Source organism: Poecile atricapillus, chromosome 3, assembly GCF_030490865.1.
Source record: "Poecile atricapillus isolate bPoeAtr1 chromosome 3, bPoeAtr1.hap1, whole genome shotgun sequence".
NCBI lineage: Eukaryota > Metazoa > Chordata > Aves > Passeriformes > Paridae > Poecile > Poecile atricapillus.
Genome location: NC_081251.1, coordinates 101920635 through 102064813, shown reverse-complemented (window position 1 = coordinate 102064813; position 144179 = coordinate 101920635). Strand labels below are relative to the sequence as shown.

Sequence of the window (144179 nt, the reverse complement as noted above, 5' to 3'; positions counted from 1 at the left end):
GTTTAAACATTAAAATGCCCTTTTTTAAGTGATAGAAGTCATTAATCAGAGTAGAGATCTACTCCTGTGTCCATGACTCCATCAGGCTGCAGTGACTTTCCATCACTGTTCCTCTTTATCCTGCAGATAGAAAGGGTGGGACACAAGAAAATAGACAAAGTACAAGCTGCTTTCCCACCTCACCTGAGAAGGGGTCTGTCTGAACCCATGGAGGGCTCACCTGTCCCATCACCATGCCCCTGAGGCTTACAGGAGCTCCTGCCTTGTGCCACCATTCAAAGAAAACGTGGTCATGTCACAGCCACGAGGTGCTCTGGTCACACTGGGTCACTCAGAGAGGTGCCCTGAGTGTGACCACACTGCAGCTCAGGCACTGCTGCACTCCTGTTTGCACAGGAGAGAACTGATAGCTACTTTCAGAGTCAATCTCCATGGCTCTTAAATTCATTATAATGGGAATCACAACCCTGCTGAAACAGTATTGAGCCTGTTTTGCACTAAGGATTATGTGAGGTACCTCATCCCCCTCACTCTTCCCCCATGCAGCTCAGGGCTCACCTGTAGCTTCTGGTGCTTTTTTGACCAGACACCTCCAGATTCACAATCTAATATCAGTTTCCTGCAGCATTAGCCTCCCAGATGCCTTCTAATGGGCAGACCTCCTACTCCTATTGCCTGCGTGCTCTTCTGTGGCCATCTGCAGAGGTGGGGAGGAGGAGGGAATCCAATAATGGGTAATGGTGAGCCTGCAGGTGTAGCACCTGCCATAACACCCTCTGCTCCATGCTGCACTCTCTAACACTTTAGGACAATCCTTCTCCCACCTTCCTTCCATCTCCTACCAGAAAAGCTGCACTCAGATGGTGAGAGAGGCTGAAACCCACACCCCCACACTGGGGGCTGAACTGTTCTCACTGGTGTCCCAGATAATTCTGCTTTAAGTTATCAGACCTCCTCCTGTGAATCAGCTTTTGAGTAGCAAACAAGATAAAAAAGAAGCAAGCAAGAACAGTAATGTCAGAAACCTGTAGAGAAGCAGATCTCATTCAACAAAGACTGAAGTACTCTGTTGTCCAGTGCTTTTCCCCAACACAGGGAGCAATGCAAAAAACCCAGTCCTCCAAATTCCACACTTGACTAAATAGCTTCTTTCTCTCCATTCGCATTGGGAAGGGTAGCTCAATGCTATGTTTGTTTTCCAATTTAAAGCCCACACCAACACGTTCCAAAAGTGTTGGCATTTTCATTTTGTTCAACTTAATGGAGGGTGACTCAAACCTTAAGCTGTTTGATTTTGGAAAGCAAATCAAATATACAGTGCAGCAGAGGGTAAGGAATGCTACAGCTCTGTACCAGAGACATTTAAAAGCAAATTTCTGTTTCCCTTCCAGAACAACTCAAATCCCCATTCAGTTCTGTTATATCCATACATTTCCTTTCTGAAGGGACCTACCACAAACATCCAATAGCTTCACATGCCTGCCATTTCTTTCTTTTCTTTTACTTTACTTTTTACTGTGAATCACTGACACTTCCAACTCCCTCAGAGCCAAAATGGCACGAGTGTCCCTATCCTTTCTATGCGTAAGCACAGCCAGAGTGGCCACAGAGCACAGCAAGAGGTCTCAGCTCTCATATACAGGAGGTGTTTCTCCTTAGCGCTGCAAAAAGAGCACAAAACCTCACTTGGCCCCTGAGGCTTTTTGCACATGTAGCAGGTTTCCTACAAGCTGGACACTGATGTATGCCACCCCCATCGGTCCCTTTGCTGCCATGTTTTGTCATGCAGGTAAACAGGTAAGTTGCAGACAGTGACGATTTTTCTTTTTGGTAACAATTGGCTTTGCAGATCTGTTGCACAATTAACCAGGCTGGATCCCAGCAGCGATTTGGGGATATATAATTTTTTCCCCCATCTGCAAACTGAAATGTTCTGGGGAAGCAGTGGAACATCAGAGACAGGCACCAGAGATTTTGTAAGTAGACTGAAGCTCTCTGCTTTCATCAGGAGGAGAAATATTCTAGAAGAAGGGTATGTGCCACAACCCTATACTGTGAGGGTGGCACTGGAACAGTCTTCCCAGAGAAGTTGTGGATGCCCTTGGGGGTGTATAAAGCCAGGCTGGATGAGGCTTTGAGCATTAGAACACTTGGTTTAGTAGAAGGTTTCCCTGCCCATGGCAGAGGGGTTGGAACTAGAGGCTATTTAAGGTCCTTTCCAACCCAAACCATTCTATGACTCTATGAACCAGAAGCAGGAATTGAAGCATTTGTATCTCAGAACTGAATTCAGCAATATACAAGAGACTAGGATAGTGTGTTTCATACAAAATAAAAACCAGAAACAGCAGGTTTTGGGGGCTCAGCAGAACTTCTTCATCTCTAAATCACATAACCAGCTGGCAGCTCTGTAGCTGTGCATGAGGGGCAAAACTTGTCACAGCGCTCACAGGCAGTATGATAGAGAAACCTCCTCTGGAGACTCTGCTCTGGGCACGAAGGGAACTGCACACCCCAGCATGGCCTCAGCTGCTGGTGCAAATCACAGTTAGCACTAAGGAAACCACTGCCACAGAACAAATGCACATCACCAGAGGCCTGTCATTTAAATGGCAGCATGGGAGCAAATAAAGGTTGAGGCAAGTGACTAGCTAGAATTAGATCTGGGAGGATTAAAGGAGAAGCCCTACTGAAGAAGACAATTTCCGAGTGTCTCTTTGTTCAGCCTTTACCCATCTAATCTGAAATACTCAAGCCTATTTCAAAGTATTCAATTTTGGTTCTATTTAAAAAAATAAAAAAAACCATAAATGAATCACTCTTTTGGCTGTGACAGTCAGTTCTCCAGCTAGTAAGAAAATTTCAGAAGTTTTTGTAGTAAATAGCTTCCAGCAGAGAATGATTAGCATGAAGATTGATTGTGTGATTTGCCGTAGTATATGGTAAACGTTTTCTGCAACTAAATAAGAGCATGATCCTACTCTGTGGGAGGGCTGGCTTTAACTGCTCAGAACATCCCAGGAAAAAATAGGTGCTCTTAAAAAACTATAAAAGAAGTACTAAATAGCGTTTTCTCTTTCCACCACGGAAGGTCAGGATGACCTAGCGCTGTTGCAGTAACATTTTTAACTTAGAGGATGATAATTACAGGTACATTTCCACCTCCAGTGCTAAGAGAAAATACCACACTTGGTATTAATCACACCTTCAGCACCAAGCAGTTGTGTGTGTGGCCCCCAGTGTCTTTCACTGGGACCAGCAGACCTGTGGCAGTGGTGAAGGCAGCTCTTACCTGAGCTCTCAGCCCCATACAGCTGAGCTGTGCTTCCACATTCACCAGAGCTACACCAGTGCTGTATTGTAAAAAATGCAGGTATCATCAAATGCACAATGAACTCCTAACAATGCCCCAGATCCTCGCCTCTTTTCACCAAAATGATGAAAAGCCTGCCTTCTACCTACCAAATACGCAACTAGACACCCCCATCATGTATCTGTTCAGCCTGTTCCCTTTAATGAAAATATATTCCAGAGAAAAGGCTCCCACACTGTCACTCAGAACAAATATGCAAAATTAACAGCGTATTTCAAGATCTTTGCAGGCACAATCCCATTTTCTGTGATGGAAAGAGCCTATTTTGGAGGAAAGCAAGCAGTGCACTTGCCTGGGGCTCCAGGAAAACGTGCAAACCCTCCAAAGTATCCTTGAGAAAAGGAAAGGACCCATCTGTCTCAGGTCTCCATTTCTCACAGTGCACAAATAACACTTCCAGAAGCAGCCTTGAATCATCGGAGCTGCTTTACTGCATCACTCATGCTGCAGCACTGCTGAGGAGAGAAGTGGGGCAAGGCTCCATAACTGAGCAGGGAAAAAAGCTGCTGAAAGAGTCCTTTAATTTCTCCCCCATCTCTCCCACATTCAAAAGTGAAGGGAAGGGGTTGCTCAGAGCTGGGGGAGGAGATGGGCTGTGGGCAGATGCTGGAATTTAAGACAGTTGTTTGGCAGCAGGTAGCTTTTTGTAAAATGCTCCATGACTCAGTCCCATCCGAGGCTTTGCAAGCAGAGGAGAGACTCAAGAACACTTCAGTCATTATTTCAGATTCCCAGACTTTCAGACAGATGCACATGCTCAAAAATCCAACAAAAATATTATAATTACTGCAGCAGAGACCCTATAGGGGATACTAAGGATGATTTCCCTGTCTGGTTTTTCATTTCACTTACCCTTCTATAGCTGGTAGTATCTATACACTAACATTATTCTCCTTTCTGCTTTAATTTGGGCTTGGAGCTGCCTTAAACTGATTTTATGCTTACTTAAAAAGCTGTGTTACTTCCAGCAAGAGATGGCTTTTACTGAGAGCATTTCCCCCAATGACTTCTTAATCTTCCTACCCTTGACCTTTCAGTTCAAAATATTAAACAAATCACAAGCTCTTACTTGTATTTATTACGCCATTAAAAACCAAACCAACCTTTTCCCAAACGCTATGTGGAAAAAGGGGAGCCCAAAGCAAGAAGGTCTAGATAATTATAGTACTAAAGACCAAACACATGTGAATTATTCCTGTGACATTTTCCATTCTTGTTGCCATCTTCATAATGAAAATGAGGTGCCGGAAGCTTCATTCCCCGTACCCAAACTTTATGTGATTTCAGTTATGGGCTACATTACTTTGAGGTTTTTCAATATTTGGAAGCTGGGCCAGCTAGCTATTCTCCTAAATTTCTGACTGCAGACTTAACAGCCCGTGGAGAGGAATACATTTCAAGACTCAGGTTCTCAGCCTATATAAAGGCTATGGAAGATATGGAAAATCTTATACCAAAGCTCTTCTGAGCACTGTGCACACTAAAAAGCAGCACACAGAGAAATGCAACAGGTCAAAGATCTAGAAAGAATTTTTAGTGAAACAGAAATTTTCAGAAAAAAGGCAAAGAAAACAAACAAATAAAAGCCACAAAAAACCCTACATAAACTTCCAGGCACCAGAGGTTTAAGAACAGCTGCAAGATTTGGCAGTGTTGATGGTATTTTAGATGAAGTAGCTATTGCAGAACAGGACAGTTTACAGCAATAGATATCACAGAGCTCTCCTTTTCCTTCTTGTAGTGACTACGTTTCAGACAAGATTCCATTCATTTACTTTGCCATCATATTTTTTTTTAAGTTAAAGTGGTCTGTGGAAAATGTGAAAGGGCATTGTATATCTGTGTACTCTGACAAATACTTCCATGTCCAACACTGCCAAATAGCAGCATTTATTCACCTGCTTCTGCTCAACCCAGCTCTTACATGAGGAGCTGCAGCAGATTAACTTGAAATGCTGAATTTGGAGCTGCTGTCCAAAAGGGCAAAAAGTTCATATCTGTGAGGAAGTGGGAGACGTTCAGGTGTAATCCAATACGTATTAAAGAGCATGACTTCCAAGTGCAGAATCAAAGAAGGTGAGAATAAAAAGTGTATTTGAGGGAGGTCTTTACAAGTATTTTAATTTGCAATGGAGGAAGCACAGACTTTCTCAGAGCTACTGCAACAGCCCAAGGTGACAAAGAGCAGGTACCTGGGTGTTTCACTCTTCCCTGGCAGAGGAAGGTCAGCTTATGTCCTGCTAAGGCTTATATTACCGCAAGACAGTGGAAGGCATGGTTCTCAGCCCAGAGAAAGATTTACAGGGTTTGGTGTTATTGCTTGTGTTATTACTGCCTGTGCCTTCACAAAGGAGTTAACAGACAAGGAAAGGGCTGGAATGCTCACAGGCAGGGAGATTCCAAGTGGCACTTTCACCCAACCATTGAGTGTCTGCAACCCGTCCTTCTAAGCAGGGCTATTCACACTTAGAAGTTACCAAGTTTTACAGCCAGCCTCCTGTAACAAGAAGAGGGCAATGAACATTTTGCTTCTAAAGCAGCAAACTGGATGTGGTACTTTCACACCACTCAGCTGAGCACACATTACAGTGCTGTCTTGGTCTCTGTTAACAATCATAAAGAGATATCAGACATTTCCTAAGAATCAGGTTACAAAAATGTAGCTGAGAGACATGCAAGGACATAAAAATTCCAATGAGATAAAAGCATCCCTGTTTACATAGCAATTCTGCTTCATTAGACTCAATGTGGCTTCATTATATTCAATGCCATTTAGTTTTGATTTCAAGGCTGCTTGTTTATACTGAGGCAGAGAGGGGGAAACACAAAACTCTGGGCTGAATGCAATGTTGAAATGGATTTTAATATGCAATAAAATGTATATATCATGTTCTAGTTAAGAGAGCATCACGATTTGCTTACATATGTTCCTGTACAAACGATATCCTAAAAATTAAATTTGCCTTCACTAAATCCCATAAGCAGAGAAACTCTTGATTGAAGCAACTCAAAAACTATTCACAACAGAGTTCTCTTTTTCACCTATTTATGCATATTTTCTGCTAGATTACATCCACTCCTATTCAGGACTTCAAATAATTTTTTTTTTCTCAGGGATGAATTTCACTTATTAGTATTGATGCATATGTCCATCTGGAATCTTTTGCCAATGACAAAAAATCCAAGGGACATAGACTGGTACCTTTGAGGCAGAACAGACTACTTGCCACTCTGTAAAATTGCCTACTTTCTTAAAATGCCTTTTATCAAATTTCTTATATGCAGCAGCTCAAACCCACTAAGGGCTTAATTTTTCATTTTATTGTATGCTATTTTGCACATCTTGCTATAGGGTTTCCCTGAAAGTGCATAAACTCATTTTAATTGTTCCCAGTGCTGACTCCCATTTAATTAAATGGTAGTACTCCAGCAAGATTTATTATACAGAAACTGAGACTTTTTTAAAGCTGTAATGGAACATATAATAGATGTGTCACATTTTAAAAGCCTAATTAAATCTATTGTTTCTCTATGTCCTCAGCATGTGTCTCTCAAGTGTAAGATATAATTTTAAATGGCTGAGATGTTTATTTCCATGATCACATGAGCCGGATCCACATTTTAGGTGGCTGCTCCTGGCAAAGCGGATGGAGCAGTCAGTAAGGGTATGTGTGATGTGGGGCACTGCATACAACTCGGAAAAGGGGAAGGAGTGGGAACCAGAGGACATGTTTTGCCCTTCGTGGGTTTTATCTGATGTGCCTGGATGGGAAAGGATGCTGAGGCAGGCTTAGGGACACAGGTGGAAACCCGGTCCCTTTCCCCCACAATGTGCACAGCTTTCTGGCCTTCCACACCCCCAAACTGAGCCTGAGCCCTGCAGAGGTGAACAGGGGAGAGCTGGACCACCAGGGAGCCTTCCACCTCCGCAAACAGCCTTTACAAACAGAGAAACCCGTCACTGGTGTGGCGCAGGGGCTGGGCTTTACCTGCCTGCAGCAGGGAGCAGAGGTGGCTCTTAAATCCACGAGGAGGACAGAGAAGGCTGCAAGCAGCCGATGCCAGCATGGGAGCAGAGCAGGCACGGAATGCTTTCCTACAGGGATGCATCCCAGGACAGGCTGTTCTGAACTGCCCCATCCTCAGGGATGTGCCTCATAAATAAAAGTCATTTGTCTGGAGCTGGCTGGGATGGCAGCTTTGCATGAGCTTCCCCCTCCTAGCTCGGGGGTTCTGGAGTTTGGTTTCTTTAACCACCTCACGTACCAGCTCTCAGATGCTAAAAGGAAAAAAAATTACAGTGATTATTAGGACAGAGCCAGGCAGGATTTTTTCCAAAGCCCCCAGCATTAAGCAGACTCTTGTCCCAAAATGGAAGCTCCCAGCACTTGCAGGGGTAATTAGGCTGCAGCCTGCCTTTCTAAGAGAAATTCCCCCTTATCTGTAATCTCGGAACAGAGGGGATGTGCAGCATTTCAGAGACAAGCTGAGCTCCAGCTGAGGGAGGATTTGAGCCCCTGAGACCGAACTCTGCTGTCCCAGCGGTGTTTGAGCTGCAGAGCAGAACCCAGGGCTTGCCTCAGAGCTGTTCCTGCTGTGGTCAGAACCACTGCACCCCATCCCTTCTGCGCAGTTAATACAATCTCAGCGCTTCTTAAAGGCAATCAAATACAGCCAGTCCCTAAAAATGAGAATAATAACAGGCACCAAGGGAAGCAAATTCCCTTAGAGATCATTGGAGATTATCTTAAGAGAAGAAAATTCAGTACAAGCTCGACATAAGATGTAATAACTCCTGAGAAACACCCTTTTATGGAGAATCAGAAGCACTGTGGTTATTTAGTCTTTGGCATCTATAACCTCTTATAGTGAAGAATACATTGTAATTATTTAGTCTTAAATAAGTAATCACTTTTTTCCTGCTTTAATATTCTGAAAATAATTATATTACTTGAGGTTCATTAACTGTTTCCAGCAGAATAACCAGCTTTATTTAATTAGCTGGATGAAGCTTTTTAGTTACTTATTTTCTTTCCATCACTGATTAAACATTAGTTTCAGAAGATTAGCAGCCATTTTCTTCCAGTCAGTATGCTCTCTAGTTTATAATCTTTCCATGGGAGAAAAAAAAATGGCAGTAAATCAAAATGAAATGCTGTGCTTACTTAGAAAAGACACCACTGAGAAATAAGGTTTGCTGAACTCTTTCATCTGCTATCCCATCCTTAGCAGTGGAAACGGTAAAATGTTCAAAAGCAAAATGAATACCTCTTGTAAGGGACCAGATTCTCTAGCTACACCTTTATTATTGAGCAAGAGCTGTGCTCTGGTTATCCTCAAAGGGACACTGGCATGACATAAGCATAAACCTGATTTAATACACGAACCATGAATTCCACTCACCTAGATTTGATACCAAAGCACATCACTTCACAGATTGAAATATGAACTCTTGCTCTCCCAATCCAATTCCAGCATATAATGGGCATCAGACATTCAGGATTTATTATTTTCCTTAAATCTGACATTAGGCAATTCCTACAGCAGTCAGTTCTACACATTTTCTGTAGCTGACCCAAAAGGACAAAATAAATAAGCATGCACATATGTACTTTGCTTTTTGGCAAAGTACAACTCCTTGTATGCTACCCTGGAAGAAAAGGGGCGTGGATGGGAAGGGAATGGTGAAAGTAAGGAAGAAAATATCTTGGAAACAGATGCTGTCTGTGTCTTTACCAAAAGCACCATGCAGGCAGCAAACAGCCCTGCCATCCTCCAGCCTGCCACGTGCAGGGAGAGAGGGAGAGGAGGGTTTGCAGGCTGTGGGTCTTGGGCAGGACCCTGGGCCACTGGGAACCCAGCACAGGCTCAGCAGGTGAGGAATACTTTTATCAACAATTTACATTCCTATGTAAATGACCAGTCACTGCAGAAATCATCACCTTCTCTTCCTGAACACCGTCTAAACTTCACAGTGGCAAAGATCTGGACCACCAAAAATAAATGGTTATGGGATGGCAACAACTTCTACTGCATTAGGGGAATCAACAGCTTCGTAAAAACAAGATCCAGCCACATCAGCTGTCTAGTAATGTCTTTTCTTTTTTTTTTTTTTTAATTTTAGCAGACAGAACCTCCACATCTACAAAGCCTACAAATACAAGCATGAAATTTTATATCCCTCCTTTCAGTAGGGAAAGAAATATTGTCTCAGCTTGCTTAGCCAGTTAATTTTCGTGCCCTGCACAGATTGTGTTAGTCTGCAGCAGCAAAGCCAGAGCTTTCCCACTGTCCCTGCAGCACATTCCCCTGGAAGTAAGAGCAACCAAGCAAATGCAAGACTGCAGACTTCAAAAAGATGCACTGCTTTGATGTGTCATGGGCTCCAGGCAGCAGGTGTTAGCAGGAGGGTCAGGATTGGTGTAGGGATCTTTAGTGAGGGCATAAATCGATTTCATCATCAGTAACAGACATTTGAAATGAAAATGCAATTTGTTTTAACTAAAAATTACAATAAGACATATATAAAGATGACAAAATCCTATATATTTTAATATTTAATAATTAAATATTAATAATTAATATTTAATTATTAGTCACTGTTATCTTTCCTGTGCTCTCTTTTTGGAAGTAAAAGGCATTTTTTGCAATTATCATATAAACACTGACCTAAGCTCTCAGATCTCTTTACAGAGTCAAAGACCTCTTTACATTTGCCATCCTAAAACAACTTTACTGCAAATTGCAGCTTCAGGAGGAATTTAGTCTAAATATTCCTGCATGGCCTGTGTAATAGATGTCCACATAAGGACTCCTGCAGCAGAGGCAATGGTGCACTCTAAATGACTGACAGGAAGACTGGGGGAAGAGCCTTTTGTTTATTTGCACAGAGTCAATACCCAGCCAGCCAACAGTCAGAATTCAGACACCATTTAACACCTATTGTCAGTAGCCTGATCTATTTGATCATTATATACATTTTCACAGTGGGTGAGACCTGCCCAGAACTCAACAAAACATGTCCATCTATTGTCTGGGTGTTGCAGAAGAAAGATGAAAGGACATTGGGAAATGGTTTGCTTTCTTTTCAGGCAGGTGATGGGGTCAGGAATCAAAAAAATATTTCAGCCTCTCATTTCATCCCTGTATAAGCAGTTACTAAGTTAGAGAAAGTCTCTTTACAAAAGAAGGACTTGATATGTATTTGTATAAAGGGTGAGGGAAAACTGATAGTAGGTGGCACTTTAGTTCCCATATTCCCAGAGCAAGATCGATGTTGAAGGATCACAAATTCAGCAAAGCAAAGTTCCTCCTTTAAACACAATACAGCTTGGGAGGCTATCAAAATTCCCTGCAAGCACGATGGTATTGGAGTAATTTAATTATTTCTTAGTAAAATTCTTCAGTGCAAAATAGTAAAACCAGAAATTCTTCATGATTAAAGGACAAAAATAGTTTTCTCTTTTTTCTAAACTTTATTATGTTAAGCATGTTATTCCATTTTCCTGTCCCTCAAAATGTGGCTTGCAACAAAACTGGAGGATGAAGCCAACAGCTCTGAATGAGATACTGCTCAGCACTGATTTCAGACACCAAATTCATTGACTCCAGTGAATCACTCTGGGCCACCACAATAAATTTGCACCAAGAGCAAGTTCACTGCTTCAGTTTAGCCAGTCTGTAAGGAGAAGGATTCCTATTTAAGGAGGACAACTAAGATCTTGATCCAGCATTAACAAGAAAAGCTTTCCTAACTGTAGCTTTACAGACTTCCAAAAATTTCAAACTTGTGGCTTTGACAGCCATTTCACAGATGCTCCTTCCCTCCAGCTCTGAGCCTCTCTGCTGGCTCTGTCCTGCTTTTCTATACTTTGTTGGCACCTCACAGCTCTGAAAACTATCACTTACTCTAAATTTTCTAGTCCATGCTCATAGCCAGCAACTGTGGCTGTTGCTCCTTCTCAATTTAGTGTTGTCATCTTGATTGACTAAATGGCAAATCGTTCAATAGCCGATGTGTTTTTCACCATGTACAAAATAAGCATCTGACGCTCAAGGTCACAGACAGAACTTGGGAGAGCAGGAAAAGAGCAACCCCCAAAAGCCAAACAATGGGAAACAAAATTAAAAATCCTGACATTTACTCTTTTTCATGGTGGACTGGTTTGCATGAAACTACATGTGATTTTTAAATGTTTTGGGCTATCAGAACAGATGCTTCTCAGTCTGTAGATGGGTGGCAGGTTTTGGCAGCACAAAAAGTCATTACAATAAGTTCCCCTTCACTGTCCACCCAAACATAACCCCCCACCAGGGACAGGTCATCTGGAAATTTATAAAATAGCTCACCACCAAGACCAGTTTTCCTCTTCTCTTTTAAATAGTAGATAAAAATTGTTCGCCAACAATTTGCACCCTGCAAGAAGATTTCATTGCATCTTGATAATTTAGGACTTTCTTTCCCTGCTGTCTGCAGTTAAGGCCTTTTTTTATCTGTTCCATCTGTGAAGTGCAATGAATTTCTGATAGACTTTATAGTGACTGTCCTTACAGTTTAAATCTTCCCAGAGAACTTGTTTACCTGTGCTTACTAACCAGGCTGTGCCGTACTAAATCATTTAAATGGACTTACAATTTGGTTGTAAAACATCAAGGGATGCTGACCAAGAATACTATCACATTATAAGCAGAAAACTCGTACTATAAACATTGTTCTCATGCATTATACACAGTGCAAAGTTAGATATTTTATGCAGTAATAGAGGCAATAGAGGCAGTTTTTTCTAATAATATTATCAGTGTACAGAACTATCCTAAATATGACAACATCTTGAACCTCACAATGGGTCTGATTCTGCCCTGAATTAAGTGGTTTTCACCACAGTTCCTTTCAATTTTTGCTGTAACAAGAAAATCTGAGCACCCCTTGGGAGTGTGTGTACATGTGTGTACATGTGGGTTATATTGTAGCAGCATTTGGACACTATTACAAACCTGATACCTTTCCATGGAACAAGGTTACCACCCATGGTAACCCCTCCAGGGCTCCCTGGATATAGAGAAGCTGGTGGGGCTTGTGAATGATGTATGAAAGCCATATTATTTTATTAAATTTTATTACAGCAGGACCTAGAACATCCAGCCAGAGGCCATGGTGTTATCATGGCAGCTACTTAAAAATCATAACATAAAACCCCTGGAGATGATGGCACGAAGGAAGAGGTATTACCAGCATTTGATGGAGAGGAAGAATTCAGCTGACAGACTCAAAGATGACCACATAGAAGCATCTGGCAGAGCCACACGATGTGCCCACACAATCTGGGTCATCTGCCTTCACACCAAGACACGTCTCCCTATCCTTATTCAGCTCTGAGTCACTCTTCACTTACTTAAAATGCCACAGCAAACACAAACATCAGCTCCTGAAACATCCCATGAATTCATTCACATTATCCAGGAGAGCTGTCACCTCTAAAGAGTGATGTAGGGAGCAAGAAGTGGATCTCTATGATGTGGATGTGACCAGACCCCTGCTAAATTACAGAGATGACAGAGCTGCACACTGTTACTGCTCAGCCTGGAAAACTCATGTTTATGCTGTTTAACTACTGACAGCTGGGGATCCTAGAGAATTTTGTGGGCTTAGGGATGATATCCTCTAGGGAAGGCCTCCTGAGATATCAGAATGAGTGACAGCACACTGTGATACTGTGCAGGAAGGGTTTCTCAGCTTAGTTAAATTTAGCTTTTTTTCTTGTGGCTATCCAGACTTCACCAGCCATAACAGAGATAGGATTATAAGCCAAAGGCATTGCAAAACTTCATCTTAAGGAGTCAAAGGAGAGAATTAGGTCAAAATGATCTGAACCAAAATCTAGTGGTAGGAAGGAAGGAGAGCAAAATAGAAATGAAAACAAAAAATTCATACCACAAATATCTTTGGTCCTTGGGAAGGAGAGAGTCATAGAGGGATGAGACCCAGCCACTGAAGTGTAAAGGAGACGTGATGAGGATGCAATGGGATATGGAACAGGTAGTTTTGTACTTTCCACCAGTTTCTCTGCTTCCAACAACCACCACGTGTGCATCACCACATGCTTGTTGCTATCCTTCTGCTGCAAGTTTCCACAGCACTTTCTGAAACAAAAATGATCATACAACCATTAGTTTTACTTTGGACACATAGGTAAAGCTTACTGCAGAGTTCACAATGAAGTGGATGAGGAAAGCACATATGATCTTTTACCCTGACTCCAGCACATTGGCCGCAACAGGCAGCTGGCCCAAACTGGCATGTTTATCAGAGCCAGAAGAGGATATTTGCCATCCCCCAACATTATCTTTGTTCATTAAAAGCTCTGTGAACACTCCAGTCTGAGAAAGAATCTGAGAGAACTCAAACAGAATAACAGCTCTTCTTCTTGATGAGCAAAAGTTGATTTGATTTACACTTCTTCCACCTGATTTATAGAAAAAGCATAAGAGTGTGCTAATGTGGGGTCAAAGGATGATTCTCTGGGTCAAATTCTGCTCACAGCTGTATAAAAACAAATTTTACATCCATTTAATTGGTATTTAAATTAGTGCAACCAAGTGAAGAAATTGTCTAGTTGACTCTGATCTGACTCTCACACTACGAAAATTTAAAGCACAGCAAAAACTCCTATTTAAATAGCCAATTTTATGCAAAGGGACTGACAACCTCTGCATCCTTACAAGGCAGCAGTACCACCTCTTAGCACAACCAAGACTTCATTCTTAAGCGTGTACTTCCATGCTTTGTCCCATAGACACCTTATCTTAAAGGGGAATTTCCCTATACATCTCTGAAAGCCTCTACATTGTCCTCCTTGCAAAGCCATCCCAAAATTTTCCTACAAAGCTGGCAGAACTAAGAAAAAAAAAAAGAAAAAGACAGCTGCAGTGAAGCTTCTGGCAAACCAAGGTCCCTGCTGTCCATGCACAAAAACTCTCCTCCACCCATTAGTTGCTGCCCACACTTCCCTGAGCTCACCGAGATCTGTTTGTACAGCACTTGGGTACGTCAGGTCCATGGCCCATACTGAGTGTTCCCAGGCACAAGTGTAACACAGACCACAAAGAAATCATTATCAAATCACAGGGAAGCTAAAAAGAAGCAGCTTTTCACCCACTTCCAGCAGACAAGAGGGAACTCGAGCTTTCCTAACTTCTGCTTGTACAATTAACACTCTTTCATTTCACTTTATCATCATGGGGCATTTTCCTATTTGAAATTGTTTATTAACCTGAACCAATTTTTTTACTATGTATTTACATTTAATCATCCAGCAAGCCTGATTATCTTGAGTACTAATAATAATCAACACATTACTAACATCACTTTAGTTTTAAGCCTTATGACTAAACATTGCAAATTAATTCCAAGTTAATCAGTTTCATTAGCTATGCAAATATGTCTTCAGCTTAAAGCATTAAATCAGATTTAATTTGCTAGGACAATATTCGCTGGGAGTTTATGCAATCCATTCTTGCTTTCTGTTAATTAAGGCACACTACATTGTGGGGTCTCTATGCAAAAAAAATAAATAAATAAATCTGAAAAGACAAAACTGTAAAACCTTTGCCTTCATTTGCAACTTTTGTATTGTGACAAGATCTGAAAACAAAAGGGAAAAAATCCAGTTAATGAGACCAAAAACAAATTTAAAAATTTAAAAAAAAAGGTCACAACTTCCTTGTAGCAGAAAATAAAATAGATTTAGATGCATTTAAACTTGTATACATCATAAATGTTTTCTCAAGAACCCTGCATTGGGTTTTTCTTGGTGCAAGAGTAGAAACATGACATCATAGCATATAAGAGTGATCTCACTTGTGCTGTAAATTATTTCAGTGGCAGGCATGAAGAAAACTCACTGAGGATGCTAAGGTGCAGAATTAGTCCTTACAGAATGTGCAGATGTACAGACACAGGAGAGTTTGTGAGCAACTAGCACTGTAGACAAACAAACAAAGTTGATCCTTTAATTTATTTGGGAAAATTTCCTTTGCATCAGTGGATGTTTCTCCTGTGCAGAAATACAAATATCAATGTCTTTGAGTAGGGATTTAAATACCTGGCCTACTGAGCAGGAAATTATTAGAGGTATCTAAACACCAGGTTCTTAATACAAAAACAATCTGGGAAATTGAGGAAGTGAGAACCAGATGAGTCAATGGGCTACTCGGGAGACTTGAATGGGCTGCAACAGATTCAGCTGTGGATGTGCTCCTTGTTGCATCACATCTGAGCCTGCAGAAGAGCTGAGCATCCAAAGTACCAGCTCACACAGAAATCACTATTTACCCCTGCAAAATAAGGAAGGACCAGGGATTAAAATATAACTTGAAGTCCTCATATGCCACTGATGAGTCAGTTGGCTTCCAGATGCTTCAGCTCTTAACTTTCTGTAACACTGGCCTGTGAAGAGGGATGTTTGAAGGACTGGAAAGTGCTAAATATAAAAGCACTGTGTAAAAGTTTGCTATTGTTTTCCTATCTATTTAGGTATGGATTATGTTGGATTTATCCCAACAGCATTGTGGAAATAATAGATCAACCCTGCAAAGTTCTGTTTTCAGGAACACCTTGATGTTTAAGCTATGGAAATGGAATCCCTACTCAGTCTTGTGAGTGCTAATTTGAATGGCAGCGGGGTGACAGGGAATGGTGCAAGTTACTGGTAGTTATTCGCATTTTACATCACATCTTCACATTTCTGCCCTGTGCATTTCTCACCCTTTGCAAGGTTTAACATATCTAAAGGCTGGCCTCAAGCCACACAGAGTATATACATTTGTGAACAACTTTAGCGTTAATGAGCAAAGAAAGAGCAGGGGTAATTAAGGATTGAACTTAGAGCTAATTTTCATTTGGATGGGCTGTAACTGTTATGGGATTTCAAAAGATTTTTCCATTTCAAATACATCTTGGCCTGATACCAAGCACTTTTGATTTCAGTGACAATGAGCTGTGCCTCTCAACACTCATCACTCAGTCAGACCATGACTGGATGCACGAGGAGTTCCACACTCCAGTCATGCCACAGGTCTGGCCACACTGCCCTCTGCAGTGGTTTGTCATCCACACTAACATTGCTCTCCCATGAAAAAGTCCTTAGGGAAATGGATCAGGTTGGGCCAGCCAAATTTGAGAGGAGACAGAGGGATCTTCGCTTTGCACTTTTGGTATGTGGAACAAGTGAAATAATGCCACATTTGAACCCCCTGTGCTGAGGTGCAGCTCTCCCACGACAGCCCAAGCCTGAGGCAGAGGGGATGAGACAGCCTCAGACCTATCTTTGTCACCCAACCAGCTTGTGCTTTTCTTCTGGAACACAATTTCTGAATCAAGAGTGAGCTTTTCCAAACTAGTGAAAACTTCCTGCTGTTCTTTTTCCATTCTGCAAGCCATTTCTCACAAGCCATCTGCCTCAACTTTGGCATGAGGATAATCTGGTTAGATCTGGGTTGGCACCAAGCTGCTTCATTAAACCAGTGCTCTCTCAAAAATTGGTCTGCCCAAAAGGCATTTTCCTGGATCATCCATAATTCAGGTTTCTTTTGCACACCTAAATTGCATTATTTACTATATAGAAGTCACATCTAAAGACAGATGTACGACTACACCCTGGGACAATTTCCACCCTGTCACAACTACCTGAACTTGGAGTAACTGAACATAGAAAAACGAACTGGGTTGTAAAAGCTTGGTTTCACTGCTTCCTCTGGAGAAATGGAGGATGGGATACACACCTGCCTCCTGGTGCAGCTTCAGCAAGTATTTACCTTTTTAGCAGACCTTTTCAGGACAAGAGGATCCACAGGTAGCTGTACCTTCACCATTCATCCCCTTAAACTCAGTGGGATTAATGCATACAACTAATTTCAGTCTTATGAATGTGCTCAACTTGCTTTTCATGAGATTGCTCACACCCATGCAATTTCAATAACTGAAAGACATCCCCGACATCAGAGACAAATAAAAAAAAAAAAGAAAATAACTTATTGTTATTACGAGTACTTCACTCTTCACACATGCTTATAAATTTAAAAGGTATAGAATTAAAAAGTTACTCAACTCCTTTAGTTTTTATTAGTCACAAATTAATATGTTTGCTTTTATTTTCATTCTGAGCCCTTTACTCCCCTTAGAAGAACACAAATCTGTACAAAGGTTTCACGGACACATAAGGAGCATTGAAGCTCCCTCCGCCTTTTAGGATCTGATAATCAATTAAATACCTACTTAATAAAGATCAAAGCAACAGAACTTTCTTTTTTTTAAAAAAGAGAGTATTTGCTTATTTTTTTCAAGTTTCTCAGTTGCTCATCTAAACAAGACACGTGTCAAAAAGTAATGAGGAAAGGTGTGAAATGAGACTATCTTGACCTCTACATTTTTCACAACCAAGAGATGTGCTGAACAAATTTCATCCATGGAGCTGCAGCAATTACATATGAACTCACAAGAAGTGCACCCTGTTCCCATTTATTTGACCCCAAAGCAGCTGAAGTGGAGGCTTAAAGCAACATCCCACACTGATACAACCTGGCTCCATTCTCAGCAGCTACAGCAAGGACTGCCCCCATGACAGCAAAAAAAGATTAGGATCCTTTGGCCAGCCTGCCCTTGGCAAAGGCACATAGCACACTGGGAAAGAAGAGAAAAATGAAAGTAGGGGCAGATCCATGAAACATCTTTCTGATATTTATCCCACCCATATTCTTCTGCTTCATTTTATCTGGAAAACACTCTCCTCTGGCAGCCATGCACACAATCCCACACTTACTCTGAGCCAAAAGGAACGAGCTGGAGACAGGAGAGTTGAGCCAAAGGGTGCTTACTGTGTGATCTGGGCATGCAGCAACTGCTGGCTGCCTAAGCCAGAGCTCTTTCCAGCTCCCCTTCACACACAGCCTCCATCTGTGCTCAGGGGAGCCAGCAAGGGCAGCACCGAACCTACAGCTGGCAACACCTCTGGCTTCTTGGGCTGGTGTGGGGAGGTAGGAGAGTGTGAACAGAGCAACAATGAAAGGAGTAGGAAAGGATGCTGTGTGGGAGCTGGAAATAGGGAGGAAAAATCAAGTCCCCTACATGTCTCAGGGTGGCAATGCCTGTTAGCCAGGCAGTGAACATACGGGGAGAGCTCCCCCGGCCTTGGGGACCTGCTCCTCTGGGCACCTTGGGCTGGCAGGGCCAGGGCAGGAGCGGTGGGCCTGGAGAGAGCTGAAGTGTGCCAAGGCTTGCTTTGCTGGTACAAATACCTTTTGGGAGAGCAGGAAGTTCTTACAACCCAGAGGAGGCCAAGGGATGGGATCTGAAGCACATTAGGGAATATGCTGCTGCGAGGCTGTACACGGGAGAACATAGCTCCAGAACGTCAGTGGGACATTCCAAATTAACTTATAAAAGTAGACAATTACCCCAAATCCAAACAAGTAAATAATCAGAAGCACTGCACTAAGATAGCATCTGTGGCCCTTCCTCACTTCATTGGGCTTTGGTGATGTGAGCCACCATCTGAGGACTCGATTTCAGTCTCCTTTGGCTGGTATTCAAACAAGACTGGCCCTGGTGAGCCTGACAAAACACTTTCTTTTGTCCACAGTAGGCTAAGCTCAGTGGGAGAGCAAGAGTGTGCTCTGATGAGAAAACAAGTCAAGAAGTGTTCCAGAAACAGCAGGTAGAGCACACATCTTAGAAGGACATTAGCAATTACAGTACATAACAGAGAAACACAATAAAGCCACAGCAGCAAAGATCTCTCAGTTAATCTGAATCAGAAATTGTAGAGGAAAAAAAAAAAAAGAAAAGCAAGCAAAAGTTATAGCAAAGTATAAAACATAAGAAAAAACTACTCTTACCTTCCTTTACTCCAGGCAGCAGCATGCAGGTGCTCAAGCCCCAACCAAGAGCTGCACCACTCATCTGGAAGGTGGGAGGCACAAATCCAAGTCCCCTTTGATCAGGAAAGGCCCCAAACCCAGGCTCCCTTCCCCTTCCAGGCAGCAGCATTTCTGCCCTTTGTGGAAGCTCTTTAAAAGACAAGGATGAGTTTGCAAGGATTTTCTCCTCCCAAATGATAGGTGTAGTGCTTTGCAGCTCTGCATCCTGAATGGATGCAGCTGTTTGCCTCCAGGAGCCCAGCTCCAGGGTGAGCTGGGCTTCATATTCCTGCCTCTGCCCAGAGCTCCCTGGCTGACCTGGATGGCTCCTTATACAGTTTGCATGACTTGGGATTGCTTTTTTGGTGGGGTTTCATTCCCTCCATGAGCTTTACCAAGATAGTTACAGACCAAACCTTGGAGATGGGAGCTGATGCTGCAGTGGTTGGAGAGGTAATAGCCAGGCAGAGAATTTTGGTATCAGCCCCAGCTCTTCAGCCTCAGGTTGCTCTTGTCTTCTGCAAAAAACACATCACAGCTAAGCCCAGGTACGAAATGAAATAATTGGGGTCAGTCATCTCCTGGGGCTGTTCCCAAGCATTACACTAACTCCTTATCCACACCAGTGAAACATTACTGAAAAGAAAAAAAGAAATAAATGAATAGAAAAAAAGAGGCATATGAGGCTAATCACAAGTAAACCAAAAGTGCCTATCATTTAGATCTTGATTTCAATCTCACTTCATGTTGGTGTAAATCAAAATGTCTTCTTCTTGAATCACTGCCAGTAATCATTAAAAGGTTTTACAGAATAGTCTTTCTTTAGGGCTACTGGGCTTATATTCAGGGAGATAATCTGGTTGACAAGATGGTTGAAAGCATTAATCTTTCTGGATTCTGGCCCGACAATACAACACACACATCTCCTCCAAAAACATAATATCTGCTCCAGCTCATTACCTAAACAGCTGACAGACTCCATTAATTTGACATTGAGTTGGGGAAAAAAGAGTTGTATGCTTTGTAAGTTATATAAGGGCAAGCAGAAATCATTCCTACATGTTGTATCATTATTAATGCATTTTCTGACTGATGGCAAATTACACAAGGTCCTGCACCCTTAGAGAGGATCACCCTTGGAAATATTGACCTTGAAATAATGTAACCCTCTTGGATGTCAGGGGAAGAGGTAAGAAAGTTAACAAGCTGAAGATGGGTAACACAACTACTTTTTGAAATGAGCACCAAGACTTGAAATTATTCTCCCTTGTAAGTCTGTATATCTTTGTCTAACTCAAGAACTTCTACTTTAATGAAGTCCCAGGAAAAATAGAAGTGTTAACTGCTTTCCAAACCATTTAATAATATTACCAAAAAGAAAAAAATATTTTAATCAATATAGTACAGGCATTTCTGATTTTTATCAACAGTTTGTGAGCTATTATTTTTATGTAATGAACTTGTATTGACTATTAAACCAATATTTAATTATTGAAATCACTGCAGTCTTTTTAGACTGTCCCCTGTCCATCTCTGCACTGTCAGAATCTCACAAGCTGGCCTGCCTTATGTAGCAATTGAAACACAATGTAATTGCAGCCCTTTTGAACCTGAAAGTCCATGAAATACTTGAACCAAAATCTCAGGATCTAGGCAGTATGCCATTTTTTTTTTCATTCAGTATCCAAATATCATGAGAATGGCAAAGTAACTCAGTGGAATTTTACCAATCTGGTCACATCTACTGATAGAATAAAAAACACCCTTTCTGACTAGGAACATTAAAAAGAGATCAAATGTGCCACAGGTATTTTTGTCCAAGGTGGCATCCCACAGCACGGAGCTTACATATGTAAGATTAACAAGGTTGGGTGCAAAACTCCCTTCTTACCTCATGAACTTTTTTTATTTCATTTGCAGCAATGTTGATCCAGAGTTCAATCAAATTCAAATTTATGCCATTACAAACATGAGCAGAATTTGGCTCTTAAATTACAGCAGCTAAGCACAACAGATTTTGTTTCCCTTACAGTGTTTTTAAGCTCCTGATACAGAGACAGTTTTCATGTCTTTCATAATTTCTTCTTCCTGAATGCAACAAGGTAAGCATCAAACACAACCCAGAAAGAGCATGGATCCCTTAATTTCTCATGATGGCTTTAATTTATTTTAAAGTAGTCTTTAGGTCAGTGCATAATATGTGCTAAAAGTGACAGAAGAATCAGGCTCAGACCTCACTGTGAATGGCTTGATCCTCTGCAAAAGGCTGTACCACCCTCTTTTGACATTTTGAAATAGCAGACAAAAAAATAAATAAAAAGGTGAAAGAAAGTCTTAGGAAGAGTCTGTAAGACTATGCTGGCCGTAATTATTGGATTTATCATCCAACTGACACATGGATTACCGGATCAAAGGCCCGGGGGTTTGTCATTTAGTAAATAAAGCTTACAACTCATCCTGCTTCAAAGCTTACCCAGCCTTTAGGCTTTGCTGTGTAACTGTACCTGTATGAATTCACAGCCTGCCCTTTCTGTTCAGTGCCCCTTTCAGGCACTCAGACTTTGGTGCAGACGAGGAGCCCTGCTGGCCTCACTTAACACCTGTAAGTGTAGCTCACACACAGTTCCAGAAAAGCCAGACTTAACTGATGGGTCAGTCAGAGGACTAATACTAGGGCCCAAGTGGGAAGAATCCCACTCCCCTGACTCTGTTATTTACCCTCCCCTGCAGAGCTGGTCCCGCTGCTGAGAGCCCAGGGTTTTCTCCCCAGTAACACAGCCTCCACGGAAGGATGCAGAACACCCACAAAATAGTCACAGTCCCCTAATTCATAAAGACATGAGCACTAATCCTGTCATCATATTCATGAAGAACCGACAGCTCTGGCATTACACTGAAAGCACACACAGTGAAGCCCTGAGGCACAGTAACAATTGTACACAGAGACCTGACCAGATTCAGATTATTTTCCAACTGCTTATAGACGAGCCACAGGCTTCTTTCTCTCTCAGCATCCTTCCTCCAGCCTTTACTGGAGGTAAATCACTGATCTACATACCCAGGCCAAAGCCCTTCCCAAAAATTCAATATTATTTTGGTAGGGAAATGCCACAAATCACAGCTCAGTGCTGCCAGACAAACCGGGAAGAAGGAGTCGATCATTAAGTAATTGGCTAAATAACAGAGACCCACTTTCTGTAAACAAACCCTCCTATTAATCAGTACTCAGGAGGATGGATGTGGTCCAAAGTTACTTACTGTTTGATGCTTTGTGACTGTACTGACATATTTTTAACAGCACCTTTACAAACGCATTTCTTTTTGTAGTTCTGGGCCTGGTCAAAGCAAAAGACAGTGAATTGTTAAAAATGTGATAAAAAATTCAAGCAATGGAAAGGAGCTGAAGGTTTGTGTTAAATGGGAAGCAGTACTTTACTAAGCTGGTTCAATCATTGTCAGCTCTAATTCACCTGTAATTAACACAGCTCAGCACATTGAGTGGTATATTAGCAGCGCTTTATCAACTATTCTGGCCAAGTTAATCTAGAGGATAGAAAATAATGAGGCACTTTAGGTTTATTTCACTAAACAGTACACAGGAAAGCACTTCATCTTTCCAGCACCACAGTGAAAAAACAGAGCTTCATACAGAAAGCAGTGAGCACAAACTCCTGTGATGTGCCACACTGCTTGTTACCTCTGTGCTGCTCTTGGGGTGACACCGGCCCTTAGAATGAAGTGTGCACTCAGGAACGATGGGATCTGAATCACCACTGCATCTTTATAGGTCTGTCTGCATGTAGGAGACTGAATCCAAAAAAACCCACCATAATTCCTCCTGACAGATGTACTCAGCATCAGACGTCTCTAACAGAGTCTGGGTAGAAGAAATACTGGAGCATCTGCGGGCTGCTCAGCTTTTCAGGCAGAAAGCACAGTCCATGGCAGCCTACACGCTCACTGTTATCTTCTGGAAACTAGAAAAGCATATGTTACAGCAGATGCTGCACTATGATTTCCCCCCTTGGACTCTGTTAAGGGCATTCAGTTAATTGTAGCACTGTAATTAGCTGTGTTCTGTACCTCAGAAGCAATTTTTTCTACACAGGAGTATTCCACTGGCACCACTTCTCTGAGGAACTGTAAAAAGGCATGTTATGGTTAATAAATGGGGAAAGAGAAGGAAAGATAGTAAATTAGAATAACTGGCCTAAACTGGGTCTACAATGACTGCAAGGTCTGGGTTACTCATGAACAAAGTGAGCTGACAGATTGCAGCCCTGAGTGAGGAACCTTGTAGCAGCTCCTCCAAGCCCGACCTGCCAGTCCTTACTCCATCAACCCCACATTTCAGGGCAGAGGCAGATCCAAAGGAGTATGGACTGAGGGGGTTTTCCTGTTTGCGTTTTTTGCCTGTGCAGAGAAAACCTACAACCTACAGCTGCAGCTCTGGCAGCTGTTATCACTCCTACAATTCCTCTGTGCAGAAGGGCTCACGTACACTTCTGCACAGCGGCCTTGAGGCAAGGATCCGGGAGAGCACTCCAACATGTGTAAAGCAATCCCTGCCTCTGCCAGCACTTGAGCAAAAGAATAACATCAGACATATCTTTAATTCCCTGTAACTTCAGTGAATCTTCAACCCATCGAACTCAAGCTCCCACTTAAGTACTGCCAGAATAAAGATGGTTCCTTGAACTATAAAATACATATATTGCCATTCATTATGATTATATAGCCATGTAAGAATGTAGGTGTGAAAATCTTTGTAGCAGTTTTGTAGTGTTTACAGAGCTGCAGAAGGCTCCTCCACGTATAAACTGCTGTTACTCCTGAATCTGTCAGTTTAGGTTAAACACCTGAACACCTACACATGAATATATGCCTATACTACAGATAATCTCGTGCTTCATCTTGAATAGATATTAGCTCAGGAACAGATGTGCAAACAGCATGATTAATGATCGTGTCTTTCCATCAGAAATAAAGTTTTTGCTTACAATTCTAATTTACATATGTTAAAAAAATTTGGCATCAGAACATTTTGATATATATGGGTAACATTTCTCAGTTTCAGGGGGCACAGTGTTCAGGGATAGGTGCACTTTCAGGGGGTAAAAGTGGGATGAATGCAAGTCAGCGGGCTGAATGCAATTAAGTATGTTTTTTATATTATTAAATGGCTTTTGCATTTAATCACAAGATATATACTCTTACACACATGGGCATAACAACACATATATTACAAATACAAGATTTATAATTACACTGCTGACTGTGGTGCTCTGCCAAACCTGCTGAACGGGCAGGAGGAGGCTCAGAGATCTGAAATGTCTTGATATCAGCACAAACCCAGCCCTCAGTGAGCCTTATGTTACAAAACACCTCATAGCCACTGGTACTTGGAGATCAAAACGCTGAAGGCAAAAGAGAAGAAAGTAAGGACAGAGAAATTCCCCTGCAGCCTGTGCTACGTTGACATTGTTGCCAAAGACAAGGGTGCAGCTCATAACTGAACCAGCTTGGGCTAACCAGCTCTCATACAGCTGCAGCACACAAAACCACCTTTGCCCAAAATGGTTACATCTCAGCAAGGCCAGTCTGTCCCTACAACTCACATCACAGCCCAACAGCAAGCCCTGAAGGTCACAGAGGCTACTCACAGTGCCTTGTCTCCCAGCAGTGCCACCTCTCCTGGCAGGGACTCGGCTGAGGAAAGTAGTCACGTCCTCAAACACCACACACTGTTCTAACACCCTCGGTAAAAATATCCTCAAAGGCATCTGAGCATCAGTGAAACCCTGCAAACCATCAAATGTTGCGCATAATGGGGACAACCCATGACACCTGCCAGGCAAAGAGTGACAGCAGGTGTCATTCAGCTGTGCTGCTGCCCCATGCTCTTCCAGGATGGCTTGTCAAACAGATTTTCTTTTTCATTTTGTTGGGTTTGGGGTATTTTTTATGATGATGCACTACTTTGCCTGACTTTGAGAGTATAGGCAGTTTTGTGGACAGGCAAACTCTCCAGCAGAAGAGAATTTGCTTCTTCACATCAAGTGCATGTGCAGTCAGTCAGTAACCAAGCTCTTCCTTGGGACCCAGTGACTTGGTAGAAGAAGTCTGGAGATGGGACTTTCTTTCCTGCCCCTGACTGTCTCCTCCCCAAATCAATGTATGTGGGCACATGTAAATTATGCAAGAGTATAACCAGATTTTTCCTCATGGATTATTCCTCCTGTAGGAAACCAAGCTTCAGGAACCCAGAAACATGCTACTTTCAGCCCTGGCAGCTGAGTGTGGGGAAAGGGTCAGCAGTGCCACACAGACAGATCTCAAGGAAATTGCAGGTCCTCACAAGGGCACAGCGCTATACTACGTTGGCCAGCTGGCACAGTTCAGTTGATCCCTTGATTTCACAACCCCATCACTTTCTCTGATTTCAAAGATGATGGGGACGTGGGGGGGAGGTGGAGGAGAGATCATTACAAAGGCAAGTGCTAGCTGGAATTAGGTAGACCGTCCATCAGAATAAGCCTTCTGCAGTGTTGGATGAAAGGGAGTGCCAAGCATAGAGGAATAAAGTGTCAGAGTGCACCTCATAACCATTGCAAGGTCAGGATAAAAGCTAACATCCTATCAGCTAAAGTGGAGCAGATGACACTGAAGGAAGAAGGTTGAGTGGGTGGCGGGGCTCTTGGAAGGGAGAGCAAAGCAGGTGTTTGCCACCCTACCCTCCTGTGCAAGATTTGGTTCTGGCTCCTGGTCCAGATGGACACAGGTCACGCTGTTGAGGCCGGTCCAGGCGAGTTCTTAGCAGTTGCTAACTATTCCCCACGACTCAGTCCCTGCTGAGAGCACAGGGATGCCCTGAACCACACACGTCTCACACCTCCTTCCTCTCTCACATTTTATTCCTGAAATGTATAAGGCCTTATTATTTGATTACATTATTTTAAAGTTGGAAAAATTGTTGTCAGGCAAATCCTCTGTGCTGCTGGGTCATTCCCTCCTTGACTCTGTCTTTTCCTGGATAAACTTGAAGAGAGGGATAGGATGATGTACCCATACCCTTATTTTACAAAGCCTGCTCTGGGGAACAATTATCTTTTTGGTAGTTTGCTCCATCACTCGCCATAAATAAGAATAAAGTCCTGATTTCTAACTAGCTTCTAACTAGCTTCTTTCTAGATTCTCGAAGCTACAGTTGTAGCAATAAACAATAATAACAACAACAGCAATAATGATAGTTACGTGGAAAACAGTCCTTTACAAAATGGATGGACCTTTGTGAAGAGAAGTAGTGCTGAGAACATGATTGCTGCTTCCACACAAAGGGTATAATCGATCATAAAGTAACAAGTTACGCACTCAGAAATGCCTCTCCGATCACCCAGCAGGCAAATTATAATCCTTCATCAGCGATACAGCGACCGTGTGTGGAGCCGTAAGAGAGCGTTTGACACGGACATTTGTATCCCAACCACTTCCATCTTCTAACGAGGCTGCTCTATCCGCACAGTGAGTATTTACCCCGTTAAGGGAAGTGCGGCATATTTTCCTCCACTCACGAACTCTCAAAGACGTTCACAGCCTGATAAATGGGTGCTCGCAAGGCCCACACCTCCTTACAGCTTTCCCACTAGGAAGGGGGGTACTGGGGAGCTTTCCGCTAGGAACGGGCAGCATCGCTCGCGGTCCCTCCTAGGCAGGACCGAGGGGACCAGAACTTCTGAAAATCCATGGAAACCTTCTGCCAGCCACCTGTAGGCTTTGCAGCCAACTTTCCCAGTCAGCGCAGCCGAGGAAGGGCGCTCCCCGGGGGCCGGAGCGCGGCATCCCCGCGGCGATCCCGCCCCGGGGCGGGCGGAGGAGGCGGGGGCGCGGGACCGCGTCCCGCGGGCTGCGGGCGGCCAGAGGCGAGCGAGAGGCGGCGGGAGGCGAGCGGGGCCGGCCATGGTGCCCTCGCTGCTGCTGCTGCTGCTGCCGCTGCTGCTGCTGGCGGGCTGGGCGGGCGCGGGCGGGCGCTGCCCGCTGCGCTGTGCCTGCACGCACGGAGCGCTGCGCTGCCCGCCGCCGCCGCACGGAGCGCAGCCCGCGCCCGCCCGCGCGTAAGTACCGCGGGGGGCTCGGGGGGGACCGCCGGGGGGGGACGGGGCTGCCCTGACAGCCGCCGCGCCGGCTTGGAGCATCCCTGGCCGCGCGGAGGTGCGGAACGTGGGGGATGGAGTTTTGAAACTTTCGAAGTTCAAAGTAACACGGAGGCAGAGCTTTCCCCTTGGGAAGGAGACGCGCGTCCTTTCGGGACTTTTTCTCAAGGGGCGAACCGTCTCACACTCCAGTAGCCTCAGTGACAGAGAAGCGGGGTGCAGGTGTCAGGGCTTTCTGTGCTCTCTCGCTGTGGCAGAATGCATAAACCGCCTTTCCTAACGCCTTGTGGTGGCATGGTTAGGTTTAAAGAAACCTGATTAAAATCTTGAGAAGTCACCTTGAGCCTTCTATCAGTTCTAGGGTTTGTTTTTTTGTTTCTCTGCTGGACTTCCTGTAACGTCTTCTCCCAAAGTCTGTAAGATTAATTTTTTTCTCTATCCTAAAGCGTCAAAATCTTTTCCACTGTGTTCATTGCATCTTCTTGAGGTTCAGCTCACTGACAAGTTATTGACTAGTTTCTTTTTCCCCTCTTTTAGCAAAAAAGCTGCTGTGAGTTTGACAGCTGTTTAGATCTCTGCAGGGTGAGAGGTCCATCATAACCTTCTGCTTAATGCTTTTCTGAGAATTAGGATTAAATTAAAGTAACAAGGCATCTTGGGCATTCCTTTTCCCCACTCACACACCATAGTCCAAGCTCATGATCGAGACCAGACCAAATACTTGATACGTGTAGGTATTCAAGTATTGTGTTGTTTATGGGCTCAGTTACAGCCCTGATCTAAACAACCATGGCGTCAAAATATGGGATTAGAGGAGCAGCCAATAGGATGGTTGCCACTTCCAGGATCCCTTGGTTATCTCTGCATGAGTTGAGCTGGGGTTTTCACATTATGACCCTTTTGGTAAGAAGCCTGTGTTTTCCATTTTCATCTGTCTTGTTTGTAAATTTAACTTGCTCTTGAAATTCCCTAGGGATGATACTAACCCTGATCTCCCCTTTCTCGTTCTCTCAAGAATGAAAAGGAGCAAGAAAACCTAATTTGTAATAATCTAGAGCCATGTAAACCATTCTTCCAAAGGAAAAGATTTTAGAAAAATCTGTGCCTTGGACTTGTTCCCTCTCTATTTCCCTGTGTTATCTTACTTTCAGAGAAAGCAGAGCCCATGGGAGCAGGAGACTCTCCCATCACATTTCTTCCCTGGTATTCACAGCACATGCAGAGCAGGCAGTGGACTAAGCATGGTTATTAGAACAATGCACATCACTGCCCAGAGAGCTTATCAAGAGCCCTAAATGTACGTGATTTTCTTCTTTCTCTGTTTTGGCTTCATCTTTTATTTCTCCTTTTTCCATCTGTCACCCCAGGAAGAAACCACATCTCAACCTCAGTGATCACGTTAGGACAGATAATGGGTTTATGGCTGCTGCCAGTTCTGCCTAACTGAGAGCAACAGGGCTAGGTAATGGACAAAAAGAAGAGAAAAACATTTCCTTTCTACCTTCAATAGAACATTTAATCTTGATGATTGTACACAAAGTCCCGCTATTAGGCTGGCTGTAGAAACCAACTTTACAGTCAGAAAAGAGTTCAACCAAGATTTAGCTCAATACTCCTACAGAGAAAATATTTACACTTAGAGGTAAAAAAAAATAAAAATCCCTGTCTTTCAGAGACATACTCAGCTCCTTCTGCTTCCAACCTGATTTATATTGAACCTGAACCTCTTTGATTAAAATTTCCACTTCTTTGTATTTTTTAATAGAAAGTTTGCATTCATCATACAATTACAAAGCTGTACATATGAATGTAGTCGCTGACCTTACAGGTGTACACTCTTTTGTTCAGTTGTTATTCAACCTCTTTTATTTTTCTTTCATCTCTGCCTTTGATTTTCATACCAGTTTCTTCTTATCCATTTAGCTGTTGTCTTCCCCTCTCTCTTACTCTTTCCCCTCTTTCTTATTCATACAGTTTTTGGAGCTTTGTTAGTGCCGGCTGTCTCTCTTTCCATACTCTCCCTGTCCTCCTAGCTCTCTTCTTCCCCTGCACAGCTCTGTGTATGAGAGAAAGCAAGAGAATGTTGATTTTGTCCCCTCATACTCAGATCTGTACTCATGTGCACCAGGGGAATCACAGTGTGATGTTTGTGAGTGCATTAATAAATTGGTGGGGGGGAAATGCTGGTTTAGGTTGTTCCAGCACCATTCCTGGGATGCCCATATCCTTCCATCAGTGTCACTGTAACACAGAAACCAGACCTCAGAAAAGTCCTTCTTAATTGTATGGTCAGTCAAGAAAATAACTCCAGCTATATCTGAGTAAAATCTGACGCTGTAATGGTCTGTGCTTCCAAATGTACTTTTGATACTTTGTTATAGCCATAGTATATATCCCATAGGGAAATTTCAGCCCTTTTTTTGTACCCCAGTTATCCTTGCCATGTTGCATTATTGCTTTAATACTTTTTCAAAATTATTAGGCTTCTGTCAGGTTGCAGAATGATGGGATTTATACAGTCCTGAATTGACTATATTTTTCTCAAATTCCTGTTCTTAGTCTGGACATAACACAAACAATATAGAACCTCCACTATTCAGACATCTTTGAATGCCCTTTGGCTACATCAGCTATATGTCCTCTTAGTCTCAGCAGAAAAATAATCTTTAATACACCATATTTTGAAACAAAACACGATTTTCCTTCTTTTGAAACCTCATATGTACTTTTGGGTTTTTAAGCAAAGTCTGGTTGGATAGGCACCCAACTCCAGCTGTGCAGCAATGGGCATTGGATACCTTAAGACTTTTTGCTCCTTCAAAAACTTTGTTTCACGGTAAGTTCCCTTTGCTGTACCTGAATGTGTGCCCCTGTGTGCAGAGCTTCTGCAGTTGGGTGAGTGACATGTCATGAGGCAACAAATTACAAAATATCAAATACAAAACTTTGTGGCAAAAGCCTGAAGAAGCAGACAGCTCTATCATGGGGCATATTTGTCAAAAGAATTCAGTTTCAGGGACAAAGTATCTTCCATAACAGGAGATTATATCCCCCATCATCAACTAGTGTCAAATGCTGTTTGGCTGCCTGTGTGATATCTCAGTTAACATTTCAGGTAGGTAATGCCCAATATGCAGGGCTTTAAAAATCAATGCCAACCCTTTACACTGCCCCCCAGAAGCTGATAAAAATCCTAGGAAAATAGTGGGTTTTCAGCCATAGTTTCAATCAATATTCCAAATCCTCCCAAGTTTAAGGATGCTACAGATTAAAATGCTTGCCAGCAAGAGCCTGTCTTAGGCATTCACTTTTTGGGCATTAAAAATACAAGTAATCCTATAAAATAGACATATTAAAATATAGCAGCCAATCCAGCTACGATAACTCATTCATACCTATTGCTATTGGACCTCTGCCTTTTATGTTATTATTATTATTGATCAGTTCAACTAAACATTTTTTGCAAAAGGTCAGTTCTGTAATACAGCAGTTTCCTCCAGTCGTGTGAGTGGGCTTGGGCTTTGACTCCTCCTCAGCAGGACTGCAAGTGGTCATGAGATCTTGGGGCATCCAGAGCTCTCAAAAGCTTCTCTTGGAGCTCAAGTCTATGTTGTGGCAGTTCTTGTCTTTCCCAATCCTCCTGGCTAGCCTTAAATGCATTTAGCTTGGCCATTTCAAACCTTACTGCCTAGAATTATGTAACCTGAAAACCAATCTTGATAACATAGCCAAGGGCTGCTGAATGCCAGGAAGTCTGTCTGGCTCTCCACTTCTTTCTGTCTTTTTCCAAGGATGAGAAGTCCTGTAATTCTGTGGAGCTGCAGCATTGTCAGTGCTGAATGACAGCAATGAGTACAATCATACAAGTTATGATGCATTAGATATGACAGAAACTTCACTGGTTTTCTTAAAAGTGCAAACATTCATCCTTTAATAATCTTCAAAACAGTGCAGGCAACTTGCATTAAAGATGGGTGCATCCATCCTTTCATGAGCTACAGAAGTCAGTGTGGGCAAGTTAGATGCATAAAAGCTTTGTAGCTTTGTAAAAACTTTTTTTTGCCAAAAGCTTCCTCAGCTGAATGGCAATATCTGAGTGCTGAGTGCTGTCAGAAAGAAATCTGAACAGACCACCCCACCAGGAAGACTGAGCAGATGAGACATCTACAGACAGAGAGGAACAGCCTCACATTCACAATTCCTGGTCCTCAGGGGCTCTTCAACTGCAGCAGGACATAAGCAATCCAAGAGGTTCTTGGAATCCTTTGATGATAAATTCTGTCTCCAAGTGATAAGGGAGCCAAGGAGGAGAGGTGCAGTGGGGGCCTTTTTCTCACCAACAAGGAGGGGCTGGTGAGGAATGTGAAGCCCAAGAGTTTCCATTTTACTTTGCTGCCCGGACCATAAATGATGGAGTTGGAGGACCTCAGGACAGCGAGAAGGGCACACAGCAAGCTCATTATCCCTGACTTCAGCAGCCTTTGGTCTTTTCAGGCACCTGCTTGGCAGAGTCACAGGGGGTAAAGCCCTGGAGGGAAAAGCAGCCCAAGAAAGCTGGCTGATATTCAGAAATCAGCTCCAGGCTCTGGAGTGATACATCCCAACCAAGAGGAAGTCAGGAAAATCACCAGGAGGCCTGCATGGATGAACAAGGAACTCCTGAACAAACTCAAACACAAAAAGAGGGACTAGAGGGTGGAAGAAGGTACAGGTAGCCTGGGAGGAACACAGAAAATTAAGTAGATGGGATCAGGTTAGGAAAGCTAACACCCTGATAGAATTAAGAAAAGGGGAAACATAACCCCCATTTTTATGGAGGGAAATAAGGAATACCCAAAGAAATACATGCCACTCAGTCTCACCTTCATGCCTGGCAAGATCCTGCAGCAGATCCTCCTGGAAACCATGCAAAGACACCTGGAAACTAAGGAGGTGATTGGTAGCAGCCAGTGTGGCTTCGTGAAGGGCAAATCTTGTGCCTGAAAAAATGGGTGTCCTTCTAGGTCGGGGTTACAGCAGCAGTGGATGATAAAAAGCCACTGACATCATCTACCTGGACTTGTGCAAAGCATTCGACACTGCCTGCACGACATCCTTGTGTTAAAATTGGAGAGAGGTGGGTTTGATGGGTGGGCCAGCTTGGTGGATAAAGAGTTGGCTGGGTGGTGGCACTCAGAGTTAGTCAATGGCTCAATGCCTGAGTGGAGAGCAGTGACAAGTGACATTCCTCAGGAGTCATACTAGGTGGGACCAGCTCTGATTTACATCCTTGTCAGCAGCGTGGTTGGTGGGACAGAGCTCATTCTCAACAGGTTTGGTGATGGCACCAAGCTGTGTGGTGGGATCAGCACGCCGGAGGGGAGGGACCTTGAGAGGTGGGAGAGGCTGGAGGCCTTGAGACTGTGCAAACCTCATGGAGTTCAGCAAGGCCAAGTGCAAGGTCCTGCATGTGGGCCAGGGCAATCCCAAGCACAAATACAGGCTGGGCCAAGAATGGATTGAGGGCAGCCCTGAGAAGGACTTGGGGGTACTGGTGAGTGAGAGGTTGGACATGAGCCATCAGTGTTTGATGGTAGCCCAGAAAGCCAGTGGTATTCTGGGCTGCATCCAAAGCAGCATGGGCAGCAGAGAGAGGGAGGAGATTCTGCCCTTCTACTCCGCTCTTGTGAGAGCCCACCTGGAGAGCTGCATCCAGCTCCAGGGCTTCCAGCATAAGGAGGATGTGGCCCCTCTGGAGTGAGTCCAGAGGAGGCCACAAAAATGCTCAGTAGGCTGAAGCACCTCTCCTAAAGAGACAGGCTGAGAGAGCTGGGATTGCTCAGTAAATATTCATAGACTCATAGAATAGTTTGGGTTGAAAAGGACCTTGAAGATCATCACCTGTCAAGCCATGGCCATTACAACCACCATGCTCACCCACCAGCATGTCACAGGGAGGTAGTAGGCTCATGGCCTAATGTAACTGAAAACCCAGATTTGGTTTTATTTTTTGCACCTTCAGTCACATTTCTATTTCCTTTGTTTTTGAAAGCAGTTTCACAAAATGTATGCTTTGTCTTCCAAGCAGACTGAGCTGATGGTGCAGTTATAGGGTTATAGAGAAGGAATTTCTCAGCTTCTACTTTTTGTTTCTTCCTGAAGTTCTTTTCCTTTTGGTTCAGAGTGTTAAAACCTACATCAGATTACTTCTACCTGTCTCTACCCTTCAGGGAAAAAATGCATTCTTCAAGCTGCATGACTTAGTTTCATTTCTGATTTAACCAAACCTCACACACAGCAAAACATGCCAGCATCAATCTAGAGACAGGTATGACCCAATCACAATGGCATGACAAACATACACCCTTATATCACCCTTCTTAGGTAGGGAAGCATTGTTATTCCCAGTTTGCTGACAGGGAGACAAAGTCCAAGGGAACTAAATTATTTGCCCCAAATCATCCAGACTTTTTGGAATATAGCTAGAAAATGACTTCCAGGCTCCTTGGTACATCCAGATTTGTAACCCCTAGACACAGTATATACGACAGCCTGCCTTTATAACGTGCAGGTCTTTTTAAATATATAAAAATACACACACACACACACACACACACACACACATATATATATATATCTATATATATCTATCTTGATGAACATTTAACATAAATATTGATAATAAACATATTCCTTCATGCAAAGGATTATGATAACAATTTTTTAAAAAACAGGTTATGTGAATAGCGCAGAAACATTTCAGTCAAAAAAGCCTTGAGGGGGTGAGTTTAAGGATGGGAAACAAATGTCTCTGACTAGATATTTTTCATTCTAAAGCAAAATGGAACAATTATCTGTTTTCACAGAGATAACATTTTGAAATATGTTAAATATTTTCCTATGGCCATTATCAGGGAGAGTGTGGTCATGGGTAGATAAACTGGCTGGTAAAAGTACTGTGGTTCCAGTGTGGAGAATGGTAAAATATGGCTCTGTCTCCCACTGATTGTTAATTTCTCAATCAGAGAAATTAAAAAATTAAAAACTAAAATCCACACTTGCTTTGAATCAACTAACCACACTGATGCAATTTATTAAAAAAAAAGTACTTCATTACACCAGCCTGATTTGAAGTTCTTCTACACTTTGTGCACAGCCACATTCATGATGCCACACTGCAACATTACAGGGATATTGCTGGGAGGAGAACATAGTGCAGTGAACACAAAGGTACTCTTTTAATACAGAAAGCTGTATATGAAAGCCACTTCTTCTGAGGATCTAACTTTAAATAGCCTGTAGCTTCCTTTAACTGTGAACGTAGCAGTCTACTTTCATCAGGCTATAAATTTACTTAACAGGTTATGATTATTATTGATTTGATGGTGATTACTCTCAAATTTATGCTGTTGAGGAACTGACCCAATATCTTATGAACTCCATTTAACTGAGATCAATGACAAATGGATCAGGCCCCAGAGTACAGAGAACTGCAGGAAAAATAGGGTGGCATTATACTTTATTAATTTTCTCCCTACCATAATGGTACAATTACAAACAAGGAAAACCCATGCCTTACAGCCTTTTCCTCCCTTTTTTCTTTTTTTTCAGATCATTTACTCATCTCCCTGTAAAAGTAATCCCATCCCATGCATTTGAAGGACTTCAAGATGCCTTCATCATGTAAGTTGTCAATATTTTCTATAGGCTTTTCCTTAATTTCTTACAAAAATCATCCTTTTATAATAATGTCAAAATGTGTGGCTAATACACTCTACTGATGAAAAAAACCACAGGGGAAGGATAAACATAACATTCCTTTTCATGTAAACAGTATACAAAAGATCTTTTGAAAATGTGTGATTTTTAACAGCTGTTTAAAGATCAAATAATGAAATATTAATCATGTCAGAGAGAACTGGATACAGCTTACTAACTGATGAGAGGAGCATTTGATTAGCAGAGGAGATGGATTTCTATCATCAAACATTAGCTGTGCAATAATAGCCATGGCACTCTCTGTTATACATTTACAGAAGACCCAAATAAGACTTTCTTCATCATTCTGCAGTGAGAGATAAGCTTGGTAGGGGATCAGTAGGACTGAGCCCTTCCTTTGATCTTTCCATTTGCAAATGCTGTAATTTTGCACTCCAGGTCTGCGCTGCCTCTTGACCCTCAGCATTGTACCTATTTTCCATCAAGGATTCAGACCACAAGGCTCTTCTCATCCTTCTTGCCCTCATTTCTGCTGTTATTCCAGCTGAAATGGCATGTTTGAGTCTCCATTATTTATTATTTTTTATTTTGTCTGCATTGAGTGGCCTCTAAAGGATAAAGTTGATGACACAGCAGTGCAGTGAAGAACAGGGGACTGACCTCCCCCAGAACTTAAGCAGCAGCACAGAAGATGCTACTTTCTTTTCAAGGTGCACTTTTTGTTCCTCTCTGCTGCACATATCCAACTGCACTACAGTACTAAAGCAGAATCCAGTGGTGCTGTATTCTTGCATTCACTTGCATCTGAATGTTTAATGAGAATTTACCCATTTTCACACTGGAGACCAACTTAAATCTACAAAATTTCTCCTACCTGTATGACTTGACGCTACACTTTCTCAAACTGTACACATGTCATATTCTCCATAAAGAATGGATTTTTCTTGGATATTTTCCCTTCCATAACAAGAATGTAATTGATCTTTTTGTGTGCTTCTAATGACTCTCTCCAAATTAACTGTGAGAATCAATGTATTTTTCTGAAGTTATTTTGTAGAACACTTTATAATTTTATTGAGATTTAGTGCTACTTTGAAAAAAAATTATAATTATAATTTTATAATTATAAATCTCTGAGTCAGCTATTTGGCAACTCATCACTCTGAAAGACGATAAATTATTCTCATGCCATAAGTCATTCATAAGTCATCCATATGTAAATGGAAAAACTGGCTGACATGGGAGGATCCCATGGAAGAATCATGTTTCAAACCCCCAAAAAGTTCTGTGAGCAGTCACTGATCCCTCTCAGCCTGTGAATCTCTGAGGATCAGGTGCCCAGCATGCCACTTACTTTACATCCATCTTTCATTTAAAAGTAACCAGTGCAATACCAAAATCAACATTCTCATTGAATTAAGATGATGAAAAAATTTATTTATAATTCTTTAAGACACACATACACATTAACTGTGTTATTTCTAGTGTGCATCCCCCTTTGCCGCTACAAATGAAGCACAGAATTCATACTGATCTAAGAGAGTTTTTATCAGCAATAGAGCTGTATTCTTACAATTGTAATTGAATTAAGCTAACACTTAGGACTGTGACAATACTGACCCTGATGGTGTAGATACATTCCAGTTGTTTGGAAAGTATTTTTTCTTGAGAGTGTATAATCTTAGGTTTATTTTGTGTACCCTTCTAGTCAATTCTGATGAGAAATTTTGAAGATCTTTCCCTTATATATGCATATATGTATACTATTTACTTTCAGGACTCAGTTTTGCATAGCCTCCTAGATTTTAATCTAGCAAGCATTTAACAAGCATCTAAAAAGTGGATTTTGTTTTTCTATGTCAGTATTAATTAATCTTGAGTACACATGTGGAATAGGAGCATCTGTGTATCAGAGTCCAAGAGTGGCACCAAACACAGTCGTGTTGGTCTGTGTCATGATGAAAAGAGCCACTTCCTTGCAGTTTGCATATGTGTAATGAAAATGGCATTTAGGTCCAAAAATTGTTCATAAAGTATGCTGAATCCATATCTGTGTATTTCTACATCTGTGGTTTAGATGACCATAATTCTGACTTGATGATATGATAGGATATGAAGCACCATGAACATTTTCCATGTCCTCACCCCACAAATAAATTCACTAAGCAGAACCAACGATGGGAGGGAGAAAAAGGCTCACGAGGCTTGGGCTCACTCTGTTTACATTAGTTCTGGCCCTCAGAACTTGCTTACCTGCAATTTACTGAGGAAATGGAGATTGGCTGTTACAGCAGTACTTATGCCTAAAGGTTGGCTTTCCCTTTTGCCAAGACAGAAAAAGGCTGATCCTCTCTGAAACCCCACTGGCAAGGCCTGCCAGGATGTCTGAGGTGAGGCACAGACAAGACTGATAGGAGGGGTTGAACAAGTGTGCATAAAAGGAGGAAATACAAAGTGGAAAGCCAGTTGCTGGGGTCTTTTCTGGTAATGTGTTGCTTTGTGTCTGCTGTTTTCATTGTAGTGAAATCTCTCAGAGCGACTCCCTGGAGAGAATAGAAGCGAGTGCCTTTGACAGCCTTCCCACCTTGTCTGAAATGTGAGCACCTGTTAAAAAAGGCATTCCTGTTGTGGTTTCGGATCATCGAGGAGTAAACAGTCTGCAGAGAACTATTCCTGGACCAAATCTGTTACTTTGACTGGCTTTGACTGAGATCTTTGATGAGAAACATTTCTCTCCAAAATAGTGTATAAAACAGTGAGCACTCTGTAAGGCCTGGCCTTGAAGATCTAGCTCATGCAGAGACATCCCTGCACCGAGTCCCACTGCTTTCAGCGAGCTCAGTGGCAGGAGTGGAGCTCTGGCACTGTCAGGTTTTCTAAGCAGGGAAATAATTCGAGATGACAACAGATGAGAAAAATCTTTCTTTTTGAACATGCCGTTTTCAAAGCCCTACATTATTTAAATAAAGCTGTTTAGTATGCATAGCTCTTCTGTGGAGCACTAAAATATTACTCAAACAGAACACGCACTGATTTTAAACTTGACCTGCATAGCACAGACATCTGAGAGAGGGAGTTAAAAGCAATGACTAGCAGAATGCTCTGAAATATTTAGTGAAACTGGAAACTCTAAATCTGATTCAATACCTCATTACTGCTCTTTTTGCACAGCTTGACCAGTGAGTGGCTGAAAATTGTGCAACTGAGTGAGGACAAATTCATCTTTTTTTTTTTTTTTTTTTTTTTTTTAATATGTGAACATCACTGAAGCCAGTTACTCACATAAGTAAGGGATACAGATTAGTCAACCTCTGATTGAGTCCAGCTTCCACTAGAATCAGTGGTGTGTTTAGGGAAGGAATTAAAGACCCCATGCATTCACCTGCGGTTTATGGATAGTTTGTCTTATGCCTGTCTTCCAAAACCCAAAAGCTAGGAAAGACCATTAAAGAGCTACAGGAAGCTGGAAAGAAAACCTCCTTGAATCTTGAGTGCTGTACAGGACTCACATTGCAAGGGCTTGATATCCCAAGCTGCACTCAAATCCACATTCAATGGACGATCAGGGTAGTGAGTTCAATAGCATCCTTGAATTTCAGCTTTCCTGCCATTTCACATGCTAAGACCTTTTTATTTTGTAAGTCATGCACAGGGAGAGAGCTGGGCTACAGTTATTGGCCTTTAGGGCAAACAGAGCTTTACCAGACAGTTCAGCTGCAGAGAGTGCTCCTTGGTTAAGAGATCTGCCCACTTTTTGAGTGACAACTAGCAAACAGGACTTCTCTCCCACTTCTCTCCCAGTTTCTGCTGATCCCCTCCTACCAACCGCTGCTCTAAGGAAGTCCATGGTGTTCCTAAGAGGTTAACCTATCTGAGGAACTGCCTTTCCCAGCTAGGAAGAACATTTGTAATGTAACTGAAGTGACAGATGATTTGAAGGGATCTGATGATTGTGGAGCAAGGACCAGGCACAAACACACACACACACATGCAGGTCCAGGCTTGGCCCCATGTCCAAGCCCAAAGTGATAACTCCCACCTGTGACCAGGATATCCAAACAGGACCAGCTCAGAGAACCACGAGATTTCAGGCAGTGTTATCTTTTGTTGGCTGCCTAAAACTTGCAGGCCATTTTTATTACCAGCAGTGCCTCAAAATGCATCCAGCAGCATATTTGCAGGTTGTTTTCTGAGAAAGTAAATCACAAGCAAAACTCAGGGCCCTCACAAATCTATAACGATTGTAATACTAAAATATTTTTCCCCTCATTGCAGATTAATCCTGAACACAAAAAATCTGTTGCACATTGAGGATGGAGCATTCAGGAATCTTCCAAGGCTAAAATACTTGTAAGAAAGAATTCTATTCCTTTATTTGTCTGCTTTATTTATTCTTTTCTCTAAAGGAGTAGACAATTCAAATTAAGGAGTGTAAGGAAAAAGGTTTTCCATGCATTACAGTATCCTAGAAGTACATACATTGTTTACAATAGCTTTAATCTGTAATTAGCCAGTAGTGAGGTCTTTCAGTGTACAAGGGCAGGGCAGTGATGGACAAAACAGAAGTCTGCAAAGTAGTTCTAGTAAGTGCTTATTTCTAAAATAAAGCTTTCAGACTAACAGGGTGCTAAACAAAAGATGTAACTAAAATCTCTCCCTCATGCTTAATGTAGTGAGAACATATGCTGCTCCTTCAGGACACTACTTGAGAATTCTAGAAAACTTGTTTTTTACAGGACTTAGAAACACCTTTGGAGCCTACTTAAAAATATATATTTGTCAGTCACTTTTCAAAGCACTGTTAAACCTACACCTACCAAGCTGGCTTCTTGTTGCATCCACTCTGGTAATATTTTCTTCTATAAATAGAAATTATGCTTTTCTCTAGGAGCATTTGTAACACTGGAATAAGACAATTTCCAGACTTGACACAAATCTTCTCACTGGAAGCTCATTTTATTTTGTAAGTAGGGACCCATCCTAACCCAGCTGTGAGTGTTTTCTATCTTGTTCCAGAGTCACTGACAAAAATGCCTTTTTTCTTTCCTTCCATAGGGAGCTCTGTGATAACTTGCGTATGACAATTATACCACAAAATGCTTTCCAAGGGATGAACAATGAATCACTGACACTGTGAGTAAAATAATCCTAGCTCCAGTTCCTTCTGCAAGGATAACACTTCTGCTTGAGGAAAGTGTGTTGACTTCATGAAAATCTTGACATTAAGCCCTATAAAATATACATATGTATTGTGTGTTGAATTTTAAAAGCCTAAGAAATATAGGGATGTTCTTCAAGATGAAGAGCAGAGTTTCATCCAAAAGATAACTTCACTTAGGAAAGAAAACAGGACCAGGGATCTAAATCTTCCATCCCATGTTTTTAAAAATGCCATCAGCAGGACATAAACTACAAAAAACTGCACTGGAGGCCAAAGTCTCTGTTCTTACCTCAGGGATGCAGTTTCTTGAAGCAGTGCTTTCAGGGACCAAGCATTCTGAGGGAGCTGAGCTTCAGCTGCATGGGGTCTCTCTGAAGAGGAGGGCTGGAGACACAGAAGAAATTGGTACAAACTACGAATGCCACTTCTTACCCTGATTTCTTTTGCCTCAGCTTACTTTCCTATAAGATCCCCATAAGTCTCCACACCCAAGACTTTCTTTTTAGCCAACAGTGGGTTCATTGCTTCAGCCCCCTGTGAGGTGGGTGGTTTGATGCTAGGAGATGCCCCACCTGAGGAATGCAGGAAGCAGCAGAGAGCCAAGGTGAAATGTCCTCTGCCAGCAGAGCAAGAAATCTGTATGGATTTCACAGCTCACTTGTCTGCAGAACAGCTTCCACAAAGTAGTGCTGGAAGAGGAGAAATCACAAGCTGAGCCTCTCGGCAAGATGTGGCCGAAATTTGGGTTTCCCAAGGTGGGACCCTCTGAGCCACAGAGAGCAGCAGCAGGCACCCATTGATGCGGTGGCCACAAGCCCCAGAGAAGGCCCAGTGAAGGCAGCCTTTGTGGGCTCCAGTACACATCCAACAGGATGTGTCCAACAGGACATCATGGCCAAAACTCCATGGGTATTTGCACCTGCAAAGGAGCCATGCACATGAGCAAGAACTGCAGCTGATGGACTCTTCATCAGGCTGATGTACCAGCATGGCAGTGACTTTAACCCAGATTTTATGTATTGACCAATACCTTCTGGAAACGAGAGAGGAACTGGGCATAAATGTGACTGAATGCTACTCCTACGTGATGCTAAAGAGGAGCAATTGCTTGGATTAGTGCATCATTTCATCTTACGAGCCTCTTTCCTCCCAACAAGTTCTCAAAATAACTTCAGCAAAATTATGATTCTGCTAATGGTGCAAGAAAATGAACATAAAAGAGATGGAGAAAGGTGCTTAAAGTCTTTACTGTAACCCTAAAGTGTATTAAATGGGAGGGAGTCTAAGCCAGGAAACAGTCAACAGTCATTTTTCTCCCATCCTTTTGTGATTGGGAGCTCACCACAAAAAGAAAAGAATTATCTTATCAGCAGCTTCCTAATTGTAGAGCTACATGTTAACTCCACCCCATGTGGTTAGCTGTAATTAGGTGGAGTAATTCCTCTTGCTACAGCATGGGCTGGTGAAACACAAGTAATCTATGGAGGTGTAAAGTCACCCTGCAGTCATACTTTGCACTGCAAATAGCTAATTTAGCCTTTCCAGCAGTTAATGTTTCTTATGGATTGGGAAATTGATCCTACATATTGTCATGGTCTTTAAGGCTATCACTAGTTTCAGCATTGTGCTGAGGTAGATACCAGCTACCAAATGGAGCCAGGTGCTCCCCACACTTGAGCACTTGGGACCAGGTTTCATAGGGCTGTTTTGTGCTATCCCTAAAGCAAGTGGAAAAGCAACAGAAATGTTGTTTAATTCATAAACAGTTCCAAGTTTGCTAATAGGGCTTAATATTAAAGAAAAAATAATATATACAAGCGATTATATTGAATTTCTATTGGATACATGAACTTAATATCACAAATGGATATTAATAGACCCATGGGTTACATCTCCTAATGAAGATAAAGAGCTAGACCTGAGGTGTAGCAGAGCCCAGGCTTTAGGTGTCTGTCCCCAGGGTAGGGAATCAAGAGATAGGGTAGCATCCAGTGTCCCTGTGCAGGGCAGGGGACAGCAAAGATTCCACAGCACAAATCAAGCCTGGCAGCAGCACTTTAGAGAAGCTGATAACTCACTGACTGCTGGATGATGCACAACTCACCCCTGCCTCTCTGCAAAGCTGTCTTCTGGAAGATTTGCCCATCCACACAGGATCTGCAATCCAGCAGCTCCCTCTGGGATTTACAGTTGTTTTCCACCTGACTTATCTCTAGTCCTTGCAAACTTCCATCTGCACCCACTGACACCCCAAAATCCAGGTCTTCTGCCTCTGGGTTGTTATCTGTGTGCCAGGAGCTTACCTGGACTAATGTCTTATTTCTGGATCTCAGCCCCAGGTAGGTACAGGTGAGCCCCCCAGCAGAACTTCCAGAGGAGTTCTCTTCAAGAGCTAAACAGGAAGGAGCTTAGAGAATTTAAACTGCATCTTCTCTAATATAAGAGCTATAGTTACCTTCATTCTTTATAAGTAGAGCCTCTAATCATTAAAATGAATGCAGCACTGAGGTTTGAAACTTGTAGTACATAACGTAACCTCATCTTTTCCAAATCTTCTTCCCCTATGTTTAATCTCCAGCAAGTTGTATAAAAATGGATTTGAAGATATCCACAGCCATGCCTTCAATGGGACAAAGCTGAATCAATTGTGAGTATGCTATCCCTCCTCAGTAATTTAAACAACAAATAGCAATTTAAATACAATCAGAGGTTCTTCTTTCATTTTAACTGGCTGTGTCTTCTGTTTCCCAATACCCATGAGAAAACTGCATCTTTCAGTGTCATTGTGACTCAGACATTAATCCTACAGCTCTCACTGCTTTTCCTGAAACAACATCCCTAAAAATAGTATAGCTTTTGTGACAAAATCTCATCATTCTTAATAAGATTTCATAATTTAGTGTAAAACCTGAATCAGTAGCCCAGACTAAGGAATCTACGGTTTATGTCTGGAAACATCAATAGTTTTTGATCCCTCTCACACGCTGGTGGACTAATCTCTTGGTTTTGGCAAAATGTATATTTGCTACTGTAGTGAAAGAACCAGCCTGGTTTCTCCTGGTTTAAGTCAGAAGAATTTGGAATTTATCAGATTTAAGTGTAGATGATAATGACCTGATGGCATCGGAGGAAGTAAAAGTCACATGGGAAACACATGTACTCCCCAGCCAGGCAATGCAACAACCACTGCTGTGGTGGGAGAAAGAATTGAAACAGGTGTGAAGAAGAAACTAAAAAAGCTATTTTTAAAATACAGATGTAAAGAGAGTTCATTTTTGGTTCCACAGAATCCTGAAGGACAACAAGAACCTCAGGCGGATACACAACGATGCCCTGAGAGGGGCCACAGGGCCAGATGTCCTGTAAGTATCCACAGCTCCATTAGCTGAGTGTCTGTGGGATCTACACTGTGCCACCAGAGCTGTGTCACCACAGCAAACACAGGCTTCGAGGCCAGAAGGAGATTTGATCTCTTACCCTCTGTGTACAAAGTGGAAACGTGTCAATGAGATGCCATGAAATTAGAAAGATGCCAGAGTGGAAGGAGTTTGCACCCTGGCAAACACATATCAGTTCCAGTGCTGGCATTGATCTCCACCTCTTAGACATTTTGGCTTTTGCTTTATTTGTGTCAGATTCTTCTGATCTTGTTCCTGACATTGTAAACATTGTCCTTTGGTAGGATGGATATGTTTTGGCAATATATGTTGGTTTAGAATTTGTTTATAAAAGTGAGCTAGTTGATTGCCTGCTGTAAGCTCATGCTGAATAAAACTCATTATTATCATCCTCATGATTTATTAATCAAGGACTTACTGAAGGGGTGCCCTGGCTCTAACTCCACACAGTACAACACAGTGTGGTTCTGTAAATAGCACTCTGTGCTGCATGTACCTTTTTTGTGCCTTTTATTGGTGCTTTATGGAACATGGCATTACTGATACCACTTTCAGAATTGTAGGCCTATTTTTCCTTTGTTTAATGTCCTGACTCTGAAAATCCTTAATCACTGATGGACTGTCTTCACACAAACAGCCCCTCTGAAGCTGCTGTAGGCCAAACTTCTAAAGTTTGTGTTGGCAAGAATGACAGATTCTTTTGAGGTTTTAATTAATAGCCATTTAATTAAAGCACCTAGAACAGCCCTTCAGAGCCAAGCACAGACCAAGGAGGGTGTCCTACCTGTTAGCTGGCTGGAGAGTCACTGTTGCCCACCTTCTTCTCTCCCTGTCTCTGGCTTAAAGAGGCATCCCTCACCCCAAGCATGGATTTCAAATGGAAAGGTCAGGACACAGCCCCTGGCATGGTGGGTTTCAGTTTCCCCAGGACCAAGGGAGCTCCTTGCCTGGCTGGAACTGCTGAGCCACAGGGATGCTCTTACCCCGCTGCTCTGTAATTTCACAGACCATGTCTCTGAGCTGGGCATCAGGTGCCGAAGAGGCTTCGTAGATCTCAAGCTTTGTGAAAAACCAGTTGCTGCTACCTACTGTCATGCTTCGGTGGCATTTTTATAGGGATGAATAGAAAAATGAATGCTCTCTTTGTTTTGCAGGGATATTTCTTCAACAGCGCTGGAGTCCCTGCCTAGTTATGGGCTTGAGGCCATTCAGGTCTTAAATGCAACGTCATCTTACTCATTAAAGAGGCTGCCACCACTGGATAAATTCAGCAGTCTTCTGGAAGCTGTCCTAACATATCCCAGCCACTGCTGTGCTTTTCGAAATCTAAGGACAGAAAAGTAAGTCTAAATTGCACATTATTGTACCGCGGTGCTTCAGAAGCTCCAAAATGGCAATTCTGCTTTATTCAGCTCACAAGGTTTGATTATCTTTATTCCAGTTACAGGGAAGCTGTGGTGTATTGCAAGGCCTTGCAGGAAACAGCAAATCTCTGCTAAGACCAGGAAAATTATGTCCATTTATTTTAGAGAAGAAATGGATCCCATCCTGTGCCCTGGATCTGCCAGCAGAAACATTATTCTAAGTTTGCTTAAAGCTTATATTTTTCTTGTAACCTCAATTAAAAGCCTACTGGTACACAGAAGACAGACCTTTATCAATAGCATGTTGCCCTAATTAAAAAAAAAAAAATTAAACCCCTGTAGCATTTAGCTTAATTAATACAGGTGATATGATGACATAGTAGAAAGGGCAAGCTTTCAATTACCCACCAAAATTAGGGCCTGCCACAAGCCTACGGAGAGAGGTTACACGGTTTAGTTCCAACCATTTCAAGCAATAGAAAGTATTGTTCTCCCCACAACTGGAAACAGGGAGAGCTTTGCATCCACAAACTGGGGACAGCTAATCCAAGACAACTGGAGCGCATTTTTCAGCATTTATGTTTCAAAGAAACCAAACCCCAGTTGGCTTAAGGCAGCCAAAGCAATCCCAAATGAGTCTAGTTTGAGCCAGGAAGGTGCCTCATTTCTCATCCGTCTCAAATGAAGACCACAGAAATGATGGACTGAGCAGGCAGTTGTGAGAGGCTTGATTGCTGTCACTCCCATGCCTTCACTTCAGGGATGTCCTGGAAAAGCAGGAGTAGATTCCAATTCTTTACAGTAAAATTCAGGGTTAATATATGCTTTTTCTGCCTACCTCATTTTACTAAGGGGTTCTTGATTCTGCAAGAACAGAAGATTCTACTGTCAATCATTTCCATTGCTAATGAACGGATTCAGTCACAGATCACATCTCTGAGTGTATTAAATGCAGAAGCAACTCTGGCAGAGAATAAAAGGTATCTATTCTGATAAAGATAACTAAATTTCTAATACTGTATTATTTTTTGGGTGCTTGACTTTGCATCATAAGCATGGTTTATAAAAACAGGCATGCCTTAGTAAGTCACTTTCTTATATTAAGTGACTGTTTCCTTAATGAATTGCTAGGGAGAAAATCCCATGCAAATTAGGAAATTACTGCTCCTCTACCAAGGCCATCAGCAATGAGGTGAGATAAAGTCACTTCCATTCATACTGGTAGAGTACCTGGATGCTCCTTTCAAAGCCTCAGAACCAGAGATTTTGCCAAATGAATCATCTTTCAAACCTGTACCATTCAAACTGCTTTACTTCAAGCATGCAAAGTCTACCTCCAGATCCCAGACAGTTTTTAAAATAGGGCCACCTGGGGAAGATTCACACCATGCACCAGAATGGGCATGGGGATGAGCTGGGGGAAAATGGCTCTGCAGAGGACCCAGGGACCTGTCCCTGAGCCAGCAGTGTCTCCTTGTGGCCAAGCAGGCCAGTGGTGTCCTGGGATGCGTTAGGAACTGCATTGCAGTCAAGGGAGGTGATCCTGGCCCCCTGCTCAGCCCTGGACATGGAGCTCCTGGAGCAGGTCCAGTGGAGGGCTACAAAGATGATCAAGAGACTGGAGCATCTCTCTTCTGAGGAAAGGCTGAGGGAGCTGGGGCTGTTCAGCCCTGAGAGGGAGCCTCATCAATGTCAGCATCTGAAGGGAAGGTGTCAGAGGCTGGACCAGGCTCTGCTCACTGGTGCTGGGCAATAGGGTAAGAGGCAACAGGCAGGAACTGATGCACAGGAAGTTCCAACTGAATATGAGGAAGAATTTCCTTCTGTGCAGGTAACCAAGCAGGGTAACCTGGAACAGGTTGCACAGAGAGGGTGTGGAGTCTCCCTCAATGGGGATATTCCAGAACTGTCTGGAATGTGCTCCAGGATGACGCAGGGAGGTTGGACCAGATGCCCCACCATGGTCCCTTTCAACCTGACCCATACTGTGGTTCTGTATCAGGCCAGTTTCCAGCAGCTGTTAATAGGCGCTTCTCCAAAAGACAGCCTAACTGTTTCCATTCATCCTGGTGGAGAATCTGGCCACTTCAATATTTCAAAACACACCATTTAATTCAAGTTATTTCACTGTAAAAAAAAAAATTACAGCCTACACAACAAACAAGCTGAAAGACCATCCTTACACACCTTACACTGCCTATTTTCACAGCATTTGAAGTCTTCTCCTTCCCACTTCCAGATGTCTGCAGGAACGTTTGTGCTGCCTTGAGGCCAGCGCTGGCTTACCTTACATGTCTGTGAAGATCACTTGCAGAGAAGACAAGGCTTTGGCCAAAATGCAGCCTGAAACTTAACTTTCTTCTCATCCTTCTTGCAGACAGAATTTGTTGCTTTCCATTTTTGACAACTTCTCCAAGGAGTGTGAAAGCACCATGAGGAAACCTACTAACGAAATACTGTAAGTACCTCTCTGCACAGAGATTATGGAAGTGGCAAATACAGACCTCCTCCTCTTTCTGCTGTTCTAATAGGCAGGTCTTTGTCTGAAAATTCAGTCACCCCTACAAGTTGCACAGTGGTAATTTTACTATCATTAAACCAAGATTTGGATGTTCAAAAGGAAAGGGGAATAAAAAACCCTCGTGATTTCACAAGCTTTATACATTCCAGTTTGTCTTCTGGATTCTGAAAGGATTTCAAAACAAAGATTGAATATTTACAGAAGTTGGTGGCCTACATGGAGACTTTCCGTTCCCTGAAATAAATGCAGTTGTTGGTGTGATTCAAAGAAGAGCTGCTATTATTAACTTTTTTTTTCTCCTATAGAAAGGGTAATTAGAATTCTGCATACCAATAGTTTTCCATGGTAGCATGGAGTCCCTGAGCTAGAAGTGTGGTGACCCCGTGTCAGTGGTTTACTCCGTCTAAACATGTCTTTTCATATCATCACAGTTTTACTTGACAGTGTTCAGTGTGACAATAAGAAAGGCTAATATCAAAACTGTTGCGTTGGCTGTGCTGGATGACACAGGCTCTAACTCAGCTTTTAAGAGAGAAGTTTAAAGATTTGCTATTCTTCATCCCCCTGCAGCTAAATGGGAGACCTTGGGACTTCTTAGCAGCCCTGACGTGGCGTCAAAGCATTCTAAAATCTAGAAGAAACAAGGTTATGGTCACAAAATTCCAATGGCTAAATACAGCTGAAATGTGATTGATTCATTGGAATAATTACCTCCTTGGACATTATTTTGTTTGCTGGTTGGTGAGGCCTCCTACACTTAACCATTTGGTTTTATCTGTCTGTTTTGGATTAGCATCTGTTGCACTCCTGCTGTGCATTAAATAGTCTGCCCAGCCTATTGGCTCCTGAAGCGTTTTGCTTTGGCAAATCCCAATCCCAGCAATTCTCTGAGCAGGCATTAAAATAAGCAAGTGAAAGTAAGGTTATGGTTCACGGGCCTAATGGCTACAGAACCACAGCAGAAATCATCTGAAAGTCCCAAGTTCTTATTAGTTTAAAAAAAAAAAACCCACAAAAATCCAACTTTCACATAGCAGCACATTCGCACAGCCTCTCAGAAAATCACAATTATTTTTATAAGTAATAGAGTCAAATGCATTCCCTGCTCTTCCAGTTTGAGCCAGGCGAGTAAATGCAAGACATTGGGCAGTTTTCCATATACAGAGAGAAGAGTTAGGATAATAAGTTTGGGACTTTATTTGCCCCATAGGAATAGCTGAAAAGCAGCTCAGTTTCATTTGCCAGTTAAGACCCTACTCCAGAAATATCATTTAATGGACATGCTTCAGTAGATGTGAGAGCTTAAGCATGTATTTAAATTATCCTAAAGCTACCAGTTTTCTCAAGAGTTGTCCTCAATAGAGATATTTTCCAGGATTCACACTGCAGATTGTTTTTCCACCAAACACTCCCAGTCAGGATGATTGGGAAGTTGGGAAATAGGCACCTGTTATGTCAGGCAAAGACAGTGTTTGCTTTTAAAACAATTCTTCTTTGGTAGGCTTATCACACTCTTGATGACCCAGAGATTTTAGAAGTCTATCTTGAAAACCTACAACATTTTTTATTAGGCACTGGCTGCAGCCTAAATTTAATAAATTCCTAGCTGTCAATGTGATTTAGTTAACCATGCACTCCTTACCCTATAATACTGTGAGCTGCAAATTCCTCAGCACCTCCCAAGCCATACATAGTCTCAGGAATTCATTTTCTAAGTGCCTTTCGTAAGGGGAGCAAAGGTGCACAGTTAAAATCCATAGGTTATTTTGGTATGGCTTCTACAACTGCCTGTGAAACCTCTGTGCATCAAACCCGTAATCCATCAGCCCAAGTGTTACTGTAGCTTGGACTGCAGCCAACCAGCAGCATGAGAACGATGGCTCCTTCACAAAGCAGTAAAAGTGAAGTACTTACAAATAAGCAAGTTGTATAAGAGAGCATTTCTGTGGATAGGACTGTGACCCCTGCTGCTCTCCAAGGCTGCTTCCCAAACACAAAGCATTCTTACAAGGCTTCGTTATTTGTAAACACTCTGTAGAAACACATGGAGGAAGTCACTGTTTTAAAACAACTGTTATCTGTTGCCTTTTGCAAAAGAATGCGAGTAACATGTAACAAATAATTCACTTCTGTTTGGGGGGGTGGTTTTTTCATGGTTACAGAGAGGACTCCAACAACACATTGCTGTGGTCAGTGGAGAGGAACACGCACCCCTTTGTGACAGATGATGAAAGTTCTCCCTACAGCTACTCAACCATTTTCGATGACAGCGAAATGGCCGGCTTTGACTTTGAGTACGACTTTTGTCAGCCTAAAGTCCTCACGTGCACTCCAGAACCAGATGCCTTTAATCCCTGCGAAGACATCCTGGGATACAGCTTCCTCAGAGTGCTGATCTGGTTTATAAACATCCTCGCCATCGCCGGCAATTTCACCGTGCTCCTCGTTCTCCTGACCAGCCACTACAAGCTCACCGTCCCTCGCTTCCTCATGTGCAACCTCTCCTTCGCCGACTTCTGCATGGGGCTGTACCTCCTGCTCATCGCCTCCGTGGACGCCCAGACCAGCGGCCAGTACTACAACCACGCCATCGACTGGCAGACGGGCAGCGGCTGCAGCACCGCCGGCTTCTTCACGGTGTTTGCCAGCGAGCTGTCGGTGTACACGCTGACGGTGATCACCGTGGAGCGCTGGCACACCATCACCTACGCCATGCAGCTGGACCGCAAGCTGCGGCTGCGGCACGCCGTGCCCATCATGCTCGGGGGCTGGCTGTTCTCCATCGGGATAGCTGTGCTGCCTCTCTTCGGGGTCAGCAGCTACATGAAGGTCAGCATCTGTTTGCCCATGGATATCGAAACGGGCCTGTCCCAAGCCTACATCCTGCTGATCTTGGTGCTGAATGTTGTCGCCTTCATTGTCATTTGTGCTTGCTACATCAAGATTTACATCGCCGTGCAGAACCCGGAGCTGGTAGCTGCCAATAAAGACACCAAGGTCGCCAAGAGAATGGCAATACTGATCTTCACGGATTTCACCTGCATGGCCCCCATCTCGTTTTTTGCCATATCTGCTGCCTTCAAAGTTCCTCTCATCACAGTGACCAACTCCAAGATCCTGCTGGTTTTATTTTACCCCGTCAACTCCTGCGCAAACCCCTTTCTCTATGCGATTTTCACCAAAACGTTCCGGAGGGATTTCTTTCTGCTGATGAGCAAGCTTGGCTGCTGCAAGAGCCGAGCAGAGCTCTACAGGATGAACTATTTCTCTGCTTATAACTACAACTGCAAGAATGGCGGCGCAGCCACAGCCCCCAGCAAAGCCTCTCAAGCAATCCTGCTCTTGTCAGCCTTAGAGAAGCCCTATCCTGCAACACGGGACAAGACATCTCACAAGGAAAATTAACCTGGAGTGCCAAGAGATGCAGCACTTTGCAAAGCCAGTTGTGATTATCTTAGTGACTAGGGATTGTTTTAAAGTATCTTGAACATTTCATAATAAATAAAAATGCCAGTCAGTAATTCTTATGCAACATAACTGTTCTGAAGTTCAAAGTGGTGTTTTCCGTTCTCTTCCTTTGTGGTGATAGGTGTGGAAGGCGGCTATTAGGCAAAACTTTTCTGTATGAGGAACCAGAAGAGTCCAGGAGTAGTCAAGTTGCTCTTGAGGCTAACAGCTACTGCAGTGATTGTAGCCGGGCTTCTTTTTCTCCAGATCGGCTTCCCTGGAGTATTTAAAGCCTGTTTGCTACCTTTCATAGCTTCTTTTTTCATTCCTATCAGCTGTGCTGGCATTGTTAGTTTAAAGAAAGAGGCACTAAACTAGATGCCTCCATTTCATCAACAGAAACTTCCAATTACATAGCCACCTACACACAGTTAAAGAAGAGCATTCAAGCGATAGGCTGTAAAGATGTCACCAAGGAGGAAAGTTGATCTATTGAATCTTTGTCACTGGCAATTTTGCAGTTTACTTTAAATCTCAGGCTGAGCTGGTGGGTAGTTTACTTAAATTATTAACCCATACATGGCCATGTGTGATCTGGAAATCACAAGAGATGCAAAACCCCCACTGCTGCAAACAGGACTCAATTTAGGGCATCTAAACATCATTTAGCATCATTTGTGCACACACACAAATCAGGTAAACTGTAAAGGCTCCCTCTCAGCAGCAGGAGAGCTGCTTCCTGCACAGGCAAGGAAGTGCCGCTTTGTTTTCCCTCCTGAAACAGTCTCAGGAATGATTTCCACCTGTCCACTCTCTGACATCACCAGTGCCAGTAGCATTCAGGAATGCACCAGGGCCTCTTCAGCACACACAATCCAACTCTATCCCCAGGTGATGAAGCAGGGGTAGCAGAGTAGTTCCCTTTTCGTGACAATGTTCTCCCATTAAAATCTCTCACTATGCATTGCCGGATACTAAGTGATCACACTAAATGCCTGGTCCAGATTTTTGACTGCACTGCTAATTTAAGTAAGTGCAGAGTCTGATACATAAGAGAACAGTACTATTGCAATCACTTTAAACTCTTTACATTCTCCTTTTCAGCTGAGTCCTCTGCTTTCAAGTCTGTGACAGCAACTGAGCTCCAAAGCCCTCCTCTTGTTGCCAAAACACTGCACCGCAAGCTAAATTTGCTTCACGTTAATGAAAGCAATTCTTTGTACTAGTGACTGCTCTATCATTAGTTCATAATGATACTATATACATTGTGATAATTAGAAATAACATCTCTGACCCACTCTTACCTTCAGCATAATGCCATGATTTCCATCAGTACAAAAGCTCTGGATGTAAGCACAGCTGTGCTCATGAGCAGTTCCCACAGGAGGGGAATGAAGCAGAATTGAGAACAGGAGACTCTTAAAACTCTGTGGTTTAGCAATCACAACAAATTCCCTATGATGCACCTCTTTACACATACCAGCTCCTGAGTTTAGCCAATGATCAAATAGGACTATGATAGGATATTTAACTATAATACAAACCAAAGGTACTGGTGTGAAAAAATAGCTACTGGGCCTAAAACTTCTCTGTCACCTATCTCAAAACTTATTTTTGAGACTCATTTCTTATGACATCCCATAGAAGAGTCCTGCACATGATTTAGGACATGACAGCACAATATCTTAAGTGAACAATAACTGATTTACTTGCATCATGTTTCAACAGGACAAGAGCTTGTCAGCACACCCTCCCCACCACATAACATGGTCAGGAAGCTACAGGCAAGGGAGATGAGTTAGGATTAACAACTGATAACATCTGCCCTACAGCTGCAGAGGTAACAGCCAAGCAGCAAGAGGGTCTCTGTGGGCATTTTTCTTTTTGTACCTGCTGTAAGTGGAGTGAAATCCACCATTTAAAAAATTCCTGTTAAAAGAGAAAAAAAAATAAAATTACAAAAACATCAAATGTAATTTATATACTTAAAATTTGTCTACACACAAAAGTAAGCAAATAAGTAAAATCTCAGTAAGAGATTTAGACTCATGCCAGAGCTTCTCATACAAGTTACATTTGTTATTCTGTCTCATTATTTTCACCTTCTTTCTGGTGTAAAGTTTTAGACAGCCTGAAGTATCTCTACTGAAGTATCTCTGAAGGCCATTACTGGTATTACACATCTCATCCTGTCAACATCTGCAGCAATGTTTGCTAAACTGTAAGTAGCAGCAATCAAAAACATTAATTCATAAACTATTCAGATCAAAAGCACTGATTACTGCTCAAGTCACAGGCTAGAGCTTACATTTTAATAAGAAACCTTTTTTTCAGTATAAAAATTCCTGACTTCAGATGTATTTAGTTGAAAATGTCTTGTTCAAAGCTGTAATTCTTTACTAATGTTATCTTTAAAACTTGCTAAAAACTAAGTGCTCTTTAGCCACTTTATTTTATAGTGACCAGGAAAAACAGGTCACATTTAGAAGCACCATTCAAAGCCTGTGTGGTACTTAGTGGATGGTGCATATTCAGTCCTGTCCCACAGAATCCTGTGCCACTACCTCTGCTTCCAGTCTTTCCTGACACTGGAAATGGTCCCACAGTTCATAAATGTGCACATTTACATAGCATAAGCACCTCAGAGCCTGTGACAAAGTGCTGAAACCTAAAAGCATCTATCATGTGGTAAGAGCTGCATTTGTTGTGCATTTATGGGTATGAAGTGTAGCATCAATGCAGCTACAAGTCATCTGAATGGGGGAAAAGAAATAATACACTGGAATATTTTAACTGCCTCTGAACAATACACAATTCTTCACATACCAGCAGCAGCATCTTTAAAAGACAAAAGAAACGTCACACTTGGTTCAAGTTCTCTAGTTCACTGTCCTGTCTTTGATACTGGAGAGTAGCAGATGCATCAAAAAAAGCATGCAATAAAGTCAATAATTGTTAAAAAAACTACTTCCTGCCTTCTGGCATTAGGAAAAGGATTTGCACTATTATGAATGAGTGCTGGGGTTTTTCCCTTCATTTCTTCCATACATTCATTCTCTCCCATTTTCACATTTCTCCCCTTCTCCCAGCCTCTGCACCCTCTCAGAGATTAGAGATAACCAAAATGCCTCACAGCACCTCATTCCAGCAGACATGGGAGCAGCAGCCAGGGGGGAGGCATGCCTTAGTATAGCACTGTCCTTTCAAGCAGGGTGATCCTGTTGAGGCAGCCTGGCTGCACCTTTACCATGGAGTTTCCCATCTTGCCCTGCAAGGAACAGGAGCCAGCCAGGGAAAAGCTGCAGCTCTGAAAGACAAGGACCCAAAGCTTCTTTTGGACCTTTGTTTCTAGAAGAACTAACAAAAAGTTGATGTTGAGGGCTGGGAGGAACGTAGTTCTCACAGTAGGGTGAGCTACTGCCATGTGCATGGCTTGTACCCATTTCTCTAAGCAGAATTTATACTGAGGGAACAGAAAAACAGCTCTGTGCTAGAAATGTATATAAGATGACACTTTTATTATTATGCACAATTTGTATCATTCACAGCTTACTGGTCTGTAGTCCTAGAATGAAGTGGAAATGTACAGTAGCAAACTTAAATGACTTTGCATCGACAGTGAAAATAAATCACATTTTAATGTTACATCACACTACTCATTGCATCTCAGTAGTCATAGCTAGTATAGAATAAACAAAACTAATTCTCATATATTGAGAGCTCCACAGTCTTTCCCAGACATTTCTCTTCTTGCATCTAGAGTGCATGTCTTTAAACTGAAGTCCAAAACCACAAAGCAACTACAAAAATCAAGAGAAGTGTGCAGCTGAAACAGCCACAGGTTCCAGTCTTGCACAGATATTGCTTTTTTTTTTAACTCAAAAGTCTTTGAAAAGAATAACACAACAGTGTAATTGTATATTTCAAGTCATACCATTGAAATCATGAGATTTTAAGAACAGGAAATAAACCAAACATAACTAAAACTTATTTAATTATAACCAATAAGTATTTCTTTACTAATTCCGAAGTATTTCTTTAGTTTCTTGGATTACAAACAGATAGAACATTTCAAACTTTAAAGCTGTTCATTCCAATGATGTTTCTTCATTGGAAAAAATTAAATAATCAGAAAAGAACAGCAAGGACAGCTGAGTAGCTAACAGTACAGTGGTTCCATTTGCAAACTAAACAGATTAACAACACAAATTAACAACAAAGATTTTGCATATTTTTTATCACAGTTTTGCTGGTTTGAGTTGGGTTTTTTTTTTGCTTGGTTGGTTTTGGTTTTTTGTAGGGTTTTTTTTGTTTGTTTTTTTTTATGGCACAATAATAGAAAGTCCAGTTGTTTCACAGAAGGCTTATAAGGAAATAATGCCAGAGCCTTCAAGGACATACTGGAATGAGATTTCACCACTCCGCATCTCCAGTGGCCTTTGCAAAAACATGGTCTTTACCCTCAATGGACATCACTCCGTCTTTTAAGTAGAACTTCCATTTGTTCTTAGTGCGATGTATCTGATGAAAAATAATAATCAAAATTAATGCAACCACAAATATACATTAGACCATTTATTAAAAAAAAAAAAAAACCAATGCCAAGAAGGTTTAAGCAAAATCTGTTTTACATACCTGGTTTTTATTTTAAAATTCTTATGGCCCAAAATATTCAATGGAAGCATTATACATCAATTGTTTATAAAGAACTCCCTGCCCTCCCAAGAGAGAAAGAAATCTGCTGAATCTTATCCCATCATGTCCCACTCTCCTACCCCACAACTTCCCCCCCAGAAAAGTGTTACCTATGACAGCTCAACACCAGCAGGACAAGACAACAGTAATGGGGAAATCCCAAAACACATCACACCTTGCAAACCAGTGTAGCTTAACTAAATTGAAATGTTTTCCTTTTCACATGGCAAAGAAATGTTGCATGAGGTGTCAGGAACAGGCTAAAAAATATCAAAACTTGGCCTAAAAGCAAATACTGTTATTTAAAAAAAAAAAAAAAAGAAAGAATTTGTATATTCTCTTTCCTTTTAAAGGCCTGCAAGGAGATCCATACTGCAGAAAGTTTTGTTCAATACTAAAAGAAGGAATTTTAAATATCTCTAGAAAATTCCTTGAATTGTCAGCATCGATATATTTTCAATTCCAGAAAGAAAAGAAACAGGACAGCAATTTTACCAACATTGTCTTAAAAGTAACAAGGTAATTTAAGACTTAACTGTTTTAATCTACTTTCTACTGGGCCCACATTTTATTAAAACTGTATTGCAAAGGGGAACGTTACCAACATCTTTCCACAGTTTCTGTAACTCTCAATTTCTAATACCATTATTAGATGATACTAAATTTCCTATAAGACAAGCCCAATGCTAACCTTCCTAGTAGTTTCTTTTACATTTTCAAGCAATTTTTCAGCTTACTTCAGACAAAACTTGCTCTAGATAACAGTATGCACTACCTATAGCAACTGTAACATCTAAGTTCTGAAACTGCAAAACTTGGTGCACCTTTCAATACAATACACACATCAATGGCTTCATTTCAGAGGCATTTTCTATGCATATCCCTATAACTCTCAAATATAACCAGTCCCAGGAACAGTCAATCTGTCATAGTTTTATAAAGACAATTTTCTTAGCACCTGTATGTTTCCTAACCCACAGACAACCATTAGACAGACCTAGTTAGACACACAAAAAGTTATCACTAGTCACTTTTGAAAGAACATTAAAAAAAAGTCAAGGCACACTCTTAAACAAACTACAGCCACATTTTCCATATTTGCCTTAAAATATGCACTTTTCTTATCTTTTAAATTACTGACATGTAAGCATCTGAAACCACACAACAGCTAAAAGGACTTAATTTGATCTTCAGGAGTTCAAAATAAGGTTGGATTTTAAACATTAAAATGAAGGAGGACAAAAAGGCACTTAACTACTTTGTTTTTCAGACACAACAAAATTCTGGTAGGAAAATCTCTCAGTAAGCATCACAAAGACTAATAAAAAAATGTAAAAAAGTACACCTCTCTTTCTGTTATCCATTTTAAAAGCCTTAATTCACAGCTGAATATGCCTACATACATCCACAGAGATGTTGAGCTTACCTAAAAGTTAAGGAAATAAACAAGCTTTTGCACCTTTACAAATCATAATTTTTCCAGACTTGTTGATCCCTTTTCCTTTAATAGGCCATTATGATTAGCCTCTTTTCAGAAAACAGCGGGAAGTTTTCAGACTATTGTCAGCTAAACACATCATTTAAACACTATTACAGCATTAGAGTTTCTTCAAAAGGCACTGACAAGAGAGCAGACATGGATTTGTGGAAGATATTTAAGATGATTAAAGAACAAAGATAAAAGTGTATTACTGTACCTTTTCATACTGACAAACTATCACATTGTCGGTGTCAAACAAGTCTGCAATGTCCTGTTCACTGACATCATCACCTGAGTTTAAGGGGTCCTAGAGATGAAAATTCTGTTTTATACTCTTTCAGAATAGCATTGAATATACTTGCAATTAAACATACCCAGAACAATAAAGTTACCACTGCAAAAATCAAGACCTGGAGGCTGTGAAGACCACATTGCAACAACCTCATTTACAAGTACCTTTTAAAAGTTTGCATTCTCAAAACCCAAAACACCCTAAACAAAAGCACAGGTCAAAGAATCAAAACCGGTAACACAGATCCCAGTAACTGAAATACTTATCAAGTTGTGTTTATGTGAAGTCCAAATGCTGCAAGTTGATTCTCCTGTGAATAAACCCATGGGATACAAAATTGCCTCTCTCTAAGAAAAAGGAAAACCTAGGAAACACAGGGCACTAAACAGAGAACAATGTTCTTGCATCACATTGTTCACTCTCTAATCCCCTCTGGTTCTTCAGAGGGAAAGGAAAACTAGATTTGTATCCTCATCTTGCTTAAATAAATGTTATTTAAATCTAATTATTTAAATAATATCGTAAATAAAAAGCAGAACTCCATTCTACTGAGGCTAGGGTTTTACAATAAAAGTTTAATTCTGATACCTAAGTATTTTAATTCATCCAATAAAAAAATTACTTTCCAACAGTTCTTTCATTTGTCCACACTCCTCATAATGAGCTTTCTCTGCAGTACCTCCTATTTCCAGAGGTTTGTAACTTCATTGTGCATGCCCTGTATTAAACTAACAAGTAACTGCTCTAGGTCAAATAATTCAACAGTCAGGAGAGATCTAATACTGTTACGTATTCTAAAGGCTTAAAAGTAAATTACCTCCTCAACTATATCTATCTGGAGGTCTTCATTGTCCCCATCACTGCAGCTGGACTCCAGGTTTGAAGAACTGTCACATTCTTCATCATAGTCTTCCTCATCATCCAGAGCTCTTAGATCCTCTGAATCAATAAAGCCAATGAATTCATTCTCTTCTTTGTCTTTTGTATGTGGTATTTGTTCCTTGGAAGAAACATCCCCAGTACCATCAAGCTGACTTATTCCTTCAATGTCACTGCAGAGATCCTTCTCCAGTGGTAAATCAGATTCCGTCTGCTCCGTGGGTTCCATGGGACAGGAATGAAAGAGACCAGGGACAGCTTGTGAATCAACACCACAGTGGAAGCCATGTGCAGCACAAAGCCCGATATTTTTGTTTGATAAATCAACAAGCCTGGGGCACTAATGAGAGTTTCAGGTCCTACTGCTTGTAAAACCTGAGTGCATTTGCAAATATTGTGTTGAATCTAACTAAAATGGAACCCAGGTCAAATATTCCTCAGCAATACAGAAAATGATTTCTTACACTTTTCTCTAAACACCCTTGTACTCAAACAACTCTAAAACAAAGACAATCAAGTGGACTCTTACAATTTCTAATGAGAAGAAAAAAAACAACTCCCATAAAAACAAAAAAGGAAGGTACTCCACCACCCCCAAAAATAGCATTTTTCATTTTTTAAATAAAAGCCAAGATGAACTGATCCCTCTCCCTCAACTCATTCAAAATTCTTTGTTTAAATAAGATATAAAATGCTGGGAGAGACAGTAAATATTTCAGTAGTTCAAGTTACTGTTCATAAAAGTGCTAGAATTCCTAAACAGAGCATTCACAAGAGCATAAAAGGTCTTTAAGGTTTCAGCCATCTTCAGTTTCTCATTAAATCTTTATTGTAGCACTTAATTCCCATCCACATACACTTCCTAGCTCAAGAACATAACACTTTGTTTTGACCTCCCATTCCCACTACAGACAGTCTTCACCATGCTGCCATCAGAGTTCAGATGAGCAACATAACATGCTTTCTATTTACAGACATTTGGCAATACTGTTGTCAAATTTGCATTTAATAAATTTGCCTCAATCACATATGAGCACTATAACTCAAAGTCAGCAAGCCAGTCTGAACTTCAAACATCTGCAAATAATTTCTGGAACTAAAATTAGATGAGGTCAGGAAAGTGGCTTGTTAATTAAAATCATTCAAGCTCTAGCTGTGTTCGAACTCTAGCTAGTTCGTTCAGGACTTATTCCCCAAGGAATACATTTTCTTCAAGGAGATTTTCACTTATCAATTTTGACTTTTTATCCTGAATGCATTCTCAATACAACTTTAATGCTCTTGACACATTACAAGTTAAAATCAATCCCAGCTGAATTTGCAAAAGCACTTTGCCCACAACTGACCCGTATCCATATGTGGATCAGCGTCAGAATGATATGGAAGTTCTCAAGGAGTCTTTCATGTCTGCTTAGTCACAAAAAGCCCCCTATGATTCTCATAAGTAATCAATAAGTCAAATACAGTCTATCTATCCATTTTTCAGTATTTTTAAATTTATATTCTCTTCAGTTACAGTATTTTAGCAGTAGTTTTGACAAATTCTTAATGTAAAAACAAGCAGTCAGCTTGCTATTCTAAACAAGCTTAAGAATGGACCATAAAATCAAAATAACTTTTGTTCTTCTCATTTAGAGGTGCCAGCTGTCACTCAGAAATATGTTCAAATAACCATCTCTAGCAGAAGTACTTTCATTAGCTGAGAAACAAAAGGCCTTACCTTGTCAGAGGAAGCAATGCTGCCCTGATCCTTTAGAAATGCACTTTCATCCAAACTTTCCCCTGCAATAATCAGGTCAATGATATCATCAGACACCTGCTGCTGCAGCAGCTCCGGATGCTCCATGTCCGGCTGCCCCTCCACATCCAGTAGGACACTGCTTGAGCTGCTTGCCAAGGATTCATCAATAAAAAGTCCTTCTGAGCATCCTGGAGTAAACACAGCTGTGTGAAGATTGTCATGCTGGAATTTTTCTGTGGATTCACTGCACTGATTCAACACTGCATTGATTTCAAATTCCTGCAGACTCACAGAAGGCTGCTGGACCAAGGTAGCAGAGTTTTCCAGGCGTTGTTTTTCCACACAGCTTGGTGTAAACAGCACAGCCTGCTGGACAGCGGCCTCCTGGGGCTGCAGTACTTCACCAGCTGCATGGGCAGCAGATGCACTGACCTGTGCAACACTGGCAAGGCTGGCCTGCAGAACTGAAGCTTGCTCCAGGGGATGAAACATCTGCTGCACGGGGTAATGGAGAATGCTTCCATCTCCTGAGGCCTGTGAGACCACCACAGGTACATTCACCTTGTAAAGTTGTCCTACAGAGAAAAAAGTTTAAAACTGCTTCAGCAGATGCAACTACAGGTTCATCCAGGCCACTGACTTGTCACCACTAAAACCAAGAGCAAACACTTGGGCAAACTATGAGAAAAAGGACATTCGCAAAGCAAAACTTTCCTCAAGCACAATTCCAGCCCTTGAAAATCAGGCATTCAGAAGCTTTCTGAATTATGGCTCCCATCCAATCCATCATGCTTAATACCTCTTTTTCGGTTTGGCCTACACAGCACCCTGTGACAGTAAGCTCAATAATTTAACTACATACTTCATTTAAAATAAAAAAATACCCTGTTTTGATTTTTTTCCATGTCATTTCAGAAACTAAGGAATACAAGATAAAACAGTAAACTAGTCCATAGCTACAGAGAGTTCATTCCTTAAAGGGCCTGTAGGTATTCTCATTTAAAAACCTGCCTATTTTAGTATAAAAAAACCCCAAACAATCCCTCATTTATACATCTTTTCTTAAGAAAACCACTCAAAGTACTGAATGCTTCAAATTGTTATTATTATCAGTGTTTAGAATTAAGATGCCAGAGCCGAGTTCCAAATTTCATTTGATTTTTCTTCTCCCCACACACATGCTTACACAGACAAAGTCACTGGCACCAGTCTATAGATCTCATGACACCAGGAATTATACCTGAAACAGATAACTAGGGACATCAGTTTTCATCAAAGAACAGCTGTCTGAGGGAAGAGTCAATGACTGAACTAAGCCTTCTACTGATCACACCTAAGCAGTACAAGCAGTTTTTGTACAAGCAATACAGGCAGTGTTATCACCAAAGGAATGGGATCAAAAAGGTTAATGGAGAGTTGGATTTTATTTGAATAAGAAATCAATTTGTCTCTGAAGCAACACAGTGCCTTTAGCTTTTTGAAAACATAGAAGATTGTCCCAGAGAGACAGGGAGGAGGAGATACCTGTGTCTGGGCTGACAAAGGAAAACACTTGTTACAAGTTGTAAAACTGACACACCAACTAATCAATGCAGTTACTTCCCTCACACAGCCACTACAAAAACAAAGAAGAGGGTAACTGGCTCCTACCCACTTTACCTTCACATCTGCTTCACCTACTGTCCCTGGGACTGTCTTTCAACTTCCCCAGGGAACAGTAAGGTTTGATATGTCCTCCCTTACCTGGTGCTGGCTGCAGCATCACTCCAGCTGGCATCTGTAAAGGATAAGCAACACACGAAGGGAGAGCAAAAGTCACACCCACTCGTGGGGGCCCCTGCAACACAAGAACTGGGTTTAGGCAAGAACAGGGCACTGAGTGCCACACCTGGAATATCCATGGGAAACACAAGTGAGGGACTCTCTGTGCTCGCCTTCACTGGAAACTGCATCATGTTTTTGAGATGTAGACAGATGAAGAGTGTTCTGCACTGACAGAGTAATGGCTTGCCCCAAGTTTCCTGCTTTCCAGCTATCACACTCCCTTTTTGTTAAGGCAACATTTTCCATAATCCCCTCAATGTACCCACATCCAGAAAGGTATTTTTCTACTCATTTTTACCTAAGTTTATGCATAGTCCACACAGCACAGGTTTCTTGCCTAGGCCCATGAAGCTACTTCGTATTAACTTTCCCTCCTGGGAAGCAGAGTTGGATATACAGCTCTCTTTCAATCTAGCTCTTCTGAGGAAATCCAACTTTTAAATCAGGAAACTCACATATTGCACAAACATCTTCCCAATATTATATTTCAACTTGACAAGCTACTTAGCTTGAGGCTCAGGAGGCACTCGCTAAGTTCATCAAGCTCTAGCAATTAGTGGATGCTCCCCAAAGAAATTTTGCTATGCCCAGAGTTCTGAGCTTGTCAACTATAAAAACATTCATTTTCCTTCTGGATGATTTCTACACCTCAGAGATAATGCTTCTCCCAGCTTCACTAGTGCTAGTATTTCCTAGCCATGCATTATTTTAAAAAACAGTAATAATTTATCTTTCTTTTTAAAAAAGTATATGTAGCTGCACATTTCTACTACACTTACATTCTATGGGCTAAATACATGCAGCTTTGTCTTTCCAACACTTCTCGCTTCACTTCTTGCAGAACCAGCTGGTACATCCCATCCTTTTTCACTGCTCCAACAGAAGCAGCAGTGTTACAAGTCTCCCTCCTAAAGCCTATTAATAACTGACAACCAATTTAAAAATTTTAGGAGTCCAACATAATCAAAATGGGAGTAAAATATAATTACAGCTACATACCAGTTTTGCTGCTGTAAAATGCTGAAAACCTCTGCCAGCTTGGATGACAAAAGAGGCTATATAAAAAAAACCTACATTAATTTCTTGGATACAGTTATCTTTCAATAATATATAGAAAACATGGGTAAAACTAAAGCAATCTAACTTCAGCTCAATCTCATTAGTGAGCACGAGTATTGCCTTGTCAACTTGAGGAAAACATGCAAGAATTTTTTTCACAGCAGAGAAAATCCAACAATGCTAAAAGTAGGAACAGGAGGATAACATTTTCAAAAGCATCCAATACTGACTTCCATGGGAGAAAAAAAGGGCAAAGGGAAAACTTTCCCAGGCTTTTAGAAGCAAGCAATTTAGGTAGCCCTTAACTACTTTGAAAATCTCTAGCCATGGGGCAATTCAAATCCCGTTTTTAGGAAAAAATAAATAGATTTACTCAGACTGCTTGGCCTTAGTATTGCTGTTTAAAAACTTAAGAGTAAAAAGGTAACGCTCATTAAATATAAAACCTCCACTAGCCTGCAAACACCAAAGTGTATTTCCTTTAGTCATGTGAAACAAATAAAAACACCTGCCTCCAAAAACAGTTCATTCCACTAGAAAGACTGTTAAAAAAAAAAAAAAAACAAAAACCCCAAAGAAACACAAAAAAGGAAGAAAAGAAAAAGAAAAGAACCCCACAGCTCCACAGATAAAGAATGCCTGCCCAAGTACACTTGAAATACGCTACAATACAGATTTTCATTAAATCATCTCATATGGGGCTTGTCCTTCATGGGCAAAGGTCCTAACAGCCTCTCACTTTGGGATAAGTCTCAGCTGAGTACTACACTCTACCACAACAATACCACAGTGACCAGCTGGACCTTATTGAGAAGAATAGGTCCTGATGTCAGAGACTGTGTGAAAGTCAAGTACTCCTCTGAAACAGGAATGCTGCTTTTAGGAAAACTACCTGAAAGAAAAACTAAAAAGCTTCCTCTCTTCTGTTTGAGCAAGGGATTACACTTTAACAAATTGAGAACCAGATTAAACCCCAACCTGACAGAAGTGTGCCCACTGCACGGCACAAATGAGCCATAAAACCCCTGCACACATCAGGACACATCAAAAGGGGAAGCAGGAGCTTAACCCTGCAGGTGAATCTGCAACTGAAGGGCTACACTATTGGACTGCAGACAAGAAGCCTGTAACTCTCTGCATGTTCTGTTACTGGAAATGAGCAGCGGATCAAGAGCACGTAGACAGAATTCTATTAGTTTATTAAAGTTTAATTCATCATTTACTGGTCAAATTCTGCTTTCAAATAATTACTGTTCCACATCAAGCTAGATATATGGATAAGATATATAGACAAACCAAGATTATTGTAAGTATCCCAAAAATATCCCTGAACCACTGAGTTATTCTTAATTACATGTATTGTGTCCAACAACATCTGACCTGCTGAAGTCTGCAAAATGCTATGAGATCTGTGTGGCAGCTGCAGACTGAACCGTGGAGAACAGTGACTGTGTTTGAAGAAGCCTTCTGCTGCTTTAGACTGTGTCACCTTTGTTTCCCAAAGCTGCAGGAAGATTATTATTAAGGTCAACAAATATCAGCTTTAAAAACAAACTGCATCAAAAAAGATAACCAGGTAGTCCCAGCTTTTCCAAAAGTAAATTGACTGATTCAATCCAACAAACAGGGTAGCAATAACTACCAATTTACACTCTCAGCAGCCCCCACATCACTCATAGGATATTTGTAACTCTAAGTTAGGGCAAAAGTTTGCATGTTTTGGAGGGCAAAGAAATGCACAGGTCCATCATCTTAAAAGAAAAACACAAACTCAACTGCTATTAATGCAAGGCAACACAACAAACCTGCTTCAAGTCTTTCAGAACCTGCTCCTCTACACCCTCCTCTGCAAAGAGTTCCCGCACACCTTCAATCACATCTTCGATAATGGACTTGTATAGCTCAGACTACATCAGAAAAACAAAAAGTATTTTCAAGGTAAAATGAGGATTAAGTTTTTTGAAAAGATAGCACAAAGTCTAATCCCACTTCATAAACTGCTGTTACAAACTGAACAGCATAAACAGATTGGTTTAATAAACTGAAAGTCAAATGCAAAGGTCTGCAAGTCCACTCATTCTTTTAAATCCAACATCCTTAAAATGTACTGGATTTGAGCCCCAAATTATTTCTTAGGCAATAATAAAATAATAAAAAAATAATTTGGTAAATGCTTAAGAAAATTCTAGAAACATTCAAAAACCATTGCTGTCCTGTATTTTCAAATAAGCTTGTCTAACCCCATTGTATCATACTAGAATCATTGCTCCTAACCTAAGGGCCAACCAATAATACAAGCTATTAAAAATGAACTGTGCCAGTCCCCTCAGAAGCAGAATGTAAGGAACCCACAAAAGATTTTTCTTTTTCTTCTGTGTGGAAACAGTCTGATGCTGTGCTGCACCTAGTTTTGGAAATTTGAACACTACTTTTATCAGATCATTCATTTTACATTATAACAGGTCTCCAACAGAACATCTCATTACTTCTTATGCCCATGTCAGTGATTAAATCCTAATCCTCCAGTCAAACCCGGACTGACACACATGAGCTTCAAGATTCCTACACTCCAATGCAAATGTAAGATAATGAGCTTTTAGCAATTTAAAGCTTATTAATCTTGACTATCATTATCACCAAAATGGCCTACACAAGGTGAAAAATGAAGCGGAGATATTTTAGAAAACCTTACAAGATTCTGGATTAATAATTTATTTTTTTTAAATATCAAATTAATCTTTTTTTTTATCCCAAGATGTTCTAAAGTGCAGATGAAAAAAAAATTTCTTTTCAAAGAAAACAAGATATTAAGAAGTAACATGTTGCACTTTCTGGAAAAAAGCAACCAACTCAACTACTTTAAAACGACCATGCTAATGTAATTTCTTATCAGGGGTTATCAATTTCCAAAGATTCTCCTAGCACTTTTTCAGGACACTAGGAAGATGAGGAAGGGGGAAAAAAAATTTCCTCTTGTACCACTACACTAAAAGCTGTTGATCAGCCCATATGTCAAATGTTCTGCCTTCATTGCTAATCCAGAAGAGAATCTGAATGTAAATCTTTCAATGGGCCTATTCCTCTCCCCAGGATTGCCAAGCTACAGTGAGTACAAATATTTATTGTGCTATATAAAAACCGCACACAGCAACTGTAAAATTCAAACACCACATGCTTGCAAATTAGAGAAAAATGGTTACAGCACAGACACTTTTGTACTCCAGCTTAATCCCTTTACACTCAGGCACTCCTTCGCCAGAACCAGGCCATCCATAGCGGGAACTGTCAAACTCCTGTTTTATTCCTGTGCAGTGGGGTGGCAGGAGTGGTTTATCCACAGCCCATTCCAGCAAAGCCTCCAAGGCTCCCCTGGGATTCCCGTCCTTTGAGGGAGCCCCTGGAGCCCCAGGCAGGGAGAGGCAGCAGCGGGCACAACCCGCCCCGGGCCAAAGGCCGCCGCCTCCCTCCCGCCACAGCCCAGCTGCCGCCACAGCGTCCCTCGCAGCCTGCAGCTGCCCACTGCCAACCCCTGCCGCAACACTTCTGCACACAGGCGGTCGTTTTCAACAGAAGAATTTTTTAAAAAATAAATAAATTAATAAATAGAAAAAGCTTTCGATGTTGTTCTTGGGCTTCCCGCGCCAGCGAACGGGCGGGGCGGCTCCTGGCCGGGCCGGGCGGCGACGTCCTCATCCTCATCGCTCTATGTCCCGCAAGGAGGAGCGGCCCGGCCCGGCCCTACCCGACCCGAACCAACCCAGCCCCTCACCACGGGGCTGCCGTGAGCCATGGTAGCGGCAGCCGCCGCCACAGCCCCGCCCGCCCTTAAGGCGCCGTTGCCGGGGGGACGCGGCCGGCCCCGCCCGGGCCCTGCCCGCCGGCCCTGAGGGCTCCGGTCCCCCGGCACGGCCGAACCCCGGCGGCTCCGGGGGGCCTGATGCCAAAGCCGGGCCCTAAAACTCAGCGTGAGCCGCCACTGTCCGCTCTGGGCTCCAAGCTCCAGCCTGAAACATGGCCTTGTGAGCACAGGATTTATCCGGAGGGCCGCAGTTGTTCCCGTGGTGTGGGAATGCGGCTAGGAAAGCTGGCTACAAAAGCCTACCATTTTTGCTCTAATAAACCCTGAAGTCGTGATTACCTCCTAAACGGAGATAGCTGAAGCTAAGTGTTGCAGTTAAGCAGCAGCAATCTGGTACAACTACTCAATTATTGCTTACATTTGCAGCAATCTGTTCATATGTTAATGAAGAGATCTACTAATTTAGCAGTTACTAATCTGGAAAAATGTTCATTAATCTCGTATGTGTATGAGAATATATACTTAGGTCTTTATGCACCTTCAGTCAGTGTTGCCCTGAGGGTTCTGAGAACCTAAAAATATAATCTCTTTTTCCTTTCTTTTTCCTTTGTTTTTCATTTTTTAGGTAGCTATATCATTACAGTGCTGTTTGGCTTGGGAAAAGGAGACTCACCCATTAAGCTTTAATTTTTAAGCTGAAATTTTCATCCTGAAAAATGAAAATATTTTAATGAAAATACTGTCAGACCCTTAATTAAATAGCCAGACTAACACCTACAAAATAGAAGAAGCAACATCCTTAATAAGCTCTGTTTTCACAGTGAGACAAATGCAACTTGCTATTGAAGTAATTTTTCTCTGCAAGAAAATATGTTTAATGACACTGCTTAGGTCTTGAATTAAACAGCAGTTGCATATTCAGCTGTTCTGTATGCCCTCCATCATTGTGAGGAAAAGGCAAGCCATGTTGCTTTGCTTACAGAATAATTTAAATAATAAACCATATTTTTTTCTTAAAACACAGTGCTCATTTGAAACTGCCCGGGCTTGTGCATACCAAAAGTGTCCTTATTCTTTTCCTGACTGTTTTTTTCCTGTCTTGTTAGCAGAGATAGCAGGAAAGAGCTGCAGCCTTGAGGATCTCGCTGGGCCCTGAAGGTCACAGATGGGGATCCTGCAGCTGGCTGCCACTTCCTCATCAGGCAGCCAGACCTGACACAGAGCCATCGTCCTGCCAGCACACTGTGCAGGGCTTCCAGAAAGGTGCAAGTGCAGAAAGATTCATAAATGAGCTCTTGCATTCTACCTCCCTCTGTTTATCTAGGGGTTACAAAGTGCCTTAGAAGTAGAACAGTCTGTACACCTAACTTCAAAAAGGAGAGCTGGGGAGCTTGATACCAAAGGACTGCTCAGCTGTCTTAGACAGTGGTCAGGTAACTTTGCCTACGTCCACAGGAAAATTTGCTGACCAAAGCAAATTATCCTTACCTGCACTTGAGGTGGACAGCATGTCTCTGTGTTTGCATTCCCACAAGGCACTGTGGGCATCCCCCACCTCTTCTAAATTGTACCCTCTGTACTGTGAATAACAAAGGGCCTGTCACCAGGTCATGCCAGCTCCCTTCGTGCTGGGACAGCAGATAAAACTACTTATAGTACACCGATATCACTGGGGATTAAGTAGAAATGGGAATGGGAATACAACTTTCCAAGCTGCACAGGAAGGTTGCAGAGGGCACTTCCTGCTAACCAAGACACTTCTATTTTCATCTGCCAACTAGCAACACACCTTATATAATTTATTTTACAAATTCCTAGGGAAGGTGTCTTTTCATCCAAGCACTCTCATCTGTAGGCACAGAAAAAATTCAGTCATTTCTGAACAAGGGGGAAAATATAAAAATATCTGTGGCTGTCATTACTCATACTGACTGGCTAGCTTTGATATGAGCTTAACCTACTACCCATGTCCTGCCAACACTGTTGTCATTTTCATGCTTATGGAAGTTTTTAACATTTAATCCCACTTTTAAGGGAAGAAACTGAGGCACAGACCCACCAAATATCTTGCCCCAGCTCACAAATGGCAGCTGGTAACAGCATCGAGGTTTCATCAGTCTTGGTTCAGCTTCCATTCCAGCTCTCCCCATTGTAGTCTCTTTAAGAGCTCACAAGAATTTTGGAGAGGAGACCACAGAAAAGATTAGCATGCTGCTCAAACCCTCCTGATTTTTCAGGGGTTTTGTCTGCATTTGGGAAAGTGCTGCTTAAGGGCACCTCAAACATTCGTTTACTAGACAGGTTTTAATTTGTAATTATTTATACTCCTTTTGGTACATGATGTCTAGAGAAGATTTATTTTTGGATGATAAGCCTTTATTAATCATTAAAGAAAAAAAAAACCTACTGTTTTCAAATGTCTTCCCTCCAAGAAACAGAGAACCCTCAGCACACTCAGATGCTTGGTCATGAATGCCCTCTCCTGTTTAAATCCAGCATTGCTGCTGGAGAAGAACACGGCCACACAACTGCAGGGCTGCAAAATTATTTTTCAAGGCATATTATACAAATATCATCTTGCCTTTTCTTTCCAAGAAAAGGTAATCATTCTTTGGAGGAACTGGTTGTAGAACCCAGGCAGTCCTCATGGAGATAACATGACACGAGCAGAAGTGTAATTTCATTTTAAAGATATCCTCTAACGTGTTCCCTTTGTTTTCAGCTGTTGACTTATAGATATATGGCACTCCAGTCTCATAATCAATTTTATTAACAGCGTGATTTTGTTACAAGCTCCATCATTTCCCTCAGAGTTCTGAGACAGATAATACTGGGACCTATGATTTGTTCCTTTTTCATTTATCATGTATGACTCCTGTTTCTCCAAGAGCCTCTTTTTTTTTTTTTTTGCGTGATTTAAGCCACTTTATCAGAACTATAGAAGGAGCTCTCCCTTAATTCAATTTAATGACAAATTTTCAGGACATTGGGTGGTTTATGAAGGGCTCTGACCTGTACAAACTGCTATATAAAAATGGCAGTCTGATGGATTGAATATACTGAATAGTACAGTATATTTCAGCTCCTTGATAAGCCCAAAGACTTGTGTAGTATCAGTAAGCCTAATTAAGGATGAAGAAAGCCTTGCTTCTCCTAAATACTCACCCTGATACATTTGCCTTATGTGGACAGAAAGACTCAAAGGGAACAGCAGCCACCTGGGCTGGGGAAGGGCCATTTCACTGTGCTTATTCTTGTGCCTTTTTATCACACTCCTGTTGGTGTCAGGCTCAGTGGTCAGTCCCTATTCCTGCACTTCCTTTGCCATCTACCTTCTTTCCCTGGGAATGATGCACCCTTTTTTCCCAGAGAGACCCCAACCTCCTGATGTGCATCCAAAGAAAAGCTACAGTTCTTTTGTCCATTGTCTTTGCCTCCATGGCTCTTTATGTCCCTTCCCTGCCATCTGGTTTTGTCCTTCTTCATCAGTGGACGAAATCTCACCTCTTCCTCACCTGTCTGTAATTGCCACTCATCTGCTCCTGGCTCCAGTGGGGAGGAATTAGCTACCGGGGGATGCAGAACCACACAGAGGCATGGTGCAGTGTGAGAATGAATGCCAGGAGTCATTTCTCCTTATTTGAATTAGCTGCTGGAAGTTCATTTTTGAGCAGATGATTGCAGAAGTCTGGCAGTTTTAGTGTGATGTTAAATAAGAGCAGAGCAGCATGTTTTGGTCAAGGCCAGTTTGCTCTGCCCAACTTTGCATTTGGCAATTTCAAGAGGAATAAAGCTGAGTGACTGCATCAGGCCTTTGCACCAGCAGTGGAATTTGCAGCACCAAGCAACTACTAAAATCACCCAGCAAGTGACTTTGAGAGACAGGCTGAAGCACAGCTAAGCAGTCAGGCTGTCCTTCTTACTGCCTCATTAATACCAATTTAACTCTGCTAAAGAATAACTCAGATGTATGGAGAGTAACCTTCATTGCCATACTGACTGTGAGAAGCATTTCTACAAGGACCCCATTTTCTGCTAAAGGTCATATTCCTGAGCTTCCTTTTCTGAGAAAATAAGGAGGGACTCCTGTTGTCCTAATACACAACTGTACACACCTTTTCATTTTTCTTTGTTCTTTTCTTTTTTACCCCCAGCTCCACTTTTGTGCAGACCTACCCTGAGCAGATTTTCTGCACTCTCATTTTGACATTCTTAATCTCATAATTAGCATCGAAGATATTCAGTAATGGATTTCCATGGAGGGGGCTAAAACAGCCTTTTCCCTTTTCTGTTGAGGCAGCGGTTGGCTCCCTCCACTTCAGATGAAGTCTCATCTAAATCCCAATGTCATTACTTATATTTAGACAGGAACATCTGCTCCATGCTACAGATGACAGATGAAAGTCCCTTCCTAGATGGCAGTCCAAGAAGGTTACAGTGGTAATTCACCTCTGGATATCACCAGGCTAATGCCTAAATTCTTGCTTTAAATCCTCCCTGTTTCACTGCTGGGTTTTGTTCGATATTTTCATTGCATCCCTTACAGCATTGACCTTGTCATTTCCATGGCACAAGCAAGATTGCCCTGAGGACAGGTCACCATTGCCGAGAGCGGTGCAGGTGTGAAGCAGGGATGCTCCGGGCCCAGCAAGTTCTGCTTGGTGCACAATGGCAGGATGTACGGTATGAAAGCAGGGCTCCCTGCCTGGCCTGGCACTGCCCTGCTCGGCTGGGCAACCTTCACTGTGCCCCCCATCAGCCTCACAACCACCTGCTGTGCCTGCAGTGGCTCTGCCCCTGCTTCCCCTGCTCCTTTTCCAGCTGCTTCAGCTCCTCCTCCCCACCCCAGGAGATCATCCACTTACTTTCCCCACCCAGCCACCCGCAGCTATTCCCAACTTTGTTCTCAGTACCTTCCCTTGAAGGCACTTCTCTGCATGGATTCCCTCGCACTTTTCTGTTTCAGTCCCTTCCCTCGGTAAACTCCTCAACTTGACTTGGAGAGGCATCAGTTCTCCTTAGAGACAGCTCCGTGCAAACACGCTCCGCTTGCTGCCCTCTCCTGCCAGCTCCCGGCTCGCTCCCTGCTTCCTCTCTCTTATCCCCATTGCTGGTTTCTCTGCACACATCTCTTCTATTCCCAGCACATCCCTATTTCTGACTGTTTCCCCTTGGACTTTTATTGCTGGGAATGGAAGTGAAAGTTATTCTCAATTAAACCAAAAAGGCCATCTCAATGCAAAGTAATACTAGATATTGTACACACCCACAACCAGAAATACCTAATCACACTGGGATTTTGGGTGGCAAAGCAGAATTTTGAGACAATGCTTTTATTTTATTTTTATTAGTGAGGTTTCAGCAGGGAGCATGAGCACTGCTTACAACATGTTATGCTTGTTATTGTAAAAAATTACAGGTTGTTTTTGCTAAGGAAAGAACAGTGCTACTAAATAGCACATACAAGGCACTGCAAATACTAGAAAGCTGTCCCAAAATAAATATTTTCATGTTTTTACTTATATTCTAGCAATTTGCCATCTCATTTTTTCATGTCCCTGAATCATGTTGTTCACTGATACTTTTAAACATTGCACAGTGTTTAAGCTGTGTAAGGGAACTATACTTTTGCTAGATACCTGATTTCCATTTGCAGGTGCTCACTGAAGGATAGCACACCACTGAAGTGAAAATGGATGTAACTCTATTTCCCGGTGTTTCCAGAATAGCTGATTGCTTTGCTACAGACACCACGGCATAGGACAAGTGGCACGGTTACTTTATTCTTTAAGCCCATTCTTTGAATGCTGCCTCATAAACCTCTTGCCTCATTCCCATATTTCCCCACAGAGGTCTCACTGTTTCCCTAGTAACAGAACAAGCTTTGAAATTTGTGGAAGTCTTAAACATTTGTCGCTACATTATATTCAAATATCCCAGAGAGACCAGAGGGAGCACTCAATAGGAAAAACCACAGCATTCTTTGGGTTAGTACGGCTATGAAATAAGGCAGAAAAGGGTCTGCCATAAATCATTGTGAGAATCCCCCCCAGAGTGCTGCATCCAGCTCTGGAGCTCCCAAGACAAGACAGACATGGATCTACTGGTGTGAGTTCAGAGTGTGGCCACGGAGATGCTCAGAGGGCTGGAGCACCTCTCCTGTGAAGACAGCCGAACAGAGCTGGGGCTGTTCCGCTTGGAGAAGAGAAAGGTTCCAGGGAGACCTTACAGCACCTTCCAGTACCTAAAGTGGGCTACAAAAAGCTGTTACAATTAGTGATAGGACAAGGAAGAATGGTTTTAAATTGAAAGAGTGCAAGTTTGGATTAGAAATTATTTACTTTGAGGATGGTGAAGCATTGGCACAGATTGCCCAGAGAAGCTGTGGATGCCCCACCCCTGGAAGTGTTCACAGTTGGCTGGGACTTTGCACAACCTGCTCAAGGGAAAATTGTCCCTGCACATGGCAGGGGGATTGAAACTAGAAAATCTTCAAGGTCCCTTCCACCCCAAACCATTCTATGATAAAAGTGATATAGTGCATCGCTAAGCTTTCTGCAACCAGCTTTATCTGAGTGATATTCCCCACTCACAGACTAGAACTGTTCTTTCTAATGAGCTGCAATACCTGATGATCAAAATCAACCAGTTAATTATAATAAATTCAAAACTAGCTTGATAAATTTCTAGTGAGGGGACAAGAAACTGCTTGTTTGAAATACAACTTTATTTTTTTAATCAATATGCAATCTACAAAATGTTATTACAAGATTATCAGCATGATCTCTTTGCACTTATACTGACAAAAGACCCAAATAAAATTATAGTTTCCATTAGGAGTAACAGCACTGCTTCAGAGTTATCAAAATTATTGCTAAGAACTACTAACTGCAGCAGTTAGTTACTGTGTTAAGTAACAAAAAGACAAATAAATGCAAAATAGAAGTATGGACACCAGTACCGCAGCAAAGAAGTCTGCCAGGTAAAATAAACACAACCAAAAGTAACATGTGAAAACATGTGTTCAGATGTAAAATATTTTTGGACAATTAATACAGAATCTAGAAGAAAACAAAGCAAGGAGCATAAGGGTAACTGTGGCTTGGTATCAAGTGCAATGGAGTGCATCATCATCATCATTTCTTGAGAGTTTCTGCCCAGGGGCAACAGAACCATTGCTCCCAGTCACTGCAAAGCTTCAGCTGTGGTATCCAGTAACACCTCTTTTCCTACCCTTTGTGCTTTCTTCTGGTTGGAATAAGCAGGCACTGCAGGTTTCTTACTGACATAAAAAATCATCTACAGACCATTACCACTACTCCTTTCTTCTTTTTTGCCTTTTATTCTTAGAGACTTTGATGCAGATCCCATTTTGTCAGTTAAAAGACTTCCACTGACTTCAATGGGTGTTTGAATCCAAAATTACATCAACTACCATTTACTTGGAGTAATACAATTAGTATGGAAAAGATGAATGCAAAGATAAAGTTTGTCGGTTTTAGCAAACACACTTTGTAAGCAAGGCAAATACACTATAAAAATAGTTGTTCTCATTGATTTCTGTTTTAAATATAAAATCTCCCAAACCCTGCTGGTCCTTTGTGAAGGAAACAGAGATAAGATCTAAACACTGCCCTGAAGTAAATGTTAATGAAATGTCAGTTTCTTTAGTGACCCAGACACTTGGAAGCATTTCAGTGACTTCAGGCTCTCGCTGTGGGAAGCAGAGACCAGACGTGTGAAACCTGGTTCCTAACACGATGCCAAAACCTCATGGGTTATCTAAAGCTCCAGTCCTGCTAGCTGGACACTGCTTATGCATCACAACAGCTTATAGCAAATGTTCTTCATCTCCATTCCCCTTCCCAAAATTACAATTAGACTACTTGTAGCCCAGATTTCTAAAGAAATCAGAGCCCATATGTTTACTCAGTATCAGCTGCTGTAATATTCATGGAAAATGCTAGCAATGAGTCTTAGAGCTAAGAATATTTGTTCAGTAAGTTATGCTCAAGACAACACAGAAGAAAGGAGAAGCCTGGTTATTTCTGGCTTGGCATGTTGCAATATAATAGGAAGTTCAAATTTGATGGCGGGGAAAAAAGTCAGACAACCCAAATTTTCTTTCATTAAACTGCAGCCTATTTTTAAATACTCTGTCATCAAGGCATACAAATATCAGTGTGAGACTGAACAGAGCAATTATTCAAACTTAGGCTGCACTAATTGTCAAGTTTAAACTGAAAGTCATGTATTAAACAGAATAACTTTCTTTCAGTGTAGCAGTATTTCTGTGGAATTAATTTCCTATTACCTTGATCCAATTCTGATTAAAGTTAATCATGAGTCTTGCAAGCCTCAGATGAAAATCCAGGGGTTTGCAACACATATAAAGCTGTATCTTTACCTTTTTATGTTACTGAGTTCAGTAAGTCTGAATGATCATTTGCACCATAACACCCTAATACAGCTCTCTAGCAGGAATGGTGACTTGTAAGGTAGTCATTCATTATTTAAGCTACTCACTGCAAACAGTAGCTTGTATCTTGAAGGGCCAATGCTACACAGGCTCCTTGAACATACCCTGAGACACAGCAGAAACCTGAGAGCAGAAAAGCAGCCACAGCTTCTGCAGGACTGTAACACCACCACGTACCCAATGCCCAGGAGGTGAGTGCTGTGAATGGAGATCCTAAGATGAAACAGAGGTGGAATGGAGATATTCAGGTTACTCTTTCTTAAAAATAGGGGCCAGCTGGGTGACACAGACTTTGGAGAGAAATCACTGTTAGTAGGTTTACTGAATTAGCTGTTCACTGCCCATCAGAACAAGCCAGACTCAGACAAAGATAACTGCAGGTAATGGAAATGCATATTTTGCTTCCCCTACCTCACTGAGAAAAGAGGTTAATAAATATTTTATCTGTAAATACTTTATCTACAACCATGGACTTCAGCAAACTGCAGAGCTTACCAAGTTGCCAAGTATAAACACTTTGCCCAGGTGGCAACACTGTGCCACTTAGTTCAGCTGGGCAGAATATAAAACAAAGTGAAATATTAATGAAACACACCAAATATGACTTGAAGGTGCTAATGGCTTCTCAAGTCAAAACACCGATGGAAGATGCAACAGCTGAGACATATTTGGATCACTACCATAGTCCAACACTTGCTTAGATTTAGAACAATATAATCTGCTAATAAAAAGGGATATATAGAGAAGCCCAATGCTTCCAAATACCATAATAGTCTACTTGGGGCTTTGGCAATGCAATACCCATAAAAAATCTGCCCTCAGGACTTACTGTGGAATCTATTACCCATTTCATTCTCAGCTTCTGGATGGGGGGGAAAAGTTTATTGTGATGAACTAGGTTCATATTATGGTCTTCTGTTTCCTCAGACTGGTAATTTTCTTGGTGTATATCCCACATATTTCTACTTCTGGGGAACACCATTTATCTGTATTTTTACACAGTGTTCATATAAACAGTTACAAGCTGTATAAAATATAAAGTGAGGCAGTGCATTACTATATTTTTGTTCTCTACTAATTTTAGTTTGAAGTAAGGCTAATTTTAAGAAAACTTCAGCCAAAAAAAAAAAAAGAAAAAAAAAAGAGGGGGTATCATGAAGTATTTTTTAAATTTATCATATTTCTTCAGACCTGGAATTGCAGCCTGCAGAAAATGACAAAGGGGATAATGGCTGAAGGGAAGTATTAGAACCTTTCCCTAAAGGCCAATTGTTTGTTGAAAACACAGTTAACACACTGACATTAGTGATTAGTAGCTCAGGCTGCCCAGTGAAGCATCACAGCTTCATGTCTCTTGTGACAGGCCATTCCTGCATTATTTCCCCATGGAAAATGCCTTTAGAGCCAGGAGCATGAAAACATCTTCCTTTCCATGCATGTTTCAAAAATTACTCAAAGCCATAGCTCCTGCAGTTTCCTTACCAACATCTGGAACTTGCATCCTAAAGGAGACAGAGCAAACAGCAGCAACCAGACTTTTTTCCAGCTTGTGGGGAGAAACCTCCTCTGGTGTAAATTCTCCAAGCCTCATCAGATGACATGGGTCTGGACTGATTTACACTCACTGAGAATCCACCCCTTATCTCACTTGCTACAGTAGTGAAATGGAGCTGTCTAATGCTGGCACAGAAACTTCAATCACATCTGCCATTTTTTTTGCCCAAGAGATTACTTTAAGTGAACCTCTAAAGTGCAGAGGAGGAGACAGTTGCAGTCACAGGAGAATAAAGAGTATTATTGCAGAGGACCCTTTTTCCCAAAGAAATCACCCAATTTTCAACTCATTAGTTAAGGCTCTTGTTGAGAATATTATTTGGACTTGTTCTGCTCACATACATCAAGGGGGGCCAAAACATGAGGGATTTCAGTTTTCAAACAGCACTAAAAAATGTAATTGGTCCTTCTGGACCTTACACAGGTGCTGACAGATCATGAGCACTCTGGAAGTTTTTATTACCAAATATTATATGTCCAAGTGACATGAACCCTTTGAGTAGTGCCATTAGGTTTCAATACAGAGTATGAGATCATTCCCAAGTCACAGATACACAACAGGAAAACAACACATTAGAACCAGTCAATGAAGTGCTCACATCCTGCCGCTCTGACTGGGAGACCTTTACTCATACCAGGACTCCCATGACAGGATGTTTACTTGAATGCAGGCCAGTTAAATGAGTACTGATTTGCAGACTCAAACCCATAAGCACTAAAAAAAATGCAATGACCACGTTTACCCTAAACTAGGTCACTGCGCTTCTTCTAACAATAGAATTTCCTATGCAAATTGATTCCTACTAATATCCTATGACAGTGTCTCCTGTCCTCTTTCATTGCATTAGGCAGTTGCCAGCCTTATCTGGGTCTTCTCCATCAAGCCTAATCCACTTCTTTTCAATTTCAACCTGTAGGTAGAAAACAAAAAGCAGCAGGTAGAATTAGCAAATAATTGGACACTGAAAGTGTGAACTGCAGCAACAGCATGGAAAAAAGCTTTGACACAAAATCAAAATATTTCCAGACCCAACAGATTTCAAAACCACTACTCCCAAAAATAGCTCAACTGAGGAAAAAGAAAAGTTGCATTCACAGTTCTACTTTTCAGCCTCGTCTTTGATCAGAAAAGGAATTATTATTTAATGATCCTTTGCTCAAAGTCATTATCAAAAGTATGTGCAAGAATACAAAGCACATTTGCTTTTCAAATACTGTATGAGGGAGCAGGGAGGGAGAAGAGGAGGAAAACATGGAAACCATAGCCCTGAGCATACCTGGAAACTGTAAAAAGCTTTCTGGACCACGTGTTTCTGGGGCTGCAGATCGCTCTCTATGCCCAGGGACTTCACTTCTGTTCCCGAGGCACAGGTATCATGAACAACAAACTGGACAGTAGCAAATGGGTACCAGTCAGATGGTATCTCCTGGTCTGATCCCAGTTCCAGTTTGTAAGACAGGCTGTGTGGATGATCCAAACCTTGGAAAAGAAAAAGAAAACCACCACAGCATTAGCAAATTATCTTTTCTTTGTTTAGGTTCATTTCCTAGCAAAAGAGCACAGCTTTACCTCTTACAAACACTGAGCTGTTGTTACAATACAAGGTTTTTCTACCTATAATCTTTTGCTACTTGGGCATAAGGTGGACCCTTGTTCATTTTCTGTCTGCTTCAGCACACTTGTCACACTCATTGCAATTTTACAAATTAATTTACACAAGATTTACCAGATCCTTTCAGCTTCTCCTTGAGAGAATATTACAAACGTAGGGCGTTGTAACTAAATTCAAACTATTTGATGGAATCTCAGTTTTCCCTTAAAAATGCATTTCTTACTCTCACAGAATAAACTAGAAGATCCACATCCCAGTGTAGCCAAGGCAGAGATGCTGCCCTGTGTCCAATAATCCCCTTTCCAGATCTATCTGCTGTAGAAATTTTACTGCAGTGCTTATTTCAAGTAGTACAGCTATCTTGTGTGCTATCATTTATTACAATATGTCCATGGCAGGAAGATAAAGGTGCAGCTCAGAGTGCTGCTCAAACAAGATACATCCCACCCACCAGGATAAAGGCTACCTTGAGTCCCTATCTAGTTTGGGAAAGAACATATCCCATTTCTTAAAAAAAAAGTACTTCCGAAATAACTGTGATTTTATAAAGCAGAGTCATGAAGGATTTGTGCAGCATATTCTGAATTGCTTTAATCATCCTAGGGATGATCCTAAGGATCATTTTCTTCAGCATTTCTTACATGTGGCAATGATAAGGGCAAGCACTTCTGGCACGCAAGAACACCAAGGTGAAAACCTGCTGCCCAAAGCAACTGGAGTCAGCAGACTATGTGTGTGAAAGCAGAATAATACAATTTAATAAAATGAAAAGAATCCTCTCCAAATTCTTCAGGGCAAAACATAGCAATCCTGCATTTCTCCTTCTCTCCAGGATTTTAATCATCTGCATAGACAACTAACTATGCTTTGCTGCAGGCAGGGGAAAAAAAAGAGGAGAAAAAAAAAATAAGAGAAAGGATTGCCTGTATTTTGTCAAAGGGAAGCTGGCAGTGTGTATTTGGTTTTCATCCATTACACTGAATGGAATCTCGAAGTTCAGGAAAAAATGTCCCATTCTTTATGCACTGGCTTCCTCCAGTGACAGGAATCAATTTCATAGCAGAATGAAGGAAACACTGAAGATGGAGTAAATACAAACTGAGCTTTATCCATCCCATGGGAAAAATCATGCTAATATTCCACATCCACAAGCTCACACGCATTTTGTATGGCAAAAATAAACAAAAAAGCTGCATCTCCATTGCTCCTAGGGGCCTTGGGCTGGGTGCCTGTCTGTGCTGCAGGTTTTCCCTGTAACATTACACAGACCCCTGGGCACACCTCAGGAGAGAGTCCTGCAAGATACTGGAGCACAAACATCCCCAGTTTGCAAGGAGTGCCATGCCAGGGGCATGCAACATGCAGCTGAAGTCTCAGGACAATAACACAAAACACAGAAACATGTAGAACTGTAGCATCAGGGATTTTATTATGGAAATGGAGGGAACAAACTCCAAAGTAAGGATTACAGCCACCTGCCAACGTCTTGAGAATTAAACTGGAGCACAGAACAAGTGTGAGGAGGAGATGGTGTTCTGTCACTCATGTACACAGGGACAGGCAGATCTCTGCACCTCTGTGATGTGAGCCTTGTCCATGATCTGCTGCTGGTCACCTCTTGCTGTGTCCAAGCCCATTTCTGCTGCACTAACACTCTCTTGGTTCACAGTCCCTCTTCCAGACTGCCTGGACACGGTGGAATGAGCCTTTGTTGATGCGGGCCTCTCCATCCTTGAATCCTCCATCATCCCAGCAACAGGACACCACAAGGAACATCCTGTTCCAGAGCCACACTGCAAGTTGTCATCCCATCTGAACTTTTGGCTCTCAGGACCTGCTCCCCTTTCCCATGGTGGTGCCAGGATGCAGCTTAGCAAGACGCTTACTTGACCTGTTCTTTGTGCTTTGCTGCACAGACTGCACAGTGCCAGCCACAAGTGAAGGATCCTGGAGAGGACAGCAGGAATTTCAGCACCAAGATGGCATGGCATGTCTTGGCCAGGGAGAAGGCACTCTCTGCCTCTGCAGCTGTGGTTAATCAAAGATCTGAGGAAAAAGGGTTTGTTGCTTGTAGTTAATTTGTGGTAGAAGGCCACCAGCATACATCTAAGGGCTTTTGGAGATCAAATTCAGAATCTTCCTGGGTTTTTTTTTGTGGGGAGGCCTATGAGGAAACAAATAGCAATGGGAATTGTTTAGCAAATTGTTTTGTCTTCTGAGAAATGGAATCCAGAAATAATCACTGCTTGGAACTTTCCTGGGCACATATCAGATGGTAAATGTTGGATAATAGACGCCCACTTGAGTCCAGGCATAGATGAGCCATACCTCTTGGGCTGTTGCTGGATTGGTTTGGCTATTGGAGGTTTTCCTGCTAGACATGGCATAGTTGTGATTCAAGAGGACCATCGAAAGAAACCTCTGGGTTCATATTCCAGCTGACCTACAGCCATGAGGTGGTCTTGGTGTTGGGATGCAGTGAATTCTGGGGTGCTTCCTTTTCCTTAGGTGGTAACCTGCAAAGGCAGAGACAACAGCTTTGGGATTTGGCTAAGGATACTGCCTTGGGTCCTCTGGAGCAGCCTCCATTGGACCTTTTTGCCTATTCCTGAAACACTGGGTTACCCCCAGCCCATCTGTCTCTTGTACCAACACCAATGCCAAAGGGAGGTACTCACCCCTTCACTTTTGGAGAAGTTCTGCCACTGCTGGGCTCTGCTAGGAGCGTAGAACAACTTCTTCCCATCAACTGTCAGACAGCAAAGTGACTGACCAGAATTTTGGAAGACTGTGACCATCCCCTTAGATTTCACCTAAAACTGAGTTGTTCTTGTCATCATCTCTGCTCCATGAAACCACTGCTTCCCAGGCCTTGTGTTGCACTGGAGTCAGAAGAAGAGGGAGAGGCTATGTGTAGAAGATCCGTTTGCTAAAGAAACTGTAATGCTGAAAAAAACAGGTGTTGGCCAGAAGGAGAGAAAAGGTGGTGCTGTGGAAAGACAGGTGAGTTGGAGTAGGCACAATGTGCTAAGGTGACATATTCAGAGCCCTGACATATTCAAGATGACATTTTCAAGCCCAGCTATCCAAAATGTGGCCCATCAGACACTGTTGAGGCATGACCGCCTGGACTGATGAAATCAAACACTCCGAAGAGTCAGGAAAAAAATCTGGGGAGATTACTGAGTTTTTACTACCTAACCTGTGAGACAGAAACCCTGCAGTTTAGGTGTCTATGTCACTTGTTAAGACTTCTGTGAATTGAGATATTTTAATCTGCCCTAATCTGAAAATCTAGCTCTTGTTTCCTTAAAAGCATTCCTAACTCTTGCTCTCTGTCTCCAATGAATACCAACAAAAAAAGCCAAAACAAACAAAAGATCAATAAAACTATGAAACTAGATTCCAAATATCATTTAGCATTCATATAGTGTTTCAAAAGCAATTAATAATTTAACGTTGCACTAATTAACACTGTTTAGCCCTTTTTCACCTGTGTAAGTAGCATTCAAGCAACCTTGATCTGAGAAAGGCTCATGAAGCAAAGCAATTAAAGCCAAAATAATATACTGGTTATCTTAGTTATGTAATAATTCTATTTTTGCCAAACTAGGTCCAGTTCTAAAACTCTTACTTTGAACATGAAAATATAAACAATTACTAAGAACAGATTTGCAAAAGTTAGGGTTGTTAGAAGTTAATAACTCCCTCAGCTATGTCTAAGTGGGTACATTTATCCAACTGGCTGGGAGAAGTGCATAGGAAGTACAGGAGTGGGACAGTACCACCACCAAGCACCAGTTCACACTGGTGCCAGTGCCAGGAGGAGGTGGCTGGGCAGGGAGGGAGCCCACCTGACAAAGCCATGGCCTTGAGTTTCCACATGGGCAGTTTAGAAAAAAAGAAAAGCAGCACCTGTTGGTTCCTGGGAACCACATCACCTCCCACAGCAGAGTCCCTGCACAGATGCTAAAGGCAGTAACAAGGCAGCCATAACCTCCTCAAGCTCCAATTTGCTGTGCTGTTCAGTCCCTGCTTCCTCAGTGTGGCTCCATGATGCAGAATGAAAGAAGAAATAATCAGCTGAAAAGCTGTTGCTTTACACAATGGCTTGAGGATGAAGTAATTTTTCCTAGCAGGAAAAATCACCGGGCTCAAATTTACACAGCAAGTGATTAAAGCACAGTGCATTGCAGTTTAGTCTCTCCCTTGCTCCCTGGGAACCTCCTGGGGAGCAGCTGACACAGCTTCCCCACTGCAAAGTCTGGCCCCAGTACCGTGCAAAAATCATAACAGGTTCTGCATTTCCTTACACAAAGCCCCAGTTTCACAAACATAGACTCAGTTTTCAGAAATTTCACTGGATCAGCCCTTCAAAGCCTATTGCTTTTTTCCTTTTTTTCTTTTTTAAAAAATAATGCTAAAATTCTGACTTCAAATGCAACATCTATATATCTGAATAGATAGAGGCAGCTTTTGAAAGTCTGGTGTTTCTTGCAGCTTCTACTGACTTCACTTGGCCAGCACTTTTCCAAGAAAACACTTTAGTAGAATCCAGTGGAAATTAACATATTTCAATGTCTATAAATGGAGCTACAATAAAACTGTAGGCAACCTTTCCTTCTCCCTTCCTTTTTTTTTTTTTTAAGAAGCCTTGGACAAAGGCTTTTTGAAAGCAAAATCCTCAGCAGATTTTTCTGCCTGCGGTAAACATATTATGAAAGTTTACATATTTCTATTAGTTTGACTGTCTCCAGACTTCTGGCATGCCTTGGGATAACTCTATTTTTAAACTCTTAACTGTGTACAGAACACTTGATAAAGAGGTTTAAAATTTGACTGGGCAGTATTATTACCAAAATGTTTTTTCAAATGCACGAACATTTCACAGAGACAAATGTTTCTGCAGATCTCAGCTACAGGAATTATTCAAATGTCAAAAGTTTAAGCTACTGGTAGAAAATAATGTAAAGCTGTGGAATGCCTAAAAACAAACCCAGTTCTTTCTTTCAAATAACTTAAATCTGAAGTTGATTGTGCACATCAAATCTTCAGGTGAAAGAGCTGCAGGAAATTCAGAAGATTTATAATCTTTAAAATTGCCTAAACTGCTGACTTGATTTTACAGAAGCAAACCTACATTAAACAGCAAAGAATACTACAATCTACCCAAAGGGTCCTGTAAGCCTTGGGAAAACACATGGGTCATAGCAACATGGTGTAAATCTCTGAAATCTGGAGCACAGGACAGGGATTTTGAAGAACTGAAGAATCATCTTCTGCCTTTTCATTCTCTTACATCTCTCCATCAACTCCCCTGCCCTCCCTGTCCATTTTCCAGTCTCCCCAGCCCATGCCCTTCACTTCCCTCTCTCTGTCATTGCCCTTTCCCCACCATTAGTCCTGGCTTACTAGTAGAATGCCTGAAACAGGAACTTGAGAGGATAAAACCTTTCCTGGCCATTCTAAAGAGGCAGTTAGCCCAGACAGGATAATACAAGACTAGGAAAATCCATATGTTAGTAACATACACTTACCCTCTTTTTTAAAAGTACAGATTTTACAGATATTTTACATGAAATGCTTTAACAGGTGCCCTTGTCTTACACAGATCCCCAAAGCTTCAGGTACACGTAATGCAAAGGATCAAGCAAAGGATCAAATGCCTTCACTCTACAGAACTGGAAGCAGGATACTGTATTCCTCAAGAATTTTTACTATGTCTTTAGAAAGGTACTGGCAACATGACTAAAAATTGGAATTTTAAACCCAAATATTTATTTTTTTTTTCTTCAAAAATTCATATTTTCTCCTTCAAATTTAAGTCAATTAACTACTTCCATGTGTGCAATTAAAAACGCAGCTGCTTTTACTGCTATAAGTTTTCAGTGAGGTACCACCACCAGAAAGAAATGGGAATAAAGTGGGAGGCATTTTTTGTCAGTGCAGTTATTGCCATGAATGTACAACCTCAATGCACAAACCCATGAAAGAGGTAATAGAGCCCAGCCTTTGCAAAAGCACAGTTCCTACAGCATTTTTTCTTCCTTCCTACAGCAAATTTAACCACAGCACCTTCTAGCTCTGTGTCATACCTACCATTTCTTAAATGATGCTCGAAGGCCAAGACCCAGCAGTGACAATACCACATTTTCTATTAGCTGTGTGATATTGGGTGAACAAATCATTTTACCAACTTCTGCTTCCCATCCCACCCATTGCCCAGCTGGTGCATGGGAAGCATAAACCCTTCCCTCAGCCTTACTACTACAGACCAGAGGTTTACTCAGAATGATAACGATACCACACACTCAGAACAGTACCTCTGCCTCTGTCAAGTTAATTACAAAAACATGCTTTAAAGAAATTGATAAGTCTGTATTCTCTTTTTCCTAAAAGATTACTCCAGCTTCTACTGACAGCATCCCACAGATAAAAACCCAAACCACGACAGCTGATGGAGGTACACAAGTATAAACCCAGTGAAGACACACACCCAAGCCCATAGCACAAATTATTTACTTGAATTTTTATCTGGAAGCCTGTCAATCTTCCACACCACGGCCCTGTAGGCATTCTCGTATTTTGCTGTTCCAACTGAGACTTGGATTACAGGATCAGATTCAACCTCATGCAAAGCCCCAAGGCATGCTCTCCTATTCATTTTTGCTTTTAGGGACTTCTGCCTTTGGAGGTTCATGGTCCAAAGCGCTTTGATCCACTGTGTGGGAACAGGAAAGCGTATCATAACATTTTCACAGTATTTCACAGAGGATAAACGTGTTGAGATCTGAGCAGCTGAAGACATGTTTATGAAAGCCTGAAGTTCAATGTATGCCCCCTGAACCACCACTGCAGCCTTCACAGAAAAGGGAAGGTCTTGCCCATTGTAGCGTGTCCTGAAACGCATCAGTTCCAGCCTGCAGGCATCCAGGGGTGTAAACTTAATAATCCGTGATTGTTCAAATTCCTGTGCTTTGACACAGTTATGGAAATGGCACTCGAGAATATCGATCCACTTCTTCTCCTGCTCCTTCTCAAAGTAACGCTCATCCCTCTTCTGGAGTTCCAGGTCGTTCAGGGTTAGAAAACACTCGGCACCACCATTCACAAAACACAAGCAGTAAATGTGTGTGATGACCGCACTTTCTACGAGTTTTCCTTCTGCCTTAGTGACTTTCCCCCAAAAGTTATCCACTATTTCCAGAGTCATTTCTTGCTCTTCATAATTCCTCTTTTGTCTGGAAACAGCAGGAAGTTTCATGAGCTCCTCCTCGACCGTCACGAGGAAATCGGTGAAGTCGTTGTAGTCGGTGGTGCCCAGCTTTAACATCTGCTCCACCTCCGGCTCATGGATCACCTCTACTTTGGGGTGGTACTTCCTCTTCTCTGTGTAAGACACGCATTCAATCTTCACAGTGTGGATTTTTCCTGAGACGTTGTAGCTCTCCAGTTTGGGTTCGGACAGCTTGCACTGCGGCTGCAGCTGGAATTCCTTGAAAGGTTTCTCCAGGCCCTTTTCATAATACATCTGCAAAACCCCTCCAGCCAAGACACTCAGGTAAATTGGGCCCCACTGCCGAGATGACATCATGTTCTTCTTTTCAGGAATCCTCAGCATGAACGGCCACCCATCCGATTTCTGGCTCCTGAAAAGGCTGTGTGGGATGGCGGGGGAGAGCTTGTGCCACGCGTGGGTGCTGGAGATGGGTGAGTTTTCCATGGCCTCACAGCTGTCAGCTTGCAGGTGTTCAAGCCTCTCACAGATGTAACTGAAGGAGCCCTGGTTAAGGCTTTTCTGATCATGACACGTTTCTTTGTCTCTAGGATGACACCCACTCCTGTCAAGCACTTTGTCCTTCCTGTGTGTGCTAACATTAGCTGGCAATATGCTGAGGGAGGAGCCTTCCTTCCAGAATGGACTGGAAAAAGCACAGTCACTGTGGAAGTATGGGAAGTGTCCTGGAGCCAGCTCCTCGCAGCTTCCTGGTGGGTTAGGGCTTCCTTCATCTGCAGATTTGGAGACCAAAGTCTTACCTGGATGGTCATTAGGTGAGGGGTTCAAAGGAAGGCTGCTCAGTTTCTGCGAGGCTAGGGATGAGCAAATCCCGGCGGATGGAGGAGGGTTTGAGGGCCACTCAGGGATGGGATAAAGCATGTGAATCCCAGACTTTGAAATGCAGGGGTTTCCCGGGTAGTCTCTGGTCGGTGTAGTAAGTGGAGAGTTGCTGGGGGGTCCGGGACTTAGGTAGAAATCAACTACAGGAGATGAGAGTGGAGTGCTGCCTGTAGAGGAGGACCTGCTTGAAGGCTCATGAACACTGGACAGGTTGAGCTTAAGGCCATTTGGTTTGCAACCACTCTGACTGTCAGCCAGTTTCTGAGGTGACTGGAAGAGAGGCTCATCATCAAAGGTGACCCAGTTTGCTGGATTTGGGGAACACATCTTGTAGGAGAAACTTGAGGCACTTGAACAACGCATCACCCACAAGCCATCTATGAACAAACAACAAACATGATTCAGATCAAACTCAAATCACACAAAGCTCAAATTTGCAAGCAGTTCACAAATCCAGTGTATTTTGTTTTACATGTATAATCTGAGATATCTGTATAGAAACAGATAAACTGCCCATGAATCCCCACTGCTCTCCCAGGTTGGGGATTGAAGGGAGTTCTAAGCTCTACGAGCTGTTCAGAGCATCTGATGTACAGAGCCTCTCAATCAGGGAGAGCAGAATGCCCCACAGCAGTACAGGACTGCTTGAATAATACTTTGAGCTTCATACTATACGACATATACAGCTTATGCATCATTTCTAAAATGGACAGAGATTTTCCATACTGGGCATCTGCTCTGGGTAAGGTTTCCCCTCCTTCCCCCATCAAAAAACCCAGCATTTTACTAAGAATGGTGTAGCTGTTTCTAAAAACAGAATCAAGAGGGAGAGAGGCGATTATTTTTTTGATGAAAAGCTGTAGCAACTCAGTGCTGATGGCAAAGGTACACTTGCTGCTGCCATCAGGGCAAAAACCAGGATGCCTGCCAGACCTGGGCAGGAATCTCTTTACATCAGTTCCTTCAACCCAGGCTTAGGCTGTTGGAGACTAGGACTGTTACAAGGAAGCATTGGAAAGGCATTAAACTTTTAAGCAAGAAATTAGCCCTAAGGATGAGCAGTGAATTCCTGCAGAGGAGCAGACTGCAAGCCTCCACCACAGACAAAATGCTGATGAAACACAAGTCAAGGCCAAGTAACAACACTCACATCTGCCAAGCACTGAATTGGCTGGTGGCCTGGAAAAAGGACAGGTCTTTAAACCAATTAATAAACTCCACTTCATCAAACAAAGTGTCTTTGGTAAAGGGCTCAGCTGGATGTCCTCAGAGCAGGACTGCAACCAGTAAATCATTAATCTTGCCTTCATGGTTCTAAATTGTGTGCTGAAATTTAAATGCTCATTGCATCCTTATGCAGGGCATGTTTTCCCCAAAGTTTTTCCTCCCCACTGCTCCTGCCTGATGAGGGAGCAAGCAAAAAATTGCCAATGCTTGAGGAGGAATCGAGTACAATGAAACACCACGGGGGCACATTCAAACATCCCTCCTTTGACAGAAAGTTACTCTTGATCTGTCAGAACACATTCATGTTTGCCTGAAAGCACAAGGAAGGCGGAGTTCATATAGACAAAAACCACCTGCATGTACATTACTCCGTTAATTAAGGTCAGCTAATGATGACTTAGAGCTATTGCCCTTGGTGCACAACCAGCCACAATCAGGCTGTTTAATTTCACAGCACTACAGAATCACATAACCATAAAAGCCATTCTTTATCTGTAACATTTAGAGAACAGTTCACTTCTAGACATGCTGCAGTACAGCCAAGTTAAACTCGTGCTACAAGTCTTTATTTTTATCATTACCCCATTATTTCTGGGGCAGCTTGTAGCCAGTAAGAAAATGCCATAAATCGTGGCATAGTCTGCTTACTCTGAGGCTGAGCAACAGAGAGCTCTCAACAGAGGAGGACTCTGATCCTTCATTAGTTTTTGAACTCTCGACCTTTTTGTTCAGAAAAATATTTGCACTATGCTAGTTATTTTACAAGCACTCTAATCACCACTTACAGAAAGAGAGAGAGAAAGGGAGCAAACAACTACAAAATACTATCATAGCTCAGACACACACAACTACCAGTGTGTCCTTCACCCACACAATCACTTCATCATGAAATGCAGCAATGGAAAGAAAAATCACTGCTATTTGGTCTCTGACTTGGTCATCATTTTTTCCTCCCATATCACACCCTTCTCCTCCTCTCCCTCTGGTTGCCACGAATGCTCTTTCAGCATTAATTATTTCTAGAGATGAAGTTTCAAAGTTTTCAGCCCTTTTTTCAAAGCCTCATTTGTTAAGAGCAGCTAATGTGATGCGGACTCGGGGCGTGGCTTTTTCCTGGAAGAGCCGGAACACTGGGGCAGCCTGCTAGGCAAGAGAACATAAGGAAACAGCCTCAAAGGCTGCCGGTAAAAACTCCTCTGGCATTTACAAGAGATAAGGGATGGCCAGAGAGGAAAAAAACACGCTGTGGATGGGAGAGAAGCCTTTCTCTGGGGAGGGGCTCTGGGGATGCTGCCACAACCCTCCAGTGTGACCACAGCCATGCTCAAGGAGCAAATCACACAACACTGAGATGAACCAATGGAAAAGAAATCATAAAATCGGGTGTTTACAATAAAGAACACATTTGCAGACTGTTTCCCTTTCTTGTTAGAAATTAAATTTTTCAGTGTCCTTTATTATTCCCAGACTTTCCCCCCAGCCTCTGTTACTATTCCCTTTTTAAAATGTGATGCTGCAGATTATTTGGCAGGTTTGGTTCGGTTTTTTTTTCTCCTTTACAAAACAAAAAGATGTTTGAACTCCACCTGCCAAACATATAACTTCAGTCAGTAAGTGTCAATGAAGAAAACCACTTTCCCAGATGGAAAAAAGTGGGAAACAAATGCTTTCCTCTGCAGTCACAATACCCTTGGTGTACCTGTCAGAGGCTGTAGCTTTCACCTCTTCTTGCTGTTGCATTTACTTGGGAGTTTTTAAAAAAAAAAAAGATGCTGATGATAACAAAAACACACATGCAAAAAGTGTTAAAATAGATAGTGGTTCCCCTACTGTAGCTCACTGATCCCCAAAAATAACCACTAGGAATGGAGAAAAAAAAGCCCAAATGGATTTTTACAAGCCTATTGAATAATATCATGCTAATAAAAGGAAATGCACCCTCTTGTGTGTTAAGGACAGCATCACTCATCTAGTTTTTTAAAAAAACAACTTTAAAAATCAGTTTTATGCTGCTTTATATCACTTGTTCTCTGGTTCTTTTACATCTATACAATGCAATAAAGTAATGCTTTCGATTTCAGTTTTGTCCTAAACCGTGCTCCAAATTCCTTTCTATGAACTGGGACGTTCTTCCTTGAAATCAAAATAAAGTTCAGGCTGCAGGATTGATGTGTTTTGCCTCCAAAAAGCAATGGTCACCCATGGGACCCACATAAATGTAATGCAAATGCTTGGAGTAAAAGGAAAATTATACAAGATACCATTGATCACACACATGTTATGTGGCCTGTGACATTTAAATTACAAGCACATGTGGTATCTTGTTCAGATATGAGGCAGGAAATACCATTTTTAGAATATTGAAACTGCCAATAAAAAAAGCTGGCTGAAATAGCAGTTGATCCTAGGTGCATTAATTCCAGTGAACCCAAAAGTTGCATCTCATTTCAATTCATCCTCTTCTGCCTGAAAACAATCTTCCCATTTATCAGATCAACACAGTCCCTCAGCATTTAATGAGCAGACATTGCAGCTTAATTTTTTCATTTTAATACCTTGAGGATGGGAGGAAGAGAAATCCTATCCTATTATTGAAAAATTTCATAGGCTGTAGCTATCACTTTGTTGCTTCAGAAATCCCTGATCAAATCTGCAACAAAAATACGGCTCAACTTTCATGCCTTGCTGGGGGATATTGTCAGCTCTTCCTACACTGAGCACTAATAATAACTCCCAACTCACTCTAAGGTGCAACTCAAGGTGTTGGCTTTGGACTTTTAATCCAGATGCACCTGGGTCCTCAGTGAGCTGAGGATGCTGGCATGTCATCAGCAATGTCCCCAGCATGCTGACAGCACGGCCTTCTGTCACCTCTCTCACAGCAGCAGCACTGAACCAGCGCAGTGCACGACTGAACCCCCTGCACATCTCACTCTCAGGGGTCTTCCCTAAAATTTGGCATCAATTAAAACCCTCAAGCACCTCCCCTTCTGTTCAAACACAAAGGTCCTCTTTAAAAATATTGGAGGAGCACGGGGTCAGCTAATGAGGAACCTCAGGGAAACAGCTCCCTTCTGCAAAGCATAAAGCAAGTAAATGCAGTGTTTAATAGACAGTGCCCACACTCCCAACACACAGAAAAGCATAATTTTCTAAGTACATTCTTTATTGCCTTTCCAATTCCAGAGGCCATTGCAGCTCCAGACTGTTAAACTACACATACTTTAAACAAATTCTCTATGTAACACCCAAGCATGTACCTTATGTGTGCCACTTGTTCAGTGGGGTTGCACTGGGTAAACACCAGCTTCATTACTTGCTCCAATCTCAAAAAAAAAAACCCAGATTTATCTACATACAGTGTGACAAAAGAGTTAAATAATCCCTTCCAAATAAGCTGAGCTCTTCACATGAGCTGTTCTGTTTGTGGACAGTGCCTGGTCATTTTATTTCCACCCTTCCAGAAAAACTATGGACCCCATACTCTACTGCACGCCAATTTTATTTCCAAGAGCAAGGTTGTCTGTTGCATACAGGCCATATAGAAATTTAATGCAAAGCTCTGCATCCTGTGCATGCTGTGGTGAAACTGTCCCATAACACCACCATGAGTTGTTGCTGTTCTTTGTACAAACACCCAGACTCTTCTTCAAGCATTTTGCCACAGAGTGCGATAGTCTTGCAGGGAAGTACAAATTCTCTGCAGTTTAAGCAATAAAGCACATATGGTACATAAAATGCCCTAAATGTTTCTAAGCCTTTGTGATATCCAAGTAAAACATGGCAGATTTATTTCTGTGTTTTACAGCCATATTCTTTGTGTCACCGTTTTGGTTATTACTTAACTCTGCAAAAAATCCTTGAAGCATAACTTCTACATAAAATACTGCTTGATTTATGATGATTTACCTCAAATTTTACTTTGATAGTACATGTGGCTGCACTTCTATTTAACTCTGTTTCTTCTATCCTAGATACACATAAAAAATTATCTGGTCTATACTTCTGAAATAAACATAAGCAAAAGCCACAGCTGATGGGAAATAGGAATTTCTTGGCATTTTCTTGCATTTGGAATATGGATTAAGCCTCCACTGCATTACTCATTTTAGAAAATAAGGAACTGGTGTAATAGTCAAAAATACACCAACTTCAAAGTGCAATGTGACCTTTTATTTACATTGCTTGCTCTCTGGGGCATAGGCACAGCTGGGAGAAGTTCAGAGCTTGCAGCTAATCTGTTTAATTTGGAATTCCTTACTCTTGGCCCCGAGAGCTGGAGGAATTAAAGCTTTCAGCTTTTGACAGTGTGCATGTCCCAGAGAAAAGGCAGGCCCAGCTCTTGCAAACACCTCTCGCTGTTGTTTGCTCCTGCCTCAGTCACAGGGAGGGTACAAATCAGGTGGTTTGGTGCTTGAACGCACAAGCTTGAAAAAATTTACGTATTTACGGCTATCAACACAACCCATCACAATTCCCAAGCAGAGACAGCACTTACTTTCCTTGACAGGGAAAAGGGATGGGCAGAGGCTGAAACGCTCTCTAGTGAGGCTGATGTCACAGGGTTTGGGGTGTGGGGAGCTCCCCACCAGGAGGGCAGGGAGCGATGGTGACAGCACTGCCGGGAGAGCATCCGGAATGCAGCCGGGCAGGGATCCTGCAGGCACTGGATGGATGGAGGCCTGAGGAAATCCCAACTCCTCTGCCTCTCAGGGTCACACCTTCTGCTTTAAAAGGCTGTGAGCCAATATGAGATTCACACAGGAGGGAAAACCTATGGGAAGCTCCCAAATGGAAAGTGAAAGAAGAGCAGCCAGAGTCATGTCTCTGGTGACTGCTCAAGCCTGCTCAGCTGCGGCTTAAGTGGATCCTCCCCAGAGAAGTAGCTCTTCTCTCTGACAAGAGGAGGAGGTTGGATGGTGAGGATCTTTCACTGTATGTGAAAATTCAGCACAGCTACTCAAAACAATTTCCATCTTTGCTGTTACACACTATAAAAATGCTCATTTTCATGCGCAGATCCATTCTGGGAGTCCTTCCCTAACACTCAGATGTGAAGTCACTCCAAAGCTGCCTTGAAAAGACAACAAAACATCATGCATGACTGGTCCTGTGTGTAACAGCATCAGCTTTGACCACTCTTCCCATACACAGTGAGCCGTGATTCCCACACCCTCCCTCCAGCAGTCACATCACCACGGGTGAGTCACATCAGCCTTGTCCTTCACTGCTTTCTTACTGGGGAATAGGAATCAAGCAGAAAATTCTAGAGACATTTTACTGGAAGTGTCTGTATAATTTTATGGAGACGAACCAAAGGTATTTCCTAAAGAGACTGAGAGATTTTTACAAATCACGGCCGCACAGCCACCTGGGATCTGCACCGTCATTCCTCTCAAGGATTTTTCTGCAGAGCTTGTTATCAGGGACATAACTTTCAGAATGAGATCACATAAACTAAATAGAATAAACTAAAAATAATAATTTAAAAATAAATTTTAAAAAAAGACCCTTAAATAGAGATCCAATTAAAGTGACAATGGGAAAGATACTGGAAGGCAGACCAGAAGCTGCAAAAAGCAGCAGAGGTCCTCTTACCCCATGGGTCCCTCTCTCACCTGAGGGGAACTATAAGGTTTCTTTCATCAGGTCCTGCACTACCTGCTGTGACTCAGCCCAGATCCAGACACCTTACAGAACACATGAACCAGTGAATATAACAGCATGGAGAAAGAAGTCAGGCAAAAATCAGCCTCCAGCTACAAAACATACAAGGATCACAGGCTTGCAACAAGCACTTTTTAACATTAAAAACAGTTTTCCCAAGCCACAGCTCCATGTAACTATTTTGTTTCAGGAAGATGAAATAACATCTTACATCACACCACAAACTCTGCATAATTCTAAAGAATGCCTAAAGAAGACCTGTATATGGGTACACTTAGAACCTGTTTGTTTTTCCTTTTAACGTAACCAAAGTGATAAAAACCGCGTTTATCTCTGGCATATCTGTAAGAACAGCGAACAGCAGTACTCAACACAAGTCTGAGCATCTTTCCTGGGGACATCAGTTCTAACTTCTCAGTCAGCTCCTGCAGATGACACCCAGCAGAGTTCCATCCAGTGTTTTCCTGTTTGCTGGGCAGATTCCCCCTCTCAACAGGTGACAAACTGTCCCAGTTTGGGAAAATTAACACACCTCCAGTGGCCCATGGTTCTGTGCATCTTTGGGCTCCAGGCTGGGAAGAACACAGGGCAGGGTGGACCCTTGCTCATGCCAGGAAAACCCTCAGGAAGACACAGTCTGCTACCAAAGCCAGTAGGAACAGTTTTACTAGCTCAAATTAGAACTGGATTAAATCTTGAGAACCACAAAATCGTTCTCTATGTTTTAATAAACATCTTTAACAGAAGAAAGCTCGTTTTTCCTAGAAGAAATAACAAAAAATCTGAATAAATCAATATTAACTACTCAGTGTTTTTATTCTAGTCCTTTCTTGATATCACAGTGCCTTCTAAGACACATCACTTGTGTGCTAGAGGTTACTGCAAGGTGTGATGCAAGACACGATTGCATCTTCTCAAAGCAAAACAGTTACACATAGCAGTGTATTGTGAAAACTTCTTTGTTTTTTTAATGTTAGCAAGTGTTCACTGCAAACCTGTGACCCTTAATTTTTTTTAAGCTGGTAGTTGTTTTTTGATCTGTGCTGTTGCACTTAATTTCTTCCCATTATCTGCACAGAGAAGATAGGTAAATGATATTTAATTCACTTCACTGTGTTCCTGCCATGTGTACAACACAGCTCCCACAGGGCCCACTCACATCCAGTCCCCTGGGCTAGTCCTGCTTCATCCTCTGAACCACACTCCTCCTCAGCATCACCACACTGATGGCAGAGCTTACACTCCATAGCCAGATTTTGGACAGAAGGGATTTATGTAAACTGTTTATGGACACCAGCTGACATTTTTCTGTACAGAAGGTTTGTTGGGTTCGTTTAATTAAAAAAAAAAAAAAAAAGCTCTGGCCTAGAAGAGACAGCAAAATAAATCTATTTTTATTTGCAGTACTTCTGCAGGTCACTAAGTTAATGGAATGTTACTGCATCTACTGAAGCAATTTTTAACTGTGTTTAGGAAACATGTTATTATTAGGAATGCATGCACATCCCACAGAAGTGCTCTGGTCACAGCAGCTCTGCACAGGGCTCTGGCAAGTACTTTAACATCCCAAACCTCTCCCTCTCTTCTCCCTCTGGGCAAAGACAGAGATTTATAATGAACTAAGAAGCAGCAGAAATGCAGTTATGGGTGGCTGTCCCACTTCTGGGATAGCAACAGCTTTTTTTTTTTTTTGCTTTTTTTTTTTAGGATTAAGCAGTGCTTTGGATTTAAAAAAAAAAAAAAAAAAATAAAAGCCTGAATACTTTGGCACACAGATCACATATCAAAATATTAAGCTGGCTGTGGTCAGAAGGAAGTTTAAGCCTGGTCCTCTGCTAGTGTTTGCAGTGTCCAAGGGAAGGGAGGGAGGGATGAAATGCCACAAAGAACACACAGAACACTCAAAACTCTTGCCACTAATCTCAGAGTGAGTAATAGAAGGTAGGGAAGCTAACAGAAATATTGTATTTAGGAAAATCACTGAACAACATAATAGTCCCTTTTCTTTAAATTTAGTTTTCGTTCTGAGTCAGTTTTTATATCTATCTTTAAAACTGTTTCATGCTTTAGTGCCCAACAAACACATGGCAATACCTTCCTGGAGTATAACCCATGACAGAAGATTTGTAGAGGTCTTCTAAACATGAAAAGTACCGTCTGACAGCTGTCAGGAACATTTTCTGACAGAACAGCTCTCACCTCAGCTGTGGAATACTCCCCTTCTCCCTGCTTTAAGGCCTTACAGGAATAGTAGCACTGAGGAGATGTGCCAATTAAGTCCTTGTTTATTTGGATACAAGTATTTTTAATAACAACTGATGACAGTCATGTCAGAAAGTGTAACTCATAACACAGACACCAAAAAAAGCCTCATTTGGGTTCCTCTCCAAAAGCCTTTTAAGACAGACACGTGGGCAGCCTTCTTTCCTGGAGCAGAAGACGTCAGCTTATATTTATACCAATCAAAACCAGAAGAAAAGGAGTGGTGGACTAGAGGGATCTTGTTTACCCAAACACAAACTCAAACACTGCCCAGGATAATACATCTCTGTTTTCATGTTGGAGTTAACATCCACACACAGAGATTAATTCACAAACCTACATTAACTCGCTATTCAGACATCATCAACAAGCTGTCCCATTAAGTTTACAAACCCCAATAACTTTTGAAGTGATAGAAAATAACACTTGCTACATATTCATGAGGGAGAAGGAAAACAATTGAAGCCTAGCATGAAGCAAGGACCTGGTACCTGCCTTGGGGCAGGTTTTCCCAGGGGTGTGATGTACAGCTCCAACATCAGGTAAACACAATCTCTGGCCACGCTCCCTGTTGTACAAATTACTCCTAAACTCAGCCACAACTGATTACAGAGCACAGTGCTGAGTTCTCCGCTCACACACAGAGGCAAGAAGGCAGCTAATCTTTCCTGACAGCATTTTCTCCCATTGAACAAATCAGGAAACATAAAGTGTTGTCTTCAGCTACTGCTTTTCCTTCTTTCACAGCAACAGAAGAGTCCCAATCCCCAGACAGGGCAAAGCGAGTTAACACCAAAATGAACAGCTCATGTTTAAAAGCCTCAGGCTCCAAAACTTCTGTTCCCTCCTCCCCAGTCAGTCATTACCACTCGGCCCAAAAAAAGCCAAGTCCTGTTTGCAGAGAAATCAGTCAGGGTTTCTCCACCTCACAGAAAAAAAAAACCACTGGGGAAGCACAGAATCGTGTAACTCTCGCTTGGGTCCGTAAAACAGCTTAGTCAGCAGTTTTCTCAGCACACTTGTTTGCAGCCGGTATCAGAACAGCTACACCTTTAAAAAAAACCCTGTTGCAAAGCTCCCCCTTCGGAGAGCATTTATCTAAAGCCAGAAAGGGGACATAGTCTATTTTTTTTTTTTTTTTTTTTCCTTCTCATTTACACTATCCTTGAAACTCCATCCCCGGGGTCTGCACTAGGGGCACAAATGGTCACTGCAGTTTAAACATCCCAGTCCTGTGCAGCACATCCTCTGCATCCGCTCCGTGTGTTTTCCCAAAGCCCTGCGCCCCCGGCTGCATTTATGGCAGAGATTTCTGCAGCAACGCTTTCAAACGCCGTGACCCTTCGCGCATACTTGAACATCATCGGCCGAACCACGAGAAAACATGAGAAAGGCTCCAGGAATTCAATTCACTTCGACTATTAAATAAAAACACTCCTCGCTTGCCCCAGTCTCCTCCCTAACAGGACAAAAGTCGTGGAAACGCGATCCCCTAGGATGCAAGGCACCCAAAACCTCCCGATTTCCGCCGTGATTCAGAGCCCCGGCTACCCCTGGGCAAAACCATCCCATTTTCCCCACTTCTTCTTGAAAAGAAGAGGAAAGGAAGAGGAAAGAGGAAAGAGGAAAGAGGAAAGAGGAAAGAGGAAAGAGGAAAGAGGAAAGAGGAAAGAGGAAAGAGGAAAGAGGAAAGGAAAGAAGGGAATTTAAAAAAGGAAAAGAAGCCACATATTTTTGTTAAATGTATCATGTTCTTACAGCAAAACAAAAGAGCCCCATCCACCGGCCCGTTTCAAGCCAGAACTTCGTGTCTGCGCCTCAGCTACCGGGGAAATTCCTCTTGGGACGGGGTCCCGCCCGCGCCCCGCTCCTGTGGCCCGGCTCCCCCGGGGCAGAGCCGCTCCGTGCCCGCTCCTTACCCGCTCCGGTGCCGCCGAGCGCCGCCAGGGCCCTCCCGCCGCCGGGAGCGGAGCAGCGGCCGGGCCGGGCCGGGCCGGGGGCGGTGGCCAGGACAGGCCCCGCCCGGAGCATCCCGCGGGAGCATCCCCGGCACGCCGGGAGAGGCAGGGCATCCCCGGGGCAGCCAGCGCCGGCAAAGCTCCTCCGGGGAGAGGGGAGCCTCCGAGGACGTGCGGAACGAGGCTCGGGAAATGTCCGAATAACCAACAGGATCGTACAGATGTGTTACTTTGAGTGACAGAAAGTCCTTCTCACCCGTGCCCCTCTGTACGCACCTAGCGGAGGTGACACGGCGCCGAGCAGACACTGCTCCCGAAAGGCCAGAGCACACGGACAGAATCTGGATGACAAAGAGGGAGAGAGCACCTATGAAAGCCTCCAGAGTACTCCCAGGGACGTGGAGCAGGGCTGCCAGGGACTGCAGACACCCATGCTGCCCATCTGAAAGGCTCTCAAGCAGCAGTGACAGCTCACTTAGAGCAGCGAGCTCCAGGTTCTTGTGTAATCCATCCAAAATCCTTTGTCAAGCATTATACATCCATTTCAGCTCCACTGCTTTCCAGTGGTTGAAATTTCCCCTGTATTTTAATAAGGAAAGACCTCCTTCCGCAAATTGGTTTCTTTTGTGTTATCTCCTCTGTAAAGTTTTCTTATGTTTTCTGTGAAAATGAAGCAATCCTACCTCTTTGTTTTATGCATGGGAAGTACTATTCAGGCTCTGTCTACATTTGCAATAGAAGTGTTCAGCACAGTTTTCCCTACAAATAAATTCTTTTGTAAGCTTAACACCATTACACAAACTGCACAAGGACAAACACTGGCCATTCCTAGTTTAAAAAGTTCTGTGTTTGTTATCTTAATTTTTTTCATTAAATCCAGTGCCAAATTTAGCACAGAACCTTTTCACCATCATTTAACCAGTAACTTGCAAGCCAGTGAGTTGTCACATTCTTCTCTCCTTGAGGGCCTCTCTTGAGCACTGCCAGACTGAGGCCTCCAGGCTCAGAGCTCAGGGAGCACCAGAACCTCGTACCAGCCTCTTCCCCTGGGAATTCCATCCCTGTAAGTCTTCTGCCCTTGAAATCCAGGCCTGATGTCAAAATTGTATTTCCATAAAGATTGTTTTCTTCCATAAACAATGCAGTCTCTGCCTTCTCCCAGGACACACTCAACCTCTCAGCAGAGGGAACCAGTGGATCGATACCTCCCGTTTTGCCAAAATGCCAGGAAATTTGAAATAATCTCTAATATTTTCCTACATACTCCAAAATGAGTTCTTCAAACTCTCATGTACTCCTTCACAGCATTCAATGAAACCTTTTTTTCCTGTTTAGCTTCCACATTAGCTCTTCCCAATGGTTTTCAAGTGGGTAGGGTATTAATTTGTCATATCTCCTTATGAAAGCATGCATATCTAAAAATAGATCAGATTTTCCTTTGCTGAGACAAGTGTGTACATTTTCAAGACAAGGCTATTGTTCTCCAGTAAATTTTACTATTACTTTATCTTCCAAAGTAATTCAGTGCAATATAAACTCAAGCATCAGAGAAAAAAAAATGGTATTGAGATTTAAAATTCCTTAAAATAATTTGACTTTGATGAATAGTATATGCAGAACAAATTAGAACTATTAAAAGTTTTTTCTACTGTAAATACAATTTGAAGAGCATTTCACATAAAGATATGGTATTACATGTTGCTAGAGGCAGTTATAAAACTCATTCAACATTTTACAACACTAACAAATTCAGTTTACACTGCTGACTATATTTAAGTTGATCTTAATATGATTTGCAGTATATTGCCCTGTTAATAAAATGTTTAGTGTCTATGACTATTTTATCAAAGCAAAACCTGTCAGTTCATATCTGGCTAGAACCAAATATTTCTAAATAGAGTCAGAAAAACACTTGTTTCTAGACTTATCTTAACTCCTTCCTCTACTGCTTTGCTTTTATTTCAGAAAGAAATCTCTGCAAAAGTTCATCTTAACTAAAATGTATTTGTTTTGAAAAGTCAAATTCTCCTCGCATTAAATGAATCCATCTTTCACAGAGTACAATTGATATTAAAAACTTACAAGCTTATCACATTCACTACTTAAATGATGCATATTTATTACATATAAATTGATTATAGAAATTTAGCATATTAATGTCCTTTTCTGTGAGAAATTGAGTCCTTGTTGGATTCAAATGTTCCTGAGCTCATAGGCTAGATCAATAACCTAACACAAACTTGTTTCCAGACTTCAGAAGAAACTTTTGGTCAAGTTGATTGTCCCTCTCCAGGTTCATATTTTCTGTGCCACGCTGCACATGGTACAGACAATTCAAAAGTCACTAAGGATACGGCACAGAAGAGGTGCAGCACCAGTTCTGGGATTACAGCTGTTCCCTACGCCAAAGGCTGCAGTTAATGAAACTGCACTGAAATTCTCAGTTCCGACCTTTTCAAGCTCATAACTTCATTAAAATGATCTTTCTCGGATACAATGTTCTGCATTCACTACTCAAGCACAAAAGGAATACTTTTAAATGCAAGAGAAAAGAAACTTGAAGCTTTAAGGGAGAGCAGGCAAGGATGAAGGCTGTGTCTGGGGCAGAGCAGGGTGTGTGTGGGGATGTAAGGTGTTCTCACACTCATCCCAGAAGCAAAGGACTTTATACAGACAGAGCCTGCAGGAAGCTACATGCCACCACAGACTAGATGCCAAGTCAATTCATGAAAGAATCCCTAGTGCCTAAAATAATTGGAAATTACCTGGACTCTTAAGCATTGTGGTTTTAACTCTTCCCAGGAAAAAGCCCTGTTGTTTATGGGAGACCACAAGTACAGTTTTGATACCAGGCCTGGGGTTCAAAGGCTTCTTCTGTAGTTAAGACCTCATCAGCTTAGAAAGATTTAGACTCACAGTGTGAATCAGTGCTAAAACAGATAAATTATGCTTTCTACTGCTATCTCTGCAATTTATTTCCATGCAAGAAGTTTATAACCAGAATTCTTTTAGGATTCTTAGTAGGGTGTCTTGCTCTACAAATTAAGCCCAAGGAGAATCAAAAATTGATTTTTTTTTTGCAGCTCAGCATTGCAGCAATTCGAGTATTTGTCTCTGTAGGGAGCTGGGTGATTCTGAATGAGCACTGACGTGTCTAAGGCTGCCTACACACACAGCAGAGGCAGACAATGAGTGCTGCCCCAGGCAAGTTTCCATGTGCTACAGTTCACAGCCCGCTCAGGCTCTGCTTTAAAGGTCCCCCAAAGCTCTTCTCTGTCCCCCTCTGCCAAGCTGGCAACACTGCAGGCACAACTGCAATTAAAGTTTTTAACTCTGATTAAAGGAAATATTCAGGAATTTGGGAAAAAATGGCCTCTTCTAAACAAACGTGGTTTGAATTCACAGCCAAGCAAAACTGCAGGTAGTGACAGAGGCAGAAAATGCAGGGTAAGACAAAACAAGCATTCTTAGAGCAGCATCCAGCCTTCATGGGAGGAAGTAATCAGACCTCTGGCAGCAATTACAATTTTTTACTGCACTAAGCTTTGTTTTTATTATGACCCTGCTGTTGCTAAGATAGTGCTCTCAAATTACCTTACATACAGACTGTATTAAACAACAGGTTTGCCCAATTTACTGGGCCAGATGGTTCTCCAAAGTTTAATATATCATTGGATTTACACTATTAAAAAAACCCCACGGCCTTGACACTGCTCAGCCAAGCCAGTAAATAACTTCTCCCTTCTCCTGATAGGCACAATGTGTATACAAAGTTTATTTCCTTTCCTGTTTGCAATTGATGCCTTGCAAGCTGGAGCAAATCGGTGTTTTGGAGTCGTAGGAAGCACTGTTGAACAGTGAAGGCAGCATCCAGGAAATATGCTAGGCTGAAGACCCTCACACCAAAACTTCATCTGCCAGCAAGGGAAGGTAGGGCAGGTGGAGCAGCAGGATTATACATACAAATTAGAAATGACTTGGGTAAAAGGGAAAATAACCATATGAACAGCTAAAGGTAGGGAAACAAACTGTTCCAGCCTGGATATTTTACATCCACTGAGATATGGCACCATCATACCATGAAACGTTGAACTGCTTCAGAATGAAGCTGAAGGGATTATCAAGAGACATGACAAACACCACCAACTTTAAACCAACACTTTAGCTGATTGCTGTTTAAATCACAGATGCAGCAATTTAAAATAATCACTGTTCAAAGAGCAATGAGATGCACCCTTGCACAGCTTATGACGACAGCCTAAGATTCCTGTTTCAGAAGTTAAGCTTTCAGGCAAGGAAATCTCTGACCTCCAGGAGCTTAAGGCCTTTTAAAATAGACAATGGCTTTGGTGCTTCTGGGCAGTTTCAAACTGATGAAGCAGTAGCTCTTAAGAGGGTAATCTTGAAGTTAAATTAATGCCTGATTACAGCAGATATTTATTTTGAACACACAGAATGTGGGGATGTGCTTTCAGAAATCTAGGAAAGCTGAACATTTTGAAAGCCTTGAACATGTTAGTATAGCTTTAAAACAAAGCTCAGAAAGATTTTTTTGGAAATCCAATTAAAACCATTAAAATAGTGCTGTTTTCTGAATTAGCCACTTTAACCTGAGAATGAGAGATTATTCATGAGGCACCCAACAATACGGAAAAATGAAATAAGCACTCAAAAAATGCTTTACAAACTTGTGTGCCATACTGAACTGTCATTAAAAAGGGTAACTGATGTTCAGGCTTTTCTTTAAACCTGGTTTCACACTGTATTGTGCTAAAGATTTTTATACTTTAAACACTTTCTCACTGGTTTTGCCAAATGAACCACCAAATGAAAAGAAGGCAAACATTCACCCTGCACATTTTTGAAGATTAATTCTTTTAGTAAAATTTCCTTGTCCAAATTTTGCACATTCAATGATACTCTCCAGATACCATTGCAAAGTAGCTCAAAATAATTTTTCTGTAAAACTTTGCCTCAAAAATGAATTTTTGGCTGCAATATTGAAACAAGGCTTCAGTTTTTTAACAGAAAAACCTGATGCAGTAGCCATTTAGACATTTAACAACATTTAATATTTTGAGAAAGATTCAGCATCATCTATTTAGCAAATAATAAGCACAAGGAGTTGGTATTTCCACTTGATCCAGTTACTAATGCCACTGAGTTAAATGCAATGTCCTGTGGCCCCTTACAGCACTACCAGAGCAGTATCCAAAACACTGATTTAAATTTCTTTTGCCAGATTTTATATTTGGGTATTGATAGTTTACATTTGTCTAGAATTTACTCAAAACATTCCCTTGAAAAACTGAAGGCAGCTTAAGTGATCAGAATTGTCTCTTCTTGAGCATGGTTACTGCTTAGTGAGTTATTTTTATTCAGACATGTAAAAACTAGCCTAAGCAAAATCTTCTTCTAAATGAAGCAACCTATGAAAAGTAGTATTGGTAAAAGTAGTATCAGTTCAGTGATTTGATTCAGAGAATTAAAATAACTGGATTAGTACCTTCAGTGCAAGATGAAAGTTCTCAGAAAAGGCAGCTTCAAAAGAACTGGAAGAAAGCAATTAGCTTCCCAATCCTAAACGAAACAGTTGAAGCTGTATCTGCTTCCATAAAACGGCTGGAGAGAAAGCCAACACTTCCCAACCCTCATTAGCACCAGCACACAGTTCTTAACTCAACATCAATAAGAAACCCTGCAGGTTCTCCCCATGTCCTCTCCCTTTCACAACCACTTCTATTTTGCACTTCTGAAAGGAAGAACATCAGAACAAAGGGAAGCACTGAGAGCACCTAGGCTGGTGTAACTACTCCACCAGCAACAGCTGGAACACCCCACCAGTGTCACACTCTGCAACCTGGGCGTAGCCAGAAGGAAGGAAAAAGTCAAGCTGGTTTCGTGTGGTTGATTTTATTATTACATACTGATAATACATTTCAACACATCTGATATCAGAGTAAACCCTGTGGGACAAATAAGTGCCATAATGGGAATTATGGAACAGAAGATTGGTGTGGAAAGTGTGGAGCAGCACTGCATCTGATTTAAAAAAAAAAAAAACAAACCAAAAAACAACCAACCAAAAAAACACAACCAAAAACCAAAACAAACCCCAACCTAACACAAACAAATCTCACCCCCGAACAACAAATCAATGCTGTGAAAACTTGTGATATTAAATTTCACTTGAAAAAAAAAAAATTAAAAATCTTAGGAGAGGCCTTAAGTTCACAAACTTCTGAAAACACGGGAAAAGCCATGTGAACCCCCCCCAGTGAATCCATCACAACTCAATTCCATTAAGACCTTTTGCAAATTCAGTGTTTAAATCTTCTACATATTTCTTCTTTACTGTAAGAGAGCACAATAAGCTGATCTATTCTACACACATTGTTTCACTCTTTTGGGGCAAATGACAATCTCAGTTTCCTCTAGCCTTAAACAGCTATTTCAACCTATATATATATATATTTATATATATACATACATGTGTAAACAAAATGTTACAGAAATGGCTTAAAACAATTACACTGAAGTAGCCCAATTCAGCTATTTGTGCTCTTTACCTCAAAATCCAAAATGCCAGATACAAGCAGGAAAGGACTGCACTGCTGCAGTCTAACAATGATCCCATTTACTTGGTGAATTTGTAAAAATCATTTCAAACCACAATTCCAATTAATTCTAGAGGGCTGAGAAAAGGAGTAATACATTTACAGTAACTGCACAGCTTGCACGGCCAAAAAGTCTCCAAATTCATTTTTAAACTGTTATTAACAAGTAATGGAATGTACATGTGCTGATCATTACATGTAGAACTCAAAAACAGACACCTACTGCACCAATCCAAACTTGTTAATGCAGAAACATATTTGAAAATATACAAAATCTGAAGTTGTTACATGAAATCAAAACCTGGTTTTAAAAAGTGCACAGTAAAAACTGAAGGTAATTACTATATAAATTATCCATAGTGTGTGTATTTCCTGTTTTAGAGCCAACATTAAGGTCTATTTTATCTGTTACAAGTTCTAAATATTTTAAAGCCATTTACAGCACCAATTCAGTTTTTACTAGACCCAATACCAGCCTCTGCTTCCTGGAACAAACAGGAACTGGATAATGAATGGTCACTATCTGCATCCTGTGCAGCAGCAGCTTCCAAAGACTCAGCTGTAAACTACCGATTTTTGTTCTTTTTAGAATTTCCCTGCAACAAGAAACAAAGAGAACATTATCAGGTAAGGAAATCTAGACAGGTAACATACAAAATCTGATGTCTGATAATTTATGCCTACAGCAAACAAGGTACAGTCAGACTGAAAATAAATAGTCCACAGACCTCTAATTTTGACAGACTGTAATGTTTGCTCTGAAAATTCTTCTATTTCTATAAACACAACAGGGCCAAGTACCAAATATCTCAAATAAGCAGAACAGTTCCTTACTATAACTGAAACCTGTGAAAGACATTTGAGGGACACCCCAAGACACTCAATTGTATTAATACCACTAACATTGTAAGGGCAGTGAAGGCAAGTCAAATCATAATGCACCTTCAGGTGCTACTCCAAATAAATTCTTATAGAATAACTGCATCAAATTAAAAATCAATCCCCCATCATATTGGGTTTTTTCCCAAAATAAATTTTATTTTGATTCAGATTGTACAGATTATTCCTAATTCAGAACAGAGTTTGTTCAACAGCTAGCCAGCTCACATTTGACCTGCAGTAATTCCACAAAGGAAATGCGGAGCTTAAAATAAAGTTTTGTGCAATAGTTACTTGCTGGCAATTCTCAGTCCTCCTATTTCCTGAAGATAACATTTGTTTTGAATCCAACCAACAACTCTCTCCAAGTGATAAGGACTTTAACTGCATCATTTGGATTTCAACTGAATCTCCATTTGGTAACATTTGAAAACCTGTGTGGCTTCTGTTGTGATTCTGAGGTCCCTCAGAGTACCAATTCAAGTCTTAGAAGTATGGCAAGTGAGAAATTCCAAAAAACATTTTATAAAAACATTAAGTGCTATGTTCAGTATGCAGCCAAGAGCTTCCTTCTGGAAACACAATGGCTTATACACAACAAAGTAATTTTAAAGAATACAATGCCAAGTTAAAACATTCAGAAATCTGAAGAAAAGCAGGGGGAAGAGTTTACTCTAAAAAAATAAAAATCACCATCATGGGATCTTTAATCAGAACATAGATTTTTTATTATTTTTATTTTTTTAATCCTTTGGTGACACTTGCTTCTGTGCATCCCACAATTAAGGAGAATAATGACAATTTATTCATTTCACAGTCAGACAAGCAAAGGGCCAAGGCCTTCACAACATCTTTTCCTCCCTAGCAGCATCAGAATAGGATTTTAATCACTGACTGCTCAGAAAAGCAGACTTCTGTATTTTTCATCATTAGGTAAATTAAAAATCTGTTTCTGATAAGTGGGTAGACTCCTTGCCTGGTAAAGAATTTAAGCTCACAGAAGAATACAAGTTGCAACTTTTTCATTCCTACACAAGGGACAGATGAGCTACAAAATGGAAATAAAAGAGAAAGAGACCAGCTGCCAAGGACAGATCATGCTGCAACCAAAAGGAGAAGGGACACTTCTACCCAGAACTTAATTGCAACCACACAGGCCCACCAGCTAGATTTACAAATAGCTCCATTTTCACCACATTTAAACAAAAAAATGATATGATCTGCCATCAGAGGATACACTTTGAGAACTTAATGTGAGGCAGTGACATGAAGAGCTTTTTCTTTCCCACATGTGTACTTAGCAAGAATTTTTTCTTCACTGGAACTTGGAGAAGCAAGTTTGGAGTTTTCTTTCCAGCTGGCTCAGTGTAAGAATTACAGCTCATGAACTGGTTTGTCCAAGGGCAGTACTGCAGGAACACCAGATGTAACCCCCACACCCCCGGCTGCAGCCAGGGCCCTGTGTCAGCACTGCCAGCTCACCTTACTGGTCATCTTTAGTGTATCAATCTCTTCCCTTTGCTTAGTCAAGGTTTCATTCATACTGCACAGATGGTCACTCATCATGCTTAACTGGTCCTCGTAGCTCCTCTTTGTCGTCATCAATTCATCCTAAGGGAAAAATAAAATAACCAGAGACCCTGGCTCAGTATTAGTGATATTTGGCAAAGCAGCACACTTCCACCTCCACTTAGTAAGCTCCACTTTTGATGCTGAGTGTGTGCAATTCAGCTAAAAAAAAAACAAAAAACTAAGGAAGTCAACAGCTACTTTTCTTTTACCTTAAGTCTCATGTATGGTTTGTTCCCTTTATTTTTGTGTTGCTTCCTTTAGATTCCCCCGCCACACGTACACACTTTTTATGGCTTACATAAAAGAGTAAGAGCTAAGTTTTCCACCACTGCTTCCAGCCAGGAAACAAGTAATGTTTACTTGTTAAAGTAAAACAAGGGTTAAAGCATGGCCTGCAGAAGAACAGACATGGCATCCAAAGCTGAAGGAATCACCACTCCACATCTAGCTAGGGAGAGCTATGATCTCTCTGGGATTACAGAGAGATGGGGGCATAGTGTGCATGACTAGAACACAGCCATGAAGGGATACACACACTTCAGGAAGGACAGAAGGGAAAAAATCTTGCTCTGTTTGAAGGAGTGGCTTGAAAATTATTAAGATCTCATAAGTAGGGATCACAGGAGAACAATAGAGTGGTATGACAGGCATCTGCTGCAAGCAGATAAGAATCTCCCATGCACAGACCCTGATCTTTATTAGGGATTTTAATTACTCTGACACATCCTGGAAGGGCAGCAAGGTGGAACATAAGCAACTGAGAAGTTGTCTTGAGTGTGGCAAAGAACTTCTTGGTACCAGTGATCAGTGGGACCAAGAGATGCTCCCTGCTGAACCTTACTTACAAATTACCTGTTACTTACAAATAAGGAAAAGCTGGTCAGGAATGTGAAAGCCAATGGCAGCCTTGGCTGCAGCTACCATGAGTTAGTGGAATTTAGGTTCCTGAGGGAACCAAGATGAACAGTAGAATTACAGCAACCCTAGTCCCAAGAAGAGTAGATTCTGGATTCTTTAAAGGTCTGCTTGGAAAGGTCCCAGGTAAAACTGCCCTGGATGTTACAGGGGCCCAGGAAAGCTGAATGACCAAGAACAGAACGAGGAACAGCCCAATGCCTAAGACATGGAGTGACTGTGGCAGAAGACCAGCATGCATGTATAGGAAATACCCACTTCCACAGCTTGATCTGAACTCTCTCCTCTCTGACCAAAGGAGGGGGACAAATCACCTTCAGAGGACCCTTCCAACCTAAACAAGTCTATTATTCAATATTATGCAGAATACTAAATGTACAAAAGGTGTGTGCCTGCTATCTTTCCTAGGAAGTTTAATATGCAGTTGGAAATTAACATCTCATGCTGAGTTCAACATTGATTGTGGAATTTCTTAAAGGAACAAATCAAAAAAAGTGTTTAAAAAGGATTGTCCATGGGCACAACAATTTGAAGTTTCTAACATTATATTCATGGCCTGGTATGGAGCAATTTTGGTACTTAGCATCACAGACAGATGAACAATAATGATATTAAATAAATGTAAAGAAAACACGAAGGAATTTATGAATTGTGTATTTATTTACACTTTATTGTACTACTGGTTCCTTTCTCAGCTGTGTGGAGGAGAAGAACAAAGGGACAGAACACTCACAGGATGGTGTAAGAGTTGATTTTTGTTAACAACAGCTTCTTAAAGATTAGCCCAAAACTATCTTTGCTTAATATTAAAGTACCTATATTAAAAAATACAAATCAACCTGGCATTTTTTAGAACTTTCAGACCCAGGTTCAAGAAAGGATTAAGAATTCCTTGTATCATCTGAAATCAGTCATACAACCACCCCTTTTGACATTACAACGATCTCATTTTCATGAAAATCCTTGATATCAAATGTGCTAAAACACACAGGTTTGGCCACTATAACCTTTTCTTGGAAGCATGTTCCACTTCAACTTTATACCTGGGATTTAAAGTAGATGATTTAAGGCTCTTCTCTACATACCACTAGAGTTCCTACATTCCACAACTCAGGACTTAGTAATGGTATGGCCAGGCTAGATGGTTGTAATTTTTCTGCTCCAACTTCCCCATATACATGATTACAAAATTCATCTATTACATTACAGAACAATTTACTTGCCTGTAATCTGGTGATGTTTTGACTGGCGAGCTTCAACTCTTCCGTGAGAGATTCCTTGGACTTCTCTGCCAGAGAAAGTCTTTTGGCAAGTGCTCGACACTACCAAGAACAGGACAGGGAGGGTACAAGGGATCAAAGTCAGTTCCAGAGTATTGCCTTGTGGCATCCTTAAGTGGTTGCTTTGGACTTTTTCATCTTTCTGTGATACTTGGATTTCAAGAAACTCAGAGCTTGTGTTCATTTTTAAATGCAGAGGCAATGCTAACATTCAATGTTTCATTTCACAGAGCTACCATATTGCCAAACCTCTAAATATCATATTTTTCTCGTAACTGCTACAAAACTTTTCATAAGTAAAAAGCAATACAAACTCACTTCACACAAGGCTCAAATATCACAGAAAACGTGGTTCCTCCATACTACATCATCTTCCATTAAAAAAAAAATATTTAAGAGGATTTCCTCTGTTAACCTGGAGCTTTAGTTTTTTCCACATCATTTATTACACAAATCAAAACAGCCACCACTTTCAAGAGAAGTTCCCTCATGACTTAAAATGAAAAGGAAACCATAGATACAATGAATCATCTTGTTCAGTCTTGCAGCATAACTTATGTCTAAGAACCAATTTTCTCAGGAGAGCTGTTTCCATCACTTCATAATACACTCAAATATTTTTGAATGACATCAACAACACTATAAAATTAAGTCAAAACTTCCTTGGTAACTAAAGCCAGCTGCTTCAGCTTATATGAACAAACCTATACATGACACACATTATATTTCTTAATACAGCCAAGACAAGGCTATCAAAGGATTTATTGAACATAAAAAGTTCTTTTACAGTATATGTTTTTATGTATGCTAGACCACAATCAAAAATATTCCAGGAGCAGAGTTTTATAAAACATTATGCTCCATATATTGAAACTCACTATCATAGCACTTGCCTGTGGGAAGTTCAAAAAGAGATTTACTGTCATTGCCTGCATGCTCACCTCAGCATGGAAGTGCACTGATTTGCTGTCAGCAAGCTGCAGGTGAGAGGTCAGCTCTGCTATCCTGGCCATGTAGTGAGTTTTTATCAGGTCTTCACGAGACTCAACATCTGGAGCCTGGCAAAGAAAAATTTAAGCTGTTTATGTTTAGTAGACTGAATACCTGAACATTGTCTCTATACAGATTTTTTTCTTTCCTTCTGAGGCCTGGCTGCTCCACCAGTATCAAAGTATTAAATTCCCCAAACACAACAGACAAATTACAGCAGGCCACCCTGCAATTTGTCACTCTAATGGGGACTCTTAATGTCAGATTTCCTTACATGACAAAGAGCTGACTGAAGAGGCAAGACTTTAACTTGCTTCAATATATCAAGTGTGTGATGAAGATAAAAATCCACTGCAGAAGTGAACAACTTTCACCTACGTGAAAACTTACTGCCTCTTCCCAACAAGGAAGAATTCCTTCGCATAACTTTATTTCAGAAGCATACAAAAATCTAACTTTTACTAATGTTGCATGTTCCAGAAGTTTCTTTAGACATTCAAAATTTAAAAAAAAGAAAATAAAAAAAAAGCCCAAGAACTCAGTAGTTTACAGACTAACCCACTGGAGTCAGCTTTCACATGATTTGTCATTATCTTCAAGTTCAGCACTGTGCAGAAGCCTTTGAGAACTTGTGTCAGTTATTATCTAGCCCCCTCCCCCTTTCAGAAGACAAGGAGGAGTGAATTACACTGCATCAGGTCCCTGTGATATCAGAAAAGGAAAAGCAGTCAGCCTTACTCTCAGAAGTTCCTGCTGAATCAAGTGTTACATTATAGCAGGGCTAAATAAAGAGTTAACATTTAGTCTGAGGGCTGGTTGAAGGTTTGTTTCAGGGTGACCTCTGCTCTGTACCCCAGGCATTGCAGCTAGGGTCTTTTATGCAGCTTGAGCAGTTCCTTGAGGGTTAAGAATTGAGGCTTGGAATGCAGTTTGGGCTATTGAGGCACAGACAGACCAGTGCCTTCCTCAAATTACAGAGAGCAGACCCCAACTTCAGTTCACACTGCTCCAAAATGCTTACATGGGCCAAGTAACAGTTCAGTATCAGAAGAATAAAATTAAGGAACATATGGATTCTAGAAATTTGACCATTTAGTATATAAAGACTACATGGTTGACTTGTGTCATTATACAGGGCTATTCTTGGTAATTAGACCTGTGGAATAAGTTTAGTAGAATCAGAATTGAATCATTTAACAGATGGACTTTAATAATGTTTAAAACAGATTACCTTTTCATTATCAGTAGTTACAGTCAACATTCCAATCTAGAACAAGATAAAAAATACACTTAATGAGAACTGCAAAATAATAGATACCATTTGGTATGCATTTTGGTTTCAGTCATAGAAGGACTTTAAATTTAAACAATCTTGCAACCGTTCAAACTGAAATCAAACTTAAGTACTTCCACCTGCAACATAAACAAGAGTGGTTACATGAGTGCCTTAAACAGAATTAAACCTGACATCAACTCTCAAAAATATATCTCCTGTCTTACGAGGTAGAGGGGGAAAAGGCAATAAAAGCAACAAAATGCAGCTGGGCTCGTACAGTTATGCAACTGCTTGATCATATGAAACTAATTCAGAGCCACATTAGCGCACTGAAACATTACTGGTTGTGTTTAAGATGAAGGAAAGTCAACCTGGATGTCTTGAATACCTTCCAAATTCCTTCCTTTCCCCTCTGACTAGTAAGTACTGATAAAACTCTACAGGAGCAGTGTAAGCCAATACCTGGTTTCATGAAAGAATATCTTCATAATCAAAGGGGCTTTTTTCCTCCCTTGATCTCAACAGGACTAGAAATTTATGTTTATGGGAAATATTCATAGAATGTGTTGACCTGTGAGTAACATGGTCCTCAAATTCCTAAGGATTCAAATAGAGGATCAAAAACTTAAGATGTCAGTTTACTTCAAAATTGAGGATTTCAAAACAGTCCACTGGTTATTTTTACCCTGGACCAGGTAAGTGGAGAGGCCAAAAAAAAAAACAAACAAAGAGAGAGCATTCTATTGAATGCTGAGTAGATTTATTATTTCTTACAGATGACATTCCTGTTAATACCACTATGCCACTTCAGAAGTGGAATTCAGGGGAAAGGCCAGTTCATTTTAAATATGTATAGTAAACAGGAAAATGCCATTTGCCAACCCAGAAGAGCAAGGAAAGAACACATCCAAAAGCAATTGCTGAACCCAAACTAACCCTAATAAGTCTTCAAATCCATTTACAAACACTACCTACCTATTTCCATTTGCTTTAACATACCTAGAGATGAATAAAAGTACTGGAAACATGGGCCCAACCGAGATACACACCACTTGCAAGGTTTCCTAACTATAGGCAAATCAGGAGGTTAACACCTGTTATTTCCTCCTCAGTTACACAAGTATAGAACTACAAAAATATCTTCACAATACTAAAGACAGCAAACAAAGTCTCAAAACCTAAGAAGTGCCAAACTCTGCAGAAAGAATTTGCAAGCAGCTTTGCAAATACAAGGACCCCAATAGTGAATGCTTTTCAATACAGTCAAAAGGCTTTCATTTTTAGTGTTCCACTGATCAAACAGCACTGCTACTAAAGAAAGTGGATTTTCTCTATTGAAGGGAAAGGTTACTTACCAGACTGGTGCTCTTAATAGGTTCCTTCAGACTCTTTTCTGTGGTTTCCTTCTTTTGTTCTGCTGTATTTGGCAAAACTGAACGCTCCTGGATAGTTTCAGTTAAATGTCCAGTAAGAGAGTTCTTCAGTTTTTGGTTTTCTTTCTCTAGCTTTATTTTAGCTAGCTGGGCCTCCAACATCCAGTGTTCTTTTTCTTGTTCAAGTTTTGCGATTTTTTCCAAACTCTGCTGGACCTTTAGGAGGGAAAGTTTACAGTCCAGGTTATTGAACCCAGGGAGGAAAAAAACCTCACACAGGAAATGTTTGAGGACAGTATTATTTTAAACCATTACATAAGTGAGGTAACAAAGTGCAGCAGGTAAACAACCACTGTTTTGAGCTGTGTGTTTAGCTGTGGTTGTCAAAAATGGCCACACTATTTACTTAGTTGGAAACATGAACAACTCATAAAACTGGCAACATTGTACTAGGTGGAAAACCAAAGCAGAGAAGAATTTTATAAAAACTTGAAAGATGCGTACCTGGCACTATCACTACCTTTTTTTATTCCAGAAAGACAAACTGTCCCCTCCCAGCTGTCCCACCTCACACAGACAGACCCACCCACTTTGTCCAGGTAAGAAAAAAAATATGGAACAGAACACATCCATTCACTGCGTATTTCTGCTGAAATTCATTTCACTTAGAATACTGGCAACTACAAAAAAAAAAAAAAAAAATCACCAAAATATTTGCTTCTTTAACAGTTCAGTAAAAATGCATTAAGCACAGGCTGAATATCCAAGCTAATAAAGAAGTGTCATTATTACTTAGTTATTCATATGAAGCAACGGACAAATTGTATCTGCTGTGCTTTTTAAATACCATATTACCCACCCCGCTTCACCTTCCAGAAAAAAATTATATATATATGTATGTACATATATATATGCATACTATAGATAGAAACTCTAATCTATTACTCTAACTGAAAAGATAAATCACTGCTCTTAACTAGTGCTAATAATTCCTGTATAGTCCAAAAGAGGACTCAAATCAGTACACAACATTAAAAACTAATCCTTCAGTATGCCTTACTCCTGTATTTATTTTGTATTTATTTTAATGATTAAAGATTACCCGACTTCTTGTATTTCCAAATGAAGATACCAATGGCATAATCCTGGCTTCTATATCTATCTACATGTACATTCCACAGATAACCCAGCCAGACAAGGAGTTTATTTCAAAACTCTACAAGACATCTACAGTCTAATGTTAAGGTTCAGCATATTCATACCTACAAATGACCACAGACATTAATGTGGAGACTTTGATACAAGTCTACCTTTACAAAATACGCTACCATATATGTTAGTACAATGTATACCACAATACCTGTTGTGCAAGACCTTCCCTGCTCTCTGTAGAACTCAGGAGAACTCTGCGATTGGCCAAAGCCTCTTCATAAGGCACTGAATCTGCACAAGGCTGCAGAAGAATCAAAAAAACCTTCTCAAAACATGTCACACACTAGATCAGAACAGGTATTTCTATTTTCATTTTCTTACTACTTTCCTTACTTTAGTAAAGGGAAAAAACCCTCATGTTCCAAGTACTTACTGGGCAGCAGGAAAAAGCTCTCAAGAAATACTGCCCCAAAAGGTACAGTTGATTAAAAAAAAGTGCCCAGAAAACTCCAAGTGTTTATTAATGACCAAAGGCATCTTAAGGTCCTCTTTACAGACATTGCAGTGAAGTGATTTAGTAACAACTGCTAAGTACATTATGACTTAATTGTTAATTTTAATGGAGGCAACAGGGAGATCTAATGGCATCCAACCCTTTGGTTCAGCACATTTTCTCCAGGGTACCTACTTCTTTTTTTTTCCCTATGCCTCCCATTGAATTCAAGTGTAAAAATATGGTTTCATTTGCTTTGTATTACTGGTGAATACAGGAGGAAATTTAAATAAGCAGCCACCCTCTTCTCCTTGGAGTCCTGGCATAGAAATAATTTGTGGAAATGGGTAATGACACAATTGGCACATACCATAAGTTGTGAGGGCAACTACACTCTCTAAAGTTCTCAGTAGCATTATTGCACTGAGGATTCAATTTCCTCAGCCAAAACCTGTCATTCAGACAATCTCTTCCATTCCAAACACTGCAAATCCTCACTTTGTATTCTCCTTGGCATAACCAACTATCAACAGAACCGCGCTCTCTCTGTGCAAGCATGCTGGCTGAACAAACCTTCTTCAAGGACTTCATGTAGGCAGCTGCCTTCTTCTTGTACTGCAGCATGCACTCAGCTGAGAGAGGGCTGATGAACTCTGCTCCTCCCTTAGGGCCATAGCTCAACGAGGTGGTGAAGTGATCCAAGTTGTTGCTGAAGAACGAGGCCATCTACACACATCAAGAGAAGTGGCTCTTTGAATTAAGCTGACCAGAAGGATTCATTGGAGCAATTAGTTTTTCAAAAGATAAGTATTTAGTGAAACAGGACTTCTTAACAAGACTTTGAAACAAGCTACAGGCTCTTCCATGTGATTTAGACCTTCCTAGCACAAAGCATCCTCTACACAGTATCTGCTTTTATCACTCACTCAGTTGTTTTTAAATCGTAACTTCAAAATAACTCAAGAATCAACCTGACACTGTAGATTATTAATACCAGAGGCACACAGAGATTTTCTAAATCATTCAGCTAAGTTTATTTTTTTTTTTTTTTAATCTGCACAAGTTAAGGCATTGTTTGAAACAAATGTATCCATTACCTTGCCCGCTCCATTTGTTAAAGCAGCAACAGAGGATAAAATACAGTCATTTGTAGTTATGAGTTTCTGTGTGGCAGTTGGAACTTCCTGTTCTAAAGCAGCTTTCTGGCTATAATGCTTGGAAATATCTGGAAAATGAAAAGCACATTTATGCCAAATTAAGAATACAAAACTTTTTGAAAGTCACTCACAAAAGCATCTTAGCCTAAATATATTAATTTCAACAACACCGAATTTTAAAAAGAACCAAGTATTTATCATGTAAGTACATTCTCACTGTGGCCTAATAAAAAAAAAAACAAACAATTGTCTGACAAGTGAATAATGTGCACCAATTTTAAAACAGAGTACTGTTGCTACAGAATGGAGAAATCCCAGCTCATCACCACCACAAACTAAACTGAGGTATTCTTAAGAAGTTCAAAATTACTTGGGATTGAGAAGGAAGAGAGAGATCAAATATTCTCGAGTATGGGAGTGTGAGATATTAAGAGGAGCATTTCTGTTGATAGTTAATGAATTCTACTGACAGTTTTTTTCACTAGCTCTATTTTCAGTACTTCCTTTAAAGCGTAGATTGGATTGACTTTACTTTGTAGTGACCATATTAAGGGGTAGAAAGTATTTTAAACTTATCTATGCTACAAAACTCTTGGTTTAGGGTGTCATTTTGTGTGAGGTACCATCTTTAGTATCTTTAATATCTCCTTTTTTTTCTTTAAAACAAAGACTCTGCAAAACCGGGTAATACTATTAATGCTATTAAGAAAAAAAATCTATTTTGATTAAAATTATTAAAGCTTAATGTTTAAACAGCTGACTAGTAAAAATCCATCTCTGTGGATTATACTCTCCCCAGGAACAGCTACATAGTACTGAAATTCTAGGACATGCAGGAACCATTTTCCAGAAGAAGCCAAGTTTCAAAAAGAACCCACATTTCTTTGTAAGCTTTGGTTATATATTCATGTTAAAAATAGTCATCACCCTAAAAATAGGAAAGAAAAATTCCACTTTGAAGGCAGGTACTAGGTCAGTGCTACATATGCAGGGGGAAAATATGTACATTTCATAGCATTCCATTCTGTATGCTAGTTTCAGGAGAGCAATGAAGCTCAGAAAGTGACACTGCTCAGGAAAATCTGGAGAGCCACAATTAAATAATCCAGCAATTCTGAAGAACAAAGCCAACAGAATGGAGGAATGAAAACCATGCATGAATGTCTAAAACAAGCAGTTAGTAGGTTTAGCTTTTTAGCTTGTAAAGGTAGAACAAACTAGATTTATCACATATGATACACTCAGCACTGTTAGAGAGAGAGTGCACATGTGCTATGCTAAACAAGAAAGAAGCAAAGCTGAAACAAGACAACATTCCCAACTCTCACCTTTTAAAATGTCATGGAATCCATGAAGACTTGCAGCAATGTTTGTAAACACAAAGTCATAATTTGTCCTAAGGAGTCCTTCTGGTCTTGTACCTAAGAGTAACACATAAGAAGGAAAAGAAAATCACAACACTAAGAATTGACCATGAATGAAAAAAGTTAGCTTTGAAAATAATTCAGTTTCCACCTACTAGAACTGTTTGCATAAATCATAACATTCATTTACTTAAATTTCCCCTTCAATATCAAACATACATATATCCAATTTTGGCAGAGCAGGCAAGTGAAAGGCTTCCAAGTTCCCTAGTTTTTACTCGGATTTGATAAATATCAATTGTTTTGGTCTCAAAAATCACACATACAGAATGATGTTCACATCTGTAGGAAGGATCATCTAGGTCTTTCCAAAGAGTGAAGACTGAAATTCTCCACTCCCAAGAGTGAACCTGAGCCTATCCAATAACCATTTCCTACTGCTATTTTTCCCCACACACAAACACACAAATTTTATTCATTCATTACCATGACAGCTGTAATAGCCTTAAGACAAGGGGCTGGAAGTGATGATTAGTAATAAAATGTAATTTACCAATGATTTCATAATTAAGAGGTGACAAAGGCACACAGTCAATCACACTATAAAAACCCACAGAAAACCAGCCACAGGGTAACCAACCAAGCCAGAACTGACACTTACTTGGTAAGGCCAGAAGACTGACGTACGTGTGTAGCTTCTCAAAGACTGCAGTCAACCTTTTCATGTCTCTGTGCAGCTCCATATTTCTAGCTCTTAAAGCAGCTGTGCAAAGAGAAGACTCACACTCTTCTTCCAAACTAGGAATATATGAATTATTTTTTTAAAAGCAAGCAATTGTCTTAAAAAAAAAACAAGTTCACAAGTTTTGGAGCACATACGTGTTCTCTACCTCCCCAGTCCAAAGCAACAGCAGACCAGGAATTTCTTTCAGAAAGGCTAACATAGCAGAGGAACTCATCAATACATGAAAATTACCATGTGCATCTCCACTCCTAGGTCACAAGCCAGGAATGACTTACTCTCACAGCAAGGAACTGATTGCAGTAATTTAAGTTTCAAGACTTTTTGCTCTACTACATAAATTCTCTTTTGCTTCCTAAGGAGCATGAGAACAGTTATAAATTAGGCATAAATCAAGGTTTTTCTTCTTCCTTAGTCCAAACCCTCTCTTAAAGCAGTTCTTGGCACGTAAAGTTCACCTCCCTTTAATCAGACCAGGAACAAAGATTTTCACAGAAGGGATGTACACCTGGCCAAGTTTTCCTACATTGCTACATTTCCTCAATGATGAATAACCCTCAGAGAGGCCCAAGGCACTAACAGTTTCAGTGTATCACACCTGGATAGTATCAATGTTACTGAATAACACTAAGAAACATTAATGAAAGTTTCATTATTTTTGAAGTCTTATCTGTGAGGGAGGGTGTGTGTGGAGGGGCTTTAAAATACATGTTTTTACTCCTAATGCCTCAAAAAAGCTATGCCTAATCGCAAGGTTTAGAAAACATCATAAAAAAAAAAGAAAAAAAATATTTCAGCCTTTTAAGACAGAGCAGAGCTTAGAGTGTTTTAAGGCTGTAGGTGCTGACAGTGCTGTATGCCTGACACAGTGCCTATTTTTTATCTATCAAATGAAAGGTACCTTTTTAATTGATAAGGAAGAATCTTTCTTAAAAAGCCTAAATAGGAAGCCAAATGTTCTGAGAAGGCCTTCAATTTCACAGTTGTTTCCTGAAAGGAAAAAACAACACGTAAGCAGTTTTGCTCTGTAAGAATCTTTTTGGATACCAAAAAGAGGAAATCTTACCAGGACTGTCACCGTATCCTCTGTGATGCTCTCAAACAAGTGCAGCATTCCTTCCTCCAGAGGGCGAACATAGGAAGCGTTTTCATGGAGATACTGTGAGAACTGAGGACAGAGAGGTTTTAAAATGGTGCTTGCTGACGGCTCCTGTGAACTCTGCCAAGGTAATAACTGAAAGGGACATTTTGGCAAAGCCCCTGTTCCCTTTAATGATGCCTAAGGTGTCATTAATGAGATACAACAGTCCAGTGATGTACAGCAACCTCTTCTATAGGGCAAAAACACACCTTGAGGGAAAGCGAGAAGTACTAGAAGTCCAGGCAAAACCACGCCTAGGGCTTTGCCACGGCATCCTGTGTCATTTGAACTGCCATGCACAGCACACCAAACCTTGACTTTTTAGTTTTAAATAGTCTTGCATTCCTTTCTCAATTACATCCAATTAAGGCTAGATCCATGCACCGTTTACCACCAGAATAAACTATCCCACCTTCCTCCCAAAAGCTGTTTGCCTCCCAGCCTCGTCCATCAGCACAAACATTTGCAAAGCTATGCTGTGCAAAGTAGTGAAGAACTAAACCCAAGTCAAACTGAGAGCAAGAGATGTGTCTTTATCTGTGTTCAGTCCAGTTTTCAACATGAGTCAAAGCATGCAAAGCATGGAGCTCCAACTGATCACAGGAGAATTCTTACTTCTAAGTTCTTACTTCTAAAACTATGACAGGCAATAATGAAACTTTGGCCTCATGGACCTGCCTGACTTTTCTGAAAATTCCTTAATTAAATCCTATAGTTAATTTTGCCTTCAAAAAAGCAGATCTGAGAACATAAGGTGTACTCTTACACATAATCAAAATGTAACAACAACATCAGCTTTCCATTCTGGTACCTCAGAATCACAAAAAGCTTCTTCAACACATTAATATAGATAGTAAAAAGTGATCCTGGTTTTTATTTTACCCCACAGAAAGATACCTTCACCTTTGATTATTTACACCACAAGGGCAGCTAAAGATCCCAGGCAGAGTACAAGAGATTTTAGTTGTTCCTTGTATTATTACAGTGCGGTAACACAGTGTTAACAAGAACAGTGAGATGCTAAGCTCTGATCCAAGCATGCATAAACCTGGATGGAATCAGGGAAAATTCCTAAATCTAAGGAAGAAGAAATAACACATGCAGAATGCTCCTGACTTTTGTTGCAAGAGAGAGGATTTGAATTATCCAGCATGATGCTGTAGACCCAGCAGAACCCAGCAATCCAACACTTAAAGAGAAAAGGAATACTTGAACCTGGCAGGGAATTGTCCACATCTACTTTGAGTGTTTGGTGGGGAAAATAGCTTGAAAGCACCAGACAAGACCTGGAGTTGGGGAAAAATAAATCAGTGCAAGTCCACTAAGCCACTACCTGACACTTGTTTCATTTTCTCTGCCATATTCAGGGGAGGTTTTTGACCAACTTGGTGGAGTAAGCTAAAAAATAAAAATTTAAAAAAAAAAAATCACCCTGACAACACTTGCCAAGCAAATAGATAAATTAATCAAAAATACAGGAGTAACTACAGCTTCATTGAGCAATAAAAGATGCTTTAATGCTGGAAAGTCACAGCAAAAGCCCAGAGAAGTAGCATGCATTTAGGGAATTACATCATGATTACACAATAGAGCAGACTACAAGAGATTACAAAATAATATATATATAAAATTACAAAAACAAAGCTTGAACTACTGAATCAATTATAAGAAAAGGAAAATGAAAATATGGTTCTGATTAAGTTGCACGTTTCAGCTGTGCTGAAAAACAACAAAGTGTTAACTAGGAGGTAAACAGGGGAAAAAAAATCAGGGAAAAAAAAAATTTGTGATAAGAGATGTCTAGGAAATCTGATTTTACTGCTTTAGTGTAAACTGCAGTAGTACCTGAGAATGCAGTCACCACACTGGCCACATTAAAGAAAAAAGGAGACACCACTCCTGCCCCAAAAAATCTTAAAGATGACAAACCCACAATTTTCACAAGAAGGATATGCCACTCTGAGGGCATTTGATGGCAAGAGCAACAAAACGTTCTCAAAGTATGCTGAATCTCTGCAGGAGGGTATTCTTGACTAAAACAGTTGAAACAATTAAGAAGGCAAATGGAAGGGGATTTCTCTAGTGGATAACCACTTTCATAAGCATATTTGTTACCTGCAAAGAGATTATAGGAGGTTTTTCAAAGAATAGGAAAGTTTTGTGATAGTTAACATTGATACCACATGCACTGCAGCCACCTGATCAATGCAAACCACAATTCACCTCAGCAACTTAAGTCTGAGCCTAACCAACCACTAAACTGAAATTAAGAATCACAAAATACTCCCTGCAATGTAAATACTCAAAGATCCCCTTAAACTATGAAGTCAACTCTGATCTTAATGCAATTTGTTCCAAAGCATACATATATGCATCCCCACACAAACCCTTGTGCACAGTTATTTTCTCTATTTCACAGCATAGGAAAACCAAGTCAAAACATGAAGCTTAACAGCTCTGGATGATACTCTCAGAAAATCTTTCCATTGAACTTTATCAAAAGAGATGAGTAAGATTTCTCATATTGATTTCAACATGCTTTACAAACTTGAAGCTTCAGAACACTAACGGGAAACATCTTCATACAAGCAGCCCAAAATCAGATTATAAAGTTGTGTTTTGACAAGGGAACACACCCCAGGTTCTCTCCCTCATATGTCTAACTTCTATTCTTTATTTAATATTACAGCTAGACACTTAAAACACAAGACCACATTCTGTCTCAACATCTCCTCCTTCCAGCTCAACTTTCAGCAAATGCACTTCAACTTAGCAATCAAAAAAGCAGAGTTTTGATTTGATTATCATATTGCTCTTCTAGCAGAGGCACAGGGGAAAAGGATTCTCTGCAGCTACACCTCACCCACATTCACAGAATTCACCGAGCAGAGATGTCTCATGCAGCAGGGGCTGGCTCTCAGGAACACACAGCATTCCAGTAAAGGTGGTGCAAGTTTGCATGGAATCACTCATTAAAGTCTAAATAACTGAATATATTTGTAGAATGAAGTGTGTAAACGTTACCTTCTGATTTAAGGGTGATATTGTGTCTGTTGCAGAATCAACGGGGAAGATCTGTACCTTCTGCTCAGTGTATGTGTGGAAGTTCAGGAGAGCTGTTACAAGTTCTTGGACAAAAGCCACAGCCTGGCCAGCAAGGTCTCGCAGCTTCAGCTGTAAAGACAGTTATAAAATGATTGTATTTGGCATGGATCTATTTAAATATGAAAATAAAAACTGTTTGGATACAAAAAAATCGTTATCAGTAAGTTCCTTCTTGTTATTATTTCAGCCTAAAATACATAACAGTTATGTTTAACTTAATTTTATTCATCAACTATAATGCCACTCAGAAGGACACATTGCTGACAACAAAGTATCTTTCCATTTCACACAACTGGTGATGGTTTGCCTGTGCTGCATTTTTCAAACTTGCAAGCCACTAAAACACTTAGAGGTCAGCACAATTACAGAAACCATGTCTGAAATTTCCAAAGAACAACAGACTAATTGCTGACAACAGCTCAACACCAGGTTGCAAGGAAGCCTCAATTTAATTAGTAAAAAAACAATGATGTTTTCTCCCAGAATTAAAGGTGTCTGTTTCTCTCACCAAGAACACTCAACTCTTATTCACCTGGACACAACAGAGCTGCTGCTCATGACTAAGGCTGTTCTGTGCCTTTAGTACAGCAGGAAGGCATCAAAGAAATTAATCCAGAATGGAATATAAATTCATCAGAGAAGAAAACTATGCTCTTTTGGGATTTATGGAAAGAGAATAATGTTATAGTGACATTTCAGCAAAGAATACCTTATCCTTCAGAGACATACTCTTAATGCTTCAATGGACTGTTAAATCAGGTCAATCTTGATTATGGATCTGGGATGGTGGCAAGTAATTAAAGCAGTCATTATCCTCAGTTTGTGTATGTTAATTAGCCATGCAAGGAAGGGAAACAGACACTATTACTGTCCTTTACACTGCAGCCTGTGCTAATACACCAACATTTTGCCTCCACTGGCAAAGCCAGTCATAAAAATCTGTCCTGGAACATTTTCAAGACTGCAGAGCTTGAAGCATGAAGTTTCCTGACACAGTGCTGGCAGAAAACAGTAAAAGAAGAAAGTCCCCATGCAGTTATTCAGATTTTTCTTGGAACTCAGCAGCAGCAACCTGAAATTTAAGGCTATTTCCATCACAAAACTGTACAGCAGGTCACCTGTTCACACAGCAGACATTATTAGGAAAAAGGTTTCTTTACAGGCACTTCTGAAGAATGGAGAAAGCAACCATTTTATATCTTGCAGTAGCAAGTGAATGCACTAACCTGAAGGTTTGAGACACACAAGGAGACAGAAAAAAACCCAGTGTTGTAGAGCCCACCCTCAGTGGTAGCAACACATGAAAATTTTGACTGCATACAGGTTTCTGATTTGCTATTTTGCTAAAAAACTTTAAAATATTCAGCCATTCCAGAAAACCAATGCTTATTTTTGAATACTGACTAAACAATATTCACAAGGAATTTCATTAAATTACAGTAGTGAACAGAAACACTTTGTTTTCTAAAAATATTTAAATATATAATGGTTATTTTACTGCAAGTAAGAGATGCTTTGGCAAGAAGTATCCCACAAAATATAAATGAACTATGCAGAGATCTCAAAGTGACATGATTTATTCTTTGAAAGGGTTGTGACTGGTGACAAGTAATGTTAATTAATATGGCACTTTAGTGCACACACCAGTGTGTAGTTTACAAGTGCATACATTCTCTGGGCTCAAGTGATGTGACTAAAGAAGCTCAGTTTGAGGGAAAATTTAGGTTACCAAACCTACCTTTTTTCAAGAAAAGACTTCTGAAGTACTGTAGTTTTAATCAACTTCAAAAGTTAAATTTTCCAACTTCTAGCTTACTGAAGGTTGACCCGATAAAATAATATTTCATATACCTTTAATAAGACTCCTCAACATAACAATACACACAGCCTGTTGAAAAGTGCCGAGGTTCTGTGGGCAGAAATGATCTCAGAATATCATGACAGTAGTAAGACAGGCTATATTCTGCCACTTCAGGTACTAAAATGACTGGCTTTATTTATTTCAGACATGAAACCACAAGAAGCACTTACCTGATTCCTTCTGTTGTGCAATGGTACATTCAGAGCATTGTATCGAGTAGACCCTACAGGACAAAAATTGAGTTGCATGAACTTGTTAAATTGTGGGAGGTTTTAAAAGATATTTTTTGGTACATACTGATTTAAAAAAAAAAAAAATTGCAGGGATATTACAGTTTATGTAAGCAATATTAACTAAAGAGATACAAACAACTCCCTCCAATAAGGTAGGACTAAATATCGTCAGTTAAGAGTTTCTGTGATTAAGTGTAGGGAAAGCAGGTCAATGCTTGCCTCAGATGGCAAGTCAAATTTAATCATCTGAAGACCCTGAATTTGAAAGATAAGAGCAGACTCCTCTTGCTCAAAGAACAATATTCATCACAAACAAGAGTGAAAGAATCTTTTAAAAGAAATCACTCTTAAGGAAGTCAAGATTATCTTCAAATTTCAATTACATTCCAAGGAGGGGCCAAGTAAGACTAATATATTTTTGAATGGTTTCAAAGTTTTTTAAAGCTCCTGTATACACTTAATATGTTGATAATTTAGACTAAGATATACTCTCCGTGTATTTCAGCTTTCTTCTCCAGTCATGAAGCAACTAGAATGATTTTTCAGTCACAAGCAGCCACAATTAGAGGGGCAGAGGGCTATTTGTACCTAGAGAACAGCTTACAACATCTTAGAGATTTAATAGGGATCACATCCATTCTCAATTCAGTTGAACAACAACCAGATTACTTGAAAATTTGCTTGCAAAGGAAATTTACAGTTTCTTATTCCTTTTATGTCATTCACATTTGGCTATTAACAGATGGAAATAGGTAGTTACATTTAGAGGGAAAAGAAACCTGTCCAAAATTATTGGATCCTACTTCTAAGTGCTTCAGAAAACTTTTTCTGCTCTGAAAATTATACTTAGGAGTCATTTAATTGTTACTGAACTTAGCTGTTAGTTACACTTGAAAACAGCTACAGGGTCTATAGGAAGACAGCTGGAACCCAGAGCAAACAAACACCTCCTGACTTTCATTGATCTATCACTAAAGAGATGTTCTCTATTTGCAGTGTTTTCTACTACACAAGCAAAGGCATTATGCTATGGCGGCTGAGTGAGCAGATAAATTATTTTAGCAAAATTCTTGCTACAATGGTAGACACCTATAAAAAATGCAAGCTAAAGAAGACAGAGAAGTAGAAATAGGCAGCAGATACCAGGCAAAATGAGAGAAGTGAAAAGGATACCAATTCAAGGCACCAACACCTAAGCATGATGTGCTGTATGGGAGTCAACATTTCCTAAAGAGGAGATGATCTGGTGTTCCTAAGCCAAGACTCACGGGATTGCCAAACCAGTGGAGAGCTTGGAACACTCACCCCTGCAGCACCTGCCAGATTCAGCTTTTGGAGAACCTAAGGCTTCTTAAAACATTGTCACCAGGTTTTTAACTGAATGAAAAATGCAAAAGCCATCAATGAAATACTCAAGAAATTCAAAAGCCTGTTTTCACTTCTCTGCTCCTTCACTACTTTCAGGATTTTCACTATTCCTTGTCTTGAAGGTCCAGAAGAGTCCAGCAGTGCCTGCCCACCCTTGTGTTCAGCTATTCAGGAAAGCACACAGTGCAGACTGACCCAGCACATACTAACCCATGCTTGTACCAAAGCCATGCAAAGGCTGAGCACTCCTAACTCCAGGGGATCCTCTGCATTTCAGCTGATCTAGCAGCAGTTGGAAAGGAAGCAGAAAAACATTGCTTCAGGTAAAAGTCCCCAGGTTCAAAGGGCTTTTTTCCCCATGAAGAGACACACGAGTCTAAGACACCTTTCAGGTAAGAACTACTCTATGTGTTTTCTGATCAATGAGACACCCTGACAAATTCCCCACTAGCAAGAAGTGCAGACCATTATTGATGCAATAGCTCTGCTGCCACCAGTTTCCCCCAACTTAACTTACTGCAACTCTTGAATATATCCTGCCAAAAATAATACTCTTTGAGATGAGTAACCAATCTTTATGGAGCAGCCATTAAATTGACAGTGTTCCTTCATCATTTACAATAATCTGTCAACACTAAGCAAGACAAGTGGCAAATCACTTAGAAGCCTTCAAAAGTTTCAACTTTCATTATATGCATAAAAACTTGCATTTAGAATTGTAAACTTTGTGTTTTAGAATTACTGAAGAAGACCATGACAAGTATCAGGAATACTTACTACAGTTTCCTCCAAGTGTCTGTTCAGATGTCCAACACTTCTTAGAGCTAATACATTTTAATTCATAAGGAGCACTCCCTCCAGATGGATACCCAAAAAATCAAAGATACCCAGACCAAGGCAATACGTACTTGTGTCATTAAAAGGTACTTTTTCATTAATTATGCATAGAGATTCTTCCAGTCTACTGCCCAAAGCTGCTTGAAGATTCTTTAGCTGTTGCTGGCTAAATAACAAAGAGACAAACGAAAAACCACACACACACACACACATTGTAAACCTTTAAAATTTCATCTGTATCACCAACACCATATCTCACTATAAGCATCCCTTGAGTGTATAGGTATGTCTCCTTCTAGAAGTTGGATTGAAATAATACAGTGGAAGTCATTTGTCCTTCTTTATCTCATATTTTACACAACATTGAATCCTAATCCCTAACAAAAGCAGTGAAAGTTACCATAAACTTGTAAATCCCGAATTCCATTCTTGAGAAGCTCCATTTACTTCAGAGCTAAAATTCACCTGATTTTCCTATTGTGCAACTATTAGATAAGCTATATGTAGACATTCTTTTCTACTAGAATTTGGATGGGAAGGTAAAAGGGCCTGCAGATTAGTTACTATGCATCCAATGCAGTATTCCAATAAGAGGTAATGAGTTGTCAATAATTCAATTAACTATGTCACATCCTTATTTGAGATACCTCAAAGGCTTTTCAAAACCCCGTATTTGAACACTGCTATGATACTGCCTGTTCTGAGAAGACTTGACAATTATGTTTCTGATGCAAGTGTTTTTTCTCTAAATGTTCTTTGCTTGCATTTGACTGTGTATATACATGTGAACCTAAGCAATTAAGATTACTAATATAATCTATTAGAACAGATTCCTGAGATGAACAGTAATATATTCCAGCATAATATACATATGTCTACAAAGAACACTCCGCTATTGATCTAGACCAAATTCCACACCTTACCCAACTTAGGCCCCCAAATTCTTCACTGTTTTGCTTCCTGTTTGACATCTAGAACTCCTGCACATATAGTGGAGGGTGGGGGGGAAGGTGTCAAAGTGACAGGTCTTTTTTCTTTTCTTACAACGTTTGAAACACAGAAACTTATCAGTTCTAACAAAGCAAAATAATCCAAAATAGACAAGGAAGCTAAGAAGAAACTGGCCAATAGGTCATGCACATTAACAAGTATTTTTTTTGGAGAGCAGCTCCAAAATTGCATAGAAACTGTACAGCAGCTACTGCAGTAGCACAGAGCATGACTGTGAAATGAACACAAAATGAACTCCAAAACAAACTGCAAATGTACTGATATTTCCTTTTCATACTGTAGAGGACTGACAAACAAGTAGTTTGACATGTTTTGCCTTACATTCTGCCCTTTAATTTTCAAGGCATGCAGGCTGTCTCATATCCCCTGGCTTTTCTGAGTATAGTGTGGGTGTCGGAGGCAAATGGATCCCTTCCCCTGACAAAGCAGGGAAAACAGAAGGGCAGTATTCTCAGAGACACATCCTGCCATGTGTTTAACAGACAGTGATTTCAGTGTTTACAATGAAGTGTCATGCTTCATAACTTTTAAGAACTTAATATAGTGTAACTTAAAATAGTAAAAGACAATTTCTTACAATGACATCAATTACCCAGTCACCACAGAACATGATAGACAAGGCCTGAACTGCATAGTAGCAGATTAAGACTACAGTTTTTCAAATACCACAAAAAAAGCAAACAGCAGCCAAACACAGCTTTCATCCTCTTTTGAAAGTAATTTTTAGTGAAACCCTGACTTGGGTGGAGTTATTGGATTCAAGTATCTTTACGTCTATCAACATACTTAAAATACACACTTCAGGGTTACCATGTGAAAGAAGGAACTCTGCATCTGATCATTCACTATGTATCTTCTTCATTACATCATGTATCTATACTGCACCTCTATCTTCTAAAAAAAATGCAGCTTAATGAACTCCAGAGAAATGCATCCTAATTCGATTTGGCCCACAGTCCTCAACTCCACATTTTCGACAACCTGTCTTCAAGACAATGAAAATATTCCAAAACTAACATTATAATTCTCCGATAAAAACTTTCAAATATTTTAGCTGAGAACATTATACATGAAGCAAAAACAATTGTTCAAGAAGCTTTTGCAGTGAAGGGGGATTTTTGAGACTCTTTTCAGTCAGTTCTCTCAGCATGTTACTCAAACTTTGTTCTTAGAAGCAGTTTTTACAAACTCACATATCTTTGTTTCATGCAAGTTTTTACTTTCTATGGTTTTCCATTACAAATAAATTCTTCAAGCTTTCATCAACATGACTGCTATTTAAAAAGCTTGGAGGAAAAACTGCTCTTACTGAAAGCAGAAATTGTGGAATTGTCTAGTTCCATACATAGAAAAGGAAAAGGAGGCTTGACCTGCACTGCTAACACTTGTCTTCGTGATAATTTGAGATTTATCAAAGTCTTTTAATTATACCCCTTTTTAAAAAGGTATTATTCTTAAAAAATAATCCAGCTAATGTTTCACAGCAATTATTTCTTCACATCAATGAAATTTTCATTATATGAAGTAAAGACACTTACCATTCTTCAGTTCGAAGCCTACAGTCCTTAGCTTCTCTTTCTAGTGTCTGAGACTTGATCTTTATGCAAGAAGATAATCTCACAATGTAAGTGCTGACACAGCAAGACATTGCATTTCAAAACTTTTCAAACTTGCAGGCAAGAGGAAAAACTCCTTACTTCTAATTTGGCTTTATCATTCTGCAGCTTTTCTATGGTCTCTGTGTATTTCTTCGTTAAGCTGTCCACCACAGCTTGGTGCTCGGCAGCATCCATTTCCAAAACCTCCAGTCTACTCCTCAGCTCCGCTTCCAAACGTTTGTGCTGCTCATCTGCTTCAAAGAACTACAGGAAGAAAAGCAAAGCTCTTAAAAAAGCTTTATTTTACTATTGAATCCAGTCCTTTAAGTTACTCCAATTTCATTAGCCAGATCAGGTTAACAGCAATTACTAGTTCTCAGACAAACAGAAATTTTATTTCATTTACAGAGAAAAGATTCAGGAACAAAGTACTTCAATAAAAACGAAGTTTCTCAAGTATTATAAAGTGAAATGCATTTCACATTGGTGAAGTAATTCCTAACTTAATTATGGCAACTTGCAGAAAACATTTTAAAATTTAAAGCAATTCTGAAACAGTTAATGAACTAATAAGAAGTTTACATCCAGTACCAGGCAATTTTCAGTAGGGCAACTGTCTCCAAAAGTCAAATATCCAAATGAGAAAACATATATTATGTGATTCCACACACTGTCTTAAAAATCCAAAGTCAAAATACTTTATTTGCCTAGTGAACATCTTTATAAACAAACTATCTAATCTACTGCTTTGCATACAACTAAGCTTCTAAACCCACCAGTTTTCAGACAGCACTTTGCTTTCCAAATCTTGGTTTGTATCACCAGTTTTCTTAACCAAATATAAAGGCAAAACTAAATTTCACTCACAAGTATATGCAGTCGTTCATTTTCTTCTATTTTCTTCTGAAGATCTTCATTGAAGACACTTTTCTGTTCTTGACTCAGGTGAGATGAGGATTCTACACTTTTCTATAAGAGACAAAGTGCACTAATTATCTCCAAGTCCCAGGTCTGTGAGAACTGTTCCCACAACTAATTCCCAGAAGGGGCACACCAGCAGTGTCCTGCTGACACTGACTGATGTGTCAAAAGGTGTGAATATTGCACACAGCACCAGCCTCAAGGCAGCACACCCTCCTTCACACCCTTGTGACCCTGCAGTGGTACAAAACTGCCTCGGGAAAGCCTCCACTCAGGTGTCCCATTCACACACACAGGGAATCAATCACATGGATGGGCAGCAGCCCATCTGAATTCACAGGAATGCTGCATGCAGTCAGTAATCCAAAACCCTGCACACACAGGCTCAGCTGGTTTGGTGGCTGTGTGTAAAGCACATCTGTGCTCAGAAATGGCCCAGGTGTAAGCCAGGCTGCTCTCAGCAGGCTGTAGCACAAGGTGCCAGGGAAACCACAGGGCCTTCCCTGGCCATCAACCACACATATCCCTCTGCCAACTGTTCCCTCATTTTTCACTCATTTAATCCAAAAGACTCAGACCACCAGTGAATCCCATGCACCACACTGCTGAAGAAAGTTATTATCATCACCAAACACAGGGGAGACTCTTCGCAGTTAAACTTAACACCAAACTTCAACAACTAGGGTTATGTAGGGCAGGAAAGTCACCTCTGTATTTGATGCCAGCTTATGAACTCCACCTGAGGTATGGGCACATGTTCTGCTCCTTCTAAAAGGATTGCACTCTGACACAGATCAGAGAACTAAAGCTGTGCACTTTGACAGATGAACAGGAAAGAAACCCAGTGGCAGTGGTTTGCAAAGCTACTAAAGACAGGCTGACATCCTTCAAAATTTGGAAACACAGTTAGCAAAACAGTAACACAATTTGAAATACAAGAACAGAAGGTTCAAACTGCATTTGAAATAACAATCTACAGTAGTGCATGAATAACACAGTCAGAAGTACTATGCTTGTCAAGGAATTGGACAGCAGAATAAAGGGCAGGAGTTTAGGGGAAAAGTAAGGAAGATGATCAGATTACTAATCCATTGAATGTTTTCTATAAAGCCAGTCTTGATAACCACAGTACATTGAGAAAAGACAGCACCAAAAAGAAAAGACAGCAGTAATTAAGAGGGGTTTCCTCATGAGGAAAGTAGTAAGAGATGCTTGAAAACTACTTAAGTCTAAGCACACCATCCCTGGAATTGTGATGCTATCTAGAGAAGGCACAGTTGGTCTTAAAATACGGTATCACTAGGTGTAATCAGCAAGCATTTTTGGCAGAGAAAGATCAGTGTTGAAACCATTCTGTCATTTTGAAATAATACAAAGAATACAAGCTGAAAATTTAGATTTCAAAGCATTTGACAAGATTCACATAGAAAAGCTATGACAGCAAGCTGAAGAGTTAACTCTCAACATGAAAATTACAAAGCAAAGAGGTGGGCATGGGAAATGAGGAGTGATCAGCTTTCTGCATAGCAACCGACTAATCACAGAGCTCCAAGGTATTTCCCAGTTGTTTGAACACTTCATAAATATCCATAAAAGAAGACAGCAATTCAGCATCAGTCTAGTCAGACTAGAAGAGTAGAGAATTACCCAAGATGTTTTATATGTATATATCAATGTATATATATCAATACCTGTTTTATGGGTATTTTCACTAACATCCGGTAAAATAACACAAGTTCTGACAAGAGCATTCAGCTCAACCCTTGACATAAAATACCTACTGCTAAAAATCAGGATAAGGCTTTGACAGGTGAGGAGCAGACTTCTGCTAAGCAAGTCTTTTTTGCCTTCAGCACATACCTTGTTCTTTTTGCCTCGAGCTTCACTTAATGCAAGTTCATCTTGAAGCAGCTCCACTCGCTTGGCAAGTTGCTGATTTCGAAAGGTTAAGCTGTCCATTTCTTGTTGCAGTTTCCTCAGTGATTGATCCTTCATCTTCAGTTGTTCCTGAATGACAGAAAAAAACTAATTTTAACATTTTCACACTTACTTTTACACATTAAAAACAAGAACAAATTAGAAAATTGCTTCACTTTTTAAACACTGAGGAGGCAAAAAGTATTGTTTCTAAAGTAAAAAAATGTATTTCACTTCCTTGAGCTGACCACAGATCACACCCAAATAGCTATTTAATTCTATAGGATAATCATCAAGAATCAACCTTCCCCTTTTACAAAGTCAGCACTCACAGAGAACAAGCTAGCTGCAAAACAGAAATTCTTTTACTAAAATAAAGTTCCTTCTTCATCGTTTCACTGACATTCATTTTTAGTAAAAAGCACCCCTGTTTACTTACTTTGCCACAGCCTAGTACACCTGACATGAGCAGTTTTTAGAGATTACCTTCAGTGAGGCAGAGTTTGCCTGCTCATCTACAACTCCTTTCTTCAGGACTTGGTTCTGAGCGCGAAGCTGAAAAACAAGAGATACCAGTAACTATGCAAGACAACAGAATAAATAAAAATCACTCATGAAAAAGTGCAGAGAGCATCACATTCTCTCAGGAGAGTGCCAGGTGTGAATGCTTTTCCAAGTATTCTCTTCAGGTAGATAGCAGTGGTATCAGGTTGAAAAAAAGCATCCAAGTCATAACCTGACTTGCCAAGAAACAAGAAGTTACTTTACCACCTGAACATTTTGGCCAAATAGAACAAGCTTCTCACTCAATAAAAACCTTTAAAGACCAGCTACTTAAATATAGTTAAGACCTGAAGAGCCAGGAACAAATATTGAGAACTTGCAACCTCTTCTTTAACTAATGAAGTTCTGGTCATATTCAGGGCCATTTCTCTTCTCTCCAAAACTGTTTATAACTGGTTCTGGAACATAAGCAGGACTCACAAAGTCAAAATCAGTCTCAATTCAAGAGGAGTTCAACGCAAAATTACTTATTACCAGTGGCAGCAGATGATCCAGAGAGAACAGACTGACACAAAAAGGTATAAAAAGCATAGAAGGAAAAGCCCTCTAAGCCTTACTTATACAGTACCCAAAATCTGAGCTAAAATCACTGCAGTGAAAAGCGATACTCAAGAAATCTATTTCTCAGTCACCTCACAGAGTACCTCTACCCCTGCAGCAATGAGGATACTGACAATTCCATCTTCACATTTCTTGAAAATTGCTTGAATCCCAGTTTCTTCATAGGCAGTTTGTATTCATTTGACATGTGTGAGTCCAGCTGTTGTAGATATAAATTAAAAGGATTTGTACAGTGGGAATACCTCTGGCACGTGCATAAAAGGCAAGATTCAGTGTTAAATGGCAGTGGCTCATTGTTTCAGTGTGATGACTGGGTGTATTTGAAAGGTCAGAAGTCACTGCTAAGCACAGCTGTTCCCCCTGCAGTACTCCCACTGTGCTGCTCAGGCATCACAAAGGCAAGACAAGAAAATTCCCAGTGTACCACAGAAAAACTTCCAAGCACAGGGTTTCCCCAGCAAGAAGAAGCAGTGCAGTAGTTTTCCACACCTGTCTTTGTGCTACAGCTGCTACTGCAGGAACATATCAGGTGCAGAGAATGAAGCAGCTCAGTCCTGTTGCAACCCAGAGACCCCAGCTAAAGTGTGACCCACACAGGCTGCCACACGCTGCTTTGACTATTCCTTCATGAAACAGCCAGAAGCTGCAACTTGCGTGTTTTCAGAGTCTCTTCTTCTCCTCATCCTTCTTCTGGCCTGGTCTGTGAACCAAGAGGAAAAGCAATCCTTTGGCAGGGACTTCCCCCAGCACTGCTTGAGTCTGTCGAACTCTTGTCCACCTCTCTCTGTGGCTTTCACAGCAGCATTAAGTGACCAGGCTACTCCAGGGCTACTTTCCATTTCCACCTGTACACAACAAGCAGCCAACAACAAAGAGGAGAGGGTTCTGCAAAGGGGAGTCCCACAATGAACTGCACACTGCACGAGAAATGGGATGAGATGGAAATAGTTCCCACAAAGGAGAAGGTAAATGCTACAGGCTGAGAAGTGCATGATGAAGCTCAAAGCTTGTGGATGCCATGATACGAAAAGAAAGGATCCAGCAGCTGGAACTTTTGGAAGCTATAGTCAGAAGTCCCCATTTCCAATGCTCATTCAGGAATCAAGCATCAAAATCCCTCCACTATCTTAGCCTCAGCCACTATTTATAACAAGACATGCGAATTCTGTGACCTACAGAACTGTAAAGTAAATTAAATTTTCTTAAAATTATTTTGTGGAAGCATTAAAAGGATATCTATCTGAGAACAATTTAGATGCTACACCATGGTGTTTCTATAACAGTTCCAAGAAGAGTATTTAAAGACATGGTTCTGTAAACTGGGAGAAGTTTCATATACAGACAAGCGCCTTGTGCCAGTTGCTGATATGGGGCTACATGAAACCAAAGTGCTGCCTTTCTTCCCCAAGGCTGTTGAAACACTCTGCCACTCAAGACCAAGAGTCTCCTCTTCCTCGCAGTGAAGACAAAAGAATGAAGGGCTCTGTATTAAGCAAGGCTCCACTATTTTAGAAGTCATCTCCGGCACCTTGGAAAGGAGAGGCATTCTCCACTATGGGCTACACATCTTTGCCAACCTTGTGTCAGCCAGCACCAGAAACAGGATGCAAAAGGGCAGAAGAAGGGGGACAGACAGCAGACAAGTGTGGGAGCGAGTGTCCTACTCACTTCCAAGACGCTGCAAGCACCACTGACACCGCCGAGCTCCCACACCCGCCGGCCAGAGCAAGCTCACACGGCTGAGATGCACGCCAAGACCTCGGCAAATGTTCACACCCAAGCGGATAAAACCGAGCCTCGCACCCGACTGGGAAGTGGAGAATAAGGGGAAACCTGCCAGTTTCACTTCCCTAGCACAGCTGAGCCCACTGTCTGGATTCCAGGACGCCTTGCAGACGGGGCCATTCTGCCCCTCGCCGCGCTCCCTCGGCACCAGCAAACCCGCACCTCCCGTGCCCCCCGAGGCTGCCTCTGCCTCATTCCCCGGAGGAGGCACCCCTGGGCCCCGGCACTCCGCGCTACCACGGAAACCAGCGCTTCAGCCCGGAGCGGCGCCGAGGGCTGCGGGCCCCGGTACCTTGGAGTACTCCTGGGCCAGCTTCTGGTACTTCCCCTGCAGCTCCGCCGCCGCCGCCGCCATCTCCGCCCCGCCTGTTCGGCTCGGCTCGGCCGGGCTCGGCTCCGCTCGGCTCGGGCGCTCCCGCCGGCCCCGCACGCCCGCGAATGGGAAGACGCACTTCCGGGTTCACGGCGGCGGGAACGTGATGACGTAACCGCGCCGTGCGCGAGGCGGCGGGGCGGAGCTTTAAGGCGCCGGCGCCACCATCTTGACGCAACATCCAAGATGGCGGCGGAAGGGGGCGGGCTGTGGGGGGACGGGTCACGTGACACCGGCTTGGAGCTCGCCGTCGCCGCCCGTTGCCACGGCAACTGCTGCGGAGCCGCGCGCGGCCTCCGGGCTACGGGGCGCCGCCCTGCCCAAAAAGCGTAGCCCGCGAGCGGGGTTGGAGGTTCATGTCGCGACAGTCGCGATGGGGGGAAGGCGGGGCGGCGACCGATGCTCCGGTGCCCCGGAGCCATCCCTGCCTGGGCACCGTGCCCCCGCCGGTCCCGCGGCTCCCCGGCCGGGCACCGCTGTCGCCAGGGGGCGCTCCGGGACTCGCGACACGCACAGAAACTGAGGCAGCCGCGCTTATTTGCGGGCCCATGGGGGACTCAATAAAACAAAAGGAGAGTCCGTCACTTCCCATAGCTCGCAGTGGGTGTCAGTGCCGGCGCTTGGATCTCCCTACAGCCTCCAGGCCTCGTATCCTAACTGCAGGAGATACTGAGTATATTCATTATATCCTAATGAAGGAGGAGAACACGGATACATCCCGGGCCGTGCAATGCTCTCTCAAGCTGCAGAAACTCGAATTCCACAGTCTGGAGCATCACTGAGAGGGGATCTCATCAGTGCATGTAAATATCTCAGAGTGCCAAGGGGACGATGCCAGACTCTTTTCAGTGGTGCCCAGTGTCAGGACGAGGAGCAATGTCTGTAAACTAAAACACAAGAAGTTCCACCTCAGCATGAGGAAGAATTTCTTTACATTGAAGGTGGCAGAGCACTGGCACAGCTGTCCAGGGAAGTTAAGGACTCTCCATCCCTGGAGACATTCAAACCCCACCTGGACACGTTCCTGTGTCACCTGCTACAGGTGACCCTGCCTTGGCAGGAATTGGACTGGATGATTTCCAGAGGTCCCTTCCAATCCTAACAACTCTGTGGTTTAGTGATTCTGGGTATCTGTACCCAATGTTTTCCTGGGGGGGGGGGCCTTCCCTGTTCTCTTCTCTACAGCATGTAGGTCTCTGTTTCAGAGCCACCTTTGAGCTTGACCAGGATTCAGACATCCTTTAGACTCTGCTGTGGCTCTGCTACTTATCTCCTATTTGCTTCTTTATCCTCAGACTAGCCAAACATTTAAACGTGTATGTATATACCATCAGCACACTTCAAGCAGAAACTGAAAACATCATAAAAAGTTTATTTGGTCCTGCCAGGTACTCGGCCAACGCAGAATTTTGTTTCTGAACATGACTGGAAACAGATGTATAAGGAAAAGAGTAATAAGGCAAAAATGTGATGAGACTTCACCAGTATATGCTGAGCATCTGGCAATTTGCAGGTTAAGGGTTTCCTGGTCTAGGACAGAGATGTAGCAGCAAATTATTATTTTTGTTCAGTTTCCATGGTATCATTTTTTTCCACTTGATTTCAGCACGGTGTCTTCATAGCTATTCCTCAGTAGTGGGTAGTGCTAGAGGTGATAAATCATCGTTTCGTTACCTCCTTTTGTCTTTGTTCCCCTTAAGTAGGAGTGGATAGAAGGTGCCTGTAATGGAAGCTAATTTTTTCCTTAGTCTTGAGGCTTTGATGGTGTGTGTATGCTGCTCTTTTGCTTATCACAGTAGTGGAGTTGGCAAGCCCTAAATATGACACGAGGGCCAGATTAGTAAACACGTTTGTGTCTCCACGGGAAGTCTTAATGTTGGAGGACATGTTGCTGATCCCTATTGCCAACAACAGTGCTGTGCATTTTTAGGAAGTATAAAAGGGGAGGTAGGCAAAAGACACACTGTCATCATTCATCCAAATTATCTTTCTGCTGTTCTGCTTGACCAGAAGAGCTTAATCAGCAGTCCTGGAATAAGAAATAAGGAAGCTCCAGTTTTTAACTATTAGAGCAGATACACTTTCCACTCCATTTTGCATCCCCTACGGAAGTTTTTTAGTGAAGCAAATGCAGTTTGCAGTTGCTGCACATCAGGGTTAAGAGCAGCATGCCTTCTATGGTATATCCTTATATGTCAGTGCAGTAGATTTGGTATAGGAAAATGATTTAAAGCCTTTACATTTGACTCCAACTTATTCTTTTAGGTTTGCATTTTCCAGGATGTGACTTTCATTGAAATGTTACATTGAACTACTTTGAACACACTTCGCAAGTCCTCCTGGGTTTGTGCTGCCTTCAAAAGATGCTTTTGTGATGCAGTTTTCCCCTTCTCTCTGGTGCAGTGAATGTTGGCAGAGAGGTTTCACAGCTGAAAGCTGGGAAACAGAGCTCAGAGAATTACAGTGCCTAGTTGTGGCAGGATGAATTACTTCCCCACTGACAACAGCAGTGTTCCTGACTGGGCAGCAAGCACTCAGAGTGGAAGAGCACTGAATTTATTTGCCTGCATCCACCCAGAGTGGCAAGACCCAAGTGTACATCATATAGGGCATTTATCATAGGGGGCAATGCCAGTTGCTTGAAACAAGTGAAAGGAGCAAATAAAAGCTGGGTGCTTTTACCGTTTTAAAGCTGAGAGCTGGCTGCAGGATTTTTAGACTCATCAGAACAGCCCTACTTCAGTGTATTTAAGCATCAGGCCAGCCTCTTGTGTTTTAAAGTGGTACTTTAAACTCTTGCCCAGTTTCTCATGGGTCCCAGAGTCCCTATAATATCAGGAACATACAACGTTGTAATTTATCAATTATCCCATGGTGATTCTTGGCAAACAGCTTCAGCAAATTTCCCCAAAAACACAAGTGACAAAAGTTAGCTTGTTTGTTGGTTGGGGGGTTTTTTCACTCTCTCACAGGAAATTCTCAAATTCATCCTCTTGATTTGCTATGGCAGCTGCAAGTGCTACTTCCCCAAACGTCAGCTGTGAAAAAAATATCTTCATTGTTCTGTTTCCTCACAAGCACATCCTTAATTCTCACCTCTCCCTGGAGAGCAAGGTTGTCCCAGCACTGCAGCCCAGGGATGTGTCACCACAGCACTGAGTCAGCAATTGCAAGGGACTGCTCCTCTTGTCAGAAGTTTGGAGTGAGAGAACTCATGGGAGTGGAATGCCAAGCGGCGTGGGGTGTTTGCCACAGGACCCCCAAAATACTGCCTTCCGTCACACACCCATGGGAATATAAGTACAGGTTATGGCAGCAGAGCTTAATGCAAGCTCAAACATGATATGTGGAGCAAAGGAATCCCTCCCAACACTCATGGCATTTTTGTATCCATGGGGGAGAACAGATAGCAAAGGATAGACAGAGGCTGTCCTTCCCTGGTGTCTGTGCTCAGCAGCTGGTACAATGGGTGTTGAATTCTAGGTGCTGTCTCAAGACAACTAATTTATTTAAGAGTCACAGTGATTGTTTCAAAAATACCCTGTTTTCAAGCTCATTTGTCCTCCCTTCCCTGCTTAAACTGTGTCTTCCCCTCTGTCTGATTAGTAGAACTTGTGCTCACAGACCCCAGGAATAGGTGCAGGTAAAGAAATAAATGAAGAGCATATTTCAGATTATCCAGGACGTTTTCTGTGCTTTGGGAAAATAAACTTCATTGTCATCACTTATGTCCTCACAAGTACTCACAACAAAAGGGTTTCTAAGAGACAGAAAAAATTCAAAAATTATTGGAAGAGAGCCATCTTCAGTCATCAGACTATCACAAGCAGCACATAAACCACATCCTCGGAAGCTGCGAACACCCGAAACTGGTGTTTTGTTTCTGTTATCGTAGCAACGGCAAGTCTGAACAGCAGGATGTGTGCTCACAATGCACGCTCGTTATTTCTCATGGTGATTATAACAAGCTGCTTGTTATGAATAACCTTTCACCTCGTCAAAACCTGATTGCTCTGATAAAAAAAAAAGGCAAGTAGTAAAAAAAAAAAAAAGGTATATGTATGTACAGATAATGCGCCCCACAGACCAGTTAATTATTTTTCTATTCATTATCGTAATTTCAGTGTTTCCATGGCATTTAAAAATAGAAATGAGAACAAGTCTCTCTCTCTCTCATGTCCCTTCCCAGCCCATAGGTTAAATAGCTTGAGTCATCTATAGGGTGTGTGCATGGCCAGGGGAGCGGTACCTTTGTACAGAAAGAAATTGCTGAGGATAAGAAGATGGAAAAACTGAGCAGGCAGCTGCCTGTGATAAGTCAGAGTTGAACTTTGCAGCCTGCGTTCCACATGGGTACAACACATACCAGCCCTGGGTGAAACAGCATGAACTGCTGTCCCTCCACAGCAAATCCTTACTGGTACTTGCTCCATAAAACAGCAGAACTTAGTAACAGCTCAAAAAGTTTGGAGTTTACTTTTTTTTCTGGAATGTGGAAATCCCCCTCTCCAGGAAAATGAAACCTCTTCCCTACCTCTGCCATCTTTTGTTGAAGGTCTTAACATCTTCTACAGCCTCATTTCTTGCTTTTCTTCACACTTGGAGGGGCCATAGCTGAGAAACCTCAGCCTGGCTAGAACTGCCCACACTGAGATTCCAGAGTCTAGCACATTTGCTGGAGAAAGAAAAATAAAAGCAATATACAATAAATCCCAAAGGAAAAATTGCCTGATTTCATAGAGAAAGAAATAATGGGGGAGGAGCATTGTGAATATCATGGGGTGAGAAGTGGATGTTCTCTCATGTACCCCAGTTGTGATACACATCTGCAAGTCTTGGAAAGCAGTCCTGACTTACCCATGCAAGGAGCATTCACAAACCTGGAGCTGTTACCGCAGCAAAGATGTCGTGGGTCTGTCTTCTCTCCAGAGTCAGACACATGAGCAGAGAAAGGAGAGAGCTGGGAGATCTACCAGGAGTTTAGGGAACATTTTAATCACAGCTATTCCTGTTCATGATCTATTTTTTATTATTATTTTTTTAAAGGATTGTGGTGCCTCTGGGAATAATTTTGACTTTTGGAATGAGCTAAAGCCAGGTCTTTGATGTGCAAAGACCAGGATGGAAAAAGAAAAGGGATGGAGGAGATGTGGGACAGGGCTCCTCACTGACAGCACAGGGAGAAGGCACAACACACTACACAGGAGGAGAAAGCCATAAACAGTTTTTTGGGAAGCATGAGCCAGCAATGGGAATGGGAACTTGGAGTGGTGAAGGGAGGATTAAAAGGCAGCAGGAGAGTATCCCAATCAGACTGACTGCTGAAAAAATGCCTTGGCAGGGACAGGTTTGTCTGTGCAGATTAGTATGAACTGGGAAGGAGAGACAGCACAAGGAGCAACATGGTGTTAGTTTTAAACCCTAACAACGGGAGGAGGAAGAATCCTAGGTGGGATCGTGAGGCTGAGATTAACAATATTAGCATGTAAAATACGAATAATTTTTCTTTTTATTTTTTTTTTTACTGCATTTGGGGGGGGGAAGGGTTTGTGCAGTTCTCAGTGTTTTTTCTTTTGTTGTTTTTATGATACTGACCAGTTACATCAGCATTATCTCAGCTGAGTGAGATATCACATTCAGAAGGTAGCAGTGAACTCGATTGCTCTTACAGGGATAGCAATAATTAATCAGTGACACAGCTGGTCAGAAACATTTTCTTTTTTTGTTTTGTTTTGGGGGTTTTTTTTGTTTGTTTTTTTTGTAAAATACCTGAGTAGCATTCCAGGCCCCTACATTTTAGAAAGAAATAAAATGCAGATAACTATAAAAAAAAGCCACACCAAACAACCCCACAAAAAACATCAACAAAAATTCTCTATAGAACTTCATTATTATCTGTAATGATTTTAAATAATTAGAGATTTCCCCTATTAAAAACCCCTTAAATTTTAAAATTACATCATGTTTTTCAAATGCCTTTAGGTAAGACAACAAGCTTCTTAACCTAGATGAAATACAGCAAGAAGCAAGAGGACACATAATATTACTAAAAAATGAAGCTTAATTGTTATTGCTACCAACATTCATTCACTTGAAATCCAGCATTCCTTAGGAGGAAAGCAGGGATGAGCCACTTGTACAAGCCAGCAAAGAAAGGAAGATTCCCAAAACAACAATGCAGGATATTCACCTCTAATTGTGTCCCATATTTCTGTGTATAGATCAGAGCTAAAATGAAATTTGGTATCGAGCTCTACCTGGGGCGTTTTTGCTCCTCCTCATTCTGAGACATTATCTGTGATAAATAAAACAGCACCACTACAAGGAGCATTTGTGAAGTTGGGCACCAACAAATAGGGATTAACCAGCACACTGGAAATAATGAACCTTGACAGATCTAGGGTTAAATACTTTAAAATTAGATCCTGCTGAAAGCCGAATCTTGTCGCTTAGCAACGGCCGCATGGGATGCTGCTGTCACTCAGAGGATGCTTCTCTGGGGAGCTCACATCACGCTCACAGAAAATGGGCTGTGATTGGGGCAAGGTGACATCATATTTTAAGGTAGCAGCCAACACGATTGCACTCGAGTTAATACCCAGGCATTTAAGGAAACATCTTCTCTTTTGGAATGGCTCAGCTCTGCCCACACCTCACCTGACCCAGGGCCTGCACGGAACAGTGGGACGTGTCGACCAGCACATCACAGCCAAACTCAACAGGTGGAGTTTTCATCTTTTAAATTACTCAGAGCCAAAAGAAAAGCAAAATGCCTGCTATTTCTGGAGGCCTGACTGTATTCAGAGCATGAAAATCTCCAGCAGCAGTTCAGAAAACATGCATAAAGCCAGTGAGAGAGAATAAAATGTACCCTCACTGAAAATAACCAAAAATTCAGTGCGCTGAGCTAATTTTAGCACTTGTAACAACTGGGAATCTACTGGATTTTAGTAAGGAACCAAGAAACCATGTTTTTTTTTTTTTTTTTTTTTTTTTAAGAAGCCCTTGAGGCACAAAATCTGTTTTTCAAAGCAATGCTATATTAAGGTTCGTACAGGCACCTACAGAGATTTTTCTGAACACCTGCCTGGCAACTCTAAAGCACATAAGCACATCAGAGCATCTGAGGTTAGTCTGACAGGAACCATCCTGCATTTCTAAGTATGAAAATACACAGATTCTGAACTGCTATCAGCACCTCTGGAATGGATACAGAAATTGGGTATTCAGTCCAACCTAGTACACTGCCCATTAGGGACTGAGAGTCAAGATATCAGGGAAATGCAGATTATGGAAACCAGCCTAAAAGCAACACTCAGGTACACATACCATAAATCTACATAGATTTAGGACACTGGATGTCCTTCTCTGAACATTGAAAGAGCATAGACAGGTCCTTCTTTCTTTATTTTGGGCAGGCTGTGCCAAAAAATTGCTCCCAGTGAGCAAGAAGGTCACCAGGAAGGACCACAAAGATCATGACAGATCTTATTAAATCAACTTCCAGGTCATGAACTACCAAATTTCCTGCTGACTTGGGCCTCACCATTTGGCAGTGATGGAGAACAAAGATAGGGACATATTAGTTGATAATAGGATTAGTCAACTGCATGTGAGCAGGTGGAGGCCATGCAGTCAAGAGTGCTGCAAAAGCAGGGAAATATTAAGGCCAGTTTCCAAAAAAAAGCACTGTAGCCGAGTGCTTTTCACACTTCTCATGCACATGCCACCAGGCTGACTTCAGTCTGGAACTGAGGTACAGAAAAGTGGTTAAGAGGAATGAAGATCATGTCTTCCAAACGGAAAACAAATAATTCTGGTTTGTTTAACGAGTCAAGGGTCTAAGGAGGGAAATTATTGCTTTTGTACTGATGCAATAGGAAAATAAACACACCGCTGTTTAACGAAGGGCTGTTTAAATGAACCCTGGCAGAGGGTAGGTAGTAATTTTATGTCAGCTCTGAGGAGTTTACAACAGTAAGAGCAGGAAGCTTTCAGGGGAGCCTTCTGGAGTAAAGGGGAGGAAAAAAACCCCAGCTGATCTGAAGACTGAAAATTCAAGCAGAGGTGATATTGCTTCACCTTCTCAGATGCAAGCACCACCCTCATGGGTGAAAACAGGGAAGATTTTTATGGCTAATTATGCTGGGAAAGTTCACAGTAACAGCATTGCTGGGCTACTGTGTAATTATCTCTAAGCCACATGTATTCATTCATTCAGACTACTCAAAATAAGAACACTTACAGGTACCCGTAACCTCAAAACCTGTGAAAGAATAACCACAGCCCATGTCAAATTTAGACAACCATTTTTTCCAAATATATCTAACCTATTACATATTTCTTCAACAACTGTCCTTAAAATACAGCTGGTGTAAGTGCATAATTGCTTCAGCTAATGCTTTATTTTGAGAGTTGTGGCGCCATACAGAGGATAATTTCCAGCGAAGTCATAACAGAGGAAAACACTCCTGGGAAATTTAACAAGCTCAAGGTTCTCAAAATAATATAGTGAATAACAATTAGAAAGGTATCATTAACATGATACATAGCTGTGATTTTGTCCAAACTAATTAGAGCAGTTGTTCTCTTACTAGTCCATTAAGATGAACACTAAATCAAATATATTAAGTGCACATACATTTTGTGATGTGCGATTTAAATTTTGTTAGATATGGAAATAAAACAAGTCTTTGTTAACATCTACTGTTATCACTTGAAGTACTGAGAAAGTTGTATTGTTACCAGATCCTAGAGAGCAAGCTTAACTCAGCAATACCAGTGGGTTAAACAAATAAAAATACAAGAGATGGACCAAAGTCTGCTTTTAATAGAGATAAACATCGTGTCACATCTTGGTTTCCTCCTGTGGTGCTTCTGCCTCTCAGGCACTGGAGGGGCACACACCATGTGTGTGCATTTGAGAGAAAAGTTGGCCCATGAGCAGCAAGCTGTGGTATAAACTGGGAGGGGGAATATTATTCCTGCTAGTTAAGAGGGTTTATTCCCACCTGTGTGCTTTCCATAAGGCCTTCTGTATAAAGAACCAACAGACATCATAAATCATTATGTATAGAAAGTAAACACTGAACAAGAAAACCCCAAACAAGACCTATGCCACTTTATCCAGGGACTCATTTTTAAAATTACCTGTCCTGTACTAGGCTGTTGATCCTTGAGTCTCATCCAAGCAACCTGGCCACAGCGATACAGGCACAGAATAGTAAATAATCACAGATGTTTCATCAGCAGAAGATTCAAGTTATTTCTGTTTAAACAAGTGCTTTGCACAGGAGGGCAGAAGATAGGCAGTAGTGTTTCAGCAATTTCCAAGATGTCAAAACATTCCTTAGGTTCCAGGTTAAAGGGTGAAAACCTTGGCCTTAATTAGATGCTCTTCGAACATTAGGGGCCAGCAATGG

General features: G+C 41.3%; 4 protein-coding genes across 10 annotated transcripts; 1 reads left to right on the top strand and 3 right to left on the bottom strand.

The window, feature by feature from the left end:
• Positions 1-27199: 27199 nt before the first annotated feature.
• LHCGR (luteinizing hormone/choriogonadotropin receptor) lies at positions 27200-51314 on the top strand. 2 transcript variants are annotated; one of them, XM_058834446.1, is made up of 11 exons: positions 27200-27396; positions 35026-35097; positions 37655-37729; positions 39409-39483; positions 40022-40096; positions 40189-40266; positions 42873-42941; positions 43582-43656; positions 44847-45032; positions 47434-47514; positions 49740-51314. In XM_058834446.1, the coding sequence occupies exons 1-11, from the start codon at positions 27242-27244 to the stop codon at positions 50980-50982; spliced, it is 2184 nt and encodes a 727-aa protein (XP_058690429.1). In that variant the 5' UTR covers positions 27200-27241; the 3' UTR covers positions 50983-51314. The 2 variants fall into 2 exon arrangements, with proteins under 2 accessions (XP_058690429.1, XP_058690430.1); XM_058834447.1 differs by lacking the exon at positions 37655-37729.
• A 4123-nt stretch (positions 51315-55437) lies between these two features.
• Positions 55438-66784, bottom strand: GTF2A1L (general transcription factor IIA subunit 1 like). The gene is made up of 9 exons (XM_058834449.1): positions 66764-66784; positions 64800-64901; positions 64375-64498; positions 62935-62990; positions 61855-61948; positions 60091-60686; positions 58309-58599; positions 57417-57506; positions 55438-55545 (listed from the first exon to the last, which is right to left on the bottom strand). Exons 1-9 carry the CDS (start codon positions 66782-66784, stop codon positions 55438-55440), a joined length of 1482 nt encoding a protein of 493 aa, XP_058690432.1.
• Positions 66785-73502: 6718 nt separating this feature from the next.
• Positions 73503-97755, bottom strand: STON1 (stonin 1). 5 transcript variants are annotated; one of them, XM_058834443.1, is made up of 4 exons: positions 97634-97755; positions 84962-86935; positions 78104-78306; positions 73503-77737 (listed from the first exon to the last, which is right to left on the bottom strand). In XM_058834443.1, the coding sequence occupies exons 1-4, from the start codon at positions 97743-97745 to the stop codon at positions 77663-77665; spliced, it is 2364 nt and encodes a 787-aa protein (XP_058690426.1). In that variant the 5' UTR covers positions 97746-97755; the 3' UTR covers positions 73503-77662. The 5 variants fall into 5 exon arrangements, 3 of the variants coding, with proteins under 3 accessions (XP_058690426.1, XP_058690427.1, XP_058690428.1); XM_058834444.1 differs by lacking the exon at positions 97634-97755 and adding an exon at positions 97473-97619; XR_009277139.1 differs by lacking the exons at positions 73503-77737; positions 78104-78306 and adding exons at positions 79855-80955; positions 81118-81385.
• Positions 97756-103572: 5817 nt separating this feature from the next.
• Positions 103573-134787, bottom strand: PPP1R21 (protein phosphatase 1 regulatory subunit 21). Of its 2 annotated transcripts, XM_058834441.1 has the most exons (23): positions 134677-134787; positions 131961-132029; positions 131418-131564; positions 129504-129605; positions 128736-128900; positions 128577-128635; positions 126099-126193; positions 125401-125472; positions 123760-123812; positions 121648-121797; positions 118549-118650; positions 118384-118472; positions 117402-117538; positions 116705-116797; positions 115317-115444; positions 114793-114945; positions 113935-114027; positions 112557-112790; positions 111157-111192; positions 109877-109993; positions 108879-108977; positions 106651-106779; positions 103573-104885 (listed from the first exon to the last, which is right to left on the bottom strand). In XM_058834441.1, the coding sequence occupies exons 1-23, from the start codon at positions 134737-134739 to the stop codon at positions 104856-104858; spliced, it is 2415 nt and encodes an 804-aa protein (XP_058690424.1). In that variant the 5' UTR covers positions 134740-134787; the 3' UTR covers positions 103573-104855. The 2 variants fall into 2 exon arrangements, with proteins under 2 accessions (XP_058690424.1, XP_058690425.1); XM_058834442.1 differs by lacking the exon at positions 125401-125472.
• Between the last annotated feature and the right edge of the window lie 9392 nt (positions 134788-144179).

Bases quoted from the DNA above. Each gene is read 5' to 3' on its own strand.
- LHCGR (XM_058834446.1), top strand. From the start codon at position 27,242: ATGGTGCCCTCGCTGCTGCTGCTGCTGCTGCCGCTGCTGCTGCTGGCG. The intron at 39,484-40,021 runs GTAAGAAAGAAT...GCTTTTCTCTAG, and splicing joins CTTCCAAGGCTAAAATACTT to GAGCATTTGTAACACTGGAA. The intron at 42,942-43,581 runs GTGAGTATGCTA...TTGGTTCCACAG, and splicing joins GGGACAAAGCTGAATCAATT to AATCCTGAAGGACAACAAGA.
- GTF2A1L (XM_058834449.1), bottom strand. From the start codon at position 66,784: ATGGCTCACGGCAGCCCCGTG. The intron at 64,499-64,799 runs GTTTGTTGTGTT...ATCTTCCTGCAG, and splicing joins TTCTGAAAGACTTGAAGCAG to CTTTGGGAAACAAAGGTGAC. The intron at 60,687-61,854 runs GTAAGGGAGGAC...TTTTCTCTGTAG, and splicing joins GATGCTGCAGCCAGCACCAG to GACAACTTTACAAGGTGAAT.
- STON1 (XM_058834443.1), bottom strand. From the start codon at position 97,745: ATGCTCCGGGCGGGGCCTGTCCTGGCCACCGCCCCCGGCCCGGCCCGG. The intron at 86,936-97,633 runs GTAAGGAGCGGG...GTTTGTTCATAG, and splicing joins GCTCGGCGGCACCGGAGCGG to ATGGCTTGTGGGTGATGCGT. The intron at 78,307-84,961 runs GTAAATAATTTG...TTCTTTTCCAAG, and splicing joins GCTTCCAGATAAAAATTCAA to GTTTGGATCATCCACACAGC.
- PPP1R21 (XM_058834441.1), bottom strand. From the start codon at position 134,739: ATGGCGGCGGCGGCGGCGGAGCTGCAGGGGAAGTACCAGAAGCTGGCC. The intron at 128,901-129,503 runs GTGAGTGAAATT...TTCTTCCTGTAG, and splicing joins ATGAACGACTGCATATACTT to TTCTTTGAAGCAGATGAGCA. The intron at 108,978-109,876 runs GTGAGCATGCAG...TGTTCTTGGTAG, and splicing joins CAGTGCACTTCCATGCTGAG to TGTCGAGCACTTGCCAAAAG.